Source organism: Neomonachus schauinslandi, chromosome 5 (assembly GCF_002201575.2).
Source record: "Neomonachus schauinslandi chromosome 5, ASM220157v2, whole genome shotgun sequence".
NCBI classification, from domain to species: domain Eukaryota; kingdom Metazoa; phylum Chordata; class Mammalia; order Carnivora; family Phocidae; genus Neomonachus; species Neomonachus schauinslandi.
The window spans coordinates 79,784,653-79,928,831 of record NC_058407.1 but is presented as its reverse complement, the minus strand read 5'-3'; the positions used below and the strand labels follow the sequence as shown (position 1 = coordinate 79,928,831).

Below are 144,179 nucleotides of genomic sequence, written 5' to 3'. Positions count from 1 at the left end.
TTTCTGGAGAAGAAAAAAAATCACTCTAAAGCCTAGACAGATATTCGCAAGGGTGCGTGCACCTTACCCTATAAAATCTCTATGTTCCAGTAACTGTCTCTCTTGCAAATGAGGAATTCCTTCGTCCATGTTCAACCGCTGTCCGTTTCCTCTGTTTCGATTTTTGGGGTTCTGTTCTATAATCTGTGGGACGATAGCTTTGGGAGATCTTGGGGGGATCTGTGCGTCTCCAGTCTCTCTCTCTCTCTCCCTTCTTCAGTGCAGTGTTGAAAGTGTGAAGCAGTTGGTTCCCCCCCCCCTCCCACCGCGCTCGCTCTCTCGCACACACGCACACACACGCACGCACACTCGCGCCGGCCCCACTGCGCTGGTAGTTTGCTCTCACTCCGGGCAGTGTTTGGCCACAGGGCACGCGCGTCGCCGGCCAGACCAGCACCCAGCTCACGTGCGGAACGTACCATCCGCGGTCCAGCCCGGAGGGGGGCGGGGGAGGAGGGGCCGGGCCAGGAGGGGGTGTCGGGAGCAGGCTGTGAGGGAAGGCGAAAGGCAGGAGGGGGCGGGGACACCTGATCAGGGCCACCGGAAAGGAAAAACAACTTCGGCCAAGCTATTCATCTTCCCAAAGGCGTTGCAGTCAGCTGGGGGAGGGGGAGGAGGCGCCGGGGGTGCGGGGCAGCCCGGGCTTCCTCGGCTCGGAAATGCTACTCCCTCAGTTCGTCCGTCATTACGATGCAGGAACGTGAACGTGGCTTTTTGCTTCGCCACCGACTGCACTGGTGGTTTGGACCAGAGAAAGGAAAGAGGGAATTCACGGTGGGTAAACTTCAGTCCCGAAGGAACATGTGGAGACTTGTTTGCTCATCGCTCAGTGGCCTGGGGGGACCCCTTGGCCCCGGTTGGAGGTTGCCCCTTAATGGGGCAACTTGAAATCCGCTCCCTGAAGGATTTAAAATAAATGAAAATGTAGTCACTGGGTCAGAATGTCGCAATCCAAGTGTCTTTCGGCGACACGATGTCCCTGAGCCACCCAAACTTCCCGCAGCAGCCGGAATTGCGGTGCCACTAATCACAGAAACAGATGACGACGATTGGGGCCTCTGGTGCTCCCAGAGGAACGCGGCGGGAGGGAGGGGGAAGGAGGGGGTGGCACAAGAGGGGCTACCGCGGAAAAGCAATGCAGCATTATCACTCGCCAGCTAAACTCCGTCGCCCCTCATCGCCTCGGGTGCTGCTGCGTGGTTCTCCCCCCCCCCAAGCTCCCCGCCCCCCGCGGTGTGATAAGCGACGCCGGGAGTGTGCAGAGCCCACGTTTACTACCGCTGGCACCTCCAAAGCCTCCCTCCTTAATCCTGTCTCAAACGGGTACCAGCACAGGGCCAGCAACGTGATCCGACCTGCCGCTGCTGCCACATCACTGCGCGGGGAACCCGTGCGCGCGCGCGCTCGCCCTGTAGCAGCGGCGCTCGGCGCGGGGAAGCGCAAGCCAGCACGAGCCGGGTTATCTTTCCCCAGAGCCATCCCGGGAGCATGACTCACTGCTAGCGAGAGTTACCAAGAGGTGCCCAGAGATGCGCACTACCCACGCCGCCCGACGCAGCGGGCGACCAGGGGCCTTGGAGGCCGGAGGGGTAGGTGGGTGGGTGGGGAATTTCGTCCTGCGGGACTCCCAGGGCTCCCGCCCCGCTGCTGCCGCCACTCGGCTCTGCTGGGGGAGGAAAGGAGAGAATATATGTTGATTTCTCTTATATAAGTAGATAGATATAAAAATCAAAGGTTTTTCCTTCCTGCAGCAAGAGTAAGGTTCAATTCTCCTGGGTTATCCCCGAAACCTTCCTAATTGCCAGCGGCGCATGAACCAAGGGGAGAAGTACGCCGAAGGAACACGCACAGGGGCGCAGCAGGGACTGGGGCCGTCGCTACGTGTCCCCCCCCTACCCCCACCCCGGCCCGCCCCGCACAGCGCGGGTTCCGGGGACGGATCTGGGTCGCGGGAAGCGGCGGCTGGGAGGAGGTCACGTGTCTGCGGGAGTCGCGTCTCCTCCCAGCCTCCAGGAGCCGCCCGGGCCGCGGCCACGGCGCGCGCTGCTGCAGTCTCCCGAGTCCTGGGCGGAGACGCGCCGCGTCTGGCTTCGTGACTCCCGCGGCGGCGGCGGCCCAGGCTCACCCCGGCAAGAGGAGACGCTCGCGGTCCGTCCACTTCGTCTCGGGAGAGGGCCCTTGAAGGTCTCTCGACTTCCTCAAATACGGGGACGTAGTTTGCACCAAACAGGCCGTTTAAGGAGAATACTTAGAAGAAGTAATTTTTAAATACTGATTTGATTTTAAACCTCTATTCAACCTCTCTCTTGTTTCCAAGTCATTGAGTGGTTATTTCTCTTTAGTGGGGAGGGCACTTTGATGCCCTACAAGTGGCATATGCCTGCAGTACTCTCTGCTTCTTCTAAATTGACCCGAAAGAGGGGGAGGAGGAGGATGGCTTTAAGGTGAAACCTCCCCTTATAGGTTTGTGAATGTTCGAAGTAGGACGAGGGTGTAAGTGTTTGCTCCACAGCTAAATGTTCCCTTGAAAAGGATAGATAGAATATTTAGTGAAAAGAAGAAGGTCTGGATCACTTCATCTTGGTCTTGTCGGTAGAGCAGACAAGACACAAGGCAGACATCTGACTAGGGCCAGCCTTAGGGCCTAATTCTGGGGCCAACTCTAAAGCAGTTTAGAAGAGGAGGAAAAGGGAAAGAAGACTAGTGGATCATGGGTGTGTTAATGTTGATGTACACTTCTCATCATTGGAAGACGGAGAGGCCTGTGGCTGCAAATGAAGCCTTTTGTTATTACTTGGATCTCCTCATCCTATCCCAAGCTTCCCTACCATGCCGACATTTTTGTTTTCTCTTCCAGTCCTTTCTCTTTCTGAAGCCCAGCCCAAACTGCGGATGGAGTCATTTCTAATTTTTTGGTTTCCTTTGTGATTCTCAGTCCTCCTTTTCTTCTTTCCTTTCCATGCCCATCTTTTTACTAATTTTTCTCTTTCTTTTCTTCTTTTCCCTTATGTTTTCGTCTTTCTACCTTTTCCCCATGAAAGGTCTGCTTTTGTTCTTCCTCTTTCGTTTTTACTTTTATCCTTCTTTGCTTTTTGTCTTTTTTCTTTCATTGTTCACCTGGGTAACTCTTCTTGCTTATCCACTTCCTTTAAAACCTGAGTCCTACTCCTTTTCTCAAACTCTTGCCTTCTGGAATATCAGGCATAGTTTAATGCTTTCTAATGTCCTTTTGCTGCAAGGAGGGTATGACAATAGCTAACAATTGTATAGCATTTGCAATAAAATAAAATAAAATAAAAATAAAAATAAAAGGTTTTTTGATTTAATAAAAATAAAAATCAAAGGTTTTTTGATTGCAATAAAATAAAATAAAATAAAAATAAAAATCAAAGAAAACCACTTTAGGGACCCTTTTGGTATGAACTCATTAATCTTTTCCACAACCTTATAAGGTAGATCCTATTATTGCCTCCATTCTATAGATGACAAAATAGGTTATGTTGGGAGATAGAAATAAATGTGCCTATGCTCCCAGAGCCAGGATTTAAGCACAGACAGTGGGCTCCAGAGTCTGTGCTCTTAACGATTAATACCCATAGGGCCAAGGTCTGAATGTTAAGTAGCTGTGTTTTTAAAACACAGGTGTTTTAAGCAATTTACCAGTGTCAGTGTGCACATTTGTTGTAGTGTGTGTGTGGGGGGGGGCATTGTTGGAAGAGAGGTGGGAAAGGGAGAGATGTTAGCATTGGAATAGATGGCAGAGAAAGAAAGTATGAGAGAAAGAATGGGGGCAGTCTTTTGTCAGTGAGTGATTCCATTGGCATCTAGCTCCAAATTTATTGATTTAAACCCAAATCTCCTAATTAACTGTTATAATTTCATACAGATGGACACATGGAAGTACAGTGTAGAAAAGGCTAACGTTGACCAGCTGTTCACCATTTCCACTGAGCAAACCAAGCCGAACTCTAATGTGAAGACTTCAGGTTAGTAATAGCAAAAGTTCACCTGTGGTGAGGTTAGAAAGGGGAAAAAAAACTCCCCTGTCTAACAAAGGAACAGAAGACTAGAATGCACTCTTTGGGTATGTTTAAAAATAGGTTGAGTCTTATCTTTTCAGGAAGGTTTAATGCTGTCCTGCTGAAAGCGAAGGAGATACAACATGAGCTTGAAACCCCTTTGAGCCTATAATTAGAGAATTTTGTGATGGCTTGCTTTCAATTAAAGATACCCATCTTTCTCCTTTTAATAGGTGAGGGGGAAACTGCTTCCATTGCTTTTCTTTGGTTAAGTAGGGAAATCACTACCTATAGAGACGCTAATGAAAGGGAACACTTATCCCAGTTCCCACCCCCTTCCCCCACCCCCACGTAAGTATTCTGAGCGCTACGCTCATTATATTCACCTTGTGACTTTGGAAGGTCTTATCCTGTTTGCTTGCAAAGTCTTGGATTTCCAGCAGAAACTGAACTCTCCTGAGAGGATTAAAGTTTCCATAAAGAAGAGAGGTTTTCTGCCTCTAGGGTTCTGCAAGCCGTACCACTCTCCCGGGAGGTGACTAGGGTGTTTTGGGATTCCCAGTCCGATTCAAACTAAGCGCCCATCTCTAATAGCCTTAAAGACCCCAGAGCTGCCCGAGGGTGTGAATCTTCTTGCCCGTACTGCTGTGAAAATACCCTGTTAGAGGGGCAGATGTCTTTCTTAATCACCTCTGTTTTGGGTGGTGGACAGAAAATTTACAGTTACTCTACATCGTTTTACATCAAAAAGGGAAAGGGATCCCACGAAGCAGAGTTCATAAAAATCTGAAGTAAAAAGTTTACGGTTAATGCTAAAATGAAGGCGGCGGGGGTGGGGGGGGTGGGGTTGGAGGTAGAGTGGGATGATAGATTAGGGGTAAATTAAAACTTCCCCTGGAGTCCTTTCTCGGGGCATGCACACTGCTTTCAGCAGAGAAACGTTAGTGTTGTCAGGCATAACACAGAAAGAAGGCCACCTGATGCAAGGATCTTAGAAGGGAGGGAAGCCCCAGTGCTACTCTCCAGAAGCCAAATATAACTTCTCAATATTGATAATGCTATTTTGTGAAGGTACCAGATTTAAAATCCCAGAATAGAAGGTTGGGTTTTGCAGTTCCATACTCAGCAAATTAGCAGGAACAACACAAGTGTCTCTGTTTAATTTGTAAAAGAACTGAAGTCTTTCTGTAGACTACCAATTAATGTGTCTGTGGTTGTAAACACACAAATGAATCACGTTTTATATTTATGTTAACACTGCTCGAGACGTTTATGCACTTACTTGTCTTTACATAGCACCAAGGAGCAGGTAAGAGGAAGTAGAGGAAATGAATTTTATCACTGCTGAAACCTTTGTGTTTTTGTATTTATGTGATTATCACAAACACTCATGCAGGTTATCCTGAATTTAACATATGCTTCAAATTCCTAGAGTGATCACATACAAAAGACAACTAGGACAGAGACAACTATAAGGGGGATCTCCCTGGCTCTCCTCTCCTTAAGTATCTGCCTGGTCTCTCTGGGTGCCCATGTGCTTAAAATTCTGATTGAACCCAGAAAAGTAGAGTGTGGAGCACGTGCAAGCCCATAAGGATTTCCACAAAGTGATCCCTACCTCTCTCTGGATTCTCCTGGACTAGCTGGATAGTGGAATCCAGAGAAGCTGCATTAAGATGGGGTCTTTGGACTCCTTCCCCCCCCCCCACCTTGTTACTGCTGATGAAGATCTGTAGAAAGTTTTCAAAGAGATACATGTTTATGCATTGTGAAACACAACTAGGAATAAGGAGTACTAGACAACCATTTATCTCACCTGCCCATTATAGGCATGGTCCTTGGATAGTGATTTCAGATGGTGTCAGCCCAGTGCAGAGAGCCATCTGCTAACAGAGTCTGGTACTTTATAAAGGCAACAAAAAGATTAGCTAAGGAGGATTTAATCTACACTTAGAACTATTGGTAAAATTTATTCGACAGCTAACTTAAAGCAAGAATTCGTATCTAATTATCCAAAAAAGTAATATGGTTCTGATATTAACTTATAATCCTCATTGACAAGGAAACTGATGGAAATCTAGGCTAGATGTATCAGTTAAGAGCTGCGTCTGAGCTTTTCTTATAATTTCCACCCAATAACTTTTCTTATAATTTTCACCCAAGAACTTCTGCTTACATCTATGTAGAAGTACAGTTTTCTAGTTGAGGTTCTCCAATAATGTAGGGGTTCTTTTAGTACAAAGGGAGCAGAGAATGGATTTTGGGATGGCACTAGCCATCTCTGTGGTGGTCTGACTAAAGGAAATGGCTTGTTCAGGTCCTCTTCTTTTTTTCATCAGTGGGTCTTCTTTCTCTTCTATGCCATATGTGTTGGCAGCGTCCCTTTATTGTATGAGGGTATTTAATACCAATTTCAGAAAATTTTCAGTCTTTCCATCTGCAATTGCCCAAACTTAACTAGCTCCTTAAGCACAAGCTCCTTAACATCTGTATTCTTAAGTGCTAATAATTACAGAAATCTGCTTAGGGAGGGAATTTAACAGGGTTTGCTCTTCTTCCCGTAGAACGCAAACTGCAGCTGCATGTTTTTTGGGAAATGATTGTCTTCTTTTTATGTAGCGGCATCTGTCCTCTGGTTGTTCTGTCTGCATAGCTCTGCCTTCTGCCCCTGGCATTTGGGTTGAAGAAAGCAACTCCCCGCAGAAATGCGCTCTCCAATAGTGTCCACCTGCTTGTAGCTAGGACTTTGCTCTTCATCTACTTTGAGCCACACAGGAGGAGGCCACAACGGCCTCAGGGTCCGAAGATCAGCAGAGCTTTGTGATTGACTTGGGTTCTTAAGTAGATGAAGGAGGAGAGGAGAGGGAGGTGAGTGCAGTAGAAGGGGGGGCGAGGGGCCAGTCTCTGAGGCTGGAATGGAGAAGTGAACCCTGTAAGAGAAGGCATCTCTGGGGCATGTTAGTGTGCACAGGTATTCAGGCAGTTGTCCTACAGACCTTATTTAGTTCTCTCAACTCTTGGATCTAGGCACCATCAACTCCACTTTGTAGATGGAAAAACTCAAGTTTAGAGACTTTAAGTAACTTGTCATTGCCATGTAGTAAATAGCGAAGCCAGGCAACAGGGAACCTAAGGTATGCTGCTGGGTGTTGTCACTACCTGGAGTCTAGGATTCAAACAGGCATCTTCTCCTCTCAGCCCTGGAGGGAATCCACCCCCCACCCAGCCCAGCCTTCTACCTTCCTTGGTGAAGCCCCTCTAGGTCATGGGAGCCACCGCCGGAGGCTGGTGAGAGTAGTTGAGAGATGAGGAAGATGGAGGGATGAGGCATTCTTGAGCCTGTGCGGTGGTGTCCTGACATGTGAGTTGGAATTCTGGGTGGATCCCCCCACAGACATGTGGGTGAGAATTGTGGTTAGTCCACTGGAATATCTATCGTGCTGATAGAGGCTGTGAGCTGGGATGGGCATTAGGGATTCAGTGTCGAACCTCGTCTTCAGTGACCTTACGATCTAATAGATCACACTTTGTTAAAGGGGAGAGATCACTGAAGAAACCCGAGTAGTTATCCTAAAGCCTCTGCATGTTCCAAAGGCAGTACTCAGGAACCTCCGCTTTGGTGCATGTGAGATGCACTTACAGCTGTGCTTCTCTACTAATGCACTTTATAAATCATTCCAGAAAGTATAGTCAGTGACCTCAGCTTATGGGTAAGCCTTGTTCTCCTGTAATCAAAACATTCCTGGATGGAGAGAAGGGTGAGGCGAATGCTGTCTGCCCTGCTCCCGTACGCTGTCTAGACCATCATTACCCTCCCCCAGTTTGGCCTGCCTCCCTGATACTGGTGGGAATGCCTCTTCAACAGCATCCTCTGCAAGTATATACAGCTTCACATTATATGCTCTTGATCTGCTGTCTGTGATTCTGTCAGCTCCTATGACACGTATTGTGACCTTCTCCCCATGTGGCTTAGGGTTTGAACTTTCTCTCTTTGGTAATTGAATCTAAACTTCACCCTGTGGATGAACATTTGGTTTTCCTCCTTGGTGCTCCACACCCTCTGGTGTCTCTGGTAAGAAGCTTCTGCTCCATCCCAGGCCCTCACCCCTCACCCCTGACCCCAGTTAGCTTGCTCATTGCCCCAGGTTGAAATTTGGACACAGCTTGGCTTAACTAAGTTTGTCTGCTCCAGAGCAGGCTAGAGCAGTTTTGGAAAAGATGATAACTCATTACAGTGGCTCATAACCCCCAGGGTATAGATTTTCACATCCTGCAAAAGGGCACATCTCTCCACCATCATCCTGTCAGCTTCCTTAGTTCATTTCTTGGCCTCGGCTCTCTAATCTGGAAAGGGGCCAGGCCAGGCTGGCTGTTTGGGGCGGCCCGACGTCTGCATCCCTTTCAGCTCTATGGACCAGATGGCAAGTTTAGCAGGACTGCCTGAGCTTAGAAAAAGAAACTTAGTGGTCATTTTTGATCCCTCCATCTCTCTCACTCCCCCCATTTATTTAATAACGATGTCCTATAGATTTCACTTCTTAAATACACATTGAATCCATCCTCCCCACCCCGCCCCCCTCCGTCCTCAGTGCCTACACTCTAGATCAAGCCCCACCTAATCTCACACCCAAATACTGCGAGAACTTAACTGCCTAGCAGCTAGGGTTTAGTAAGGGAAACGGAAACCACTTTGGATATCTCAGGCAGGAGGGACTTAACAGAGGGATTAGAAGCGGGCATAACCTTTGGATACAAAAGCTGGGGTAATCAAGACTGCGGAAAAACTGCTGCTGACCCCCGAGAAACGTTGACAGTCAGAAGCTTCAGGGAACGCTGGATGCCATCGAGCTCAGCTGCCTGCCTTGCCGAAGAGGCTGACTTGCAGGAGCTTCCCTGGAAGCCTTTGTAAACCTCACATCCACACACAGCTGCCACTGAAGGAGTATGGTGTGTCTTTTCCACTTCCCACATCATCCACAGGGGCTTCTTATGGGCACAGTCTAAGCTGGAACCCTGCGGGTGAGGGCCAGGGGAAAACGTCCTTCCCAAGTTGCTGACCTGGGACAAGAGCCGGGGGGTAGAAGGCGGCGGGGCTGGTGTTGACAGCTGGCACCTCACACTCCATACCCACTGTGTACGCCCACCTTCTCCCTCCACCACACCTAATTCACTCCTAGGTGAGGAGCAGAGCCATCTTTCTGTGCATGTCATTCCCTTGACCAAAACCCTTTGTTTCCCATTCCCCTGAGGCTAAATAAAAAAAACTCTTCCGTGGCCCCAGAGACAGGCCCCCGCCTGTATCTTCAGTCTCACCTCTCATTTTTCTTTCTTTCTATAACCCAACATACCAGCCTTCTTTCAGTTTTTCTTTTTTCAGCATACTCCACTCTTTCAGGCCCTTCCCTCATGCTGTTCCAGCTGATTGGAATGCTTTTCTCCCCACTTCTCCAACCCCCTTCAACCCCCTTCCACCTGCTAATCCTTCAAATGCCATCAGAAGTATCACTTTCCCAAGGAAGCTTTCTCTGAGTTCCTAGAGCAGATTTGTCTCCTTCTATGAGCTCCTCTGTACTTTATCCTTCTCTTTTATAACATTTATATTGTTGGAAAGACTCGTAAGACTTTCCAATGTCTGCATCCCCCACGAGTTTGTGAGCCCCCCGGGGACAGGCACCTGAATTGTTGACCGCAGTGTCTCCATTGCCCAGGACAGCACAGAGCTCAGAGCAGACGCTCAACTGTTTCTTGAATGACTCCTGCAGGTGCGCCACCAAATCATCTTTGAACTGAAGGCTTGTTCCAGAAAAGGCTTGCAGGACAAGTCATAACCCAGCCACAGAGCATTTGAGGAGTCCTCAGGCCTGCTAGAGGTGGGGATCTAATGTTGGCTCCTGCCGTCCCTTCCCCTCACTAGGACTTTTCCTATATTAATGTGGCTCTTATGGGCAGGAGCACCCTCACTCCACTCGGGGTGCTGTGAATTTCTTGGCCTTACTAGGCATGCAAAGACTAGGAAGTAGACAACATGAGGGATCATAAAGTGCTCCTGATGTAGCAGGAGGCCCAGGAGCCTGGCAGGGTCTCTAGTGGAGTGGCGGGCAGTTCTGTTGGGGGTAGCCCTCTGGAACCGCTGTTGGTCACTGTGCCAGGGTGGACATGTTCTGTGCCCAGCCGGCAGTGAACTCTGCCAGTGTGCTCCCTAATGGCCGTGGTACGCTGGCATTTCTCACTCTCAGAATTGTACTTCCTCTCCCAGTGTGCATTAGCAGGGCGGAGAGACTGCGGGGGCTGGAGCCGCACCAGCTGAATTCCACAGGTGCTCCAGAGACCATGCATCGGTGAGGTGACATCCAGGGCATGGCCCTCCGAGGCCAGAAGTGGGGAGGGGATGCAGAGTTCGGCGTGACAAGCCGTATTTACAGGGTCTAGCCGAGCTGAGTGGATCACAGGAGGGGGTCCTGGGACAGTGCCAAAGAGCTTGGTTACCAGGAGTGCAGAAAGAAACAAGCCCTGTGCCAGGATGTAGGAGTCAAGCCTCAGACTGTGGAACAAAGTAGGAGGGTTGAGAGCCAGTGAAGCCAATCTATCAGAATGCCAAACTGGTAGTCACAGAGGAGACAAGGAGTGAGAGGTCAGGAGAGACAAAAGAGAGCTGGAGCAAGAAGGGGTTGCAGGGCGGCGGGGCGGGGGGTGGGGGGGCGGGGAGGCAGACACCAGGTTGGGATGAGAGCCTGCTGAGGTGGGGGAATTTCTCTTTGGGTTGGTCAGTCATGCCACCGATGGGCTGGAAACATGGGCAAGACTACTTCGACCCTCATCCACAAACCAACTTTGCATGTACTCTTGGCACTTAATACTTGCAAAAACAGAGGTCCCATTCTTCTAATCATGTATTCAGACAGGCAGTGTTGATTTTCCCGATCATGGGGTTGCAAAATCAGACTGCACTCACGGAACATAGCTCTGGTGATAGCAAGCCATCAGGAGGCCTGGGTCTGATCCACACCTGCTCAGCCATCCTGCATTGCCAGGGGTGACCCAGCAGATAAAATTCTGAGTCTGTTGTGATTTTGGATAGCTATGCTAATGATTTTTCTGGAACCTATGTTTTTTATTATATTTTTGAAATTCTGCTTTAGATGTACTGAAGGTCGTGAAATAGACACATCTCACGTTTCTGTCACCTCTCATTTTATTGCATGGTCCTGCTTATAGTGGCAGAGTGCTGTGGGCCCTGGATTTAAATGAAGAAGACCTGGGTTCAAATACCATTTTCCCCGGAAAAGCCGTGTGACCTTTGGCAAGTTATTAATGAGTCGATTTTTGCAAATGTGACACAGAGAGAGTAGTGTCTACTTCTGACTGGTTGTTGTAGGGGTTGGGGACAATGCATGGAGGGCACCCACGGCCTAGTAGGTGAGCCATAAGCAGAAGCTCTTATTTTCCCGATTTGAGCTGCCTGGTCAAAGTTGTGGGTATCATGGAATGTGGTTGGAAAATAATTGATAGGTTAAGTAACATATTTTAAGTTTGAGATGTAAACCTTTTGCTTTCAATTATCCTTTACTTATAGGTGAATAATAATAAAACCGAGGGCCAGACCTGTCCATGTGATTTTCCATTAATGAGATAACGGTTTTGTTTCATGTGCTAGCTGGAAATAGGCAATACCAGCCACAACCGTCTGATTTGAAGTCCTACTCTTCAGACAGCCCTTCGGAGAGGTTCCATAGCTCCACATTTGTGCACGAATGGGGGAAGTGCTGTCAGCCCGTGTTCGGTCGTAAGTTAAAGCCTTCTTCAGGTTTTAAATGATTGGCATGGATGAACTAAGTTTCACATTTTGTTATCTGGCTGTGGGAGATATATTGACTTATTTCTTCTCTATGCCATCTCTTCTAACAGCAAGCACTTTTATTGCAGTTACTGTGTGCCATGCTCTGCTCTGTTTTAGTGTTTTACAAATACCCACTCCTTTCTTGCCCCCAGACCCTTTAAGCTAGGTCCCATGATAATGCCCTTCATAAAAGGGGGGTGATGTGTCCATGCCACGCAGCTAGGAAGTGCTGGAGTCAGGGTTCCAGGCGGGCGCTGTGCCCACAGAACCAGTGCCCGCAGTCTCGCATTTACTGCCTCTACTCAGTGGCTTCCCCAATACCCCGAGACAAATGGGATCTTTCCGTTCGCCATCCATGACTTTGTTTAGAGAAGAGAGGGGTCATAGTGCAGAAGGAACATCTGAAACTCTGCCCACAAGGCTAAGCTTTGCCACCCACTGTTTGCCTGACTGAGAAAGGCAGGGTATTGAACTTCTGTGAACCTCATGGTCCTCACCTATTCAGTGAAGAAATTATCTATCCATTGTGAGGGGGATTAATAGTATGTCTGATGCACAGGAGATGCCCAAGAAATGTTAGTGCCCTCCTTGAATGCTACATACCTAAATATACCCAAGTATGCAATTATTGGTGGTTTCTTTTCTCCTGAAAAATTCATTCTTGATTTCTTTAACTTTTCACTTTAAAAGAATAGGGTGAATTTTGATCACTCAGTTAATAATTGTAAATCATTTTCTATGTGGAAGGCATTCTCTATTGGTGCTATCTGACAGAACTTTCTGTGATGATGGAGAAGTTTTATAATCGGTGCTCTCTAATGTGGTAGCCACCAGCCGTGTGTGGTTATTGAGCACTTGAAATGTGGTTAGTTTAATTAAGGCACTAAATTTCTAATTTTATTTAATTTTAACTAGTTTAAGTTTAAAGACGCACATGTGGTTAGTGGCGGTCATATTGTACAGTGAAAGCCTAGATGTTTTAATCTGGTCCAAATACTAGCTGACCAGCAGATAATTCTTTTAAGAAAGCCAAGACAGATTTTTAGTTTGTTCTTTTCCTGAAGTGTCTATGATGCTCAGCATCTTTATAGGAAGAAAAAAAGTATCAATTATCAAGCATAAATTCAGGCAAATAAAGAAAAACCATAGCCATCAACTTCACTAGGTTTTATGATATTTGACAGATCCATTTTAATTTTACGGGAACCCAAATGATATAACTTACCAACATTTTAAAATACTGATCATGAATTTGCTATGAATATTTAATGAGTTCCCATAAATAGATAGTAATATAATAATTTTAATACTGCATATCATATTATATGCCTATCAGGTTCGGATATAAGCCAGTGTACTGGTAAATGTTTAACCGGTCCTCTGGGAAAAATGTGTGTGTGTAGTTTATTATACATTTTACTATTATAAAGGATGTGTAGCTCAGCACCCATTTAAACATAATGATAAAATATACATCACTCCTATGAATTCCATATAGCCAATTGATTCTCACTGAATGCTTTTATTGATTTTTGCCAGATTCTTTTATTCCTTGCCAACCTACGGTTGCAATTAATTCACAAGTATAATTCTGACATGAATGTTGGGTATTTTTGTTTATGTTGAGCTAGGTGAAATTGAAACAATAAAGGCAGTTGTTAGAGTCTGACTCCTTCATCAATGATATGAGCAACTTCTTCACTAAATCAGATAATACTTTTCACATACTAGAAAAAGATTTTCTCAATTTTCTGTATAATTCACAATATAATGACTATAGACATGACACACTTTTAAGTCCAATCTAGATGATTCACATTTTCTCTATCACTTTTTTGAGTCTAACAGTTGACAAAATAAGAAGTCAAGCTCTAATTTGTAGCATTTGCTCATTTTCATGGCATAAGTACTCCCACCATGACCAACCGTAGGCTAGCAATACAGCAGCACCAGAAGTCCAGTTGGTATGCTACAGGAGACATAACTCACCTCAAGGGCATAGATAATAATAAGATGTAAATAAAGTAATTAGGAAGTGGTGAGTTTTGCGTGTTAACCGCCTTTGTTCTTAATACTCTATTTAGTGATAAATTTATAGGACTTAATTTCTAATAATGGCTAGTCCCAGAATCAGTCCCGTGGTCATCAACAATTTATTGAGGGGCCACTATGCGCCGGGACTGAGTGCTAGGCTATAAATATGAATCAGGCCTGTCAATATATGTGCCTTCCAGGATGTGCTCTTGCCCTCTTCTGTATCAACATTTTCCCCCTGCATGATCTCATCTAGGTTCATGGCTTTAATATCATTATTATGCTGATGACTCCCAAATTTATGTTTCCATCTCTCTTTTCTGCTGCAAGCTCCAGACTCATAAATCCAACAGCCTACTTGATAACTCCCCTTGGATATCTTATGGTTATTCTAAACTTGACATGGCCATTCCAGCTTGACACATCTTAATGTCCACCTTCTGCCCCAGGTCCATCCACTCTTCCTTGATTCTTCACCATGCTCTGTCAATGACACCACCATACACCACTGAATTGAGCCCCAAATCTAAGACCTATCCTTGGTCCTTCTCTTTCATATTTTCTACACCCAATCCATCAACAATTTCTGTCTCTCCTATACCAAAATCTTGCCTGAATCTGGACAGTTTTCAGCATCTTCACTGCTATCATCCTCATCAAATCTATTGTCTCTCATTGGGACTATAGAGAGACTCCTACTTGGTCTCCTTGCTTCTACTTTTCCTCATACAGACGTTACACACAATACGAAGAATGAACTCTTAAAAATATAACCCAGCTCATGTCACCTTTTTTGTTTGAAATCTCTCTAGCCATTATTTATTATAATTAGAATAAAGTCCAAATGTCTTGGCCATGTCTGTGGTAGGCGGAATAATGGGTCCCCTAAGATGTCCACGTCCTAATCCCCAGAACCTGTGAATAAATATTTCCTTACATGGCAAAAGGAACTTTGAGGATGTGACTAAATTAAGGCCTTTGAGATGGGGCAGTTATCCACACAGCCTCAATGTCATCACAAGAGTTCTTAGAAGAGGAAGAAGGAGGTTGAAGAGAGTTAGAGGGGGATGTGACCACAGAATGATCAGGGAGATGCCACACTGCTGGCTTTGAAGACAGAGGAAGTGGGGCAAAAGCCAAGGAATAAGAGTGGCCTGTAGAAGCTGGAAAAGGCAAGGGAATGGATTCTTCTTCAGAGCCTCCAGAAAGGAATACAGCCCTGCCAACACTGTGGTTGTAACCCAGTGAGACCCATGTCAGACTTCTAACTTACCGAACTATAAGATAATAAATTTGTGTTGTTTGAACCACCAAATCTGTGACCATTTGTTACGGCCGCAATAGGAAATGAATGCAGGAGTCTGCAAGGTCCTCAAAGACTGGCCTCTCTTGGGTCCCCTTGCCTGTCCTTCTCCCACCTTGTTCACTGTGCCTTGGCCATCTGCACGTTTGTTTTGTCTGCAAAACAAGGCGGATCCTTCCTCAGGGATTTGGTACCAGCTCTGCCTTGCCTATGACTTCCTTCCCAAGGTCTTCACATAGTCGGCTACTCGTCATTTGGATTTCTAAAACCTCTTCAAAAAAGCACCATCCCCTAGTCGCTTTTTAATTTGTGTTTTATTTTCTGAGCGGCTTTTATTAGGACCTGAAATTGTCTTAATTATTTGTTTCTTGTCTCTGTACCTCCCCTTCCCACCAGACATGTACCATCAAACTTCATGAAGTCAGGGACCCAGTGTGTCATGTTCACTCAGTAAGCACTCAATGAATATTTGTTGAAAAAATGAATGAAAACATGGCACCTTGCCTCAGCATGCACACATTCCGTGGGAGAGAAGATGAAAAAAGCAATGATGATAGAACAGTATAATTGAGGCTCTGAAAACAGTCCCTGTGGGATGTTGGGGCCCCCGGGAGAAAAGCACCTTGGCAGGCTTTCCAGAGGAATGACGACTGGGAAGAATCCTGAGGAGAAACTGGGAAAGCAAAAGCCAGGTGAAAAGGAGCAGGTGGATTGTCAGGCAGAGGATGTTGGGGGTTGGGGGCAGGAGCACAAAGGTGTGAAAGCAAAGGCATTATGGGAACTGCAGGTGGTTCAGTTACCTTGGGAGCCTAAGGTGAAAGGTCAGAAAACGCCTTACCACAGGAAGACTTGACATGACCTACCAAGAGATTTTTAATCTGTCTGGGTGGTAATTAGGGGGCCTTGAAGGGTTGTAAGAAATGTCAGTTTTGCATTGTAGAAAATGTATTCTGATGATACTATTGAGAACAGATTGAAGGGGAGGGATGCTAGAATAGAATACCAATTGGGAGGACATGGCCATTGTCAAAGACCCTAGGGCAGTGGCAATGAAAATGGAGAATGAATGGGGAGATCTGAGGACTATCTTAGAGGTAGATTCTATGGGAGTGGTGAGCAATTTGTCGTGTGGAGTGAGGGAGATGAGGGATTAGGGATGACTCCCTGGGTTCTGGCTTGAGTGACTGGGCAGAGAGTGCTACCACCAATAAAAATAGGGAATACAGGAGGAGGATATGAGGCAAGTTTCACTATGACGTGTTGGAGGTGCCATGGGTAAAGGAGACATCTCTGAAGCACTAGGATAACTGGATCTGAAGTTTGGAGGAAAGACCAAGCCTAGAAATTTAGATTTGAGAGTCAGTGGCATATGTGATGTGAGTGGTTGGGACAGTTCCAAAGACAGACAGATTAGAAGAAGGTTGAGGGTGGAATCCTGAGGAACATCAATTTTTATATATTGGATAAAAGAAGATTAGTCCAAGAATAGGACCAAGAAAAATTAGAGAGGAAGAAAAAGAATCAAGAATATTGCTCTTATGGCCAGAAATGCCTGGCTCGGGGCGCCTGGGTGGCTCAGTCATTAAGCGTCTGCCTTCGGCTCAGGGTCCTGGGATGGAGCCCCACATCGGTCTCCCTGCTCGGCGGGAAGCCTACTTCTCCCTCTCCCTCTGCTTATGTTCCTTCTTTAGCTGGGTCTCTCTCTGTCAAATAAATAAAATCTTAAAAAAAAAAAAAAAAGAAATGCCTGGCTCCTTCATCTGCACATGCAATTTAGCACCCATTTTAAATATGACCTCTTTGAAGTCCTCTCAAATGGATGCAAATGATTTTTATTGAATCTGTATCACAACTTATTTGTACCTATTTTATGTGATTGCCGCTCGGAAACTTTCTTCTTTTTGTACTTTGGTCTAATTATCTCACTCCTATATTGTAAATTTCTTGAGTGCAGAGACTATGACTCACTAAGTTTTCATTCTTTGGAACTCTCAGTAGAATATCTGGCACATATTACCTTTATGACGAGTGAATATGACCGCTGAATCCAGCAAATACTATTTGGAAAGTAAGAATTATTTATATTTTAAAGAAAACAGTGATCATTTGAATAAATATAGGTGATACCAAACAGCTAGCAAAATATTTCAAGATGACCGTAGTGTATCATCTCGATATACTTGATCGTTATGAATTCTTATGTAGTCATAATAGAGAATTATTTATTGAACGCTTACTATGTTCCAGCCGTTCTGTCGAGTTCTTTATACATATGATTTCATGTAATCTTTACAATAACCTATGGGAATGGCATTATTATTATTCCCATTTCACAGATGGAGGATAAGAATTTCAGAGAAGTTGAATAACTTGTCCAAGAACACACAGTCACTAAAGGGCTAAGATTTAAAGCTGGGCAGCCTATCTCTAGCGCTCGTGCCTTTCAGGTGACAACATATAGAAAACTCTGTGTCAAGGCGAGTCAGGTGCAGGAGGGGAAATTCAGAGACCTGTGAAAGGACTTTGGTAATTTAAGTGCCCATAATCAGGGATGCATTTTGAGTGGTTAGAAATAAATATGTGACATATTTGCATGTGAAACAGATAGTTGCATTTTTGTGATTTTCCTTAAAATAAAGACTTGCCGATTTAAACAAATACCAAAATAAGATCAATTCATCCAGTAAGAGATTTAGAATGCAGAACTTTGCTGTGGAATTCTATAGCACAAAAACCAAATATTGGCCACCATGATCTAAGGCAGAAACAAGTGAATCTAATGAAGTAAAGGACCCAAAAGAGGTTTTAGTGCCCAAAGTGGGCAAGTTTTAAGAGATACTGTTACTGCAGTTCTAGTAGTAATATCCAGTTCCCCCTGGTTCTTTATTGTTTAACTTGTTGTTGGGAATGGTCTTAGTTCTCATTGGCCTGTTAAAATTGTAACATACACTGTATAAATTGTGTCTCTATTGGACTATAAGCCTATCAAGAACAGAGCTCACTTTTACCATTATTCTGTAGCAAATACAAAACAAGAGCAGGCAGTGAATAGGATACATGTAGCAGTTATTGCAAAGGGGCAGATACAAGCTTCAGAAGATAGGGGCTTTGCTGTTTTTGTTTACCACTGGCCTTTTAAGAGAGATTCTGAGCTCAATTAATATTTGTTGAAGGAATGGTTTTATAGAATAGGGCAATTGTCTGACAGGTGAAATTGATTACCTACTAAATCCATTTTTAAGGTCTGGGATTATATTATTGATAGTTTTAATTCCTATTAAAAATTATATTGGTCACTTTTCTTCTGTGCTAATGCAGTACAACAAACTACTCATTTTTCAGTTCATTTTTTCAGATTATTAAACATAATGATAGGGCGCCTGGGTGGCTCAGATGGTTAAGCGTCTGCCTTCGGCTCAGGTCATGATCTCAGGGTCCTGGGATCGAGTCCCGCATCGGGCTCCCTGCTCCTTGGGAGCCTGCTTCTCCTTCTGCCTCTCTCTCTCTCTCTCTGTCTCTCATGAATAAATAAATAAAATCTTTAAAAAAAAAATAATGATAAATTTCCTAGTTTATTATCACTTCGATAGCATCATATTGGTATGTTTTTAACTAATATTCAATTAATTGATAGAGCAAATTTAAATGATTGACTATCTTACTATATTATTAGAGAAAAAAAATTATGATAATGTGAGACACGAACAACTCAAATCCATAGTCAAGGGATTGTATATAGTCTGTCTTTTTTTTCAGTTTATTAAGAAAAACTAGAATTGACATGTCTGCCAAATTCTTGTCACATCTACATTTTTGTAATCAGAATATCTCAGACTTCACCAACCAGATAACACCACTGTATTATTCAGGACTCACCCCACTGCAAGTGACAGAAACCAAATTCAAATTAGCTGAAGCAGTGAAGGAGATTATTGGTTTGTGTAAGCAACCGAGGGGAGGGCTAGGTGACAGAACGATGGATGTGAACGTCATTAGATCTCTTTCTCTCCATCCCTCGAGCGCTCTCTGCAAATTAGCTTTATTCTCATCAGCTGGCTTCTTCCCCAAGGCTAAAACTCAGGTGTGCGTGGAGGAGGGTAGGGTGTGGGGCGGCTGCTGCAGCTTTGAGGCATATCTTCAGATTTGTAACCAGAGGGAAGAAGGTTAATCCTTCCAGTTTCAGTTCAAGACAGCTGGGAAAGGAATCTGACTGGCCCCTTTGGGGACTTGGTTAGTTTCTATGTCCTAGAAGGACTGGTGAGAGGCTCTGACCCATTAGCCTCAGTAATAGCTCTGCTCTTATCGTTGGAGATGAGCTGGGATCTGTATCATCACCACCGTGATGGCCATGAGCTGTCACATAGTAAGGAGCAGGATGTCCGGTCTTGTACAGAGCCTCTGTGCACTGAGGATTCTGGGACTCCTCGGGATGCCTAAGACTCAGTCTTGGCTTTCACTCCCTCCTGTCGATCCCACAGTCCTGGACATATTCATGAAACTCCGCATACGAGGCAGGACCAGCGCCACCACCACGGTCTTGGACTCAGTACTGGTGGAGATGAGTCACTCCACGAAGGCAAAACTGAAATGCTATCCTATGCCCCTCTGCCAGGAGCCTGCAGTTCTCTCTCTTGCCCGGAGTGAGCTCCTTCTTCCTTCTCCAGAGTGCACAAACTACCTTGGTGGATACACTGGGATGGGATGGATTTGGGTGTCCCTTTCCATTGTATATGCAGATGTATGATTGTACTAGTTACCTTCGCTTTTAGTTCGTTAGCTCTAACTTGGTGAGTTTCTGAAGCCCCCACAGTCTCAGTTTGACCTTTCTTGGGGCCATTTCCATTTAAGAGGTGTAAGGGACATTCATGCTGGTAGATTGCAATCCCCTAGGAGTGATTCTTTGATATCAGTTGATTTAGTCATCTGCATAATTCCTCAAAAGGCAGATTCACTTTAATTTCAGTACTAAATAGGAAACTCACCCTCCCTATACACAATTATTAATGTTTAAAACCATGTAGAGAGGTAAGGCAAACTTTCTGTTTGTAAGTTTTTAAAGTAACAGGTTTATTTAGATATAATTTGCATACTATAAAATCAGTGTACAATTAATTTACAGTGTGTAATTAGCTTTCAGTATATTCAGAGAGTTGTGCAACCATCACCACAATCAGATTTAGCCCATTTAGCCCTTTTTAGACCAAAAAAGTCACCATTACCAGTCATTCCTCACTGCCCTCTACACCCCTCTCCCCAGCAGACCACCACCCATCTTCTTTCTGTCCCTATGGATTTGCCTGTTCTGGACATCTCATATAAATGGAATCATGCAACATGTTGTCCTTTGTGTCTGGCTTCTTTTACTTAGCATAATGTTTTCAAAGTTCCCTAATGTTGTAGCATGTATCTATACTTCATGCCCTTTTATGGCTGAATAATATTCCATTGTATGGATATACCACATTTTGTTTATCTAGTCATCAGTTGATGGACATTTGAGCTATTTCCACTTTGGGCCATTATGATGAATAATGCTGCTGTGAACATTCATGTACAGATATTTGTGTAGACACATGTTTTCAGTTCTTTTGATTATATACCTAGGAGTTGAATTGCTGGTTCATATGGTAATTGAACTGCCAGACTGCTTTCCAAAGTGGCTGCACCATTTTGCATTCCTGCCACAAATGTGTGAGGGTCCCAGTTTGTCCACATTATAAGGGATATTTTAGCAGAAGACATGATAAATGTCAAAGTGAGGCATGTGAAGTCATGACCTCTATTTACTGGCAATAAGCTCAATAAACTTTAAATTCTTAAGACTCCATTGATTCAACCTAAAAAGTAATATTTAAAATACATACTTCTGGGGCACCTGGGTGGCTCAGTCAGTTAAGCGTCTGACTCTTGATTTCGGCTCACGTCATGATCTCAGGGTCTTTAGATCAAGCCTCGCGTCGGGCTACATGCCGGGCTTGGAGCCTGTTTAAGATTATCTATCTCCCTCTGCCCCTCTCCCCCTTAAAAAAATAAAACACATATTTCTACTCATAAACTCTAAAGTTTGTGTCTAAATAATATACAAGAATAAAACTTCAATGTGCAGTGCAAGTTTATCCAAGTTCTAATAAGTGACCAATAACAAGGATTAATGTATCTGAACAAAGATTTCAGGTTGGTAGTGTTCAACTTTCTTTCCAAGGAAGCTCATCAACATGTAACAAAATTAGTAAATACAACTGGATAGGTGGAGGTCAGGGTTTTATATAATTGCATTTTCTGGAACTATCCATATCTGAGCCTTAACTCCACCAAGACATCCTATAATATATGTAATAAAGCAATAAATAATGTAGCTAGATATGAAAAAAATCAGTAATATTTACAAAGCAAAGAGGCTTGGAGGTGCTACTTAAATACTACTTAATGCAACATCATAAACTTCTTCATGACCAAAAACAACTGTAAGTGGTGGAGCACTTCTTTTTCTTCCCATTCTTCCTCAGCAAGCCTGACAGTGGAAGGCTTTTAAGGCAGCGAGTCCTTGCTTTTCAATGATTTGTCCCTTTCCATCATCAGGTGAAGTTTTGCCATTGTATTTGAGAGAACTTTTTGGAGCTTTAGAATTCATCTGAATATTTATATAATGAAGCAAATTCTTCATTTCATAAAATATAAATGGCCAAGGGATTATAAGATAATTGGTACATTTATTTTAGGGTTTGAAATTCTATTAAGTGAATTTCTGTCAAGGGAGGGATTCAAAGATCTTATATGTGGATACTAGCCTGTAAATGAACACTGTGCATTTCTTATGGACTTATGTGATCCGGCCCTGTTTATTTTTCCATTCCCTAACCACTCTCCTCCCTACTCATGCCCTCAATGTCGGGGTATGTCCATGGTGGTTTGATGTACGTCAGCCTTACCTCGAGGCTATTTTGGAGTCGCCTGGCTTCTTCCCCAGATTCTAATTCGGCAGAATGGCCTGGGTTTATGCTCTCCCGGAGTGAATAAAGTTTAGATGCTGCCTAGCTTGTGTTTTTGTTCTGAGCAGTGATGGGGAGGAGATCCTAAATCGATCTGAATGAAATCGAGGCAGGGAATAATCCTGTTGAATGTTTTAGAACTGACGTTTGCAAGATAAATATGAACACTGTGGGCTTGTGTGTTTATAAAAAATTGACCAACATGATATACTGCTTTATAGACTGGATGTAAGTGAAAAATTCAGGGGTTGAAGAAAGCTATAGTTTCCCTACTTAAGGTTTTACATTTTGACATCTTGCGTTCTATAATATTTAACTCAATTCCACCTTGTTTCAAGCATAGTTTTCTAAAACTATGTCTACATCAAGTGAAAACAGGAACTCGAAAGATTATAACATGGTGAATTTTTCCTTTTGAAAAAAGCTTACTTTATCATTATGAGATTCTCTCAGTTGTGCTATGTGACATTTGCATTCAGAAATGTCTTGAGGGGCGCCTGGGTGGCTCAGTCGTTAAGCGTCTGCCTTCGGCTCAGGTCATGATCCCAGGGTCCTGGGATGGAGCCCCGCATCTGGCTCTTTGCTCTGCGGGAAGCCTGCTTCTCCCTCTCCCGCTCCCCCTGCTTGTGTTCCCTCTCTCGCTGTGTCTCTCTCTGTCAAATAAATAAAATTTAAAAAAAATGTCTTGAAATAAATGAGGACTTTACAGGAATCACAGTGGACAAAATGCTATGTCTGCCCGATCATTACTGGCTAATCTTGGTGCAATTACAGTTCTCATCTCATCTCACAGTTACACACTCAGACCTGCTGGGTGCCCCACGCAAATGCCTGGATATTTTTTAAAATCAGAAATTCTCTTCGTTCCTCATCAAGTATTATTCCTACTTAAGGTGTGCAGTTAGAAAAACTTCAAGCCGTCTTGGGTTTTAAAGTAACAGTAGATTTTTCTTCTGGAACATTTATCTTATGTGGAGAAGTACTTACTATAAATTGAGGAATACAGGGCTTACTCCCTTGATATGTAAAAACTATTTTCAAATTGGCTGTAGCCGCTGCCCCTGCTTGTGCACATGCTCTTGCTCTCTCTCAAGTGAATAAATAAGTAGAATCTTTAAAAAAATTTCCTCATTCATAATTCTCACGATTGGAAATCCCAATGCTTTGAATTTTTTATCCTTGTAATTAGTGACCAAATTGGTGATTCAGAGGTACTGTGACAATAGGCATTATTCTTCAAATCATCAAAGAAAGATCAAATTTTGTCCCGCATGGCTTAAATATTTAACTCTTTTCTTTTCGCGTAAAAAATAGGCTGCACAGAGACCAGATACCAGACGTGAAGCCCAGCCTCACCTTTGTCTCACTCTAACCTTGGGCAAGTTTCCTCACCTCTGTTAGCCTCATTTTCCTCTTCTCTTTTCTGTTGATAATGACATACAGCTTGTAAGTTTCACGTGCAAATTAAACAAGCCAGTAATGGTCTGGCACATATATTGTACTCTTGATGATTTGTCCCTTCCCATCATCCTGCTGCAATGGGTTAACAACAGCAATGATAACAATAATAATACTTTGGAAATACTATTCTATGTAGGACATATGTTGTAATCTTTTTTTTAAAGATTTCATTTATTTATCTGAGTGAGAGAGCATGCGCATGCATGAGCAGAGGAGGAGGGAGAGGGGTGAAGGGAGAGGGAGAAGCAGACTACCCGCTGAGTGCAGAGCCAAGGCAGTGCTGGATCCCAGGACCCTGCGCCAGTCAGAGGCTTAACCACTGAGCCACCCAGGTGCCCCTGTTGTAATCTTTTTAACCAAAAAATGTGATAACCATTAGTCAGTTACTGTACCTTCTATTATAAAGGTAATAGATGTAGTTATGCACAAATGTGTGTGTGCACACACACAAGTCCATACATACTGTAACTGAAGTTTTTAAAAAGAGGCTTTAGAATTTAAATCCTCCTCTATTTGGATACATATATTCCCAAGGTCAATACTTCTCACATCTCAAGTGCAGGAAGAAACATGGGCACATAACTATGCTATATGGCGTACTGTCTCAAACTGGAAGACAATTCTGGCTGACTGAACACCGTCTTAACCTAGGGCACCCATGGTTTATAGCTGCCTCTTGACTGTGTCAGGAAGGGCCCAAGGCCAAACTTGTATTAGCCGTCAGAGAGAAAGCACTTCGAAGAGCTCAAAAGGTGGATTTGACTCTGGGGCGGCACAGGGACGCTTTGTCTTGCCTACCCGACTCACACACATTACACTTCATACAGGTGCTGTTGCAACAAAACACAGTTCAGTATTCCAGCGCTGAACAACACATTTCAGGGAACGCTTTTGGTAATGTTTGTGTGACACCCTCCCCAGAATGGCACCCTCACATTTAATAGACTAAGGTTGGTCTATGCACCAGTTACAGTTTTACACACTGAAGCAATAAAACTGGTTTATTATTTTTTCACTTAAGCTAATGATTTTATTTTCCCGGGAATGACTAAGTTGTTTCTTTGTCCCATACATATACTTTAAATATGCTGCAAAAAAGCTTGCTTACAAGTGTCCTTTTAAAAATAAAAGCCAAGTGTAAAAAAGTGTAAAAGTCTTAGTTTATTCTTTTTGTGAAATCCCTGTGCATTTTTAATTTGGAGAGTCGTGTGTGCATCATTATAATCTATCTACCTACTAAAAAATGCATTAAGGGAGACCCTTGAGACCCCAGAGCTGAGAATACTTTGTAATAAATGAGCATAAAGCCCAATGCTGTGAGGGCTGATAGATTTTGGAAGGAGACATAAGGCTTTGTTTTTTGGTTTTTTTTTTTTTAGACCCTTCTTAAAAACCTAGGAACAGACAGTCATCATTGGGATTTGGATGTATTCTGCATGAGGATAATTTTGCCTCTGGGAAAGTCAGAGCCAGGCCAGAATCACTCCTGGGATTTTAAAGTCTGAAGTCACTTGTTTGGCTCTGCTCACTAGAGAACCCAAGAATGCTATTCATTGGCCAGTGTGAACAATGGTTGAGAAATGACTTGTAACAATCATTTCCAGAATTTTTTAAGGTACAGAGAAACTTCTACATTGCTTTTTTAGACACTAGAAAGGCAAGTCTTGGTGGGGTTTTCAGGTAGGGACTTAGAAATAAAGGAGCTAGTGTATATTTTAAAAAAACTCCATGACTCTTCTTTCTTTCAGAGAACTCTGAAATGCCCTGTTTGTCTTTTGAACAGGTTTTTTGGAAAAATAATCATGCTATAATGCCGGTATGAGATCAGCTTTTGTTAAAATACCCAAGGAAAACCATCAAAAATTACTGAATCTGTTTGGAGATGCTAGAAGAGAGCAAGGAGGAGAAGTAAAGGGAATAAAGTTGATTCTGGGATGTTTAGATGAGTATTGGCATCATTTCCCTTTTAGATCTCTTCTCAATCTTGAAAAAATAGCCACATACATCGTGTTAGTTTTTCTCTTGCTGTTACCCAGCATGACTGCTTCTTAAAATCCTCAGCGGGGTCTCAAACCTTCTGTTTGGAGGCACTTTTCCGTATAAATGTTTCACTATCCAATTTTAAAAAGCATTTATTTATTCAACACATGCTTATTAATGCTTAGTGTGTGTCGGGCGGTGTTGAAAGTTCCCAGGGCTCATCAGTGAACAAGCAGACAAAGCTCCTTGCCCTCTTAGAGCTTGCAGTTCAGCTCCCACCGAGCAGCTAACTTGTCTATGCATGACAGGAGCCAGCCTGCAGCATGCTTAAAGGGTCCCTCTGGTCCAAGGGGATCTGTTATAAGTTGCTTGTAGTATGGCTGCAAATTCAACTAACATATTACACTCCTATATACAGAAAGTAAATATTTTTTAAAATTTTCTCTGTACCTGATCTTTTCTTCCTTATGTGCCCCTGCCTGGTAGAAAATGAAAATAAAACACAGCAAAGAGCTAGGTTTTTTTTGTTTTTTGTTTTTTTCTCATCCGGTGCAGCAATGTAACCATTGCTTTTGGGTGATACTTAGTTTCTAGACTGAAAGAAAGAGGGAAAGGGAGGAGGCGCTACATCAGATAATACTTTTGAATACTGGAAGACTATTTTCTCAATACTTTGTGCTACTCATAATTCAGCATCTACAGACACAACACACTTTTATATCTAATCTGCATTATTAACATTTCCCCCATCATCTTCCTAAGTCTAGACAATCAACCAAACAATAAATCAAGCCCCGCCTGTAGCATTTGCAATCTAATGGTGCGAATACTTCTACCCTGGCTGATTTCAAGGTGCCAGTGTGATGTCACTGAACGTTATAGGGAAGACGTGCAACAGCTCCCATCACGGAATACTTCCAGATTGTAAATAATAGTAAACATGTGGTAAAATAATTAGGAAGTGACGAGTTTTGAGTATTGATTGCCTTTGTTTTTAATATGATTTATATACTTATACATTTACATACTTTAATTGTTAATAATGGCTGTGTTTGACAACTGGCTTGCAAATTTCCTAGAAATTTAGCAATCAACTCTTATAAGCCATATGTCAGACCAAAACCCTAGTAATCATAAATGATCTCTTTAATTCCCTTATCACTCCCCTTCAACAGCAAATTATGTTGACTCTGCTTCTCAAACATACCTCAAATCGCTCACCTCCCTACTACCACCTGACTTCTCATCACATCGCCTCTCACCTGTGTTCCTATAACATCCTCCTAACTGCTCCCTCTGCCTCCACTACGAATGTGTCTACAGTCTGTTCTCCATACAGAAGCCAGAGTCCAATTTTTCAAGTGTGCATCGCATCATAATCACTTCCTATCTTAAACTCTTCAACATTTTCCATTGTCCTTTGAAGAAAACGCAAGCTTTTACCACGCCCCATAAGGCCCTGTATCATCTACCTACAACCCCCTTACAGCTTCATCTAACCCATCGTCCTGCTCAAGCACCACCTTCCAGCCACACTGGCTTGCTTGCTTTTCCTAAAGCATATCTACTTTGTAGCGATCTCGGTATCATCATGTGTTCCCTTTTCTGGGAATGCTTTTCCCTCACAACATTCCAGGGCTGGCTCCTTCTCATCAGGTTTCAGTGAAATATTCCTGTGGTGGTTAATTGTATGTGTCAGCTTGACTGGACCATAGGATGCCCAGATATCTGGTTAAATATTATTTCTGTGTGTGTGTGTGTGTGTGTGTGTGTGTGTATGTGTGGGAGGGGGGGTGTTTCCAAAGAGATTGGCTTTTGAGTTGGTAGACTGGGTAAAGCAGATTGCCTTCCCCAATGTGAGAGGCACCATCCAATCCATTGAGGGCCTAAATGAAGCAAAGAGGCAAAGAAGGTTGAATTGGCTTTCTAATCTGTTTAGATTTAATGACAGAATGACTTTATTTCTGGTAGTAAAGAGAGAACTGACAGTTCACGGAGTGAACTTGTAATAGAGATACGCAAAATATCTGCATTGGATACTCCTAATCAACCACTTGTAAGAAGTAAGCAGTTGAATGACTGTGTATGTGATACTTTCTAACATTTTTGGAAAACGAATGAATATAATGACATTGGTTGGCAGCTCCGAATGTCTCTGAACAAAGTAGTAAACAAAGAGGATGAGCTCAAAGATTTGAATTCCCAGCTCAAGCACGTATAATGACCTGAAGGCTTCTGTTTGAGCCCTGAAGGAGACCCTTATCTCTAGTAGATGCAGGTCATAGGGTAGCTCTAGTAGATGTGACTGGCTTAATTACACTGTATGTTAAACTCTCACCTTTGCAAGGTGTCCACTGTATAAGTGAGGGTATGGATTGGGAAATAATCAGATCCTATAAGTTCCCACATGTGCGAAGACCCTGATGAAGCTGGGGACATTAAGCCCCTAAATTCTTTTTTTTTTTTTTGTAGTTTTTAATTTTATTATGTTATGTTAGTCACCATACAATACATCATTAGTTTTTGATGTAGTGATCCACACTTCATTGTTTTGGTATAACACCCAGTGCTCCATGCAGTATGTGCCCTCTTTAATACCCATCACCAGGCTAACCCATCCCCCGTCCCCCCTCCCCTCTAAAACCCTGTTTGTTTCTCAGGTCCATTGTCTCTCATGGTCCATCTCTCCCTCCAATTCCCCCCCCCCATTTTTCCCTTCCTTCTCCTAATGTCCTCCATGTTATTCCTTATGTTCCACAAATAAGTGAAACCATATGCTAATTGACTTTCTCTGCTTGACTTATTTCACTTAGCATCATCTCCTCCAGTCCCATCCATGTTGATGTAAAAGTTGGGTATTCATCCTTTCTGATGGCTGAGTAATATTCCATTGTATATATGGACCACATCTTCTTTATCCATTCATCTGTTGAAGGGCATCTTGGCTCTTTCCGCAGTTTGGCTATTGCGGACATTGCTGCTATGAACATTGGGATGCTTATGGCCCTTCTTTTCACTACATCTGTGTCTTTGGGGTAAATACCCAGTAGTGCAATTGCTGGGTCATAGGGTAGCTATATTTTTAAATTTTTGAGGAACCTCCCACACTGTTTTCCAAAGTGGCTGTACCAACTTGCATTCCCACCAACAGTGTAAGAGGGTTCACCCCTCTCCACAACCTCTCCAACATTTGTTGTTTCTTTCCCTGTCCATTTTTGCCATTCTAACTGGTGTAAGGTGGTATCTCAGTGTGGTTTTGATTTGGATTTCCCTGATGGCTAATGATGATGAACATTTTTTCATGTGTCTGTTAGCCATTTGTATGTCTTCTTCAGAGAAGTGTCTGTTCCTCTCTTCTGCCCACTTTTTGACTTGATTATTTGTTTTTTGGGTGTTGAGTTTGAGAAGTTCTTTATAGATTTTGGATACCAGCCCTTAATCTGTAGTGTCATTTGCAAATATCTTCTCCCATTCTGTGGGTTGCCTCTTTGTTTTGTTGACTGTTTCCTTTGCTGTACAGAAGTTTTTTATCTTGATGAAGTCCCAAAAGTTCATTTTTGCTTTTGTTTCACTAGCTTTTGGAGATGTATCTTGAAAGAAGTTGCTGTGGGCGATGTCAAAGAGGTTACTGCCTATGTACTCCTCTAGGATTTTGATGGATTCCTGTCTCACATTGAGGTCTTTCATCCACTTTGAGTTTATCTTTGTGAATGGTGTTAGAGAATGGTCGAGTTTCATTCTTCTGCATGTGGCTGTCCAATTTTCCCAGCACCATTTATTGAAGAGACTGTCTTTTTTCCATTGCATGTTTTTTCCTGCTTTGTCAAAGATTATTTGACCATAGAGTTGAGGGTCCATATCTGGGCTCTCTATTCTGTTCCATTGGTCTGTATGTCTGTTTTTGTGCCAGTACCATGCTGTCTTGGTGATCACTGCTTTGTAATATAGCTTGAAATCAGGCAACGTGATGCCCCCAGCTTTGTTTTTCTTTTTCAACATTTCCTTGGCGATTCGGGGTCTTTTCTGATTCCATACAAATTTTAGGATTGTTTGTTCCAGCACTTTGAAAAATGTCATTGGAATTTTGATCGGGATAAGCCCCTAAATTCTGATGAGTTCTCTCTGCTAGTGTAAGGGATCTCCCTACCCTGAGTGGAAGTGGTCTCCCCAGCCCACAGGAAGTAACTTCCTTGCCCCCAGCAGAAATGGCCTCTCTACCCCAAGTGGTGACAGCATCCCACCTCCAGTGGTACTGGCCTTTCCACTTCCAGCTGAGGGGATTAACTGTGTAATGCCCGAGAAACTGTAATGGCCTGTCCTGAAGAAGGTGCCATGCTAGACAATGCTGCTTCTGCTCAGAACGCACCCTCACCACTCCTTTGTTTGTTTCTAGATGACTCAAGTCCTAGCAGGGTCCTAAAGGCAAGGTACAAAGTGAGACCCATAAGGAAATACTCTACCATTCAAAAGAACTCTTTGAGTTTCCTAATTTGTACAGACAGAAATCCAGGGAACATCTGTGTGAATGGATGCTAAAAGTGTGGAATCGTGGAGAAAGGAAACTAAGGTTGGATCAAGCTGGATTTATTGATGTGGGCTCACTAACAGAGGTTCTGCATTTCATGTTGTAGCCAAGGCAGTTAGAAAGGGCTCTAACAATTTGGTTAGTTCAAAAGGTGGCCCATAGTGAATGAACTGAAACTGCCCAACCTGCCTTGGTTTGATGTAGAAGAAGGGATGGAAAGAAAGGGTTAGGGAGGTTGGAATGTTAGAGTGGATTTGCCATTTAAGACCTCCTTCCCCACATTGGGAGGGTCTGGAAGACCTACTTTTCCCCAGTACTGTGAGAAATACATTTGTGAGGGGAGCCCTGACATCGTCCAGGAGCTCTGTAATTGTTCTCTGTAGGTCAGACCTCACAGTGGGAACTGTAGCCACTGATTTGGGAAACCCAAATATGATGGGAGTAATTGGATGCCAGGGTGGCTGGGGCCAGGTGGCGGCACTCGACAGCGATGGCAAGGTGAGCGTGGTTACTGTAATGGACAGCAGAATGAAAGCAGCAATCAGAGTCACCTGACTCATGCAGACCTACGGAGTTGACAAGTTGATCATAGTGTTCCTAGAAACCAAATAGGAAGCCTGATAAGTGCTTACTTGATCTGTGTAAGCAGAAAAATTCTAGGTCAAGTGAACCAAAGTCTAACCTGAACCATAAAAACAGAGTCATTGCCCCTTAATCAATTCCCAGACTCGAGCCAAACCCCTTGCAAGAAGGGGAGGCTGAATTCCCTTGAGGAATGCTATGGACTGAATGTTACCAGCCCCAACCATGTGACCAGTCACAGAAATGAAGGCTGTTATTAAAATGAGCATTTCCTCCTTAATTTGTTATGAATACATTTGTGTGTGTATGCATCAAATATCTTCATTTCTTTCCTCTTATTCCTTTATCATATAACATAAGATGTATTGATATTATATCATAGTATTTAAGTGTTATTAATTTTACATCATAGTATTGAAGTTACAAGATATCAAGGAGGAGAATAACATCACTTTACCTCCTCCTCTGGGAAAGAGATTAAAGCGTTTTCAGTTGTAGACAGGATAGTTATATCTTGTTAGGCGGAATTATAACCTTGTTATTTTTTTTACGGTTTTATTTATTTATTTATTGAGAGAGAGAGAGAGAGAAAGCATGAGTGGAGGGGAAGGAGCAGAGGGAGAGAGAGAAGCAGACTCCCCACTGAGCAGGGAGCCCAATGCAGGGCTGGATCCCAGGACCCTGAGATCATGACCTGAGCCGAAGGCAGACACTTAACCGACTGAGCCACCCAGCTGACCCATATATATATATATATATTTTTTTGCAAATTAAGTATGGTTTATGGAGATGTATATGCTGCCAGGTTGACAAGAAGTGGACTTGGGATAGTTAATTTTATGTGTCACCTTGACTGGGCCTTGGGATGCCCAGATATCTAGTTAGACATTATTTCTGGGTATGTCTATTAGGGTGTTTCCAAAATACATTTCCATTTGAACTGGTTGACTGAATGAAGCAGATGGCCCTCCCCAATGTATGTGGGCATCATCCAATCCTTTCAGGACCTGAATGGGACAAAAAGCCAGAGAAATTCCATCTTTGCCTGACTGCTGGAGCTGGGACATCAGTTATTCTCCTGCGTTTGGCTCCTGGTTCTCAGGCCTTCAGATTTGGACTGGCTCTCTGGCTCTCAGGTCTTTGAACTATGCCACTGGCTTTTCTGGGTCTCTGGCTCAAAGATGGCAGATCATGAGATTTCTCAGCCTTCATAATTGCATGAGCCAATACCTTATCATAATCTCTCTTTACTATCTTCTATCTATCTATCATCTATCTATTTATCTTCTATCATCTTCCTTATTGGTTCTGTTTCTTTGGAGAATTCTGACTAATACAGTATTCTAGGAGAATTTTCCCTGGCCTTTTTTTTTTTTAATCTAAAGTTGCCCCCACTCCCCACATCACCACTCTGTCACATTACCTTATTTCCACAAATTCAGGCAAATTACTTAGCCTTTTTATGCCTCAGTTTTATCATTTGTTAAATGGGAATAACTGCAATACTTCCCTCATAGGGTTGTGAAAATCAAATGAGTTAATATATGTAAACTATTTTGAACATACCTGGATCATGTTAAACACTGCATTAAGTTTACTGCTGATATTATTATCATTGTTGATATTATTATTGAAATGGTCAAAGTGCTCATCACTGCCTAAAAGTACTTTGTGCATTTATTTGTTTGTGTATTTATTTTCTGCTTCCCCCACTGGAGAGCCATGAACTTGAATGCCTTGCACATTGCTGTGTTCCATCACCTAGAATAGTGCCTGGCATTTTTTGAATGAATGTGTGTATAAGTAAATAAACACAAGAACTGATAGTGACACCATTCTGAACCTTGATTTATTTTCAGAAAAAAATGATCAAAGAGGCATGTAATTGGCATGATTGTAAAAACACAGTCTTTCATGTAGGTGGTAGAATTCCTTGACTCCTGCAACATACTGAACACTGGTCCTTCCTGAGTGCCAAGTCGCTGATGGCCAGGTGGCCTTGATTGTCGGTAATACAGTGGCTCAATTGAGCTTCCACAGTGAAGTCTAAGTTGTGAGAACTGGTAGCTTATACTCATAGTGAAGAATGAGCCCAGACACAGAACGATGAACTTGGGGATTTCTGAAGCAGCCTGATGCTTGGGAGTCCAGTGCCTCAGGACATCTTTGTTCTCCTTAATGAAGAGGCTCCGTCCGCAATGATTACCTTTAGTGGAAAAACTTAGAGTAGTCCTGGGGAAGACTTACAACCTTTGCTTTTTTAGTGGTTGTATTTAGAGCAGATGTATCATCTACGGCAAGACCTTATCTTGAGTTCACCTGTCTTAAACCTGAGCAGTTGTTCAAGAAGGTGATTTAGAAAGGCCCATTCCCATATGTTTCATTTTTCATTTAGACCCCTGATATGTCAGAAGATGGAAGGGTTCATGAAGATTTCCTGTAGCTCACCCTCTGTTGATCTGGAAAATCAATTCCTTCTCTCTGCTGTGGGCTTTTAGAGGACAGACTGCCTGTCTTTCTTACCATTGCATAGTGAGTATTTACACAGGGTTAGCACTGAATAATACCTATGGATGAAAGAAGGATTCTCATTTTCAGGAAAATATCAAATTAGATACCTGAAATCCTAGAAAGCAGGGCCTTGGTAAAGTTCTGCGGGGTTCTAGAGGCCAGAAATTCTGCCTAATCTCCCTTTCTTTCTTCGCAATTCCTCCAAAGAAGGCACTGAACAAAAAGAGGTCAGGCTTTGAAATCTGATAGACCTGGCTTCAGGTCCTGACACAAGTTAAATGACTATAGTTAAATGACCTTGAGGTAGCTACATAACCTCTCTGGGTTTTCCATCTGTAAAATAGAAATTAAAAATGATGCCTGTGAGGATTAACTGAGATAGGGTATGTAATTTTAGCTCAGAATGTGGTACCTACTATGAGTTAAATTACTGGAAGCTATAGATATGAATCTTGTAGAGTGCTCTTTGTTTGCATATTATCAGCAAGCAGATTAAGGGGCAAGTTGTATGTCTACAGCAGAGTAGGATTCAGTGTGGTAACAGATTTATTGCTGGTCTTGGGCCAGAACTATGTTAGGAAGAAACAGGTTTGGGCCCAGAGGCTGGAGCACTGTACTGTTAGGTGTGTGGTGAGGAAATGGGGCATGACAGCATAACAACAGAGAAAACAATCTGTGGAACCCAGGATGGTTGGGGAATTTTATTGGGAGTGATATCTGGATCTCTATCAAACTACTGGAGAATCTCTCTCTATTCTTCACTAAATATCTCCTTTTTAGAGGAGAGGAAAAAAAAAAAGCAAAACCATGTTCTAAGACCATTGAATTAGAAGAACTTGGCAGTTGGCTGATTTTTAAACTAATGATTAGTATATTCATCGTATAAAGCAAGGCCACTGGGTAATGTCTGTTTCTTCCTATATTGGGTAGATCATGTATTAGAGAGTGAATCACAAGTTAGAGTTACTGGTCTGGATTGATGAAGGAAAGATGAATCATTAGATAAAGGGGTGAAAATTAAAGAAGAAGTAATTGTGAACATGAAAGAGGGGACCATAGAAGAAAGGGATAGAAGCAGGTATCTGAAATAGAGGGGATGGTGTTATGTCGTGGGCAGAGATAAAAAAATGAGAGCTAAGCCTTCAACAATAAAAACGATCCAGGCTTTATGGCTTTATCTTTACATGGCTAGAGCATACAACTTTAAGACCTCAAAAGGAATAAAAATCCATTTAAGAAAGTGTCCTCTGGCACAATAATAGGCTGATGCCCCTTGAATGGTTTTGTAATATGTGTGTAGGCAAGAGAGTAATTTGGCAGAAGGAGGAAGAGTTAATCTGAAAGAGGAAATTTGAGGTTAGAAGAACATGAAGGCAAATCATTCATGATGAATGCAAAGGGAAGAGCAAGATTTAATAATGAATCAGGGGGACAAAGAATAAAGCTAACATTAGTGACTATGTACCACCCATGAAGCCCACTATAGCAAGCTTTTTACATCTGCCATCACGTGGCATCACAACCTTTGAGATGAGCCCTATGGTTGGCCCCATGTAACAGGGTAAGTTGGTGGCTTCACGGTGTTGGGGCTGGGAGGAAGGGGAGTTGAGGTGTGCATCTGGGGCTCTCGGAGACACAAGGTCATGTGTTTAAACTATTGAGCAACAGTGCCCAAAGGGCTGAGGAAGGGAGGAAGATCGGGAGAAGATTGGGAAGGAAAGGTACACAGAACTTTGATGTTAAAGAATCTTCGAAGGAAAGTAAGACATAGCAAGGAATAAAAAGAAGAAAGCATTTACAAAGGAGTAAGGAAATTGGTGTTTACTGATCAAGTTGAAGACTCAGCTGCATATATATCATCTCTTATCACCCAAGGGCCCCTTGAAATAGATAGGCATGATTTCCGTTTACACAGATGAGGAGTTAGAAATGCAGAGAAGTCACCGTTAATCACTTCGTTGGTAAATACCAGGGCCAGGATTAGAACCGCTCTCAGCAGCACTAGAAAGCCCACAGTATTTCCATTCAAGCAGCTGCCTTGGGAAAGGAAGTGCAGAGACTGGGTGTGAGAGAGCAGAAATGGCATCTCCTTCGAATGGTGGGCTAAAAATGCAAATAAAACATGACTAGAAAGCCAAAAAAAGGAAATGAGAAAGGGAGGACCACAGGGTGATGATTAGGCTCACACCACCTGTTTTTCCTTGGGCCAAAGAGGTCTCTCTTAAAGGCTGAGTGAAAAACAAAGCAACCGAGTGGCTCAGAAAGGCCAACAGAGACTCTTCCCTCGGCTGTCCCATGAAATGCTCAGAGACATTGAGGCATGTGATTTGAAGAAACCCCAAACTGTGACAAGAAAGAGATTCCAGACAATTGGCATACTGCTGGCTGCGACAGATGTTTCACAGAAAACAATAATTTTAAAAAGGTATAAATACAGAGTAGCTCAGGAAAATGCTCCAGCGGTGGTTGGCAGGAAGTACGGTTACAATACGGGGTGGAGAGAGACATAGATGGGTATGAAAAACAACCCTCCAAAGCTGGTAGAGGAGGTTTTATTATCACCACTTTGCATACAAGGAACCCGCGGCCCACTGAGTTTGAGGACTTGCCTCTGGTGCCTGACTTAAATCTTGGTGCCTAACTCTAAGTCTAGAGCAATCACCACTGTGCCATTTTCATGTCAAGAAATGTACTTCTAATGGTGAACTTGGGCTATCAGGTAACGGGGGAAATATTTTTGAGTAGGGCTCTTTACTTTGTGCTCTCCGGGTAGCTCTTTTTAAAAACTCTCTGGCTTTTAATAAAACCACCCTACTTTCCGGATGAGAATGCCATTCAGCTCAGTCATGCTCGTGCAGGTTTGGGTGGTGCTAGTGTTTTCCAGGTGCGGCTTCATATAGAGCCTTAACCTTGTGTTGGCTAATCATTAACAAAGGTGGATGCTGACTTCACAAAATGATTGCGGATTTCACTGAGAGTCCTTTTGTTTGTGGCTGTCCAGGATACAATGATCTCCTGAAAAACAATTCTTTGATGACCAGCTCAATGTCATTCATGGAAGTAAGCTGACTGTTGCGAAGTCCAGCCTCACCCCCCGGCCCTGGAGTCCTTGTTTCACACTTAAGCAGGTCTGAGGCAAGTGGAGTGAATTAACTTTGGCCGGTTCAGAATAGGATCAGCTTATTTGGCCACAAAAACTCACATTGGGTATATTCACAATTATCAATGCCATGCTGACCCACTTGAGCTGTTCAGATGACTAATTTTGCTTTTCCTTTAAGGAAATCTGGAGAATGGCACCTCTCACCCGCCGATTTCTGTGGTAAGGTAAATAGAAGATACTAGAAATCATGGTCAAGGTGACTTTGAAGTTCACTGTTGAATGTCTCTAGACACTTTGTGGCTATATTCTATACCCCTGCTTCATTCCACTTGGATAAAATAAATATTCCCCCAATTATTGATAAGACTAAATGGTTCAGTGGCAGCATGGCAACCCCAAATCACAGGACAAAAATCAATGCCTTGACTACTATCTAGGCTCCTCATGAAGAAATCAGCTATTTCCTGAGTATAGACAGGCAATGTGCTTATTTCTGCTTTTAACACATTTTATTCAAAGTATTTTTACAAGAAAAAGCACACGAATTTCATTATCTACCTTCTGATCTGTGATAAGGTCATCGGAAGGGGTAGTTTATCTTTTTTCTTTGCCCAAAATGTCAAATCCAGAGCAACTGGAAATGGAGAATAGCTTTTGTTTTAGAAGGTAGAAAACAAGTTTGTTTTAATATAACAAAAGACACAAGTAGGATATTAATTAGTAGCTTGATGTGGGAGAAGATCTCTAGAATCTTCCCCACCTTGCTGTATTCCTTTCCTCCCTCCCTTCCTTCTTTCTTTTCTTTCCTTCTCTTTCTCTTCCTCCCATTTTTTGGTCTTCCTTCCTTCCTTTCTTTTTTAAGTCTCCTATATTTGCACGTCTTTCTCCCTCCTGCTCTGGGTCTCCTGTTCCCCAGGACATGGCCCAGTGTGAGCCTACCATGCCCAGGTTCTGTAAACAGATACATAACCTTCCTGGCCATAGCGGATAGCCTCGGATCAGCCGGTCAGGATAAAGAAGGTGCAGCGGCTTAGAGCACCTTCAGGCTCTGAGTGGCAGAGGCTTCTTACCACCTGCGTCACACGCTCTCCAGGGAGTCCCTCTAACTGCTCCTTGAGTCTGAAAGGCACTGGCAGTTCTCTTTATACCCAGGACAGGCAGATAGGATCCTGGCTAAGGGAGGCTGGACAGAGGGTAGCTGAACAAACAAAGGTGAAGAGTCCCAGCAGCAAGACTGCTCCCAAAGCTGACCATTGCAACATAGTTTTTTTTGTCTCGGACTCTGATTCCCCTGATGCCACACAGTGGCCTTTTTAAAGCCAAGGGTTGTGAGATTATTCTCTTGCCGTGGGCATGACATTGACCCCACCCCACGCCCACCTCTGGACAGTGTAGGCCATAGTGTGCCCAAGCTCAGAGGCACGGGGGAAGGCAGCTGGGTATCTTCCATTTCAACTGTAGGAGCAAGGACGGCCTGTTAGGAACAAGGTGGGCCACACCCTCCTTTGTTCTGTTGCCTTTAATTAAGACCCCTCATGGGCAGAGCAACCACGCGACCAGCTCTGGGGTCAAGAATGGCACAGCTGAGGGCTGCACTGCTCTTCCTGCCCCGGGCCTGGTCATACTGGATGGGGAAAGGAGGTGGTGCCAGCTAGAGTGCAGAACCCTTCCAGGGGGTGTGACATACAGACTGACAGAGGACAGTGGGGCTGAGAGGTCTGACGCTGATGGGACATGCCCTGGCTTGGAGCAGGGGTCTTATAGGGCAGCAGAGAGGTCCCAAAGCTAACTCTCTGTCCAAAAAATTAACTGAGTCACTCAGGCAGGAGTGTTGCTAATACCTTAAACAATGGATAGTTAAAATGAGGAAATGGGCATAGGCCGCACAGAAGTCCAGGCAACATGACCAGGCTAGAGACTGGCCACCAAAGGAAGATTGGGCATAGGGGGGCATGGTGTCCCGGGGTCAAGATGGATGCGTGCGTTCAGGCAGGGATCCCCTGGGGCAGGTAGAGCAGTGTGGGGGCTAATGCCCAGCTGAGCCACCTTTGGTTCTGTCTTTCTGGATGATCATAGGGGCTGTTCCGGGGTGGTTCAAGTTTCAAGAAGCAGGGTCCATTCTGCCCCCATTCGTGAGGATGAGCATGTCTATAAACAGAAAGGGCTGATATGCGGACACAGGAATAGAGACAGTGTTTGAGTATTCCTGTCCAGAGGACAGAATCCCAGATGGAGGCAGAATTTACAAAGAGACAGACGGTTGAATGAGAGAAACACGTTTTCTAACCTGCCAGCAGCCACAGATGCTCCCTGAATGGTATGCTCAGTACCCAGCATAGTGCCTGGAACACAGTTACCGTTCATTGAGTGGACTGCCCTTGCTCAGGATTGCTTCCTAGAGAAGAGAATCCCTCTGAAAGGGTCTGGGTGTTGAAGGGGATTGGCCTGATATCTGTCCCCTGATGAATATGTGTAGGTGATCCTGCAGATCTGAGTGGACCCCTTCCCTGCAGCACTACCAGGAAAGCTTGCTACAGGTTTTGAGACGTGCAGAAGGGGTGGGAAGCTGAAAATAGGTCCCCCCTTACCCTGGGATGGAGCAGGCACGGTGGTGATGATCCAGGTGGCAGAGGAAAGGTGGAATTCCATTTTGAAAGAGAGAACCCAACAGCATAGTATACGTCTTGGTCATGGACAGTCCACGATATTCAATATTTGATCAAGCTAAAGAAAACAGAAAAATTATTTTGTGTATAAATGGACACTTGTTTTATATTCCTCATTTACCTTTGCTCCCCAAATGGTCTTTTAACGTTCAAATGAGCTTCCACTTTATTTTTTAAGTCAATTTACTTTGTTTGTAGACTCAAGTAATCACTGCTACCGAAACGCATAAGTAACATCACTGTATTAGGTCTTAAGAGAAATGACTGCTGTTTTACAGTAGTTGCCAGAGCAAACTCATCATTACACCCGATACTGTCAATCATTTTGAGAAATTCTGCAAACAACAACATTCAGCATCAACACTATAAACACACAGTGGCTCATTTTGTTTCCTTGATGAAAAAGGGAATGTGTGAGGTTTTCCTTTATAGGCACAACTTGTCTGTGGCAGCGCTTGAACTGTTTTCCTTCCTGATTTATAACCTGCTATCACCTGGTTCCCTCTCACTACCTTTAGTGCTACCACCCAGGCCAGAGGTTAGAGCCCCTCTCATCACGGCTCATCTTACTGCAAGCACCTCATGAAGGTCTCTCTGCGCCTGCCCTTCCCTTCTTCAGCCTGCTTCCAGGCTCAGTCCCTCTCCCCTGAAAGTCTTTGCTTAAATCTTCGTTCTCAGTGAGTCCTGCCCTGACCACTCTAATTCTGCATCTTAGCACTCACCCCAGCACGCCTGATCTCCCTTCATCTGCAATCGTTCTTTCTCAACACTTATCACTTCTTAACTTACTTTAGGATTTCCTTATTTATTCTATTTGTCATTTATTGTGAGTGTTCCACTAATAGCATGTAAGCTACACAGGGAGGGGATTTCTGTTTTGTTCTTTTGCAAGTACTAGAACAACATTTGGCATGTGATAGGTACGCAGTAGAGACTGTTGAACGAGTGAGTGGACAAGTGCATGGTTTTGGTGCATATTAGTTCACACAAACCTTTGTCATCCTTCCGTGTGACAGACCACTCGCCAGTCCTTTTGTTCATCACCTCATTTGTTCTTTGAGCACCTGTTGCTATCTCATTTGATTACCTTGTATGCAGACATCAAAGACTCCTTTTTTTTTTAACTTGAGAAAAATCACATTCATATTCATCCCTATAGTTGTGCTTTCTTTTTATGATTCTTGAAGTCCAATAGGGCTTCAAGAGAGCCTCTCAGCCAGGTCCTGCTTTTAAGCAAGTAGAAAATCCAGAGTTTCCAGCATGCTTGCTCTTCTCATCCCCAGTGGACTGTTGGAGCTGAATTCCTTCTGCTGTAAAACTTGTGACTCTCTTGCTTTAACTTAAGCCCTGAGTTTCTTATTTATTCTCTCTAGACAGGGGTAACTGGTAACCAGACACCTCTTTCCCAAAAGCCCTCCATGGAGCTGAAGAAAGTAAAGCTAATCCTTAACATTCTGGTCTAGAGATGAAACAGCCCTAATATCATTAGTCTTTCCCAGGGAATTTTTTTTTTTTCTGAAAACAGGTTACTTTAACAAATAGATTTCAAAAGGTGGCACAGACTCTACTGAATGCAACAGTTCACTACAGCTCAAGCTTAAAGTGGTGAACAAGGATTGCCTTATGAGGCAACCACCATATATAAGTTGGTTTAAAAGAGTTTTGCTTGGTTCAAACGGTAAAATGTTCATGGCAGAAGGAGAAATCCCATGAAGATACTATAAAAGTGATCTGAAAGCTTGGGAAGATGAGTTAATGTTATCTGAAAAAAAAAAAACAAAAACCATCCAAATGAAGTTAAGAGAGTAGGAGGATGTTTAACTACAGTGGAAAAAGGGGATTAGAAGAAGAAGATTAGGCAGAATCAAATACTGTCTGCTTCAGTGTGTTTGTGTATGTGTGTGTGTGTGTGTGAGAGAGAGAGAGAGAGACAGAGACAGAGAGACAGAGAGAGACTGCTAACCAAGAGAACAAGAAAGCCTGAGGCCTGGGATCTTTGGAACTTAGAATGTAAATACGGCCATAGCATAGAGAAATTGAATGAAGTCTTAGTAGAGGGCAAGTGTAGACCTGAATGGACTGAAGGTTAAGTGTGGGGAGGAGAGTGACACACAGTGTTGTCCTTAAGAAGGCAATTCATACCCTCTCTATGGCAGATTGTAACCAAGTGTTAAGGCCATCTGAAATGGCTTGAAAGTCTTCAGGGTAGGTAGAATTGGGTGAATACCAAGCACAAGAAAAAGTGAGAAAGAAGTTTTTCCATTCATTGTGACAGTGCTCGACTGTAAGTGCGAATCTCTGTCACTCAGAGATTTATATTTCTTTAAATACAGATATGCTATATATCATATAACATTGATAAATCATTGTGCCTAACATCCAACAAAAAATAGAATTAAACTCTACTGTGCTAAGCACTAAGGCCACCAGGTGAACAAAACTAGTCTCTGTTTTCAAGAAGCTTAGAGGATAGAGAAATATTCAAATCATAGCATATATCATTTGAGCAGTTGTTTTAGTAAAGGGTTTGAAGAAATAAAAAAGTAGGAGTGGGTGGCCTGCACATGAATGGAGCTACTCTTAATTCTCAGGTCTGTACAAAGCCCAGTGAGCAGGTCACTCCATTGAAAGTCATGGCAGCGCCACCTACCAAGAGTAGGTACCTGAACTGCAGACATAGTACCTGAAAAAAATCAATCACCCCCTTGAGTAGTGTTCCTCAAAGTGTGGTCCAGAGACCAACCTGCGTATGAATCATGGCACAAGCTTGTTTGAAACACAGATTCTTGAGATCCTTCTCAAGAACTTACTATCATATTTGCAGAGATGAGTGCTGGAGTCTTAGTTTTAAAGCATCTTCAAGATGTACTAAGGCATTGTTTCAGAATCATGCTTTTTGGGTTTAACACAGAATGATTTTTTATACACCTGAACCTATGACAGGATAGCAAACATAAAAATATCCTAAATTTATATTGGCTTTCTTCCAGTGATGCTCCATTATTGATTTAATTCAGTTAATTGTCAAATGTTATCATCTGATCTTACTGATATGTGGAATTTGAGAAACAAGGCAGAGGATCATAGGGGAAGAGAGGAAAAAATGAAACAAGATGAAACCAGAGAGGGAGACAAACCATAAGAGATTCTAAATCTCAGGAAACAAACTGAGGATTGCTGGAGTGCAGGGGGTGGGAGGGATGGGGTGGCTGGGTGATGGACATTGGGGAGGGTAAGTACTATGGTGAGCGCTGTGAATTGTGTAAGACTGATGAATCACAGACCTGTACCCCTGAAACAAATAATACATTATACATTAATAAAAAAATAAAAATAAATTTAAAAAAAAGAGAAAAAAAATGTTAGCCCAGATTCCCTTCTACTGTATCAATGCCTAATCAGTCCTTTGCAATGTTGCATTTGTATTATTTGTTGACTTTTCTTTTCCCTCTAGGTATATCCTTTTGTATTTGTCCCTATTTAATTTTTTTAAACATTTTTTAAGTTTAAATTTAATGAATTACCATATAATGTATTAATGATTTCAGAGGTAGAGGTCAGTGATTCATCAGTCTTTATAATACCCAGTGCTCATTACATCACGTGCCCTCCTTAATGTCCATCCCCCAGTTACCCCATCCCACACTCCAGCAACCCTCAGTTTGTTTCCTATGATTAAGAGTCTCATGGTTTGTCTCCCTCTCTGGTTTCATCTTGTTTTATTTTTCCATCCCTTCCCCTATGACCCTCTGTTTTGTTTCTTAAATTCCACATATCAGTGAGATCATATGATAGTTGTCTTTCTCTGATTGACTTATTTCACTTAGTATAATACCCTCTAGTTCCATCCATGTTGTTGCAAATGGCAAGATTTCATTTTTTTCATGGCTGCATAATACTCTGGTGTGTGTGTGTGTGTGTGTGTGTGTGTGTAAATATATATATCACATCTTCTTTATTCATTCACCTGTCAGTGGACATCTGGGCTCTTTCCATAGTTTGGCTATTGTGGACATTGCTGCTATAAACATTGGGGTGCAGGTGCCCCTTTGGATCACTACATTTGTATCTTTGGGGTAAATACCCAGTAGTGCAATTGCTGGGTTGTAGGGCAGCTCTATTTTCAACTTTTTGAGGAAACTCCATACTGTTTTTTAGAGTTATTTGTCCCTATTTAAATTTCATCTTATTAAATGTCCCTGTTGAATTTCATAACTTTTGACTATCAAAAAAACCTATAGATTTTTAATAAGATTTTTTAATAGCCAAAACTGTTTTGAACTGAGCTCTTTTCTTTGCAGTATTTATTAAAAGTCCCACATGATTCAGACCAGTCACATGCTTACTAAGCCCACATTTGATTTCTTCTCTCATTTGTAAGTTTGCTCTCCCTGCTTGTACTCTCTCTCTCTGACAAATAAATAAATAAAATCTTAAAAAAAAAAAAAAGGAGGCGGGACGCCTGGGTGGCTCAGTCGGTTAGGCATCTGCCTTTGGCTCAGGTCATGATCGCAAAGTGCTGGGATCGAGTCCTGCATTGGGCTCCTTGCTCAGCAGGGACCCAGCTTCTCCCTCTGCCTGCAGCTCCCCCTGCTTCTGCTCTCTCTCTCTGATGAATAAATAGATAAAATTTTTAAGAAAAAAAAAAAAAAGACAAACAAGCCCCCTTGTAACTCTCCTCCCTGGGCTGATTTCTGTGGAATACCACACTACTCATTAGTCACCCTTAGCCATGAGTAACTTTGGCCTTAACTTCTTTGACATTCTCATAAAGAGAAATGACCGTTTTCTTTGGGTTTAGTTTATTGCCTGGTTTATATAAAAATCCCCTAAAAAATATTTAGAGCATGGGAGAAAATATAAAGAAGAGTTCTTGAATGAGTAATTTTATTTGAAAGATTCTTAACTTTTAGTTGGAATAAAAACAGTAGATGTACCTTCTCCATATCTTAAAATTAAGAACTAATTTAGAAAAGCTCTGGCAGATGAAATAAACTGCCACAAATCTTGGGCCCCGATTTCCATCTATGGAGAGCTGGAGAAAGGGTTTCCTCTCTGCAAAGAGTTCACTGCCCTTCTTGCAAGTCCTCTGGCCTTCAGAACATCTTGTAAATCTGCCCCTTCTAGATTTTGAGAGCAGGAACTGTAAAGCTGATATTTTAATGCACCGTGTTTTGACTGCGGCTGCTTTGTTGTATGTATCCTAATTGAATATTTTCAATTTTGTACTTACGGCCTGAAGCAATCTAATCATCCAGGATACAATTTAATAAATTGAAAAAAATTTAAAAATGTACAGTAATGAATGGGACTAATTGCCATTGTGCCTCACACAGTGGCATGCAACCAGAAGATGCTTAATAAATATTAATTTATGATCATGACAGTTAGCCCTAAAGGCAGGGAACATGGTTTTCCTTTTTTTCTGAGTTACCATCCAATCAGAGAAAAGGCACTTTTATTCTTCGGTTTCACAATCCACAAAAGGAAATAGTTCTTGTTCCTCATTATCAACCCAGGATAGAGAAAGAAATGCAGAGGGATTAACTTAATAATTGTCTTTGTGTTTGAATGTGGCAGCTGGCCAGGTGTTCTCAGGCTCAACTGAAGAATTAGAATGAAATGGGTTTGAATGCGCAGATTAAGGGGAGATGATGAAATCCTGGAGTGCCCCTTCTCGACCCCTTCTAACCTAGAGCTTTTCTTGCTTCAGGTGGCTGAGGCAGATGACCTCTCGTACGGTCTTGTCACCCTAAATCGATTTTAAGAAAATGGTTACTGTCCAGAGGTAATAAACTGCAGAAGGCAGTTCTTCTGTGTAGTTGCTCCATAATTATGTAATGCAGGAGGAAAACACTGACTATTTAAATGGCTGAACTCAGAAATTTAACAACCATGAAATCAGGTTGAAGGTAACCATCCAAATGACCAGCAGAGGCCTGGCTGATGGGGCATCCTTTTTTTTAAAAAAAATATTTTGTTTATTTATTTACTTGACAGAGAGAGAGAGCACAAGCGGTGGGAACAGCAGGGGCAGAGGGAGAGAGAGAAGCAGGCTCCCCATGGAGCAGAGAGCCTGACCTGGGGCTCAATCCCAGGACTTTGGGATCATGACCTGAGCCAAAGGCAGACACTTAACTGACTGAGCCACCCTGGCGTCCCTGATGTTGCATCCTTTGACCCAATAATCCCTGGACTCTAGAGCCAACCCTAGGCCGGCTGGCCATGTCTAGGCTGCTGCCTATTTTTGTACGGCTTGTGAGCTAAGAATGGTTTTTACATTTTTTACATGATTGGAACACAATAAAAAAAGCTAACATTTCATGACCCATTAAAAGTGAAATAAATGCAAGTTTGATTGCACACATATCAAGTTTTATTTGAACATAGACATGCTCGTTCGTTTACGTATTGTTTATAACTGCTTTTGTACTACACCAGCAAGGCTGAGTAGCTGAAACAAAGACCATGTGACCTGCAGAGTCAAAAATATTTGCTGTCTGGCCCTTTGCAGGGAAAGTTTGCCTATCCCGGATCTAGAGAATCTATCCGAAAAGCAGCCCACAAAATGTGGAATAAGCTTATCATCACAGTGTTCTCTGTAATAGGAAAATTGTGAAAAGTATAAATGTTCCCCAACTGTGCAGGGGTTTATTAAGTAAATTGTGGCATATCCATTCAATGGAACTTTTCAAAACCATTAAAAATAAAGGCGGTGACTATCTACCAATATCAAAAAGTAAAATGCTTATATTAGTTAAAGTGGAAAAAAAATCAGAGCACAAACTTTTATGATTCTAGCCTTTATTTAGTCCACTAATTAAGTTATCTAATAAACATTTGTTGGGGCTAGAAGATATTTTTTAAAAGTTTTATTTATTTATTTTTAGAGAGTACGAGTGGGGGTAGGGGGTGGGCTGGGGTAGGAGCAGTGGGAGAGGGAGAGGGGAAGCAGACTCCCCGCTGAGGATGCGGGGTGCCATCTCACGACCCTGAGAGCATGACTGGAGCCAAAACCAAGAGTCGAGTGCTCAACCAACTGAGCCCCCCAGGCGCCCCTGGGGGCTAGAATATTATTGAGGCATATATCATGTACATGAGAGGGGAAAAACCACCTCGGAAGTGTTTACAGTGAGTTGGTAAAAGGGATCAATTTTGCTGATTATTTTTCTCATCTGTATTTCTATTTTTTTCTGTATGATGTTTATTTTACTTACATATGAAAAACCTTCTCAGAAAAGATTAGGGAAAGCCAGAGTGCCAGAGAGGATGACAAACAGCTCTCCACAAGACTGACACTACCCGGTGGGGCGTGCAGAGGACCCCTGACCCTAGGGACTGTGGCTTGTTCTGCTCCAGCGATTCCTGCTTGTATCTCCTCTTTTGCCACATTTCTCTTTATTAAAGAAAAGAGCAGGCCTCCCTTTAAAAACTTCCCTGCTTTCTACCTCCACCAACTCAGGGAGCCAGGAGGTATGAAAGACGGTCCCTCCATCCAATAAACATAAAACAAACGTATTTACCATCAGTTGGGCCATCTGAGCAAACCCCAACTCTTTCTCTGAAGAGATATAATTGGCTTTCCGTGTCCTTCACAATGACCTATGAACTCACACCAGAGAAGATTGAAGTGAGAGTTTTTTCTGAACTGGAATTGGTTCTGGAGCCTGGATACTGAATACCCTGTTTCTTCCTCCCACCCCCTAGTCAGGAAAATGACCATGAATCACATTACATTTCAGTCTTTAAGGTCATACAGCATCACCATTTCTTAATATTGCTTTTCAATATTTCGAGACATATAAGGATGAAATTAGTAGCAAAGGCAACATATTAGTAGGATTAAAAATGTGACTAGCACAAAACACTGAAGGGCATTAAGAAATTATGTGCATAAGGCATCCATAGAAAGACAAAGAAAAGGAGTTTTAAAAATACCAGAATGATCCAAAGAATGATCCACCCGGCCCAGTGGCCTGAGGCGGTCATGGCAATGATGACCCAGTGGGAGTAGCGGAGAACCACCCATGGTCGTTCCACATGAATGAAATAACATCAACATTCGCGATGGTCCTCCCTCCTTATCTTTGGATACGGTTCTTACGGTGATCAGAGACATCTACGTAGGGACTGGAAACGTGAATTAAATCTGATAAGTGTTTCTTGAGCACCAACAGCATTGGGGTCAAGAAATAACTGAGGACAGTGTTGTGTTCTGGCTAGCAGGGCGATGGTGGCATGGTGGGAGGGGGCATCAAACTGTCATGGCTATGATTCAGATATGAGGATGTGGTAACAGCAGCAAAAAGGAACGAGAGGAAAACATGAGACACGTTTTCAAAGGACAAATTTCTGTGACTCAGTGATTGATTAGAGCGGGGGGCGCTATATAGAACTTTCCCTGAGGGCAGAATTTGTGCCCTAGACCGGCTACAGATGGCTTACCCAGCACCTGCCATTCAGGTAGCAAATGTGCTTTGAGTGAAATTTGTTGAAGATGATTGTAATGCTGGGGGAAATGTATCATTAACAAGATTAAAAGATAAAGAAAGCCAGATTTTTTTTAAAAGAAAGATTATGAGCCTAGTTTTGAAAAAAACAATTTAAGGTAACAGTGGGTCATCCAACATCAACTGTCTAGTTAGCTGATTGGAATTATGGAATTCTAGGGGCACTCTTGACAAGTATTCCAATATTCAGCAAGCATTTCTTTAGTTTTGAAGCTCCTGAAGAATTGATTCTGCTTTCTACTAACCAATTTTGTCTTTGTTTCAACCTTTCAAAAGCAGTTGGAAGGCTTTCAGTTAATATGCAAATTAATGTTGTCTATTAAAATTGCCTGAATTTGGAGTAATGATAATCAGTCATAATGGGGGTTAGTTTTGAAATATATTGAGATTTTTCTCATGCATTCTTTTTTCTTCTGGAAACACCCATTTGCCTTGAGAGGATTTAGGAATGTTATAAAGGGCTAGGAAGGGTTAGTATTTAGGCGGCACCTGACTGGGTAAGTCCACAGAGCATGCAGCTCTTGATCTCGGGGTCATGAGTTCAAGCCCCATGTTGGTTGTAGAGCTTACTTAAACACACATACACAACTAAAAAAATAGTAATTAAAGAAAAAGAAAAAACAAAAACAAAAAAATAAACACCAAAGGTTAGTAAATACAGGAAGGGTTAGTATTTAGCCTCTGACATCAAAATAGGATTTTCAAAAAAGCAATATGATGATTAATTTTGCTTGGAAAGAAAGAGTTTTCTAAATTTCTTTAACTGTCAAGACTAAGCCATGAAAATTTCAATCAGATTTTCTTCCATAGTGCATAGTGCATAGCCCCTCCCCTTAAGGCAGCTAAGCTACGAGGATGGCTGATAAAGAAGACGAGAGGATATGATATAGAGGAAATAGAAAGGCTAAAGCCTGGCCCTCTGGTCCAAGGGAAGGATGACAGGAGTTTGAGGACATCAAATATGAAATTCTCAGCTCCATCTCCCATGTGAGGTTGAAAGCTCAGTAAGTAAGGTTTTAGAAACATCCAGATAGGTGTGTGGAAGCTGAAGGACATTTGCACTAATGCCTTACTTTTCTGGTAGTGTGGAAGAGGCTGTGGGTTCCCCCCAAGAGTTCCAGCCTTTGGCTTGTCGCATATCCAAGATGGCGTGAGGAAGATAGCAGCATGAGGTAGCAGCACAATGTGGCTCAAGAATGAACAACTGGTTCCTCCTACCCACATATGTGATCTAAAAGGGGACACTCTGTGAGGCGTCTCAGGAGTGCAGAAAGATTTTGTAGACCAGCAGAGGTTTAGGGACAGAGAGGCGAGGAGGCTAAAGGCTGTGAAGAATGAGAGGCAAATGATCGGCACCACAGACACTCCAGTGCTGGGAACTAAGTTTTCATCTTCAAAGGTCAGACAGAACCTGCCACACCTCAGCAGTCACCAATCCAAAGAGCAGCCCCCCTGCATTTCCCCTAAGCTTCTGTAAGGATGCAGAAGACTCAGCCCCCTTTCCTGTACCCAGAAGCTTTCCTAGAGAGAAACAGAGGAGGGAGCCAACTTTGAAATGCCTGAGCACTTAAGTCATCCAAGCAGAAGGTGGGTTCTCTGGAGAGACAGTGCAAATAGTGGGATGGGATTAACGTCTGCAGATTAAACAAAATATGTGCCCACTGGCCACCCCCCATGTTCTCCAATTCCCCTGAAATGTGGGGACTTAAGAGGAAATCTGAAAAGTTATAATAAAATAAGGAAGCTGCATTTCTTTGTACAACTGGGTGTATACACTGTGAGTGAATATTCAGCACTTCTACACATCATTAAAATTAGGAGTTAAATGAGGATTGACTTCAATAAATGACTCTCAGTGTAACTCAATAGGTACAGGATAAAGCTGAACTAGGAAACTTGTCTTCAAAATGCATGGCATTATTTCCAATTGCTGGAAGAACTGTCCTAAGCTTTATTAGACCATCTTCCTCCAATGACATTAAAGCCGACTTCAGAATATAGTGCTATTTTAAGAGTCTTCATATATTTAATAGGATCCAAACAATTGGATTGATTACCACTATTGAAATCCTTTCAAAGTAACGAAGCACTGTAAAAAATCTCCACAAATATCCCTGAATCGTTGGCTTCACCTCTTGTTCTCTAATCATCTATTGTCATTGCTCTAATTTTTGCCTGTGGTCTATGATTTGCTGATTCCAAGTAAGCGAGAGGAAACTTGCTTCAATTCAGAATCTGATATTTTATGTTTTGGAATTCATCGAATAAATAAATACTTATTGAACAAGTTCCTCTTTGGAGGTAGGTATTTTCCCCTGTGTTTTTGCCCCACTTATTAGTTAAATGGTGGACGCTGAGAGAATGATAGCTTTGCCCATCCAATGATAGAAGTAATAATAAACATAAGTGCTCATCATTTGTTCGGCATTGTATGCAATTTATAGAAATGATCACATTTCATCATCACAGTAACTGTACAAGTAAGTATTATTTTAACCTTATTTTACAGATGAGGAAATTGAGATGTAGATACATTAAGTATCTTGTCAAAAATCTTATAGCTAAAAAAAAAAAAAATTCTACAGCGAGTAAGTGGCAGAGATGTGTTTCAAACCCATTCAGCTTAATTTACTAGCTCCTTTTCTTAGCAATGTCACTGTATTCTAGTTTGGTTGTTCTGCTTCTCCATCAGATCACTGTAGATTGTTCTGTTGCTCAGTCGCTGTGGTACACTTCTGGACTTCGTTTATTTATTTATTCCACATGTATTGAGTATTTCCTAAGTATATCCTACTGTAGAAGACGCTAGGTGGGGACTGGAACACAGGTAAGTTTTCGGGTTTGTAGAGGATATGGGTTTGTTAACAAGTGTTAATAAAATTAGGACTACATGTTCACGGAGTGAGCTGTGGGAACAAGATGGAAGGTGACTGAGTTCTTCCTGGGGAGATCAAGGAAAGCTTCTTTCTTTTAAAGATTTTATTTATTTATTTATTTATTTATTTATTTATTTATTTATTTATTTATTTAATTATTTAAATTTTATTTTATTATGTTATGTTAGTCACCATACAATACATCATTAGTTTTGATGTAGTGACCCACGATTCCTTGTTTTGGTATAATACCCAGTGCTCCATGCACTACGTGCCTTCCTTAATACCCATCACCGGGCTAACCCATCCCCCCCCTTCCCCTCTAAAACCCTCAGTTAGTTTCTCAGAGTCCATAGTCTCTCATGGTTCATCTCTCCCTCTGATTTCCCCCCCTTCATTTTTCCCTTCCTTCTCCTAATGTCCTCCATGCTATTCCTTATGTTCCACAAATAAGCGAAACCATATGATAATTGACTTTCTCTGCTTGACTTATTTCACTTAGCATAATCTCCTCCAGTCCCATCTATGTTGATGTAAAAGTTGGGTATTCATCCTTTCTGATAGCTGAGTAATATTCCATTGTATATATGGACCACATCTTTATCCATTCATCTGTTGAAGGGCATCTTGGCTCTTTCCACAGTTTGGCTATTGCGGACATTGCTGCTATAGACATTGGGGTGCATATGGCCCTTCTTTTCACTACATCTGTGTCTTTGGGGTAAATACCCAGGAGTGCAATTGCTGGGTCATAGGGTAGCTCTATTTTTAATTATCTGAGGCATCTCCACACTGTTTTCCAAAGTGGCTGTACCAACTTGCATTCCCACCAATAGTGTAAGAGGTTTCCCCTTTCTCCACAACCTCTCCAACGTTTGTTGTTTCTTGCCTTGTCAATTTTTGCCATTCTAACTGGTGTAAGGTGGTATCTCAGCGTGGTTTTGATTTGAATTTCCCTGATGGCTAATGATGATGAACATTTTTTCATGTGTCTGTTAGCCATTTGCATGTCTTCTTTGGAGAAGTGTCTGTTCATGTCTTCTGCCCAGTTTTTGACTTGATTGTTTGTTTTTTGGGTGTTGAGTTTGAGAAGTTCTTTATAGATCTTGGATACCAGCCCTTTATCTGTAGTGTCATTTGCAAATATCTTCTCCCATTCTGTGGGTTGCCTCTTTGTTTTGTTGACTGTTTCCTTCACTGTGCAGAAGTTTTTATCTTGATGAAGTCCCAAAAGTTCGTTTTTGCTAAGAATAAACATTGTTAAAATGTCTATGCTACCCAGAGCAATCCACACCTTCAATGCCATCCTGATCAAAATTCCAATGACATTTTTCAAAGGCTGGAACAAACAATCCTAAAATTTGTATGGAATCAGAAAAGACCCCGAATCACCAAGGAAATGTTGAAAAAGAAAAACAAAGCTGGGGCATCACGTTGCCCGATTTCAAGCTATATTACAAAGCAGTGATCACCAAGACAGCATGGTACTGGCACAAAAACAGACATACAGACCAATGGAACAGAATAGAGAGCCCAGATATGGACCCTCAACTCTATGGTCAAATAATCTTCGACAAAGCAGGAAAAAATATGCAATGGAAAAAAGATAGTCTCTTCAATAAATGGTGCTGGGAAAATTGGACAGCCACATGCAGAAGAATGAAACTCGACCATTCTCTAACACCATTCACAAAGATAAACTCAAAATGGATGAAAGACCTCAGTGTAAGACAGGAATCCATCAAAATCCTAGAGGAGGACATAGGCAGTAACCTCTTTGACATCGGCCACAGCAACTTCTTTCAAGATACATCTCCAAAGGCTAGTGAATCAAGGAAAGCTTCTTGAAGGAGTGGAATCCAAAGTATAGTCTGGAGACCGCTGGAGGTCCCTGAAACCCTTTCAGGGGGCTTGCAAAGTCAAAATTCTTTCCTTAATTATATTAAGATATTCTTTGCCCTTTTTCCGTGGGCGGACGAACCTCTCCAGGGGCTACTTCATGTGCGCTGTCTCAAACCAATGCATGCACATGTAGTTATGAGAACCCCACCGTCTTCTGTCAATCCAGAGATTTACAAATATTTAAAATATTGCCCCTGTTTTCACTACTTTTTTTGTTTCAGAAACCACAGTTACATTTCTTAAAATATTTATGTTACCTTATGGGTTTTTTGTTTTGTTTTTCAATGGATTAATAAAGAAATATTTTTAAAGATCTCCATTTAAACTTTTAATCCAGTAAATATCCATAGGTAAGATCTATATAGACACAATGTCTTTGGGCTTCTGAATTTGTAGGAGTATAAAGAAATGCTAGGGGCACCTGGGTGGCTCAGTCGTTAAGCGTCTGCCTTCGGCTCAGGTCATGATCCCAGGGTCCTGGGATCGAGCCCCGCATCGGGCTCCCTGCTCAGCTGGGAGTCTGCTTCTCCCTCTCCCTCTCCCCCTGCTTGTGTTCCCTCTTTCGCTGTGTCTCTCTCTGTCAAATAAATAAATAAAAATTAAAAAAAAAAAGAAATGCTAAAACCCAGCTTCTGAGAAGGGTTGGCACAGAGGAATGCATACTGGAGTTGGCGTCAGAAGACTCCTGCTCTGTCCTCACCTCTGCCACTTGGCCTGTGTGCCCCGGGGGGGAGCCATCAGAACACACCTAGTCTGGGTTTCTCCCTGAAGTAAGAGGATGGCCACGCCTACCCACCCCCTAGGTATAGCTCAAATGAGATACAATATGTAAAATTGCCCAAGTCATGAGAGTCACTCGTAATATTTGATGTTTATTTTGGTGTGAAGTATATACATTCACCTTAGGATTTTTAAAATGCATATGAAAATAATTCAAGGATATGGTAAAAAAAAATCCAAACATTCGAAGAGGGATTTCTTGTGGGAAAAAGGTCTCCAGGTCTTTAACTCATCACTTCCACTCCCCAGAGGTAAATATCTACTCTATTCCCTTGCTGCTTTCATTTTTCTGGGTAGTGACCATCACTACTCGAAGTAATAGGCTTACTCCTCCATTTCTTGCTTAGCAATTTTAGGGAGTGTCTAAAAGGTCTATGCTGTGAAAGATGAAGCTATAGCTTATTGTATTATCCCTAACTAGATGCTCATATGTCATTTTAAATATAAATAAGATAATTAGGCCTCAACTTGCTGCTTACTACATTTTTTCCCTTTGTTAGTCTACTACTTTTTTAAATAGTCTCTTGACTCTACCCTATAAAGCAAGAGGATATGACTTTATTCACCTTCCCTCCATCTTTACTCCTTCTCTTCTGCTTCCCTATTTTTGACAGTGTATCCTGTACATTTATCCTGTATCAACTTATTTTTCCTATATCATGTCTTTGTGTGGATTGAATTCTCAGTGAACAGCATTTGCACTGCTATGACTTTATAAATACTGTTCACTGCACGTCCTTCTCTACAGGCTCAAAGCCAGGAGAGATCTTTGTGCCACTGGAAGGAGAGGCTTTCAGCCTAAAGGACATTTTGTTGATGCATTACATAATCCTTGATTGCCTGTTCATATTTAGACAATGGGACAGGATATAATGAGTGCCAGGCTTCCGGGTGATGTCCAACTTCCAGAATTGGGGAGACTTTACTCTGGAGCATGACCTGCCATCATAGGAATCTCCGTCTGTTTCATCTCTTTAGAGCATGGGGCTAGATGTCAGGTTGGCATGTCCGGGTATTCTGCACTGCAGAGTGCGGATGGAGATGGGGATGACGTGTGCAACTGCACACTTTCCGTAAAGAGAGCTTTCATCAAGTCCCCAGTTTTCAGGTCGCCTCTGAACTTTGCTCATTGTCCTTCCTAGGGCTCTACTTGGAATGCCAACTCTGGAATCCTCTTTTTGGGGGACAATCAAGACTGCTTCTCCAGTCAGAATGCTTCCTTCCTCTTACCCATGTTCAGATATTTGTTGATCTCTTTCACATGCTGATAATTCCCTTCCCTCACTACTCTTTAAACTTACAGGCTTTTTTTTTTTTCCTTCCCTTTTTACTTCCTTATGGCCATTTCAGTAGGGTCTTGGGAAGGAGGATAGGAAATACGTATGCTCAATCATTATATCAGAAGCCCGTGGTGTTTCTCTTAAAAAAAAAAAAACAAAAAAAACTTTTAAGGATTGATGGACTAGTTGTCGTATCTTCAAATTTTAGGTCTCAGGAAATTTGGAAGTGAAATCCCAGTACATTAAAATATATTGCCCTGATTATTTTTCTTAATTTTTTTTGTGATTATGTTGACTGTGGCTCATGTACGGTGATGATTAACCTAAATGATGTCTTCAAGGATGAATGAAGAAATGAAGATTTATAAAACTGATAGACAAGGAAAAATTCATTTGCAGCCATCTCAAACACTCAAATGAAATAAATATGCAATACATATGATTTCTGTATTAAGGTCACAGATTTCTTTTAATGGAACATTCTAGGACATGGAAGGCAGGGCTGTCATGGTTAAAGCATCCTAGGGAGGAAATGATCAGGGTTTCTTTGGTCACCAAGAAAATAAATACACCTTGTTAACAATCTAGTAGAGATGAAGTAAAAATAAATCAGGGAACTTCCTTGCAGTAGCCATGAAAAATGTTAGACATTATTTGAGGGTCGAATTCACACTTTCAGGCATCATCACTGTCTTACTATACACATCTGATCTTTAAATACCCTCTTAGTTAAATATTGATTGTTTTTCAGGCTCTACTTAAATTACAAATACTGACCACATCTACCAATTTTTTTTCCCCATTTTGTAACAGCTTTGTTGAGGTCTGACTGACATATAATAAATTGCACATATTTAAAGTGTACAATTTAATAAGTTCTGACATATGTATATACCCATGATATCATCACCACAGTCAAGATAACGAACATATCCATCACCCTTCAAAATTTTCTTCTGTCCCTTGGTAATCCATTCCTTCTGCCTTTCCCCATCTCTCCTACCATCTCCAGGAAACCACTGGTCTGCTTTCTGCCACTATAGATTAGTTTACATTTTCTAGGATTTCATAGCATGATATGTGCTTTTTTCTGTCTGGCTTTTTTTCTCACTGAATAACTTCTGCAGTTCTGTCGTGTGGTGGTTTCCCCTTTCAGACTCTTACAAATAAAATTGCCATGAATATTTGCATACATGTCTTTGTGTGGATATAGGCTTTCATTTCTTTTGGGCTGGGTCATATGCCGGGTTTATATTTAACTTTTTAAGAAACTTCTGCTGTTTTGCCTGCCTACGAGCAGAGTATGAGAGTTCCAATTCCTCCACATTCTCATCATCACTTGGAAGGCTCAGTTTCTTTATTTTAGCCATTCTATTGGGTATGTAGTGGTAGCTCATTGTTGTTTTAATTAACTAATTTAAATTAATAAGATTAATTTTAGTTAATTAATCAATTATAATTATTTAATTGTTTAATTAACATTTCCCTGATGACTAACAATATTATACTTACTTACACATTATACTTACTGTACTTGTAGGTGCTTATTTGCCATCCATATACCTTCTTTTGTGACATGTCTATTCAAATCTTTGACCCACTTTTCATTGGATTAATTTTTATCCTTATTTTTGACTTTGAGAATTCTTTATATATTCTGGGCACAGATCGTTTATCAGTATGTGATTTGTAAATATTTTCTCCCAGCTTATGGCACATCTTTTCATTCTCTTACCACCTAGAGAATTGTATTTTTTGTGGTCTTTATGGGAATTTTAATTTTTTAAGGACTAATGATAATCATATTTATGAATACTATATCCAGTTGAGTTGTCTTAGAGAACTATACAGAAAGGCTGAGGTGATGCCTCAGACTTTCAGACATACATTTCAAAGAGGCAGTTCACTTGAACCGTTAGTTATTATGGGAAATACAATTCTATGTAATTCACAGAGCTTATTTCTTAAAATAAAAAAATTACAAAAGCTGTAATTTCATGTTTTTTTAAGTGAATCATATTCTGAGTATAAAAATATTTTGAATTACTTGAATTATAAAATATATTTCAGATGTAGAAATTCTTTTAGTTTTTTGTTTCTCTCTCTTCATTCAGATATTTTAACCTGAGTTATTCTAATGAAATAATTTATTCAGTCTCTCTTTCAAGCTTTTTATAGATAGAAGATTCATAATCATTAGATTGGTCATAGAATATTGGGTTATATGAATCACATTTAGTAATAAATGAAAGGGAGAGTATGAATGATGGGTCTATACCTCTCATAAGGCTCTCATATTTGCATCAGAGTTCTACTAAATTTAATCCTGGAAGGAAGACAAACTCTAGATAAGGATGCTCAAGCAGTATATTTAAAGTCAGCAGCCTGGATTTGGTTGTACCCCTTTGCATGCATTTGGAAGCTGACCAACTCAGTATCTTCATTACCAAAAATCTTCTTTATTGCTTCTATTCTTGTATTCTCGGGTGCTTGTGCAAATTAAAAGCAGATATTCCTCCAAAACAATTGAAGTTGTATGATCTAGATACTCTTTGGAAGTAGCCACTCTATCCTCTATCATGGGAACCCCACCCCCCAAGTTGGTTAAGTCAGATACTGGGGCATGATTTTCTTTCTGTCCTCATCCCCAATTTTACTGCCTTGTTCAAGCCACCACCGTCTCCCTGCTGGATTCTTACAGCAGCCTTCCTCCTCATGTCCCTGCCTCCATTCTTTCTCTCCATCAGTCCATCACCCACACAGTAGCCAGGTAGTGTCTTCAAAATCTGAATCTAAACACACTTCGTTCCTGCTCAGATCTGGGCCGTAGCTTTTTATTACAAGAATAAAGTCCAAATTTCTTAGTGTGATTTTGCAAAGCTATTCATGTTGAATTTTATCCTTAAAACATAAGAATGCAAGAACAGGGGAAGATAGAATTTTTTTAAAAAGTTCAGAATATAAAACTAGCGAAGCTCAGCGACTGAATGGATATGGGCTGTAGCATGCTTGCTACAGTGAGGCAATTTAAGTAAAAGGGCTTTGTGAAGCATAAAACATTATTTTAATGTCATTATCATGTTAGTATTATACCTGTTTCTCAGTGAATCTCTGAGAATTACGGAATACCAGATTTCACTTTTAAGTGGCTTGCTATTCCAGCCCATGCTCATGAAACCCTGGCATATGGGGTTGGTTGCTTCATGACTCTAGAAACTCAGATAAATGCTGTACTGTTGGACACCTTTGTCTCCATCCTCAACCCTTACAGGTGCTCAGCCTTGAGCAGTCATGGTGCCCAGTGGATAGTTGGGATCAGCCTGGAGGAAGGGCTGTGAAGGTGATAGAATCTTCCCATAGGACTTCACATATGACTTAAGCCCACTCTGCACCACCTGTAGCTTCTCCTCTCATCAAGGAGTTCCTTGTTTTCTTCTCCTCTTCTCGCCTGGGAGAGCTGACTCGGGCCCTTAGGAACCAGTAGGTTCTCGTCATACATCTTTGGGTTGTAAGGCACAGAAATCCTGAAAAGCGGGAACTAGAAAACTCAAGAACTGGAAGTAGTCTCTCCGAATCTTAAGTGCCACATAGTTTCTCTCACATCTTCTGACTGTCTGCTATGCTCTTCTGCTTCAGCCAGCTTTCTACTTACTCGTCTTGCACAAGACCCAATGTGGTGCCATCCAATTCTGTATATATCCTGTGTATCAGGGCAGGTCATCTCTGACATATGCCAAAGGCAGGTCTTGTTGCTCATTTCCCAGCTCCAGACTTTCAAGAGGAGAATCTGATTGGTCTAAATTATCATTTGAAAAAGGCCCCAAATCTTAGTTTGCTGGCTGACCTATGGATCAAATCTCCTAGGTCAGCTATTTAGCAGTTGTCCCATTATTCGAGGCCAGGAAATGCAAGGTCACATGCTTTGATGCTCACTCAGTAGGTATTAGGAGTGAGAACTGCAGAAAATGATATGGTCAGAGCAATAATAGACATTCCCCAATACATGAGGAACAAGAAAGTGTGGTAGTTAAGAGCATGGACTGTGGAGCCAGACCACATGGGTTTCAACCCTATCTCTAGCTGGTAATTTGGGGCAAGTAACTTCATTTTCCTGTGCCTCATTGTCCTCACCTAGAGAATAGAAATAATAGTACCTTCCTAATATTGTTGTCATAAGGATTAAATACATGTGTATGTGTGCAAGCACATGTGTGCTTAGTATATGTTCAGTGCTATGTAAGTGTTAACAATCATTGTAAGGATGCAAATCTGAAGTCCAGAAGGGGGCAAATGAAGAAGGGCTGTCTTTGCTTGGCTGGTGGAGTAAGCTCCCAGATAGAAGGTGAAACCCAGATTAAGTGGGAGGACTGGGGAAGGAAAGCAAACTAATGAACCCAATAAGAATGGATTCTGAATTCCTCAGTTGAAATTTCGGGGACTGTAATATGGGAGGGGTTAGGGAGAGAGGAGAGGAACAAAGAACAGAGTCATCTGGCTCAGATGCAGGCAGATGTCTCAGCCCTTGAACACAGAAGCTCAGATGTGCCCTGAGCATCTTCCATGGTCTCTTCTGCAGCAAGGGTGGCCTCTGGTCTGTTCCTCCGGTAGGAGCAGTCGGCCTGGGGTAAAAACCTGAAAGCCTTCTTAAGAATTAAAAGATACTAGATTCTTTAAAGATATGATATTAGTGTAGATACCTGGGCTAGATTAATTAGTTCATTGAATCATTCGGTCATCAAATATTTATTTGGCATTTGCTGTGGGCCAGTCTCTGTGCTGGAGATGCAGCAATAACTATGTCCATATCAAGAGCTCAGAGACACACAGACTTCTTGCTGGGGAGGGAGCACAGCATCACACAAAGAACCAGCGCTGACATAGGGACCTGGACAGGAGCTGCACAGAGCTCTAGGAAAGGGCTTGAGGGGCAGAGCTGACTGGGGTCAAGGCAGGCTTCCTGGGAGATAGCAGGGGGACAGCGGGGGAAAGAGTGTTCCAGTCATGGAGAACAGAACGTTCAAAAGCCCTGCAGCAAGAAGGGAGCAGTGCTTGAGGAAGGACAGGACCCTCGTGTGGCTGGAGACTGGGCAGAGAGGAGGGGGGGCGGGTTTGTACTTTCTATACTGGGGCAAGGGGAAGGGCTGGAAGCGATTAAGCTCGTACCATGTGGCCTGGATTTCACTCATGCTGAGGGGTTGCCGTCTCCTGCGTTTCTGGGGAGCGGAGCCAGGTGCTTTGGTGTGGGGAGTGGAGGCAAGTGACACGGTACCATCAAGATAGAGGAGGATTCAAAAGTGAGGGGGTCCCATGTCAAGAGAAACCTTCTCCATTTCACAGTGTTGCTTGTGGGTGCACTGTGTTCCTTAAGCCATCCCCAACAAAAGCTCTGCCTGGGCGTTTTGTTCAGTTTCTCATGACTGCACTCATACCGTGTCAGAAATCCTGGCTCTACTGTGTGGCCGAAGTTCCAAATGCTTCCTAAGAGCCCCCACAAAATGGTGCCAGCAAACTCTATGAAAGCCATCAAGAACAAGCAAACTGAATTTCGTCCTTCTCAGTGTAAGGCTACCTGTTGAAGTAGGCAACAAACCCAATCAAGGTGTTGCCTCTCTGTGGGTTCTCGACTACCCTCACACACGCGCACACACACACAGACATGCACACACACAGACACACACACACACACACACACGGTGTTGCCGTCTCTGCTCTTGCCCAGCTCTTGGGTGATTGAAACCTTCAGAAGGGTTGGATCCTGAATTTAGCCAGGCTTTTATTATTTGTTTGTTTGGTTTTCTGCAGTGCCGTAGTAAAATATTTACTTAGGCTGCTTGCTGTCCTTTTGTCCAGAGGACACCCATTTGTGCGTTTGTCCCGAGGTGAGGGTGTGTGCTGGGTGGTAGGCTGGTGACACGCAGCAGAAGCCTTCCCCCCTCAGAGCTCCGGGCTCTCCCACAGCCCTCTTGGAACCAGAGAACTTGGCAAGGATGTAAGTTGAAAAAAGTTGGTGAATTTATGTTTCATCTTCTTTCTCCACTTCTTCTCCTGGAGGTGTGAACAAATAATGAAACTGCTAAAAAAGAAAGGCAGCGTGCAAGAAGGAGGCCGCACAATTGGCCCTTGAAGATACAGAATCTGGATCATTAGCCGTGAATCTGAGTTGGAGGTGCTGAATATTCATTCGCACAACTGTGCGCGGAGCAGCGAGATTTCTTTTCTTGACACGATGAACAGAGTGTCCCGACACCTTGAGACACTAGGGTGCTTGCAGAACCTAGTCAGGGGTGACAACAAGGGAAGGGACTTTTTACTTCACCTCCCACACCAGCCCCAGAAGCCCCACCATTGTACATTACATACACATAATCTCATCCTACAAAATGTAAACTAAACCACTAAATTTAAGAAACTTGATTTTTCTCACTTAACTGTCCCCTGGGCTTTCTGGGTACACAGTCTATTTTCCCCCTGAGCTAATATTTAGCTTTAATGTTCACAGTTTAATAACTAAGCATTTTTACTCCAGAGATATATTCTGGGGTGAAAGAAACATTATTTTAAGAGACACAAAAACTCAAAAGGTGCTTGAGATCTTTGGAGAGGAATGGAGAGGGTGTCAGATTTTTGTCTTTTTATCTTCTCGAGCATCAGGAAACATCTTGTAATCATACAGCAGCCCGAACATAGTTCGGGGCTCAGCAGCATTGAGTTCAGCTCCAAGCTAAAACACGTATCAAGTGTTGTTTGCAGGAATAGAGCCTACTGGGGGCAAGAATAAAAGTGGGAGCTATGTAGCAGAACATACAGCTCTGGAAGGGAAGAATCAAGCATCTCCAGGGGGGAAACAACCCCTACTACCAGTCCATTTAGATGCGCCCATGATAACGCTCACCAGTTTGGCTGTGCTCCGGGGAAGAGACCGTATTGTTCGAGGACCAGGAACAGGCTTCGCAGAAAGCAGAATGATTTTCTGATACTGCACAGAATTTCACACAAGTTTTACTTTTGTTTAAAGGGGATTTATTTTCTTTATCGCTTTGGTCATATCAGCAAAAAACTGTGATCTCTGAGAAAATCTTTTTCCTTTCTTAGAGTTTAATGCTCATTTTTTTCTTCCTTTTATCCAAAGAAACTGTGGTCAATAGAGTTGGGCAAACTTTCATTTTATCCACTTCTTTGTTTACCTGAATGAATGTTACTGTGATCTTCTATTTAAAGACAAGATAGCAGCAAAAATTACATTGTAAAACAAAATTATTATTTAGGACCAAAGTCCTGCTCTGACATTCTGACTGTTGGAAGGAGGTCAGTAACAATGGTAGCCTCCTTCCTCTGTCTTATTGCTATAATTGTTTTCTCAGTGGTGGCTTAAAAAGGAGGTGTGGTGAGAATGCATTCTAAACCCACAGTTTCTCTTGGTCTACAGGATGGTTTACAAAAGGCTATCAGGGAGGTAATCTGGCAGTCTTATCTTAAAAATGTATGATTGTGACAACAGAGACACCAATTACAGATGAAGGATAAGTTTTTGTTTTGTTGGTTTGTTTTTGTTTTGTTTTGTTTGTTTTTTTGCTTTTAGGATGATCAGAGCCAAACATATCCAGTGAAATAATGGCCTGAAGGACAATACAAAGTAAACTAAACCTGGCCTATTAATGCCTATAAGGAGAGCGTAACTTTGTGCAATGTAGAAATACAGAATCAAAACCTGAGTTTTAAAGAAGCCAGAGCTTCTCTGTAGAAAATAAGTGTGTCACTTTCCACTCACATAGTTCCTGTTTGCAACACGTATTTTTGTTAATTATTGTTTGAGAATTGTTCTTAAACCCTGTGTGGTACATTATTTTTAATGCTTGATATGGCAGCTAATAGCATTCTCCAGATCAACAGCCATTTGGAGGTGAGTAAAGCACGTGGCAGGCTGGAAGGAGTTGAGTATGAAGAGTGAGCTAACCTGGTTTTAAGTCCCAACACAGCCATCAATGCGGAGTGAGCGTGTGGGCAGGTGGCTCAACTAATCTGAGTCTCATTTGTAAAAATGAGGACGTGGAATCATTCACTCATTCATTCATTCATTCATTCAAGAGGGGCTTATTGAGCATTCACTATGGGAAGCTCAATGCGGGAGTGGAGGAATGAGTTGATTACCTCTGACTCTAAATTTCTGTCCTAAGTTCCTAACAATAACAGGCTAGGTTTACTCAATGATTAAGTAAAAAGGATAATTATCTTGATTAGTTTTTAAATCATCTTTGATGAAACCTCCCAAAGAAAAGTTCCAAATGTTGGAGCAACTCTAGCTTTACTAAGTAAAAGCTTAACTTTCTTTTTTTTTTTTTTTTTTTTAATTTTTTTTTAATTTTTTTTTTTTTTTTATTCTTATGTTAATCCCCATACATTACATCATTAGTTTTAGATGTAGTGTTCCATGATTCATTGTTTGTGCATAATACCCAGTGCTCCATGCAGAACGTGCCCTCCTCAATACCCATCACCAGGCTAACCCACCCCCTTACCCCCCTCCCCTCTAGAACCCTCAGTTTGTTTTTCAGAGTCCATCGTCTCTCATGGTTCGTCTACCCCTCCGATTTCCCCCCCTTCATTCTTCCCCTCCTGCTACCTTCTTCTTTTTTTTTTTTCTTAACATATATTGCATTATTTGTTTCAGAGGTACAGATCCGAGATTCAACAGTCTTGCACAATTCACAGCGCTTACCAGAGCACATACCCTCCCCAGTGTCTATCACCCAGTCACCCCATCCCTCCCACCCCACCCTCCACTCCAGCAACCCTCAGTTTGTTTCCTGAGATTAAGAATTCCTCATATCAGTGAGGTCATATGATACATGTCTTTCCAGAGCTATTTCAGATGCATTAATTGGTGCCTGGACTTTGTTCCTTTTTTTTTTTTTTTTAAATTTGAGACAGTGGTTTACAATCTTAGCCATGTATCAAGATCATTTATAGCCTTTGAAAAGTACAAATGCTGAATGCCTAATCCACTTCCTGAATTAGAATCTCTAGAGAAAGGTCTAGGTCACAGGCATTTAAAAAGAACGTTGTGGGTGATTCTGATACACATTCAGGAATCAGAACCACTGACTGATTCTACCCCCTTAGACTTTCAGAAATTGTTACCTTTATCTTAGTATCTTATACCTATCTCTTTTTATCACAAAACTTTCTTTTAAAAGTATTATCTTAGCAGCATCTTATAATTGAAACTACATTCAATTAATATATGAACATCTGGTCCAGAGAGAATTTCTCCATCTACTAAGTTGTGATTTTTTTTTTAAATTGAGCATCCTCTATGTAATGAATTGTCTGTTGTTTAGATAACTATAAAAAAATCTAAGATCCAATCTCTACCCCAAATGGCCCATGTTAGAAATTAGGGAGGGTGTTGATAGTATTATAAAAGGGGTACTCAAGACTACTTAGATGTACTCCCAACCACAGCCTCCCTTCCTCATGAGTTTCCCAAGCGATATGAATGTGTAGAGAATGTGGGAAGTTGCTAGCTGGACTTTGGACCCAGACACCATTGTAGGTTGCAGTGTGGTTCTGAGCTGGATCACAAAGCCTAGGCTAGCCATCCATCCTGCGCTTTATAGCAGCTCCTGGTCATCATCCCAAATTATACGGTATTCTAGATGGCCACATGGAAGGAAGAAACTGGAATAAGGGAACCGGTCCTCAAATAAGAGCTTCAGGGGGCCATGGGCTTCCCAAAGAAACAGCCCCCAACTCAGCCTGCTACATTCACTTATGAAGGAAAACTTGAGGAGAGGAAGAACAAGCAAGCTTGTCCTGCTGACACCACTATGCCAGTGGGTGCACTGGATTCTAACAAGCCCATAACAACTTCTCGAGGGTGGTGGTCAAGGTGTAGGGTGGAACATGGGAAGATTGCTGCTCCAGAGCCTGCAAAAAACAATCTGGATGGGCAAAGAGTAAGGTACTCCCTTTCTGGATTTGCAGAGCACTGTGTGTATTTATAAATTGCTGTTATTTATTGTACTCTATTCTGTAATCCATCCCATTCATCCTTTTTTTTTTTTTAAGATTTTATTTATTTATTTGAGAGAGCGCAGAGAGCACAGCAAGGAGGTGGGGAAAGAGAGGCAGAGGGAGAGGGAGAAGCAGACTCCCCGCTGAGCAGGGAGCTGATGTGGGGCTCCATCCCAGGACCCTGAGATCATGACCCCAGCTGAAGGCAGATGCTTAACCGACTGAGCCACCCAGGCGCCCCCATCCTGTTCGCTCTTGAGTGCTAACGCAGTTCCTAGCACAGAGTAGCTAACCAGTGATGCTTTACAAGTGAAGGTTATCATGTAAAGCAAATACAGACTGAAAGATCATATAAATAATTACCTTACATCATATATATAATGCTGTAGAAGTTCAAAAAAGAAATAGTTCAATGGCATGGAGAGTGAGGAAAATCTTCACAGAGAAGGGGGGCTTGAGATAGACCTTTCTGTAGAGTAAACCTTGTATTTACGGAGCGAACATCTGACCTGTGACCAGGGCTGTGAACTCTCCCTTTGGATGTTGGAGAGTGGTGACAAGTCAGCTGGGACTTTGAAAGTGAGTAGAAGCTGGAGATCTGACCAAAGACCATCAGTGGTCAATATGTAGAACATTTAATGGCATAGTTCATCTTTCTCCTAGACAGGCAACCACAGAGGAAAGACTATTATAAATATTAGTAAATAAAATGGAAATATTTTCTCTCATAAAGAGGAAGAAAGCAAAAATGAAATGCAGCCTCTGGAACAATGGAAGTGAGTTTCTTTTGAAAACTAAGGGGTTTTCTGTTTTGTTTTGTTTTTTAATTTGTTTTTGTTTGTTTGTTGGTTAGTTACATCATAATGTAATGTGCCCATTAGAGGACAACAGAGAAGTAGGAAGAAGGGGAAAACATCATCCATGTTCCCCTGCCCCCCCCAAGCAATTGCTTTTAACATTTTGATAAGTTGTTTTCTAGGTGCCAGTTTCATTCTTATTAAAACCCAAGCAACTCACTTTGATCAATGTTTCACATTTCCTCCCTTTTCTTCTCTTGTGTTGCTTCCCCTACTCCCTCTAAAGAGGATGTATAAGAAGATAAAATCATTTTGATTTAAAATATGGATTGTTTAGGCTTTTAGGAACAAAACTTAAACTTATGCATGAATTTTAGAACCATACATGATATTGAAAAAAATGCAAAAAAAAAAGAAAGAAAAAAATGCTCTTTCTGACCACTTACATGATGTGTTAAATGTTTATTGAAGATAGCTTATGGACAAAAAATATGACTAAGTAAAAAATAGATGTTGAAGAAAGCTGCGGATGACTGATGGGCATGGGGTTCATGAATTCCAGCAAGAATTGGTTCTCCAGTATTCAGGGGAGCTGTCCCCCCAGGGCCAGCAATATAGTTGGGTGTTTAGTCAGTCACACCCCCCTCCCCATACCTTGTCCTAGTCTGATTATACCCTTATTACCCTGGGGGCAGAGGAGCACAAAAGTGAAACTGGGAAGGAGCTGTTGGCTGAGTGACAGGATTTCATGAACCAGCAGGTCCTACCTGATACATTCCAGAGTCACCTCACAGATAAATAAGGACAAAGCATGAATGATCACTCTGCTATGCCACACATTTCCCAACTACCCAGTCTGTGTGCCTTAGATGGTGACACACTGTAGTAGAGTCACTTTGCCCTTTGGGCTTTGCTGTACTCTACACGCAATCCTGTTCTCACACATGTCACACTTTATTACACTTTTCTGGGAGGTGTCTCCCTCCAGTTGAATGTGAGCTTCTTGAGAGCAGGAACCTGCCTTTTAACCCTCCGTGCCACCCGGGTTACTTAACAATATTAGGCACTCAGTAAATGTTTATTGAATGAACGCAGGAAGGAATGTTGTAAAGGCAGCTCACTACTGAGAAAGTGGCACTGAGAAGAATTAAAATGATATAGTTAAACAGTTAGCCTTTGGGAAAGGAATTGCATTAGGAGACGGCCAGAGTGTTGGGCTTAGCTGGGGTGTGTCCTGGGCAGGTTTGTAGAGTGAGACTTAAGCAGGAGGGTACATCCTAAATATACTAAATGCCTAAACTGCATCCCAAATATAACTAAATTAGGCACTTAGGAAAAAAAAAACACCACCACCAAAACACATCTTAAATACTCTATAGGCAATTCTGACCTGCATTCTTGGCTCAACACCAGTGCATGCAAGTATCTGTTAACATAACTACTTAATTTTATGATTTAGGCTAATAAAAGAGCAACAAAAGTTTCAGGTATAATTAACTAATTGAGCACGATGCTTTATTTGTACAAGTGCACCTAAGCTAACGGTGGTGTAGATTATAAATAGCAGTTGGCCTTTCCCCACATGCCAAATTGTTGTAAATAGACACCTTTTTATAAAATGTCTATCCTACCCTACAATGGCTTCCTATTTTTCTACACAGTTTGACAGAAAAAAATGTGCTATTTAAACATCCTGTCTGTTTGGAAATGAACTCACTACTCACTTGTCATTTCTCTATGTTTTTCTTCTGCCACTGCAGGTCTGTTGTTGCAGAGATGAGGATGCTCGTGGGTGATGCTGAAATTCACCTGACTGGGTGCATTAGTTAGGGTAGCTTCCAGCTTCAAGGGGTAGAAATAACTCACTTAAAAGGAATATCTTTTGACTTGTTTATTTATTAACCATTCAACAAATATTGATTGAGCACCTAGTGTTTGCCAAGAATGATGGCATAGTGGCAAACAAGACCATTTCCTGCCTTGGAATACTCAAGGAGCTTGCTTCAGGCAGAGCTGTCTTCTGAAGCTCAAATAACGTTGTCAAATTCTCTCTCTCTCTCTCTCACCTCTGTTTTTCTCTGCTCATTGATCTTATTCTCACCTGTTGTAGAAAGACTCTCTCAAGTTGTGGGAAAGAAACCCTACAATTGGTAGACTCCATTCCAAAAAAAAAAAAGAGAGAGAGAAAGAGAGGATTGCACCCCACCCCAGCATCCTTACCTCATGCTTAATGGAAGAATTCTTACTCATTCTGCCTTGGCTTCTCCTTCATGTACCTGACCCTTAAACCCAGGGGAGGAGCAGGGATACTGTGATTGGCTAGACCAGGGCCAAAGGCCCATTCCTGCGGTCATGGAGTGGGCAGCAGTCTCACAAGACCATATTGAGATGGGTGAGGGGTCATCCTCCAACATTAGAGGGATTTTAGGCCATCAAAAACAGTGTCATCCATCATATCACGTGTGATCTTTCAGGGAGTATAACATTTGAGAAATGGAAACTTTTTTTCTGTCATAATTTAACTGATTTAGCTTAATACTAGATTATCAAAACATTGTTTTTGAAGTGCCAGCAATTTAGCAACTTCTGGAACATAATTTGAAATCGGTTGGGGAAGTCACGTGTGAATTTCCATCTTAATTTGATGTTACCTTCACAGGGTGCATAGCACAAGATTATAAATAAAATGGCAGCCCTTTTATGATTGGCTGGGGTGTCAGACAACATTTGTGGACAGTCACTTCCCTGAAGCAGTGGGTGGGGTCAAAGTTCCTGTGGAGGGAGCTCGAAAGCAATAGAAGAGAGTGGGCTGAATCATCTTTCTCTAGGGATCATTCTGGAAAAGTCCCACTTACAAAGCTGGGTGAGAATACAGTGGGTGGTGGTGAGGAAAAATAAAATTATATTATGAAGCAAAGCACTGATTTAGTAGCTAAAGCTAGAGAGATATCAGGCAGTGAGTATAAGAGGACAGGGAGGGTTCTACTCTTCTGTGGAGAATGTGGGAGGAAAAACCACGAGGACGGAATTGCCAAAGAGAAAGATAATGCATAGGAAAGGAAAAGTGAATAAGAAAACAGGACAGGGCTAGGATAATAGCTAACAATTATTGATTACTTACCCATGTCAGGAAATGGTCTCATGTTTTCATGAACTGCTGTATTTATACTTCATGGCAACCTTCTGAGATAAGTACTTGTAATGTTCGCATTTTATAGAGAGGAAATTGAGGCTTAGAGAGGTGTGGGAAAGTGTCTACATCACACAGCTGGTAAGAGTTAGAGCTAAGACTCTCAGAGCTGCATATGAGAGAATTCACAGAAGAACTGCAGGAGAAAGAGAACATGGCCGGCATGAATTTGTCTTTGGGCCAAAGATGTCTTTAAAGGTGGTGATGACTGGATATGGAACCAAATGCCAGGAGTTATAAGTCTATGGAAACCTGCATATTATGAAAAGGATAAAAGACGTCAGTCTGGCTTAGGGTCAGACAGTGACTCAGTTTTTCTAGCTAAGGAGGAGGGTTCGTGGTCAGAGTGAAAATCATAGAGTTTGCTTATAGCACATCGGATATTTAAAAATGACTTTGTGGTGGTTTTAATGTTATTATTTAGAAAGCCTGATTATCATTCATCCAAAGTGTCCATTTGAATGATTCCTAAAGACAACTCTTAAAAATGGGCAAACAGAATATAAAATTCAAGGATTTTAAAGAAATATTGTTTATGTCAGAAATATCTGAATCCAGATGAATTGTGTATAAGCAGCATGACTATTTAGAATCTATAAATATTTGCTAAAATCATACAGCTTCTATGCACTGTGCTGAGTACTGCGGGACTGGTGGTGATTAGGAGGGCATGGTGTCTGCCCTCATGGTGCTTATGATCTGGACTCTAGATAGCATCTGTCCTTGCTGCCCTGGGACTTGGCAGGGATTTCTGTGTACAAAGCACTGTGTACCCTTGTGATATTGTGATTTTATAAGAAATATATCTTTGGTTTCTGTCTCATTTCTGGCACAGACCTCCTAAAATCCTCAGAATTTCCTAAGTGATGAGTGTGATAAAGGTGTCTTTTTTATGTTAATGAGATGATATTGGGATTGTTCCTAAGGATGGGGACTGGTTGCCAGGAGAACCAACAGTGTGATTAGAGAGTTAGAAGTTTTGGTCTTACCCCCTGACCTCCAGGGATGAGATGGACTGGGGGTTGAATCAATCACCCATAATCAATGAATTAATCAGGCTATGTAATGAAGCCTCCATAAAAACCCAAAGGACAGGGATCATTGGTGAACTAGAATGCTTTCACATGCCACTGTGCCAGGCCCCAAACTCCATGAGGACAGAAGCTACTTTGTTATGGACCTTGCCCTTTGTATCTCTTCATCTAGCTATTGGTTAGTATCCTTGAATATCGTTTGTAACAAGCCAGTAAGTTGTGTAGCTGCTCCAGCAAATTAATCAAACCCAAGGAGAGGATCATGGGAACCTCTGATCCACAGCCAGTAAGTCAGAAGCACAGGTAACAACATCTGAAGTTGGACCAGTCTTCGTCTAAGTGGGGCTGAACCCTTAACCTATGGAATCAAGGCTGTCTCTAGGTCAATAGAGTCAGAATTGAATTGAAATGTAGAACACCCAGCTGGCGTTTGGAGAACTGCTTGGTGTTATCGGGGGAAAAAGCCCACACATTGGAATTAGGGGCAGAGCTCTTATTACATAGGTTTAACACATATGTTAACATGTCAAACCTGTGTGTTAACATAAATGTACTAATGCAATTTCTTCATGCAATGAAAAATTCAACTCAAAATATACATTAAACTTGTACAATTTTTTGTGTATCCATAAATCTAACAAAGTCCAAGTCATTCAGCTAAAATATATATTGAAAGGACACCGGTCTTAGAGTAAGAAGGAAAAATATAGCCTTGACCAAATCACTTAACCACTCTGAAGAAATTCTGACTTTATATAGAGTTTTGGTTAGATTTAAAGAGATAATATGTGAGAGAACTTTCTAACCTATAAAAATATGTATACACATTCCAGACGTTATTTTTGTAATTCACAGAAAATTATGTTTTTGTTTTTTTAGAGAAAATTTTCAGAAAACGATGTGGTTTTATGAAAATGTGTCTATAATTAGGCATAATGATAAATATGTTGTGAGATAGAATCTGGAAGTAGAAAGGCTCTATATCTAAAATCTGCATCATTTAGAAGAAAAATATTTGATACTACATTCATTGTATACATATCTTAGAAGAGGCTGAAGATCTGAATTCTCTCAACTGCCTTCTTTCCAACCCTGCAAACTTAACTGCATTCTATTGAGTCTTACATTCTTTCCTCCTATCTCAGCCTATGAAGGGAATTTCCATCTGACTAATTCTCCTGCCTCAAGGAACTTATCTGATCAATTATCCAAAAAAAATTAAAAAGAGGCAAAATTTTCCTCAACTTTATATTATCCCTTTAGCTACATCTTTTTTTCCCTTTCCCTTCTCTGCTAAGCTTTTCCATAGATTTCTTTACACATGTTCTTCCCCTTTGTCCCTTCCCACTCACTCTTAAACTCACTGAAACCTTAAAACTACTATATGGGACTGCTCTTGGCAAAAGCAGTCAGTGGCCATCTTGCCACTAAAGCCTCTGGACATTTTATGTTTACCTTACTTGATTCTCTGTGGAGTTCAAGGAGAGAGTGAGTTTGGGGTACATTTGGGACATTCAAATGGAGAAATGAGTAGGTATTTATATTTGCAGACCTAGAACTAAGGACAGAAGTCTGGGCTCCTTAGATTTGGGAATCTGCAGTGAAGCCATGGAATGTGTAGTGTAAGAAGACAGAAGACAAAGAATACCAACATCTAGGAGTTTGGCGAAGGAAATACAATCCATGAAGAAAGTTGAGAAGGAAGGCTGTGGTGGTTTTAAAATATGTCTTTGATACTCTTTGATACTTTGATACTCTTCCTTTCAATAGAAGGATCTAAATTCTTTTCCCCTTGAGTGTGGGCTGGACTTAGTGACTCTCTCCTAAAGAATGTGACTCAAGTTACTAAGTTACTAAGACTTTTGAGGCCCTGTCATGAAAAGGATAGCTTTTACCTTGTTCTCTCCATCTCTGACTCTCTTGTTCTGGTTGAAGCTGGCTACCATGTTGTCAGAATACTCAAACAGCCCTGTGGAGAGCCAGTGAGTGGAGAGGTCACATGGAGAGGACCAAACTTGCTAGCTGTAGGAGTGAGTCACCTTGAAAGCAGAGCCTTCTGCTTCAGCCAAAACTTCAGATGATTCCAGGCCCCAGTCCTCAAGCCTTCCAAATGATACCCCAGATAGCATGAGGAAACAAACCATCCCTGCTGTGCCCCATTGGAATATGAGACCCACAGAAACTATGAAATAATAGATAATTATTATTGTTTCAAACCACTAATTTTTGGGGTGATTTATTATGTAGCAATAAATGATTAATACAGAGGAGCCAGAAAGGCAGGAGAAAATTAAGAGTTTGTTAAGATAATTGAAAAAACCCAACTCTCTATTATCCAAAAAATAAAAAGAACTTATACAACTCAATACCAAAAAACAATCTGATTTAAAAATGGGCAGAAAATCTGAATAGACATTTTCCCAAGGAAGACACAGAGATGGCCAACAGACCCATGAAACGATTCCCAACATCACTAATCATCAGGGAAAGGCATATCAAAACCACAATGAGGAATCACCTTACACCTGTTAGGATGACTATTATCAAAAAGACAAGAAATAAGTGTTGGCAAGGATGTGGAGAAAAAGGAATCCTTGTGCACTCTTGGTGGGAATGTAAATTGGTGCAACTACAATAGAAAACAGTATGGTTTCTCAAAAAATTAAAGATAGAAATATCATATAATCCAGTAATTCTACTACTGGGTACTTACCCAAAGAAAACAAAAACACTAATGCAAAATGATATATGGACCCCTGTTTATTGCAGCATTATTTACAATAGCCAAGATATGGAAGCAACCCAAGTGTCCATCCATAGATGAATGAATAAAGATATGATATATATATATTCCATTATAATGGAAAAGAGAATGAAAACTTGCCATTTGGGACAACCATAAAAAAAAAAAGAATGAAAATCTTACCATTTGGCATAACATGGATAGACCTAGAGGGTATCCTGTTAAGTGAGATAAGTCAGAGGAAGACAAATGCCCTATGATTTTATTTACATGTAGAATCTAAAAAACAGAACAAATAAACAGACTCTTAAATACAGTGGTTGCCAGAAGAGAGGTCGGTGGAGGGATGGGTGAAAAAGATGCAGGGGATTGGTGGTACAAACTTCTAGTTATAAAATAAATAAGTCATAGAGATTAAAAGTACAGTATAGGGAATATGGTCAGTAATATTGCAATAATTTTGTATGGTGACAGATGGTGACTATTTTGACTTACCATGGTGAGCATTGATTAATGAATAGCATTGTGAAATCTGAGGACACCTGAAATTAATATAACATTGTACGTTAACTATACTTCAATAATAAAAAATTCCCAACTTGTTCAATTGTTAATTACTGATGGATGTACAGTAACTCCCTAGAGTTCTTTTTATCACATTTTGAAAACTGAGATGTCATTACATAAAATAACATGCATAGATCTTAAGTGTTGTTCAATGAGTTTTCACAATTGTTTACACTCACATAGCCATCACCTAAGCCAAGATAAAGAAGACTTCTGTCATTCCAGAAAGTCTCCTCCTGCTCCTTTCCAGTCAATTCTCTTAGGCCAACTCCATAATCACTTCTTAAATTCAATAATCAAAGATTAGTTTTGACCTTTAAAAATTTTGTATATAAATGGAATTATACAGCATGTATTATTTTATGTTTGTTTTCTTTGTCTCAGCATACTGTTAAGATTCATTCAGATCATTGCTTATATCAATAGTTCATTCTTTTTTTTTAAATTTAATTGAAGTATAATTAACATACAGTGAATAGTACATTCCTTCTTATTGGCAAGTAGTATTCTGTTGTATGGATGTACCACAACTTGTCTATCCATTCTTTTCCCAGTATTCTTATTTAAAATTGATTTAGTTATTTCTTCATATGCAGTGAAAACATTGAACTTACATGGACAAAACTACATGAAGAAAATTATATGTAGAAAAATTTGATAGCATTATAAATAACATCATATAAGGAGGTGGAATGAATTAGAAAATGACTGGTAGTTATCATCTTTATAGACTCTCTATAGAATGAGAAAGTTGTAAGTCCTCTGTTGACCAAAAGGGTATACTTCCCTTACGACACTTACCCTGAAAATATAAACTGCCATGAAAAAATTCACAAATGGGTCAATTCCTCTGAAAAAAAAAAAAAATTGAACCAAAAGACACACTGAAAATTAATGACATAGGAGAAAAGAAAATAGAAAAAAATGGGAGTTTTAAAATTTCTTGTACACACAGGGACACACACACACGCACATATCAGCAATACCTATAGTCATTTTCATATGGGCCAGTGGTGCTGCATATCATAAATGACTTTTCAGTTGTTCTCTGTAGAGTATTTGATACCTCTTTAAATCAAATCTGATTGAACTCTGATATATTTAATTACATATTAAAGATATTTGATACAGTCCTTGGAACTGTAATAATTTTCCTACGAAATCTTTTTTGTTCTTGGTGAATCTAAGATCATGTGTCCAGAAAAACATTGGTTTAAAGATTATTTCTAGTTGGATCTCCTAAGGACATTTTGTTAATGACATTGGTTATAAAGAGAGTTATCATCTTCCCAGTTCTGAACTTTTGAAGTGTAAATACTTCCCAGTAATGTGGAATTGGGGACCCAGCAGAGATAGATACTAAGCTTAATTTTGTTATTTTCCCCAGAGGATCAAAATAATCTCAAATCATATATTAACTACTCTTCTGCAATTTTTAATTTACAATCTCTGTTAGTTTTGAGTTATGAGAGTAGCCAGTAGAGTATCTGAAAACACTTTATTTCTACTTTGCCTTTCTTCCTGGTAGTATAAATATCTGAAGAGATTATTGCTTAACCTATAAAACAGAGACATTATAATTTATGAACACTAAAAAAACCCTGCTCATTTCTGTTAAACTATGTGATGAGCTGGAAATGGTGATTTTTCTGAGTGGAAAGGACATGTTAAATAAAGGAAAAGCTTTCCTTGTTGTATCCTTAATGACCCTCCCATTCCATTTTAGCCTTGATTATTCTTTATCACTAACCTTCTGACAACTTTTCTCATGCTCTTCTTTGCTTCTACTTCCCCATGTCAGTTAAGTGAAAATACCATTCTTATCACCATCATCTCATGGTTATAAGACCAGGCCCACTCCAACATAGATTCAGCCAAGCAGTTGGGAATTTGAGCATGTGTAAGGCTCCCTGTATTACGCTTCCTTCCCTGGAAGCTGAAAATTGAAGTTGGTGGTTGTAATCAGACTAGAAGGATTACCGTTCACCTGGGCTGTTGTTCACTGCTACGGGTTTCATTTGTATGGTCAGCAAATAAAGCCTGTGTCTAGTTACAAATGAGTAACAGAAATAATGCTCTTCGGGCGCCTGGGTGGCTCAGTTGGTTAAGCGACTGCCTTCGGCTCAGGTCATGATCCTGGAGTCCCGGGATCGAGTCCCGCATCGGGCTCCCTGCTCGGCAGGGAGTCTGCTTCTCCCTCTGACCCTCCCGACCCTCCCCCCTCTCATGCTCTCTCTCTCTCAAATAAATAAATAAAATCTTTAAAAAAAAAAAAAGAAATAATGCTCTTCATCAACTGTTATATATATATATTACGGCGGTGAACCAAGATATTTTTGTAAAATTCTCAGATAGTCTTAGGTTCAAGGCTAATAGCCAGTTCTGTGATGGATAAAATACTACCTATGATCATTAAATTGTTTAAAATCATAAATGATTTACAAATCCACTTGTTTGCCTGCAGGAAGTAATTAATAAAATAGGCAATCCACAAGAGTTCACATTTGGTTCCCCCACCCCCTCCTTACTAACTAGGTGAGTGGCCTAATAATCTGGTCACTTAATAATTCTGATACTCAATTTTTTCATCTTTAAAAGTGGGAACTATAATTATAAGGTGGTTGTGAGGAGTAACAGTCAGGTGTGCAAAGCACCTAGCATGTACTTAATACAGAGTGGATACTCAGTAATTAGTTTCCATATTATTCATAACAACAGATAATTATTTCTGTGTAATCAGTTAGCTTCCTAAAGATGTTTACCATGTTTACATAGAAAAACCACGACAGTTTTGTCATTTGGGTTGTTCTCAGTCAGGCCCAAGTAAGGCGGGTATCTTGGTGTAACACCAGCTTTTATTTGTCTGTTCTCACTAGAAATCCTAGTGGTGTGGTCGCCCCACAGCTGATAATGACCTTACCTCAGCCCTATGCCCCTCTTGTGAGAGAACCTTGCTTCTACTGCTTCTACGGGGACCACTGGCCTGTGTGGTTTGAATTCTGCTTTTCGAGCTACTGCATTTATTCCGTGGACCATATTTTTCTCACTGACCCAGAAGGAAGGTATAAGAAAACACTGAAGTTCATAAAGTAAGAATATATTTTATACTTTCAAAGGTACCTTTGTTAGGACCTGACAGTTTACGAGGAGAGTTGATGACGATTAGTTTATAATTCTAAGAAAACAAAGCGGGGAATTAGACTTTCTTTAAAATTAGCTGATAGTGAGCAATCTAGGAGTAGGCTTTATCTCTCCCAGCATCATGGCAACATCATTTGTATTTTAAATACATCTTTCTGAATGTTACAATGACCATACCAAAGTAGATATTAAATACTCCAAAAGGACTGGATAATTTCTTAGTGGTTTCACTGAAATTTTCTCTAAGTGCTACTGAGTACAGATATGTGGGAATAAGAATAATCGGTTTTATTGATTCGTTCTGTGACTTTGGGCTGGGACTGAATGTATCTTCAACATCCTTACGTTGTAACACGTTGTAGGTGCTTTAAAAATATCTCTGATGTGGACTGCATTAAATTGTCCATGTCCAAGGGATATAACAAGCCCCCTAGGCACTGATGTGGAGATTACTGAAGACTGGTTGGGAAGTCCACATAAACGACAGAAAGAACTTTTAAAAACACATACCATTGGGAGAATGTATTAGCCCAACATCTCCATAAACAGTGCTTTCAAAAGCAAATACCTCAATGGGAAAAGTGACTTTATTTGTCAGCTGGATTGCAGAATTTATAAAGAAGGAGAAGAGCCTATTCCTTTGTTGGAAAATAAGAACAATTTAACTTCTGGAAATGACTTCGCAGCTTGGAGCCCAGTAATGCCTATTTTGGATTAAACTGTCTATTAATTAAACTCAAATGATTAAACATTCATCACCTTGCATTGCACCTCTCAGAAAACAAAAACAAAACCAAAAACATCCTGGGGTTTTGAGTGAGGAAAACAGTCGCACACACACACACACACGTAGCCTGTCTAAAGTGCATACACACGTAGCCTGTCTAAAGTGCACACACACGTAGCCTGTCTAAAGTACACACACACACACACACACACACACACGCAGCCTGTCTAAAGTGCATAAAGTGCCCAGGATCCCAGGATTTCGAAGGCCAAGGGAGCCGCGCCGTCTCCCGCGGGGGTCCGCACCCCCCCGCGGGTGGGCCCAACAGGCGCTGCGTCCCTGCGCGTTGGCAGTTGGCGACCCCCCTCGACTCCCCCTCTGCTGCGGGCTCCCTGTGGCCTTTGGAGGCTCGGCGAGTCGGCTCCAAATGTTTTCCATATTTGTTCAGCCTCCGTAATTCGAATACCAGGGCAGGCTCAGCCCGCCCAGCGCCGCGCTCCGGGGCCCAGCGCGCCGCACACGCACCCACCCACCCACGCAGCGGCCATGGGCAAGGACAAGCAGCCCCGCGGCCAGCACAGGCAGGGGGGGCCGGCCGCGGACGCCGCCGGGCCCGACGACATGGGGCCGAAGACGGGCAAACGGGCCCCCAAGGAGTGCGGGGAGGAGGAGGCCCGGACGTGCTGCGGCTGCCGGTTCCCGCTGCTGCTCGCGCTGCTGCAGCTGGCCCTGGGCATCGCCGTGACCGTGGTGGGCTTTCTCATGGCGAGCATCAGCTCCTCCCTGCTAGTCAGAGACACTCCATTTTGGGCTGGGATCATTGTAAGCATCAAGTCTGTTTTGCCTAAGCGCGTCTGCCAAACAGGAATGCACAGCAGCATGGTCGAGTCCAGACTAACCCAACTGCATGCGCCCTTCCCCAGCTCCACTCCTCTAACTCGCGCTCTGCTTGGCGACGTGCGGGCCACACTTGGTTTGCCCGGGGGCAAGGCTGGGCGCGGTGGGACTCGAGCCCCTCTTCCGCTTGTTTGTTGCTCCAAACGCCTCGGGCGGGCCTGCCTCTAAGGGCCTGGAGCTGGGGAGGCGAGTCAGAGGCGGCTTATTTTGGTCAACTTGAACATTCTGGATAACAACAGCAGATTCACTTCGCCTTTGTCCTCATCCTGGTCCCCGGACCCCACCCTTGTCTCTAGATAAGTAACAAACAGTGAAGTAAGTTCACGGAGGAAAAGCAGGTTAGGAAAAAGCCTGCACTTGGGGTTGCCACATTGGGGGGTATTAATTTGATTTTTTACATTTGAGATTTCATTAGTAAATTTTATAAAGTAAAGTTTTAAAGCAGGAAATATGAATACAGCCAGCACAGCTTTAATCTGCTGGAGCCTAAAGTGGAATAAAGGCAGGGGGCTGGTCATGGCAGAAGCGTGTTTGGGACTCTGCTAACGGATGTACTGTTCTAGGCAGAACACTGGTCAGCTGTTGTGAGTGTTGAAACACACAGCATACTTGGCTTAATTAAATGGCTTCTTTGATGTGAAATGGGGGCCATTTTCTGGGCACCTCGTGTTGCTTGTCCTGGTAGAGGCTTTACATTGATTATTTCTAAACCCCACATCATCCTTATGGGATAGTTATTACTATTTCATTTCGCAGATGAGAAAACTGAGGGCGGACTCACCACCCAGGGTCGTGAGTTGGCAAAGTTGGCCAGTCAGCCAAGTTGATTCCTTTTTGAACCAGACTACATCTGCATTTTCCTCCCTGAGCCACACTGCCACCCCGTTTAGTTTGAAATTTTAATATTCTGGCTGACTAAAATCTCTTTCATGTACATTTAGTTCGCAGTTTTTTATTTTATTTGATCCGTTAAACAACGCTCAGAGGTGGGAACTGTGACCCCTCTTGGCACACGGGGAAGCAAGCTAAGAGAAGTTAAATGACATTCTCAAGGCCCAGAGATTAAAAGTGGCAGAACCAGGCGACACTAGAATGGATACTTCTGGCCCCTAATATTATACTGCGTCATGACTGCTTTTACTGACCACAGGAACTACCCTCAAAATAATTTTGTATCAGGGACAGATGTTAAAAGCACCTGATAAATGTGCATTGATGCAGGAATTTCCTCATTAAGAGTATTTGAACTCACAAATTCTTGCCAAGTAATTTAAAACTTTTAATTTGTGTACTAAGAATTCCCATGAAATTATCATGATTGGAGTTTTCTAAATCAAGTAATTTTAAAAATAGCTTTCCACTAAGATATACTGGGTATTTTAGTAACCTAAATGACTGTCAAGATACTCAGAGGGGGAAAAAGTGTGTCTTTTAAGACCAGGCGAATTAAAAGAAAGAAGGAATGAAAGTCCTTCATTCCATTGTTTTGAATATCACTTACAAGTGTGTCTTCTATCCTTTCTTTATATCAACTTTAAAAAGCCCGGTACCAGAAAAGCAAATTCGATGGGCAAATGAGTCTTGATGTTTAAGGCACGCACATACAAATCATGCAACTCTGAAATTTCACGAAGTGAGCAATTCTGAAATTGTTGGGAGCATCATGTGCTCCTAATTGCCTTGGAAGCTCCCTGGGTGTGATACAAAGAGCATCGCAGACAGCCAGGTCTCTGTTCTTTCTAGTTTTCCAGTTTATAAAGTAGGATCCACTTGAAGTTTGCTCGTGCTGTGTAGCCCTGATGGTATCTGTAAATCTAAGCTTTCTTTCAACGGAGAAGTTGTGGAGAGACAAGCAGTTAGGGGAGACCGGTGAGGAGGGTCTTGAGGAGCCAGGTGAGGAAAAACTCTCCTCCCCGCTGGGCCAGAGTTGCAGCCTCCCACAGACACCGTGCTTGTCGTCCTCAACTGGCTGTCTGTGGTTGGTCACGGGCGCTCTTCCAAACTTTCAGGGAAGGGAAGTGAGAGGGCGGCCGGATGAGAACGTACAGAAGCATAAACACCGCGCCTGGTACTGAGCCACGGGTTGGACATCATTTGCTGAATAACTTTGGGCAAGTTACTTAACCTCTCTAGGCTTCCATTTCTTCACTGATGAAATCAGAATGGTAATAATTCCTACCTCTTGGGGTTGTTGTGAGAATTAAACAAATCAATACATGTTCTAATACTTAGAGCAGGGCTGGCTAATGGTGAGCATTCAGTGAACTGTTAGCTCTTTATTAGCAGTCAGAGAAGCAATCGCCCGGAGTGGCAATCACTCTTCAGATTGGAGGCGGCTCTATTTCTAGTCTTGCGGAAGAGTTATTCCAGACTCGTTACATTTCCTAGACCAGTTGAACCCTGAAGGTGATACCAATTTGACGGTCTCCACTTTTTCTGTTCATAGCCGAATTACTACTAACCATCTTATGGTATTAGATTAATCCAGTACTTTCTGGATCTCTCTGGAGACTTCTAACAATTAACTTGGAGGAAAGGGACCTCCTCTGGGTCATTTCCCTCGGGGACATGGAGTGATTGTGGTCTGGGATATCCTCCAGGGAATGCTGAAATGTTTGCCCTGTTGAGATCTGCTAGACCAAAGCAGTACAGGTCAGTCCCAGGGGCTGAAGCAAAGTCAAAACCCACTTCGGTAATTTAGGCTGAATTCGAATAAGCTGGGGCCACCAGACTGTATACCCAGTCCATTGGCATCTTTAATGTTTCACTCTTCTAATTCTCTTTATACTGGTTCCCTCTTACCGTATAGTACTTACTTCACTTTACAAAGGTGACTATCCCATTACTTTGGGATTTGGGAGTCACCGTTCTCATCATAGAATCTGGGTAGGTGGATGAATCCACTTAGGTGACTTCTTATTGATCAATGTGTGGGTGACTTGATGAATATTCAGTGAACTTCTGGCTATAAACTGGAGAAGTCCTTGATGATCTATGATCAGAGATTTATGTCCAGTGGAATTTTAGGAAAACAAATAGGTTATTTCTTGCCTATCCGTAAATGTGACTTCCCTCATCCTCTGTCAGAGAGATGACTGAAGGCTTTTTACTTAAGTTACAAAAGATTCCTCTAAAGGAAAAAAAAAATGGAATGGAGCCACTATAGAGACTTGGTAACCTGTAAAAGTACCATTCTTCTCTCAAAATTCTGTATAAATGGTTTGAGGGTTCTAAGTCATACCACAATGGCAATACAAAGTGAAACAGGGTCTTTGAGGATGAACTTGGCTAGGGGTAGGGGGTCCTAGGAAATGAAAGTCTGCTTTGCATTTTATTCTATTAATGGTTTGAGTAGTTGGGTCAAATAGGCATTTAAGTTTGCTCATCATTCCAGAATTCTTATTGATGATAAATGTGTATGGACTGAAGGAATCTAAGAACTTTGAGGCCTTTACTTAATTCTTGCTCAATAGAATACAATTTTGGCTTAGGTGAAGTGTAACATGTTTGAACTTTGGCTTATTTTCCTTCATGCAGTAACATTTGTTGGGAGTGCTGTGCTAGGCATTGGTCTAAAAATAATGAATCATATACCAGGAGGAGGAGATCTCTAGAGATCCTGATGGGCATGTGCCCTCATCACATCCGACAGTAATGAATACTTCCAATTAAAAAATTTAACCTACACAAATATTTTTAAAGCCCATTTACCTTTCAAGGTATTTCACTTACAGTGATTTATTTGCTTTGGCATCTCTACTCTGAAGTCAATTTCAGAGCAAACTCTTGCGTCTCATCCCCAATGGGGATGCATAGTATTTGTTAGTCTCTTGGCCCTTGTAGGGAATATTCCCATGGAAAGTAGGAATTTGCCTTGTTGTGGTTTTCAGCTTTCCTCATAATTTTCTCCATTGCTCCCATATCGCACTCAGCTAGAATAAAAACCCTGAGATAAATACCACATTAATCACATTAGAAAATTTAAAGAAAGGGCTTAAAAGGAAGGGAAGAATATTTCCTTTCCTTAATGTCATTCATAAAACTCATCATATGAATCTGTAGTGATTAAGAGTCCTGTCAAGAATTTCAATAACAGTTGTCATATGTTAACTTACTCTAAGGAATTCAAAATGCAGGTGTATTCAGATTTTAAAATCTATTTTTAACCTTGGCTTAATGGAAGGGAAAATTGGGTGGTTATTTATTTTAAAACAGAGTATATCCTGAAATGCACAAGTAGATATATGACATGTAGCAAGTAAGGAACAGATATTATCATCCATAATTTATAAGTAGAAAAACTAAGTAAGACATGATGATTTGGCTACAAAATTTGATCATGGTTATAGGAGAAATTGGAAGTGAGGAAGGTTTGGCATTTGGGTTTTAGATAGACCCTAAAAAAGTCAAGAAGCTAAAAGTGGTGTCAGTTTTCCATATAGGTATATTGACACTTGAGAAAGTTAACTTCAAATTATGTTTTTAGGAATACATTACATAGTAATACATTATTTTTCATATTGGGACTTTGATATGCTTCCAAAATCTAATATCATATCTCTGGTACTACTGGGAAATAACTTTTATTATAGCAACTGTCACAGGTTTGTTAGAAACTGAGGAGTGGTAATTATATGGCCTAACTCAGTCTCCATGGAGCATATGTAATAAATAATGGTAGGAAAATTATCTTACAGGTACATGAAGTTCTCCCAGTAAGTATAAAAATGGAATATAACAATTAATTTGTCAAAAGAAATTAATTGTAATCAGTGTATGAAAATAAAAGGAATTATTTGAGAATTTGGTGATCTGTTTCCTGAAAGAATATTAGAATAAAGAATAAGGAAGCTTAAGATTGGACAGAATCATTAGGAGAAATGTATTTTCACCTCTCCTGCTAGCCTGATACTAAGCCACACATGCCAAGGCCAAGGAAGGGCTTGTTTAATGAGGAAGTTATCCCTGGATCTTCTATCTCTTTTTAAAATAAGGAGAAGTGGTGGGTCCTGATATTTTTCAATCTGTAGTGTGGATCTACTCAACGCAGAAAGTTAATCTCTGGAAACTTTTGAGATATCAATCATCATTCGGTTTTATTTTTTATGGTAGATATACTAGTGCATAGAATTTGGGGGTAATCAAATGAAACAGAAAGACATTTATTCTCTTTAAATACAGTGTATGTCCAAGGGACTCCTATGTATCCCTGGACACATGATGGGTACCTGCTCAGTGTTGAATTGGATTCTGTCTATTCCATACTTCCCATTATCTTTGCTTCTGTTTGAACTTACAAAAACCCATTTCTTTTTCAAGATTTTATTTATTTATTTGCCAGAGAGAGAGAGAGAGAGAGAGAGAGCACACAAGCAGCAGGAGTGGCAGGCGGTAGGAGAGGGAGAAGCAGGCTGCCCACGGAGCAGGGAGCCCAGTGTGGGGCTCCATGTGGGCCTCAATCCCAGGACCCTGGGATCATGACCTAAGATGAAGGCAGACACTTAACAGACTGAGCCACCCAGCACCCTGCGAAACCCCATTTTTTAAACTATGGTTTGAGGAATGACATATAGTTGTGTTTTGCAATACAGACTGAAGTTCATTGATAACATTTTAAAGAACTATTAGGGAATAATAAGGAATGTGTTATTACTCCATTTTGGGCTCTGGGGTTCCAGAAATATCCGGGATACACTAACTTAGCATTACTGAGATGTTTTATTTCTTGTTACAAAATGACTAAAGGATTAAAAAAGAAGAGGAAAAAGAGGTCATTTGACTTATTTCACATACTCTAAGTAGACTAAATTAGGACAAATTAGGATTCACGTGGCTGAATGCCGATGTCTTCCTTCTACAAAGAAAGCAATGCATAGATTTCCCAATTTAGTCTAAGAATTTCATAGTTTGCCAATATGATATCCACCTTGAATTTGTTCTGAGGAAATGGCTGTTTTCTAGTCCTTTTCTTGCCTTTAGCCTTGTCTGTGACATTTGTACTAGGGGCATTCTTTAACCCAGTCTACTTGCTGGTGTTCTTCCCCCCCCCACCCCAAGAGTTAGCATCGACATTAAAGGATCCACACGAGGCTCTGGGAAGAGCTCAGTATGCATATTTCCTTGTTGCTGTAGGACAGGAATGGAATCTAGTCATTAAACTTTAGTTAGATACTATGTCATTGCAAACTAGAGAAATGCTGATCAGAAAGGGTCCATCAGAGTCTAGAGCTGGATGGGACCTCATGATGATCATGATTTTAACTCTAGTTATTTCTTGCTGTGAATATCCAAGTCCAGGTTTATGACGAGTTCATAAGCTGAAGCTGAACTATTTTTTTTTTAAGTGGATGTTGGTGACAGTATTTATAACATAAACCATATAAAAGCCTATTTCAGAGGCACATCCTCTTTGAGATTTTTTGGATGCCACCTCACATCTCAGTGTATTGAGATAAAACTTGGCAGGAGTAACTGTCAGATGCCTGAGCTAGGCAGCTCAGTGGATCACCCTGGTTCATTTTAAAATTTATATGTGTATACCTATGTGTTTGAAAATAACGAAAATGCATTTTCCTTTCGGTCTTAGTCTGCTCCAGTGGGTTCTGTTCAGGTGTCTCCTCCCAGCTTGCACACAGCTGCTTCCTCACTGTGTGCTGCCATGGTCTTCCTTCCGTGCCTGTGCTTGGAGAGAGAGCACGATCTCTCTTCCTCTTGTAAGACCACCAGTCCTATCGGATTAGGGCCTCACCCTTCTGACCTCACTTAACCTTAACTACTTCCGAAAAGCCCTAACTCCAAATTCAGTCACCTTGGGGGTTAGGGCTTAAACATAGGAATTTGGGGAGGACACACACAATTCCATCCACAGCCCTTTCAGTGAGGGATGTAAGTTGGTACAACCACCTCAGTGTTTCTTAATCTCGTTTCCCAGCTTATTCCTGAAGGCCCTACAGCTTCCACTGGAACAGCCGGAAGTCTGAATGTTTGTTTGTTTGTTTGTTTAAGATTTCATTTATTTATTTGAGAGAGAGAATGCGAAAGACAGAGCATGAGTGGAGGGGGAGGGGCAGGGGAAGAGCCTGATGCAGGACTGGATCCCAGGACCCTGGGATCATGACCTGAGCCGAAGGCAGATGCGTAACCAACTGAGCCCCCCAGGCGCCCAGTCTGAATGTTTCTAATGGGAATTCGGAGCCAGTGAACTGATATGTGGGGGTGCAGCGGGGTGGCAGGGCTCTGTGCTCATGCTGGTAGTGAGGAGTGAGTCCCAAGGAGGTGGTTTTTACTGCTTTTACAGATTGCTGCTTCTGTCAAATTTCCGTAAAAATAAAGTGTAGTAGATTCAGCTAGTGACCACAATTCTTAGGCTAGCTTGGGCATTTCATTTGCTACCTTAGCTCTTTAAGGCTTAGGAACCACTGTTTAGTAAATTTCTGCCTTTGTTTTCTGTTCTGGGAGTGACTCGCTGTCAGGACCTAGTGAAATGACACCTTGGATTCTGAGGCAAGGAAATGAGGGTGGTTGGCTGTGCGATGGCCACTGGCCTCTGACGGACAGTGAACTCATGCTTAGTGTTTCTAGAACTCAAGGGAAGTCACCTCTCGCGTCTTTATACCATGCAGCTCTTGTTCTCATTTTTGACGATGGTTCTGAAAGTGACCAGATGACCAGTCATTGTTCTATGGAATGGGTCAGAATAAAACTCTGGAGCTGTTCCCACCTGAGTCTCATGATGTAACAGCCTAGGAGCCTGCATCTCCTTGGTAGATGCCCCCTTCGGCTCACCTTCTCATAGGATCCTGTTTGTCCAGCTTAGACATCCCAAACGGGGCTCTGCTTTCCTTTGTCAAGTGCCACACAGCGCAGACCATCCCAGAGGGAGAGATGAAAGGACACTAACTAGAACTGTCCGGTATGCCACCTTCCAACAGTTGATCCAGTCCGAGGCCCAGAATGAGGAGCACACACAGGGCATGGCCCTCGTGCCAGGGATACCCTGCAATGTCTCCGGGTTGATCTTTGAGCATATTTAATTTTTTTTTTTTTTTTGCGAGAGAGAGAATAAGAGAGAGCACGAGAGGGAGGAGGGTCAGAGGGAGAAGCAGACCCCCCGCCGAGCAGGGAGCCCGATGCGGGACTCGATCCCGGGACTCCAGGACCATGACCTGAGCCGAAGGCGGTCGCTTAACCAACTGAGCCACCCAGGCGCCCGATCTTTGAGCATATTTAAAGCGGACCTTCTAGAGCCATGTCCCCTGCCTAACAGCCAAGAGTGTGTTTGAGTGCTGTGTTTCCTGGATGCCGGCAAAAGGCCAGTCAGTGACCGGACACCGAAAAGCAAAGGGTTTGCTCACAGACAGCCTTCTCAGATGCTGCTGAAGAAGTGCTGTCAGGGCCTGCTTCTGTTGTTGCTGAAATGAGCAACGCTCTGCCCTGGCTGGGAGAGGCTGCAAGAAACCTGGGGGATGCTGCTGTCTGCGTGGCATTCCACTCCACTGTTGTTTTGAAAGTGTTTGATTCAGCATTCGTTGTAACGAGCCATTAAAATACCCTTTAAGATAGGTTATTGCCAAGGAAGGCCTCTCTTGTGTGGAAGATAATGACAGGTGACAAGGAAAGAGGGGGACTTGCTAATGTGTTAACTAGACCCTGACTAGGGAGAGAATTTTGGCTTTATTACCAGGGCGAAAAGAAGTAATACTTAGCAGCTTCCTTCTAAAGTATCAGGTGTGGTACACATATCAGGCCAGTAGGCTCAGGCTGAGTCTTATCTCACATTTAGCTGTGCCAGGAACGCTGTGAAGGAAAGAGGCCTTTTCCAAGATAAGGGAAATAGCATTTCAGGGTTCATCATTTCTGCTGGAGGGCGGAGTGTGCTGCTCACTTAGGGACAGTGCAGGACGACCATCCCTCCCTCGGTGAAAGGGGGAAGCGTCCAAGGCCATGAGCGAGCAAACCAGGTCTCCGTGAGGTGAAGACAGTATAATCAATGAAAAATAATTCCTCTAGGACCGCATGTAGATGAGAGACAGAACCCAGCCATTTCAGTTTATATGTTACATGTTCAGTGGGGTGATGCACTTCTCTCATGCAATCAGCTCATCAGATTCTGAAACAGAAGGATCACACCCACGCACGTTGGCTTCGTCTCATAAATCTTTTTGTGAACAGGTAGTTTGGGATGCCTATTAAACATTTCGATCTGAGTTAAGGGTTCTGAGACCAAATAGAATTTTTTAAATGAACATAGGGTGACCGTAACTATTGTGTTATAGAACCCTCAATAAAGGGTTCAGAGAAGGGAACAGAAGAAATGCTAGAGAGGCTGCAGGCTGCTTGGGGATACTGACCTCTTCATTTTGAAAAGGACAAAACAAACACTTTTCAAAGGAGAAGTGATATTACTATATATTACTTAATGTTACATTATAGCCTGTTTTTTTCCTTTTAAAAAGTGCTCTCAATTAGAAAAGCCACTTGATAATATTTTTTAAGGGTTGAACAGGGTGGTTCTCTCATTTACACTCTTGTTACAGTGTTATATAATTGAATTTATATTGGTTTACTGCATAATTTCTGTGTGCTGTACTATTTCATAAATTTTTATTTATTGTACTGTTTCAGATATATGAATCCAGGTTATTCTTGTAGAATTATCTTTGCAATCATTTATAAAGTGGGACCCAATTTGAGAACCTACTTAATTATGCTGAGTGATAAGATCCAGCCCATAACTATACCACAGGAGGAGGCAAAAATCCACATTTCCAAGATTCCTTTCTCTTCTGAGGACTTGAAAAATCCCAAAGTGAAACAAATGAAGTATAAGTTGTTTATTTTTCCCACAAATATATAGCAATTCTATCCCTTCTGTTGATTCGTGGGAAATGCTAGAACACACTCTTTGTTTCTTTTACATTCTTTGAAAATGGATAATTTTGCAAATGTAGGTATTTATTGAATTCATTGGCGATTAGTTTCTGATTAATTACCACGAGAGTGAGTTAGGTGGTTTGTAAGAACAGAAACAGAAGCCTATATGAGAAAGAATACTTCAGGTTTTCACATCTTTTTTTTTAAATTTACTTTGAGAGAGGGGGTGGGGAGGGGAAGAGGGAGAGAGAGAGAATCTGAAGCGGACTCCCTACTGAGCATGGAGCCTGCCTAGGGGCTCCATCTCACCACCCCAAGATCATGACCTGAGCCGAAACTAAGAGTTGGATGCTTAACCAACTGAACCACCCAGGCACCCCTAGAGTTTCCACATCTTTGCCTGTCTCCGTTGGTCTTTCCATATGCCAGGGACAGTGCCCCCCAGGAGCTCAGTGTCTGGGAGAGGACACACAGACAACCAACTACAATTCAGTTTAAAAAACCAGGTACTGAGGTGGTGCCCTGAAGAAGATAACACAGGGGAGGCTCTGATTAACCCCATTTAGGGAGGATCAGAAAAGGCAAGGTGAGGGCGGTCTGAAATTGCAGGACAGGCGTCAGCTTTGGAATGAAACAAGTGTGGGTAGAATCCTAGCTCTATCGATTTGTAGCCATTTCCAAAAATCGTTGGTTTTGCTCCTTATTATCATTTTTGTGTGGGTTTGAATAAGTACCAGCAGCTCTAGGCAATTCTATGATTATTTTTAAATTATGAAATCTTTCAAGTATATAATAGCATGTAGAGAATAAGAAGACAACCACTTACTTATACCCAGGTTTGTCATTTTAATATTTTGTCATAAGTGTTTTTTTTAAGAAAGAAAACATTACAAGACCTGTTTCTTAGTCCTATTTACCTACCCCACCCTCCTTCTCCTGTTATCCACTCTCCTGAATTTGACATTTATTACACCTGTGCGTGTTTTCGTACTTTCTTATATGTATATAACCATAACCAATAATTAATTGTGTTTTATGTTTCAAATTTTATATAAATGGTAGCATAACATCATTTTTGCTCAACATTGTTTTTGAGATTCATTTATAATAGTACATGGATACCATTCATTCACTTTTGTTATGCTGTAATTCCTTATAGAAATATACAATTAACTTATTCTCCTGTAGATGAAAACTTAGGTTATTTTCAAAACTGGTTTTTGTTTTTTTTTCAATTACAAAGTGTTGTAATGGACATTCTTTCCCATGGCTCCCCATGCACTTATTTCAAAGATTCTTTAGGGCACATTCCTAGGAATTGACTTATTGGATCATAAGATATAGGCATCTTCAACTTGCTAGCTAGTGCCAGATCAGGACCACAAAGCCACAGTTGCATGAATTTATACTCCCACCAGCAGTAAATTAGAATTCCCACCAATCTACAACTTGTCAACATTACTTACTGTCAGGCAATTTACATTTTTGCACATCTTATTTGTGTGCAATATCATGTTTTAATTTATGTTTTTCTGATTACTACAGGAGTTGAACATCTTTTAATGTTTACTGGCCATTTTTTTTGTTTTCTAGCATTTATTTACTCCACAAATACTGCCTGAGTTGTTTGTCTCTTACTTATTGATTTATAGGGTTTCTTATCTTTGTTATTTAACCTTTATGATTTTATCTACTGCAAATATCTCCTCTTAGTTGGTACCAGACCTCTCATCTTTGCTCATGTGCCTTTGTTGTGAATAAGATTTAATTTTAACATATTTATATTTAACGATCTTTTTTATGGTAGGTGCTTTGATATGTTTTAAAGAAATCTCTCTCTACTCCAAGTCATAAAGATCTTTTTCTAGACTGTGTTCCCAAAATGTTGAAGGTTTGCTTTTGTATTTTTATCTTTAATCTATGTGTTCTAACTTTTTATATATGAGGTAAAATAGTGTCTCATTTTTCTCAAACAAATTATTAATTGTTTTAGTACTATTTAATGAGTAATTGGTCCTTTCTGTACTGAATGGCTATGTCCATTTATCATCTATCAGCTTTCCATATTGGATTTGAGGACTGTGTCTGTGAATCTCTTTAGTTTCATCATTTTATTTGTCATTCACTGTGCTGATACCACAATGTTTAAATTAACAGCGTCACAGGGCTCCTTGTGATGAAGAGGGTAGCGTAGCGGCTCACCTCCCCCCCTCACCACTCCCATCGTTTTCTTGTTCTAAATGGCCTTGGTGAGACTTAGCCATGTTCTCCTTCATATATATTTTAGAATTGGCCTTTGAGGTCCCAAGAAAAGTACTGTTGATATTTTCATTTGGCTTGTACTTGATATACATGAGCAAAGAACCTCTCTCCATTTACCTGATGCTCTACAGTTTAGCCCCAAGGTGTCCAAATGTAGATTTTCTTTCTATTTTTCCTACTGGGGACTTGTTATGTTTCTTGAATCTAAGATTTTTGTGTTTTCACCAATTCTGAAAAAATTTCAGAATATTTGAAATATTTGAAAAAAATGTATTATTATTATTTTTTTAAATACCGTCTCTTTCTTCAGTCTCTCCATTTCTGAAACTACTGTCAGAGGTATGTTTGGACATCCTTATTTCATCTTCCCTGTTTTTCACCCTCTCTGCTGTGTATCATATCTATCTCTCTGTTCTGTAGTTTGGATTATTTCCTCAGCTCTATCTTCTAGTTCACTGTTCCCCTTTTCAGTTGAGTTGAACCTGTCTGTTATATAGAGTTTTTCATTCCAATGTTTTTTTTTTTTTCATTTCTAGAACTTCTATGTTTACTGATGTTTTCTTTTTTAATATATCCCTAATGTTTTTTAAAATGCCCTGTTTTTTGTTCATGTTTTCTATTTCTTCTTTCATGGCTTCAGTTATTTTGAGTGTACTTTTTTTATAGGCTCTATTCTTTAGTTCCACTATTTGAAATTCACAAGCTTTAATTCTTAGAGAGTGTGTTAATGCACACATGTGATGGCCTTTGCTAATGAAATGATTATTTATGTGTTTGCTATAATTAGTTCGTGAGTCATTTTCCAAGAGGTTTTCTTTATATGTAATAATTTGATGTGGCCTATTTGAGGGTGTAACCCTTCCAAATGGTTTGTCTTGCCAGGTGTCCCAGTGATATCATGAGCCTAGAGCCACTTTTTTTTTTTTTTTTTACTTAACCTATTTATTATGGAAATTTTCAAGCATACAAAAAAAGTAGATCAAATAGTATAATGTACACCTATGTTCCCATCACCCAGCTTCAATAATTATAAACTCATGGTCAATCTTGCTTCATCTGTATGCTCCTATACTCCACATCCACATACCACATATTGGTTTATTTTGAAGTAAATCCCAGATATTATATCATTTCATCCATAAATACATCACCATGTAAGTCAAAAGATGAAGACTAAAAAATAATCAAAATACTAATCATCCCTAACAAGTTAACAATTTCTTAATAGGATCAAATCAGTGTTCAAATATCCATGATTAACTCAAGAATATTTCTTCACACTTTGTCAGAATCAGGATCCCAATAAGATCTATACACTGCAATGAGTTTATATATTTCTTATGTTTCCTTTACTCAAAGATTTACCCTTTCCCTCTCCTTTCAATCAAAGTGTGCTCTCTCTCTCTCTCTCTCCCTCACCTCCCCTTACCTTCCTCTTTCTCTCCCTTTCACAATTTTTTTGTTGAAAAAATGAAGGTTTTGTTTTGTTTTTATAGGACTACTTTCTCAAAACCACCTCCACCCCACCCCCCATCAGCTAAAACAGAATACTTGTCTTGATGACTTCCAGCGCTAGTGGGTTCATTATTTTCTTGTCATGTAAGGGTGTAGCCATTTGAGGGGCCTAGATTTATGCCATGGTCTTAGCTCCATCTCTTAGCCAATAGAAGCTCAGAACATTTTAAAGTATTTTATAGCAAGAAGGGTTTCCTAACAGTCCTTACTTTTATGCAGAAATAAAACCTGTTGATGTTTTAAAAAATCATCTTTGGATCAACTTGCAGGTTTCTTTACCTCTCTGAGTCACAATTTTCTATAAGGTGGAGTACTATTTTTTACTTATAGCATTGTTTCAGGAAATAAATGAGCTTAATATATACGAAGTGGGTAATGCACAAAAGGTACCCTTTCTGGGTAGAGGAGATTCTTGAGCAGGGTTTGAAGAATGAATAATGCTGGATTCAAAGTAGTTGAAGGGGGGGTACTGTATCAGGAGGATAAAAAAGTAAAAGGACATTTTAGGTGGAAGACACAATTCATGTCCTAAACTCAATTTTCATCCACAACCAACTTTATTGCTTCACAATTCTGTTGTTTGTGTTCATTCAGTCTTTTGAGGATGTAATTGAAAAAATTCCCAGTAGTTACTATCAAATATGAATCTTAACATAGACACAAAAATCTGTTATAATATTAAAATAAGACCCAAACCAAAAGGATTCTACTTGAATGTCTCCATGATAAGTCATGTGTTAGGATAGTTGTTGGATTTTTCTTCTGTTTTCTGAGTTGATACAATGCTCAGTTGTGAGATTGGTTTAAAATGAGCTATTTGCAATAATCTTTAGGCAAGGTTTTTGGAACTTATGAATTGTAGCAACTTCGTGCTGGCACATCTCTCAAAGATCTCCCTAGCTTTCCAGCCTTACTTTGGCAGGGACATCAAGAAAAGCACACTATATCCATAGGATTTGGGGGATTCAGGCTCCTTTCATCCAGCTGCTGGTCACAGATTCCAACTCCTTTTTAACAGTTCTATCAGGGTAGTTTTCTATTATCTTATAAAACAACAAATGAGATACAAGTGAACAGATGCAAAGCACAATGTGTGCTGAGAAATAAGGCAGTCACTTGACAAGCACATTTCCTTCCCACTCTGTGCTGGTACTACAGATCTGGCTGAACCACACAGTGATGAAATTACAATGCCACGTTGGCTAAGAAGGTTCAAATTAAAAATATATGTAATACAAAGAAATATAAAGATATATAATACATGTAAATATATTTTATATATTTCTGGTGTAGTTTGAAATCATGATAAAAGCCAACACTTTGAATTAGAAAGGATGTATGCTACCACGGGAAAAGATTTCAGCCTGGTGTGTAAGTGCTCATTAATACTCCCTACTCCTTTTTTTTTTTTCCCAATAAAGATTTATTTATTTATTTATTTATTTATTTATTTATTTATTTATTTATTTATTTGAGAGAGAGAGAGAGAGCACACAGTGGGAGGTGGCAGAGGGAGAGAGAGAATCTCCAGCAGACACCCCACTGAGTGCAGAGCCTGAGGCGGGCTCCAGGCGGGGCTTGACCCCACGACCCCACGACCCTGAGATCATGACCTGAGCCAAAATCAAGAGTCGGACACAACCGACTGAGCCATCCAGGCGCCTCAATACTCCCTACTTCTTTACCAACTAGTCAGAGCTTTGATTTCAACAGAACAGGTGACTCTATCTCATTGTTGATGATTACATGAGCAATGATTTCCTTAGAATTGCCTCATTACTTCTTAGAAATCTTGTGTTTACAGTGTATTTTCCAGAGAAATCTAGATAGAGCCAAGTTCTAGGTGATGATAGGCCTGCTTTGTTTTTCAACTTAATTCATTACCACATTAAATTATTTATTTTGCATACCACATTTGAAAAGTCTGTACATTTACAGTAATTCAGACATGGACCTGTCAGGTATCAGCTCCTCAGTCAAAAGGACAATCATAATAATAAAGGGGAGAAAAAGACTGAGAGGACATTATAGATGGTCTAAACTCAGGTATGACTGAGCAAGTGTCATTTCCCTTTAGACTCTGAAAAGAAATAATTTTCTGTGATAGAATTGCTTATCCAGAATTGCCTTTTCACGGAGAGATTTTGACCCGGATCTCTACCAGCTTCTTTTAAAAATAATCTCTTGGCTTATCTTCGCAAAACAAATATTACAAATTGTACCCCCAGCCCCCACAGGAGGCTGGGGAAATGTATAGATGAAGATGTGTGCTCTAACCCCAACTCTTCCCAGGCCAAGTGGAATTTAGTTCTTGAATGAAGAGAATTTTTCTGCACCAAAGCTGTCCATTGGCAATTTTTACTCTAAGGAAAAAACAAAAGTAAAAAGAGTAAAACAGTAAAGCTCTGGGGTTGTAGATTCCTAAGACAAATGAAAAGGCTCTGAATCTCTTCCTGATAATTTCATAAGCCAAATAAAACTCTCTTTAGCAGAAGTTGCTAGACATAAGAGGTTGTTGCTAGCTATAGTTTTGTTTATAGTGGAAAAGAAGCTACTACTTTGCTTTACAGTTTTTTTTTTTTTTTTTCAAATTTGTAATGAATGATCTGGGCTTTAATGCCTTTACATTAATATTCGTAGTGTTTAGAGACAGCTACACTTTTTTTTTTTTTAAGATTTTATTTATTTATTTGAGAGAGAGAATGAGACAGAGAGCATGAGAGGGGGGAGGGTCAGAGGGAGAAGCAGACTCCCTGCTGAGCAGGGAGCCCGATGCGGGACTTGATCCTGGGACTCCAGGATCATGACCTGAGCCGAAGGCAGCCGCTTAACCGACTGAGCCACCCAGGCGCCCCGAGACAGCTACACTTTTGTCTTGCATCTTGACGTTCAATTCTGTCATAAGCTCTCCTGTTGATTTTGAATCTTTATATTTATATGCCTATCGCCTTTGGAATTTCCCATTAATATCCATGCACTACGTTTGGCTAAAACAGTTCTACTTAAAAAAAAAAAGTAATATTAATCTTGGATATGCTTAGGACAGAAAATATTTTTACCTGAACAGCATTTTTTTTTTTTCTGGAAATTAAATACTTGTCTTTGTAAAACCATAATAGTGTCATCAGAGAAACATATACAACTCGCATGGTTACCAAGGTTGACATTTCCTGGGTATTAGAGGATAAATAGGTTTGAAGCAAAAAGGAAAAGAAGCAGAAAAAGAATTGTATAACTCTTAGGTGTTTGCAAACTATTTATGTCAACAATACTGGGAAGATTTTTGAGAAGTGGGCCCTTGCTATGAAAGCAAAAGTAGCCCAAGTCACAAAATGAATGGATTCATTTATTCATTTGACATATGTGCTGGGTACTGTATGACATCCTTTACATATACTGTCTCCTATAGGCCTTAGAGCCATTTTCAAAGTAGGCATTGTTGGTCATCTCACAGATGATGGAACTGAGGCTTGAAGAGGTTAGCTTGTCCCAGACAAAAAGCTAGAATGTGGTGGAGGTGGGTTTTGAACCCAAGTCTGTCAGATCCAGAGCTAAGATATGTTGCCTCCATCTCTATCTTTAGGCATGCGACCCACTTTGCTGTAAAACTTTATATAGTTATCCTCTGTTGCCCCTTTTCTGGGGGCATGTGTATGTTATCTTTAATGGAGCCTGTTAGATCTTAGGTAACTTACAGTGCGTACATGTTGTTGAAATAACAGAAAGAGCGAGGCTCTCATAAGAAACAACTGTGAGTCCACCATCTTTTTAAAGGTGTGGCGGGCATTACCAGTTCAGTGTTTAAGGGGGGAACATAGCACCTTGAGGATTTATTGTTTGTATCTTGCTAATTACTATATGTCATGTTTGTGGGAAAAAGAAGCAATGATGTAAAGTCCTATGTCCTCCATGGCTCTTCCCAACAACCGACATGTATCTATGTCAACCAATTTGTTTATGGTCTGCCTGTCCACTTTATTTTTTTATTTTTATTTTTTTAAGATTTTATTTATTTATTTGACAGAGAGAGAGAGAGACAGCTGGAGAGGGAACACAAGCAGGGGGAGTGGGAGAGGGAGAAGCAGGCTTCCCGCGGAGCAGGGAGCCCGATGCGGGGCTGGATCCCAGGACCCTGGGATCATGACCTGAGCCGAAGACAGACCCCTAATGACTGAGCCATCCAGGCGCCCCTGCCTGTCCACTTTAAAACATTGGCTCTATCAAGGCAGTCATTTTTGTCTCTTCTCTTTACTGAGGTATCTCCAGACCCTCAAAGAGTACCTGGCACGCGGTAGGTACAAAATGAATATTTGTTGAAGGGACAGAATGAGCTTATTTCTAAGATGGGTTAGAGGGCTACATTTATATGTATTAATCATTTCAGCTCAAATTTAAGCGTAAGTTATACTGGCACAGTTTGAGGTCATATGAGATGGGAAAAAAAATATAAAACCTACTACAATTGCAGGCGCGTTATTTATGATCCTTAACACAAATTATAAAGAATTATTTTCTGTTACACATGAAGAGGCGGAGTCTTAAAGACTACATCACCTTCCCCAAGCCTGGCCAGTCATTTGCATCTGAAAGACTGTTTTGCACACGGTGCTTCAGGAGTGGTGCTTGGTGCCTTTCAGCATAGGAGAAGAGCAGATGCTGAAATGTTCTCCACATTTCTGCAGTTCCCATTTCACTCCCAGTGCTGTCCAGATTCCTTCATGGGGGCGGCCAGGCTGTGTGATGGTTGAGAGCCAGGCTCTGGACTCTTGGTACAGCCCTCAGCTCTGTATTTGCTCTGTGACTTTGAGCATAAAACCCTTCTGAGGCTTAGTTTCCTCATCTATGAAATGGGGCTAATAACAGTGACTACTTCATAGGATTTTCATGAAGACCCAATGGGATAATTTACCTAGAGTGCTTAATTGTAATGTCTGGCACATAAAAGTGCTGAAAGTTGGCCTTAGATGTCTAAACATCTAGACTTGATAATTAGTTTTTCTTGTGTAAATATAAAGATCATGGCAAATATCCACTGGTATCCACTAATACAAAGTAGACTGCATGGTATTTGTAACCAAGACAGTACACATGTTATCAATTTTATTTAATTAATTATTTTTTGGTAATACATTTGTGAGCCCTGGGGCGCCTGGGTGGCTCAGTTGGTTAAGCGACTGCCTTCGGCTCAGGTCATGATCCTGGAGTCCCAGGATCGAGTCCCTCATTGGGCTCCCTGCTCGGCGGGGAGTCTGCTTCTCCCTCTGGCCCTCCTCCCACTCATGCTGTCTCTCATTCTCTCTGTCTCAAATAAATAAATAAAATCTTTAAAAAAAATACATTTGTGAGCCCTTAAATATGCTCTAAATTTGGTCTACTCTAATAAACGTATAAGTGACTTGCAATAATAATTATTATAATAATTGCTACCAGTTATCTCTTAGGCATTATTGTAGGCACCTTATTTACCTTATCTTTACTCTTTGAATTAACCACCAAAAGAAGGCATTATTGTCTCTATTTTATAGATGGGGAAACTGAGGCTAAGAAGAATTAAATAACTTTGTCCAAGATCATTTAGCTAGAAAAATAATAGAGTCAAGCATCAACCCTAGCCTACAGTTTCCCCCCGTGTGGCATTTAATTATAGTTTCCTACTTGATTTTAACAAAACTAAATAACAGTTACCATTGTTGAACAAACTGTTAATTAATGTTTCATGCTTTTGAGAGTTATTTTCACCTTTCTTACCGCATCTGATTAGGAGGAGTATTTTTGAGTCCTTTTATCGTGCTTTACCAAAAAATGTAATTTAAATAATAACTAATAATAATAACTATGGGGCGGGAATAACCTCATAATTCTACCATACTTAAGTCCCATTTAACACCAAAAACTTTATTGTCTTTAAAAAATAATACACAGGGGCGCCTCGGTGGCTCAGATGGTTAAGCGTCTGCCTTCGGCTCAGGTCATGATCCCAGGGTCCTGGGATCGAGCCCCGCATCGGGCTCCTGGCTCAAATGAATAAATAAAAAAACTTATTAAAAAATAAAAAATACACAGGAGGAAAAAAAAACACAATTGATTCAATGTCCCTTACACTTAGGAAGGATGAGGGGTTTTGATGAGTGAATAGTAAGGAAGGATTTGTATGAGCTGCTGTTGACTCCTCATATTCCCTCTTGGTCATTACCCACAGCAATTAATTTTCCTATGCCTCAGTTCTTCAGCAAAGTAGGGATTAAACTGTGAATTTCCAAAGGGCAAAGAGGGTATCTTATTCTTCTTTCTAGTCCCAGTATCTACCTCAATAAAGGTTGTTGAGCTAACTTCAGTGGGAAGTAATACTGATATCAGGGTGACCGTTAATAGCAAGATCTGAAAGATTACATTGTACCAGTTCTTACTCCATTTCCACAAATTAGGAGATGAATATTAGGATTTGTCTCTGGGTTTCTCCCTTGCATCTTTATATTTGATTCTGCAGGCTGGTTTCAGGGATTCCAAAGAACTAGGAAAGAGTAATGTGCCAAACTTTCCTCTTTAGTTGCAAACTAATCTCACTTGGTTACCAGATGCTTCTGTAAGAGCAGGGACTCACAGGAAGCAGAGAATGGGGTAGAGGTGCCAGGATGTGCTCTGGGCTTGAGAGAGCAGACTGTGCACATCTCTTCCCAACACCAAGTTCAGTGACTTCACGTTGATAGCAATGAAGGATTTTTCCCTCCAGTTTTAAGGGTTCCTACAGTAGGAAAGACTAAATTTCTTTATGAGGAAATTATTGTTATTATATCTCATTATTAGTTATAATAAACAAGTCTTTTATAGGAAACTCCGCTTGTCAGTGCATCACTCCAGATCCCAATCTTTCAGATAAACCCCATACCAGGTGTCAACATGAAGAAGACTATGTTTTTAGCTTAGACTAGTGGTTCTCAAAGTGTTGTTTTAGGACTAGCAATGTTACCCAGTAATTTGTTAAAAATGCAAATTTTTGGTCTCCACCCCAGACCAATTGGATCAGAAATTCTGGGGATGGGGCCAGTTTTTACCAAGTCCTTCTGAACCACTGGCTTCGACTTTGTCTTACCATAAGGCCGTGGCAATGAGAATCTGGTAAAAATGCTTAAGTGATGCTAAAATATTCTCTCCCATCCTTCTGAAATCTGGATCCAATAAACATTCCTTAGTAGATCCTCATGAAATGTTCTTTTATATATTATTTAAATCTCTGATACACTATGTGTTAATGAACAATTCTCCCAAGTGAGACTGCATTTGGGTCGACAGATCGCCATGTTGATCATTTGTTGAAAAAGATTTGTAATAGTCTCCCTTAAATCCTATTTAATAGATGAAAATCCAGACATTCTCTTAAGAAACATCCAGAGGAAGACTTACAGTTCTGCTACATCTCTCGTTGATCAATTCTCTGTTCAAACAGGAGAAGAGAGTTCATCTTGTTACTATATTGACTGAATATAAAGGTGAAAGTTGATTAACTTACAGAAATAGAGTCACGTTTCAGGTACACAGATGAAAGGGCTGGGGTGGAAGGAGGAGAGAGACTTTGAAAGGCATTTGACAGGGGAAGGTTGTATTCCCCAGGTAGCCCTGTCAAGCAGCTCTGTCGACAACAAAAAGAAGAAAACAAATAAATTGGAGGTTGTGTGAATGTCGCAAGACCAGAATATAAATCCGGACGACATGGAGAGCAGTAAATATCAGTAATTCACATTCTCACAAAATGTTTTACACTGGTATCTTCTAGCTATGCCAGAATGAAAAGGAAAAAAATAATATGTAGGTAAATCTCCCAGACACTGGTCCGACATTCACCTTTTTTGCATAATGCCAGCCCTTAAAAAGCCTCACTGCAGGCACAATAGGCCTACTGATGAAAACAAAGACAATGTGTGACAAGACTCAAGACTCCTACATCTAGAAATGGATCTAACACTCAGGGAACATTTCATCCCTGTCTAACTTTCTAACTCACAAGAAAGAGTGAAGCCTTCACTCTGAGCAGATAAAGAATATCTTTAGACAGAAAGTGGAATGTAGGACTTGTGTTTTCTTTTGATGCTAAACAAACTGTAGAAACATGCATCTAAAAATTGATTGAAGATGATAGTAGTCATCTTTTTTCCCATTAAAAAGAAAATCATTCCAAGCTTCTGTTATCTGTCTGTACATGGACTAAATCTTCCCAGGCTCTTAAAGCCCACATGTCCTTTCCCCAGTGCCACCCCGTTCTTGTTTGGCTTTGTGCTCAGTGATACCACCTGTTCACCCCAGGCCTGGGTGTCTGGTCCAATGAGGGCCTTCTTGAAAACCTTACATAACTGTTTTTTTGTTTTGTTTTGTTTTGTTTCCTGTTCCATGGGCCTCACCTCACCAAATCTAATGGAAGCTCTGGCCCAGAATCCAGGAATGTTGTTCCAGATAGACCTGGCGGGTCTCACTGCTCATTAACATGAGCTCCTACTCCCTGCCTGGGAAGTCAGAACACCCTGTCTTCCTGGGGCATCCATGGCCTGCCAGCTCAGGAAACGAGACCCTTCGTCTGGCGTGAGAAATCTGGATTCCTCCCCATGGCCATAAAACGTTCAGTTTTAAGTTTCAATAAATACTACTCTTCTAAAAGGTGCTAAACACCAATAAACTGTCTGATGAAGTATTGTTCTAACATGTGGATCTGTAGGTGAGAAAAAGCAGTTCGCCCCTCCTGGAGCCTCCTGAGCCCTAGCAGAAGGCTAAGAAATGAAAGTGTGTTGAATGTATTCAGGCTTTATAGCAAAGACCCTCTACAAGGACCTAAAAGTGAAATCCCAAAATCCAAAAGGACAGTTTCATAATATTTAGACATGTTATGATGTACCACCAAAATTATAAGTATGTTTGAGATGCCTTCCGTTCAAAAGAGTCAAAAGTTTTTCATAACTGGGCAACTTCCTTGGCTCTTTTCTGTTTTCACTAGACTCTCTGGATGATCTAGCATTTCTGATGGTTTCAATGACTTCATGTATGTTGATGACTAACAAGTGCTTCTCTCCAGCTCAGACATCCTTCCTGAGCTCTAGGGCCATGTGGCTGAGCTTTGAATCCCTGTGGGCAGCATCACTTTCCACTCCCATTCTGCTCTCTTGTGTCTCCCTAAATGTCAGCACCATCCACCTGGCAGCTCAAGTCAGGTCGCTGAGCACCTTCCTGGCCCCTCCCGCCCCTGCAGGCTTCACCTCTGGTGGTTTTCAGAGCCTAAGGATTCTGTTTCCTCCTGTCGCTTCAACACACCCACTCTCTCTCCCCACTGCTAGCTGAGCTCAGGCACTCACCATTTCTCCACAGATACACCAGGGCCTCTCAGCTACTCTTCCTTTCCCAATCCATTCTTCACGGCCAGAAGGACCATTCTAAAAGGCCATGTAGATTGTACCATTCCACTGTGCCGAACGCCCCAGATGGAAACAAAAGTCATTTGTGACCTACCTCCTGTCCATCTCTATAAACACATCTTTCACTGTTTCTTCTCTAATCTTCTGCACTGGGGCTATGGGAGTCCTCGAATGTTTACTCTGCATCTCTCCATGCTTTTGTACCTACTAGTACTTTCTTTATTCTTCCTCACATTCCTCTCCTAACTAGTTTCTGCTTATCCTTCAAAATCCATCTCCCTTCAGGAAGTGTCCCCAAGTTGCCTTTGGGGTTGATCACCGCTCCTGGGTATGATGGCAGACGAGGTCTTAGTACTTACATGGTATTCTAACTTCATTGTCCTCTCTTTCCCCACTGCACTGGGAGAGAGCTCTTGGAAGGCTGAGGCTCTGTCTTTTCACCTCTCAATTCCCAGAGCCATGCACAAGGTCTGGCTAGTGTATGTTCTCAAAACAGTTCTGTCAGTTGACTAAGAGAAATGCCCTAGAATGAGGTCATATGTTCCTGTGCACCTTCTTTCTGGAAACTGGCCTAAATTAAGGCTACAAAGAAGTAGATACTACTAAAGTGGGAAAATTTGTTCAAGCAAGGCACAGAGTCAGATTTTAAGATGTGGGTCATTTAGGCCTAATTATGGGAATGTGTCTCTCATGAAGACAAAGAGGAGAGTCTTGGCAGGTGCCCACTTCACAACAGCCTCTAGAGACAAAGACAGTTATATGGGAGAGAGCTGGACCCTGGGTACTTGCAGACAGATGTGAACAGGGGTGTACAGGCATGTGCTTAGGGATTTAACACTCCACATAAAAGCAAGATGGAGAAGCCTCCATCTGTTTTGTTGCCAATAAGCAAAAAAAAAAAAAAGGTCTTTCTTCCATTGTTTCAGTTCTGTAAATTTGTAATGTGAGAATACATAGTAAGCCCCTACAGGCCTGATCAAACTTATACCTCAATTAGATTTTTTTTTTAAAGATTTTATTTATTTATTTGACAGAGAGATAGAGAGCACAAGTAGACAGAGAGGCAGGCAGAGGGAGAGGGAGAAGCAGACTCCCCGCGGAGCAGGGAGCCTGATGCGGGACTCGATCCCAGGACCCCGGGATCATGACCTGAGCCGAAGGCAGCCGATTAACCAACTGAGCCACCCAGTCGCCCCTCAATTAGATAATTTTTAAAAATGAATTTTGAGAAAGAAATCCATCCCTGACCTGGGAATGTCAGCCATGTTGTGGGCTCTACACGTAACTTCAAGATCATTACTTCTGCATCTGCCAGTGCTTTGCCGAAAAGCTGCCTCCCTGGGTCCCACCTACTTTGTTTTCCACCCAGCTCTCTCCAACCTGTGCCATGCTCATGTATTTTAATGCTGCATCTCTCCCCTGGGAATGTTACTATTAAGTTATCAGCCAGTCCTAATGATGGAAAAGCCTGTACTAAAAGCAGGCTTGGCTTTTGGCTTCACGGCCCAGTAGAAACCTGAACAACTCTCGACTTGGGAACCTGTGAGGGCAGAAGCAACTTATTGACTATGTCCAGGGGAGAATAGGATAGAAGCATTACCTTAAAATGCTATGTTGGCATTGTAAGTAAACAGCTCTCCCACCCTGTGGTGTAAAGCTAGCCCTAGGGGTGGAAATGATCACCAAACCAGTCATTTAATGACTTGCCAGGTGATACTCAGCCACCCTTCCAACATCTGTCTCTAGGAAACTTGTGCTTATTAGAAAATGCAATTCTGTTGCTTTTGGTTTCTATCCTAAAGTAGAACTTAGCAACATTTTAACCTTTCCAAAATTAAGTGTGAATAAATACATTTTGATTAGAAACTAAATCACAGTGCACTAAAAAAAAAAAAAATCTGGTTTGACAAAGCAGTTTAGTATCTTTTCTCTCAAAGTTGTCATTCCTCCTCCTCCCAGCCCCCTTCTTCCCTTTGTGGACACTCAAACATGGGGGGATCACTTCCTTTTTCTCCGTGGCCAGTGTCCTCCTGTCAGTCATGCCGAAGCCACGATGTGCAGATTCTGCTGGACTATATACCTTTCCTCTCTGCCTCTTTCTCTGGCTTTGCATGCATCATCTCAGCTCTGGCCCCCCTGATATAGTAATTTTGCTTAGATCAGTAAAATGATATCCTGGCGTTCTCACCGCCAACCTACCCAACACCACTGCTCATCTTCCTGAAACATGTCTTGAGTCATGTCATTTGGTCAAAAAATTTCAAGGGAGTCCCATTACTTCCTAAATCAATCCTATATCCCTAGATTTTTAACTGACTGTTCTGCTCTATATTTTGTTATTTCAACTACAGGTATATATTTGCTACTCTCCCCGCCACCAGCCTACCTCTGTGCAATTGCTTGTGCTGTTCACCCCAACTACCTCTTTTGAGTGCTGGTTTCATTATTTACTAGCTTTGTGCTTCTCTTTCCTCATTTATAATATGAGGATCATAACAGCACCTACTTCCTAGGGTTTTGTGATGATTGCACGAGGAAATCCATACAAAGCCCTTAGAAGATCGCCAGCACAAAGTCAGTCGTCGGTAAACGTTTCACAATCATTATCATTATTATCATCATCCCTTTCAAGGACCATTTCAAATCTGCCTCTTTAGTGAAGTCTTTTTAAATTGCCCAACTCAATGTTATTTTTTCCCCTTTTTGTACTTCTCTGAATAGCATTCAACATATAATGCCCTGTCTTAGAATAGTACGGGCACTTATCTTGGCCTCGACTGGACTCTACACTTGCTGAGGTTGAGGAAATTTTATTCATCATTTTGTATTCTAAAGGACCTCATACAGCACCTGGCACATCAAAAGGACTTAATAAATACTGGCTCAATTGAAAGAAATTGATTTTACTATTTTAAAAACTCTGTTCCTCAAGCCGAGAAAGAAATAACACATACAGATAAGTAAATGAAATGAGCGCCTCAATAACAAGGCTTTTACTGGTGAAAGACGCTGAGATTGATGTCATTAGGATGCACGACTGGCCCTGATAACACCCTTTTCGTCCATGTCCTTCCTTGCAGGTCTGCTTAGTGGCCTATCTTGGTTTGTTTATGCTTTGTGTCTCATATCAAGTTGACGAACGGACATGTATCCAGTTTGCTATGAAAGTAAGTTGTCATTTTTCTTTCTCTTTTATCATCACACAGAAAAAAAACCCCACAAGTACAAAATAAAAGAATGCTTTTTAGGGGGTTGCATATCAGATTATTCTAGAAATTGCATTTTTACACAGGCCAAAAAAATGTTTTAGGAGGGCATTCATCCAGACCCCAAAGGTAATGCTGATTTTTTTTAAAGTCTTAATTTCCATGCACTAGGTTGGCACAGAGCATATGAAATCTGTCCTTCAGTGTCCTTACAAGGAATATTGAAAATTCATCAGTTCAACAAAACACTTGGCCAGGGAAAAGGAGTCTCTGTTAGTGCCCACTTCCATATCTTGGGGGTTTTTAGAATATTTTAATAAGGAGGCGGTCTAAGTGTATTTCCTCCTGTAGGTGGGATCACTGAGACAGAAAAAGTACATTGGGTGCATCCAGATGATCTGTGCCAAGAGTCTGAGGGTAAAGTGGGGGAGGGGAGGGATATGCATGGTTTAACAAGTGTGTGTGTCTTTCCCATGCATGTATCTTTTTTTCCTCCATTAAAGATGGTGCATTTGGTTGGAACCATTTCAAGTACACAGCATTTTCACTGCACAGTAGAATCTGCTCCAGAGGGAAACAGACACACCCTTTTAGAGTTTAGGGAGATCAACACCCAACTCAGCAATCAGAGCTAGTAGAAATCAAATTCCTACATTTTCTTTCAACTACTTGTAGCCCAGAACAAAACGTTTTCTGTAATGTTAGTTTATTGAGGGTTTTTTTTTTTTTTGGTCCATTCACACTGTCTACTTTTCTTTTGTAACAAAACACATAACAACTGGATACTTCTTTGTTCAAACAAGAAAGCATAGTGCATAAGAGTAAGTCAGCTCTTATTTAGAAATTAGGAAGTTGCAGAAAAGATATTTTATATTCTAGTATAATTGAAGCAGTTGACATAAAACAGCAAAATGCTTCTATGTATATTTAAATCAGGTTGTAAAAGAGTAATTAATGGAATAAAAATGTTCACATTATTATCAAAAGCTGGCTACACAAAATATATGGTATGATCCTACAGAAATAAAAAAAAATAGCTCTCTGCATAGAAAAAAATAGTTATCTGTGAGTGGTGGGAAGACAACTGCAGTTTGTAGTCTTTTTCTCTAATTTTGAAATGTTCTCCAATAGTTAGATATAACTTTTCTAATTAAAAAAATAAGGGATTCTATTTTAAAAAATTGATATAATTTCATGGATATGCCTACATTTGGAATTTTTACTTTTTCTGAGGGTGTTCCTTAAAAGAAGGCCAGATAGAGCAGGCATCAGTCCATGTTTACTTTTTTTGTAGAGGTCTGACTAAACACAGCAAGGCTTAGTGATGACTTAAAAAAAAAAAAAAAAAAAAAAGCCAGAAAGCCTAGTAAGAAATGCCCTGTTAAATTACAGGAACCTCTTTCACTAGGGTAAAAAAGTGCTCTCTGCTAGGTTCATCAGCTTATGTGAAATGCCCCCATTTCCCCTCCAGATGACCCAGCAGAAGCACCAGCATCAGCTTCACAGAGACCCCCAAAGCCATCTCAACAACCTGCACTTAAAATAAGGAGCAAGGACAAAAATAAAATAAAATAAAATAAGTCAGTGCCAATGTCAGCCAGGTTGAGAATTCCCCACTAAGAAGATCTCATTAGCTACCTTCCCCCCGCCCCGCCCCACCTGTGACAGGCACTGACAAATACGGAGGCAGTTTTCTCCTCTCCTGAATGTGACCTTTAGTGGTGCTTGCTGTCAGCTCTCTAAGGCGCCCGCTATATTATCTTCAAGTCTAAAATGAGCTTCAGTCAGTCTCCAGGGTTTCCAAAGGCACAAGTTACAGCCGACTTTCTTTGTGCCTCCACACCATCTGGGGGGCGGGGGGAGGGAAGGCACGAAATGCATCTTCATGAGATGTTTCTCACTAGCGTAACCGCATTTGAGTGCCTGCGTATTGATACCCAGGCCTAAGCTTTGTTGGAGATTTTTTTTCCCCGCTCCCGTTGCAGACCCAGACGGCCAGGGCAGTCACTCCGGGGGGGTCACCGCGGCTCTCTGCAGCCTGAGCACGCACGCGCGCGCGCGCCCCTCTCCCTTCTTCTTAGAGACAATGGCCATGGGACTTGGCTTTCCCCCTCAGGCGACTTCGGTCCTCCCTGGCCGCGCTCGGGCGGGCCCTGCGACGCCACCGGCGCGTTCCTCCTTCCCCCCTGGCCCTGCCCGCGCGGCCTGGGCGGGCCCCTTGGGCCCGGGATTGGGCCTCCTGCCTTTCCTCGTGGCCCTGTCTTCTCGGCGCTCACCTGGCTGATTTTCAGAAACGTGTCCGGTTCATGTGCTTGGCAGCACTCCCGGGCGCGTTCCCCGCGAGGGCATTTAAGGCGCGGTCGCCTGCGCCCACGGACACGAGGCCCCCGGGCTGCCGCTGTTGCTGCAGGGGCCTCCCCGCGCCTGCCACCGGGGAAGGTAATTAAATCGAAGGCGAACCGCCCTCCTCCCCGAGCCGCCGAGCGTTGAGGCTGCAGCCGGGTACCAATTAGAGGCCGCGAGCGAGCGGAGCCCGCCCGGGCGCCGCTGTTACATAAGCGCGGGGGGCCTCGGCGCCCCCCCCCTGCCCGCCCGCGGCCGAGCGCCCGGCGCGCGGGCTGGCGCGGGCAAGACAGATGCGTCCCGGGCCCCGCTTCCATCAAGATATATTTGCTCGCATTCCCAAGGTCATCGTAAACACTTTCATTGATAGTTTATTCGTGCCGTGTAGGTAAAACAAGCCACTCGATTTTAAATTACAGATTCTCACCCAGAAGCTTGTTGCTGTCAGATGAATTAAAAGCCGTGAAGGAAAAATGCTACAGCGCTGCAGAAGTAGCCCACAGGCTTGGCGGGGAGCGGGGATCGAATATGTATTTATGTCTTAAAATGGATAAGAAATTTGATTCTGTGGCTCACACCCGTTTACTCGGCCTGATGTTTTCACGGGGTGGGAGATGCAGAATCACAGTGTGTGAGATACGCCCCCATGAAAATGCATTCATATTCAAAGGAGCTGAGGGGCATGGCTTTTGTTTGTGCGCTAGCTGGCTTCTAGCATCTTTAAGATGCTCAATTAAGATTGAGCAAGCCCAGTGTTTGTGTAAATGTTTACATCCTTTCTATAAGCCAAGTATGTGCTGTTACTCCCATGTGACAGAGAATAAGACAAAGCCAGTAGAGTTGATATCCTAAGAGTCTTGAGAATTGGCAGCTCTTTCCATCTCTAGTAATTTGCTTATTGATTTCACAAATACTTAAGTAGTGCTACTATGTACTAGACACAGCTCTAAGCCCTTTACCGGTATCCACTCTTTTGATGCTTATAATAATCCTATGACCATAGGCGCTATTATGATCATCATTCCAAGCTTAAAGGCGAAGAAATACAGGTACACACGGGATTGATTAGTTTGCCCTAGGTCCGTAGCTAAGAAGGGAAGAATCAGGATTCCACTGCGGACAGTCTGGCTCCCCAGTTTATGCTCCTAACCATCAATCTGCTGTACACTTGTTAAATGTCTCAGGCAAACCTGTTCATATCTAAGCCAAAAGGTGATCTTTTAAAAATAGGCAAAATTCTCATTTCAGCAAATGGATTTCTGTGATTATGAGAGAATAATATTTTTTGCAAGCATTCGAGTTATTTGCAGACTGAGAATGAGGGATTATTTTCATTGCTTCAAGATATTGTCCCAATGAATATTAAAGAAATCTGCTAAGGATGTATGTGTGTGTTGGAGGTAGGAGTGTTATTGCAAGACCTCCTCAGTTCCATCCATTGATGGCAATAAAATGTGCAGACAAAACTCCAATTGGGGGCATTCTACTAAGCAGATGACTCTCAGGTGGGAAATTATCCCTTTAATTTGGGCCTTCCCTGCTGGTAAAGGCACCCATGTACCCACATCCCCAAAGCAAATAGTTCCCAGTTCCATGCTGCCTGCACTGGAAACACGGCTCTGATGGGCACACTTTAGCCTGGCTCTTAGTGTCAGGAGTTTGAAGTCGATCGTCAGGCCCAAAGATTTCAGAACCACCCAGAATATTTCAAATAGTCTGCCCCAATGTTCCCACAAAAATAAACTCATACTCTTTAGCCTGAGCACTATAGTGTTTGCAGAAAATACGGCCACTGAAAATTTAGGGAGGGGATATATTCAATATAACACATTGAATCTTTCCTTTTTAAATTTTTAATGGTGCCCATTTGGATTTATCTGCTTCCCTTCCTCCAAGGGAGACTAAACGTGTTAAATAGAAGTTCTCCTTGTTGTGTCCCTGAGATAGAAGACATTGCAATAAACTGTTTTGCAGATTAAACAGGTGGGTTCCAACTGACAATTCTTCAAGTGATTTGAAGAGGAAGAAGAGTGTGTGTGTTTATGATGCCTTTGATGGGACGATCCAGAGAAGCTAGGCACTCCTTGGTTGTGTAGACATGCTAAGACAAGATGGTTTAGCCAGTGAGTTCCACCTTCCTCCTATGCCCTCAGTCAAGCTTCAGGCAAACTAGACACATGATTAGGGCACCAGCACACATGCACACACACAAGAAAGAAAAAAAACACCTTTTTAAGTATTCTATATTTAAGACTTGAAAGCACTTGAAATTGTCACTGTGTGGAGAATCACTCACTTGGAGGACTTTTGTTCCCATGTTTTAGAATCTTAGATATGTGTTTTTATTTTAAATGACAGATCATTGGAAGTGGAGGGAGTGCATAATCTTTTTAGAGCTACTTTAATCTGAACCTGGACATGAGTAGGACTACCCTTACTTTGAGGAGTTCACATTCACCAGAACTGCTCTACAAGAAACTTTTGACGGTGGTATGCAAATCTCACACAAAGAACTGGGTTCAGTACACTAGTTCCAACAGCTAGGGACTCTGTTCCTTATCTAGACCCTCAGCAGGTGGGACCATGAAGAGAAATGTTTCCAGTAGGTCAGTGCAATCCCAGGAACATTTCTTGTTCTATAAAATGCTTTATGTTGTGACTGTGTCAACAAGCACTCACAATTTTTGATCAGCACATTTCAGGTGTAAGCTAAATGTCCTGTTCAGGGATTCCATGGTTCTTCAGCAGCAGAGTTTAGATCTTGAACCTGACTTTTCCATCACAAGGCTATCACGTAGGCCAACAGTGTTCAGAATCTCTTGGCAGCTGAAGGGCCATTTAGGGTTTATTTTTATGCTTGGAACTACATGGTTATAGGTAGACTTGGGTTGGGACTTGCAGGTGATGAAGCTGACATCCAGTTGTCTACCTTCTGGAACCATAATTTTTTTTTCCAGCAACCTCTGACTGTGGATCCTGGCATTCCTGGACACAGGTTGGCAGTCACTATATTGAACACTGTCATTTTTATTAACCCAGTTGATCAATCACTGCCAACTCTGGCCAACACAGTGTTTACATTGCAGAAACGTGTTCTTTACTTCCAAGTCTTTCTGCAGTCTTCAGATGAGCAGTTTCTGAGGTCAAAAACAGTCACAGCCTGCCTTTCAGGGATGGTTCTCATGCTTGGGAGTCACTTAAACTGGTATCCACATCCACAAACAACCCACAATCAAGCTAACATTGTTGGCGCAATGTATGAAATGCACCCGACATCTGTATGGCAAATAAACATAGGATCAGGGCGTAAGGACTGCTCACTATCCAATCAACATGGAACCATTCCTCTGTCTTGAGGACTCCGTTTCTGAGACAAGAAGAGCCCCTCCCTCAGGACCTTCCTGATGAGAGAAGAGAAAGCACAGCTTCGATGAATTAGCTAGTCATCCAATGTTCTTTGTAACTGGCAAGGTTCTCTTCTGCTTTCCCGCAGCTCTTGTATTTCCTGCTGAGTGCTGGGGGCTTGACGGTCTGCGTGCTGGCCGTGGCCTTTGCCGCCCACCACTATTCGCAGCTCACCCAGTTTTCCTGCGGGTCGGCTCTCGACGCCTGCCACTGCAAGCTGCCCTCCGAGGAGCCCCTCAGCCGGACCTTTGTGTACAGGGATGTGACCGACTGTACCAGCATCACGGGCACGTTCAAACTGTTTTTACTCACCCAGATGATTCTTAACTTGCTCTGCGGCCTCGTGTGCTTGCTGGCCTGCTTCGTGATGTGGAAACACAGGTACCAGGTTTTTTACGTCGGTGTCAGAATGTGCTCCCTCACGGCTTCCGAAGGCCGGCAGCAAAAGGTCTAGCGTTCTTGCTCGAAGGTGGGAGAGGAATCAGCCCACTGACTAGCTGAGGTCAAAAAAGAGAAAGGAGGAAGAGAGAGAGAAACTTTTGACAGTAATAACTAATAGTTACTGTTCTAAAGGAATATTTTTGTATTTTTCAGGAAATAAAAGCATCTCTTCAGGTTTCTATAGTATTTTTAAAAACCTTTTACAGGGAAAATCAGATTCAGATTGACTTTGGGACGTTAAAGGAACATGGAACAGGGAAAGAACGGCATGCGTCTATCCTTGCTGCGTGGAATTTCCTCCTCGTATAGATTTCCCCTGCTTTCTGAAAGTAGAGCATTCCCACCCATGCAAACTTTCATAAACCGAAATGGTGTAAAGCGAAGAAGTTGTTTTGTAGAAGTGAAAATTCTTCCGATTTCTTTCGGTTAGCAAAAACTGGTACTCACATGGCTATTTTGTAAAGCAAAGTGGCACAAAGCAAACTTTCGGAAAGTGGGGGAAACCTGTCTTCATTTTATTCATCATTTGTACAATCTTCTTTCCTGCGAGTTCAGTTTATAGCGTGAATTGGCATTTCAGGCCCACTTACTAAATTGTGCCGTCTTTTCCAGAACTTTCCACCCACACCCCCGCCTTATCTCCACTGTCTTAGAGAAAGGCAGGGGGTGGGGAAGAGCTGAACAGCCAGGTTGAGTCTCTATTTTCCCTGGTAGAGATGTCTCCAAGGCATGAAACAGCTTGAAGGTGCCGAGTAGAAAAGGAAGAGACTTTGCAAAGGCTGAATAATTATAAACACCTGGGCTGGGGCCAAGGCCCTTTTCCCCTCAGCCCCCTTAGTTTGGCTCTGCAAGTGGATCCCTAACTAAATGCTTTGGATGATTGTCTGCTTCTCAATAATTGAAAGTTGGTGGTAGTTGTATTCTTAATGATGTAGAAGGCTCAAAAATAATTACATTATGCTTCTATTCTATCATCTAAAACAAATCATTAAAACTAATTTCTACCTAATTGTTAATTATAATTATGCTCCGAAGCCTACTTAATGAGCCCTGGCTGTTCTTACATAGCACCATCAGAGAAATTACTCTCACAAGAGAGGAGGCTTAAAGATTCTTTCTTCTGAAAGCCAAGCTTTACAAGGGAGAAGAGAAAATTTTTTTATTAATAGTTCAGGTTAAAAATACTCATTTAAACAAAAACAAGAGCATTTGTAATGGGCAATGTTTGTACAAATAGCACATTTGTGATATGTTGTGAAGTATCTCTCTTGGCAGCTAAGTACTTTTGAGGAAGATTGGGAATGCCAATGCGTTCCATTCATAAAAGTGTATCTGATATGTTATCCTATTATTGACTTCTATGCACAATCCACCCAGAAACTTCAACTCCTGTTTTGAAGTCCTGACTTGAGCATCTGCCCGCTGACTTGGAAAGTAGTTTTTATTTTGTTTTGTTTTTAAGTTACCGCGACTTTGAAAAAAAGCACAAGTACCCTATGATGGGAGTCTTCTCTCTCTTATTATCAAGTTCTGAACAATATCCATGTCTTAAGGACGGAGCTCAGAATGCAAATTCATGCAGCATAAATGTTATCAAGATCTTTCTCTACTAGCATGCTCTATTGAAATCAGAGATTCAGGATAATAATGGAGATGAATTTGCCTCTCTACATTGCCTATTGATAGACTCCACTAGTCATGAATTTCAAACCTAAAAGAAAAGCATTTTCTTGTTTGCCTTAGAAGATAGTCGAACAATCCCATTGATTGCGACAGTGGTGTCAGTTTCTACACAATATAAATATCCAAGTAAAAAGAAAAACATTAAGTCGGTAAGTTCGAGGATTGTAAATAGCTTTTATGTTCCCCAGATAAAACACCTGATTAACAGATGTGAAAATCTTTTTTATGTATTGACTCGCTTTAAAAACGGCCTTCCTGCACATGAGCTCAGGCCAAGAATTCACATTGGAGGGCTTAGTGGATAAAACCCTGCGGGCAGAGGTTTGATCACACACAAAAACTATAGCGAGAGAACACCAAGCATCCTGATGACGACCTGAAAAATACTCTGTGCGCTGTTAAAAAAAAAAAACAAACCAATAACTGAGTCCATTCTGATTTGGACAGTTTTTTACGTAAAGAAGAAAATGGCTGCGAATCTGAAATATTGTAGCTGTTCTGTAAAGAAGAGTGAGAAACTCGTGATTGAATGCTAATTGCTATGAATCAGGCACCACTGGAAGCACACCCTGACTTCCTTCAACAACTTTTTATAGCAAACACTACAGGTTTTATATTAGAAAAATTAAAATTCTATACAACACCAAGGTGCTCGATGCTTTAAAAATGATTCACAAGGTATTTCAAAGGGTAGAATAACTTTAGCTTATGTGCTTTCTTTTTCTAAACAGTGCCACCAGGCAGGACTGACATAACTTTGATAATAATCAGTATATATATATGTATATGTATACATACATATACATATATACAAACATACATGCATATATATAAATTGGGGATTTTGCTATTGTGTAATTAAATCATTATTAAATCTCCGAAGGAAAAAAAATAATCGTAAGTAAAAGAAGGAACAAATAAAACAGGAAAGAAACCAAGAGAGGAGTCCTGGGCTGTGAACTCACTGAGTATTGATACATGTAAGAAATGTGTTGCATGAATAACAAACTGCTTTGCCCTGGATTTAAAGTATTTTGAGGTTGTGTTTTGCAAATATTGAAGTTACAATAATGGCAACAGAAAAGGAACAGATACACAGCTTTACACTTAGCAAAATGTTACATTTAAAAACTGACAAGGAGCCAAGATGGTGACTGTCTCTTCTAAACCATAAAACAGTAAGATTTGTGCAATCCTCCTCCTCTTCCACCTCCTTCAGGAGAATGAAATGAATCAAGACTTTGGAAAGGGGAAACTGCCGGGACTTGGCAGTACTTGAAATAGGAGGAATACAGCAGCCTAAATGTACAGACGTTGTCACCGAGCCCACTAGATCGGTCTGTGCCTTCACGTGACCACCATCTGTGCCTCCCTCGCTCTGTCCAAATTTGTGGAGGCAGCTCCTTGGAGCCGAGCCTAAAAATATAGCTACACCAGGCCCTAGAAACTGTAGTCAAGTAACAGGCCTGACTTTTGCCCCCCTCTTTGAATTAAACGTCTATATGATCTCTTTGGAGGGCTTCTGACAGGGAGGGCCCATTATATGTGTGTTTTCTATTCACAGCCGGGACATCAGAATCTCTAAATACTCTTGTTCTTCCCCTCCTTGCATGCACTGTATCTGGAATATGTTTATAGATTTTTAGTAAAGGGTGGGGTAGAGGGTATCCAAGGAAGGTTCTGGAGGACAACGGTGGGGCGGTTATTTAATCAGGAACAGACTTCGAAGTTGCGCTGAAAAACCAATCCTAACCTGTCATGAAGCCCACCTTTCCGTTTTCCAGTGACTGCCTCTGAGCTATTGCTAGGTCGCCATTCACTTCTGTCAGTTGTGCTGGCTGTCGGTTTTTACTGTACTCTAAGACCTCGGTCATATTTCTGGATGTACACTGGGTCTTCAGGACAGTGTTAAAAAGAGCTGCTGCCAAATAGATTGACTCCCAGTGGAAACATTTGTTTGGCTGCAGGCTCAGTGTTTCAGCCTGTGAAATGGATACCTTGATTCTTTTCCTCTGATTTTCTAGTACTTTATTATCTCAAATGATCATCTCCTTCAAAAATATTGGTCTGCATTTTGGTGTTGCGATTGCATTTTTCTGGTGTTGATGAAACAGTGAATAGAAAACAAAGTGCTTTCTACATGTTTGAGGTGGTTGTTTTTCAACGGGATGCACATATGCAGATTTTCTTTGTTAATAAAATTTTCATAATCTCTGAAAACACCTTGTTTGGATGTGTTTTGAAGTACATTACACATGAACTTGTATACATAAAATCTCTCAGATGAGTGTCGGCTTCAAAGTTCCGGTTTGGGGATAGATGAGAACTGATGTTCATTTTGACTCCTTTGTTCCAGTGACTGTCTCTGTTTTGGTACAGGGCACCCACTGTGGAAGTCAAGGTTATAAATGCTCCCCGGGCCAGAGAGAGCCGGAGCTGAAAAAAATCTTGTAGAAAGTACTTGGAATGCTGATTCTTAATTTATATCTATTAATGTCAGTAAAGCTTGGCCTAGAGAAAGGAATACATGTTTGAGTGCCACATGTTCAATCATATCCTACATTTAATTATACAGAAAAACAGACGGCCCAATTCCATTCCAAATCTGAATGCAAGGACTGCTTCTTACGACCTCTGAGGCAATTTAAATAGTTGATGATACCGTACAATGCAGTGGTACTTTCTGTTTATTTGAGTTAGAAAAGCTTGTAGAATGGAAGAAGAATGGAATCATGACTTAGGATACACTCTCTGAGGTGGATTTCCTATCCTTAGTGTTAGGGCTGCAGGTCCTAGGGCTGGAAATCTGACAGCCACTTTCTGGCTGTGTGACTTTTGACAAACCATTTCATGTTTAGCTTCCTCATTTACAGAGTGGAGAAAAACATAACTGCCTCACAGTACCATGGGGAAAGTTAAATGAAATAGCACTTAGCAAAGTGACTGGTTCAGAGAGAGCTTAAGAAACATTTGGTTTCTTCCATCCTTAGCTGGGTTCTGCATAGCCTGTCCCGCCTCTCCTGTCCCCACATCCAACTAGAAACATAGCTCTGCTTTGCTATCCCCTTCTTTGACTCCCTTTTTATAAGCCAGGAACATTATCAAAGGGGCTGCCAACAGAAATTCTGCTTTTAAAGTAAGATAGCGCCAACTCTTACGGATGATAGCGCACAGAATTATGTGCTGGCTGGATCCCTATTTGTTGGTTTACACAGCTGGGTGTTTCCCAGATGGGGCCATCTTTTCTCAGATCTCTCAGGGAGAAGTAGAAGCTGAGGCATTTCTCCTGATTTTCATGTCACTTCGAATTTAGTTTGATAGAAGCGTGCTTAACCCCAACATTTTAAAATGAAACTTTATTGAGCTTTTGTACATTATCAGTCCCCTGTATTTTAGGTTGTGATGTACAACCCCTCATTTATTTAAAAACAAACCATCAACCACCTTTGCTATGCTTGACTCTGTGGGTCACTGATTCTCATTCAAGAATCATAAAAAGGTCTATTTTTGAGCATAGTCAGTAAGTACCACCTAGAGCTTCATTCTCCAGGTTGGGTACGAGAACATTCATACGAATCTTTAAATCTGTGGCAAGTTATTAAAATCATACAGTCAGAAATCTACTTCCTCCCTTGATGGAGTCTATCTCTCTTTGTAATTCATAATAGTTATAAATTATTTTTTTTCATTTGACAGATTCATCTTTTATAAGTTAGTCTTTATGAAGTACAGGACCAATATTGGCTATTTTACTTTTAAAATGCAGATTGTAGGCAAAAAAAAAAAAAATGAAACTGTATGTATGGGGATGCCAGCTTGGACACAACACCTCGTTCTTTCATTTCTTTCCAGCACATAGTTATATGTGTTTCCTGATCCCTTCCAAAGCATGGGTTCTTAGAGGAAGTCTTTTTTTGTTGTTGTTTGTTTGGGAAGGTCATCAGAAAGATCCTTTAATCAAAGGGATGTGGGACATATACTCATCTGTTATTCTTGGGGAAAAAGCAGATAGTAAGGCCATAATCCAAATACACAGATTTCAGCTGAGACATGAAGTCTTACTGTTTAACAAGGCTCTCTGGCTGGCGCAGGGGGCATGCGGAGGCCTAGAGATTCATCTGTGGCACCTGTGATGGTTCTGCCCCTTCCACGCGGAAGCCAGCTGGAGAAGGAGGCAGAGGCTTCCGAGAGGGGGTCTGGCCCTACCTACTGCTGCCAGGAATTGTGGAGGTGGCTCAGTTAATGCCCGATGAGGGAGCTGAACAGTGAGATGTCCGCGGGCGGTTCCGGGGTCTCTGAACCTGGAGATTTAGGACTACACCTCTCTCTGGGTGTGGTGCTCTGCCGATTCTGACTTTCCTTCCAGCCCCCTTTTCTCAACAGGGCACACTGTGTTGTCTTCGCCTGACCAGGTATGACTACGGGAAGCATGAGGATGACTCTCAAGGCCCACAGGGGCCGTGGCACTTCTGAGCAGAGAAGATGCCTGTCATCTCATGCAAGCCACTCCCAACGGGTCTCCCTACATCTTCCTAGGCACGTGTTTTAGGGACTATTGGTGACCCAGGGAAGGCCTGAACGTGGTGTGCTGGCCGCAGTGAATTATCAGAGACAGAAGAAATAGAGTCTGAAAATTATGTGATTAAAGTTGTCACTAGCCTCGGGGCGCCTGGGTGGCTCAGTCATTAAGCGTCTGCCTCCAGCTCAGGTCATGATCCCGGGGTCCCGTGATTGAGACCCACATCGGGCTCCCTGCTCAGTGGAGAGTCTGTTTCTCCCTCTCCCACTCCCCCTGCTTGTGTTCCCTCTCTCGCTGTGTCTCTCTCTGTCAAATAAATAAAAAATCTTAAAAAAAAAAAGTTGTCACTAGCCTCAATGGATTTTTTTAAGATTTATTTATTTATTTATTTTAGAGAGAGACAAAGAGTGGGGGGGAGGGGCAAAGGCAGAGGGAGAGAATCTCAAGCAGACTTCCTGCTGAGTATGGAGCCTGACACAGGCTTAATCCCTCAACCCTGAGATCCTGACTTGAGCCAAAATCAAGTCAGATGCTTAACCGACTGAACCACCACCCAGGCACCCCTCAGTGGATTATTTTTAATTACTCTTTCACTCAGGATAGAATTCATGTATTCCTACAAAATAAACAATGACCCCTCAGGTACCTTTTTGGACCAGAGTCGATTTTTAAGTTTTTATTATTTTTTTTTTCTAGATTACAATTAAAAAGAGAGAGAGAGCTTACTGTATTTTAATATACGGAAGCTTAGGCCCAGGGACACCGAACATGGCTATTTAACCAATGGCTGGGAATATGCACTCAGGCAAATGCAGGAGGAATGACATCATCAACATATTTGGGGTCCAGATGAGGTAATCACAAGTGAAAACCTGGATTCCATTTGGCCTAGCTTGAGTTAGAGGAAGAGCAACCATCCTGGTGTGACCCTCACACCCACCTACCAAGAGATTTTAAAATTGCTTTGGACAGTTCTGGATAAAGTGACCAAGAACACCACCTCCATTTCTGGGATTTATATGTCTCTCCTCCCCTGGGCTCTTTCTACCCTTCCAAAGAGACTGCTGCCCCTCGCCCACCTCCTCCCACAGCAAAATCCACCCCTCTCCCATCCCCTGTCCCACTTCTATGACAATCAACTCAAGTATTGTTAACTCAAATGCTCAGGGTTAAAACCTTAAATAGGGAGATCCCCATAAATACTCTTTTCCTTGTAGTAGGATTTTGCTAAAGATCAGAAAGCTTTTCAGGTCCAGAAAAATGAGGCATGATGGGGGAGGGGGGACCCGCCCAGCAGTCCTTCAAACTCAGTCATGTAGGTAGCCACCTACTCTGTCTGACCAGAAGAGTCATGGTCACAGAGCTGGTGAGACTCGGAGAACATTTCCCAGTAGCCCCAGCTCCAGCTGCGGCTTGGGAACCTGTGTGGGTCTGCAGCTGAACCAGCTGCTGGTTACAGCTGAGCAAATCTCGGCTCAAACCGGTTAAAGGGAAGCATCCAGAAGTCTAAGGGAAGGGGTTTTTCCTCCCACGATTTCAGAGGGCATTTTACTGTGGAGGGCAGAATGAGTAAATAAGTTAAAAAAAAAAAAAGGGGGGGATGGTGGTGGGAAGAATTCATGCAGAACCTCTCTGCCCCTAGTGCCCGGCTCCCTGAGCATTACTTGTGACAACTCACCAAGGTTGACTAACTTTGCTCAGACCCCCGGGCTTCTCTATTCATCCCACACAGAACACCCTCAGAGACTGGCTTGGCTTCACACTGCTGCCCAGAAGAGGACGTGTCAGGCAATAAGCAAGAAAAATGCTCATTTCTTGTTGAAAAAGTCCCAAATTGTAACTTAACAGGGTGATCTTTTTTTTTTTTTAATTTCCAAAATGTGCTTTTCCCCCAGAGTCCTTGAGCACAGACCTGCGGTTTTCTCTCTCCTGGGTTTTATAGTCTATCCGCCTCAAGCCAAGAGACTTGGCTCTGCTCCCTTTGAGTCAGAGTCTCGGCTGGTAGCTGAACCCAGGAAGGCCTGGCCCCACATCTCTCCCTGGAACCACCAGACCACACAGCCTCCTGTGCTCAAGCCTTTGGCTGGGTATCCTGCCTCCTCTTTGTTTGGAAAGAGATGTCTTACGTAACTGCACAACCTACTAAATGCTCCATTGTCTTCCACTTGGGAGAGCTCAAAATAACCCATTAGTGACTTATGACTTATCACAAAGATAGACTCTCTTACCCACATAGCCACAGCCCCCATGGAGCTGGCCTCACCTATCTTACTCAGATCAATAATCAACAACAAGACTTAATGACTGTTGTCTTTGGGGGAATCATAAGTTCAGGACAAGGTGCAGGAAATACAAAGCCTGGTTTATCTACAGGTCATGGTACTTTGCTCGAGCAGCCCATGAGAGAGTCATTTGTAATTCAAGATTGAGACAGGCATACACAATGCTGATTGGATGATTCTTTCACTAATCTGATTTTGATAAACAGCTGATGAAAATGGAAGGTGTCTGGTCATCAGAGGAGAGATACCCAGCCAGGAAAATTAGCTTCTCTTCCCTCCCGGGCAGAGATTTATTTCGAAGCTCCTGTTGAGAGTCCCCAGTGCCAAGAACGGTGATCACTGCCCTGGACTGTAAGGGCCTTCGAAGCAGAATGACAGAAACCCATTGGGTAAGGTCTTCTCTTCCATCTTATTTTCTATGAATCTCTGATTAGCCCAGTTGGGAATTCTAGTAATTACTTTAAGCTGGCACCTCTAGAAAAAAAAAATATACTTCTTAGGATTCAATTAAAAATGAAAAGAAGCTCTGTCTGCCTGGTGTTGCCAAGGAGTTTTCACTGTCTAAGGCAGGGGTGTAGACCAGGATGAATAAAACACTCTGCGTTAGGTGACATTTCCATCTGGTTCTGCTGCCAGAGCAGCCCTGGGGAGAGGAGCTGGAGAGAGATGGGGGCCAGCCTCCTCCAGCCCGCTCTCTTCCCAGTGGATCTCATAGTCTTTCAAGGATCCCTGAAGACTCTTACTTCTTTCTTTCTGCGGCAGACGTTTTCTCATCTGGGACCAACGACGTGATTAGTTTCAGGTGGAGGCACATTTCTTTCCCTGCTCCGTGACATGGGGACCTTCGACAAAGCTCTCAGAAAGGCTCCCTGAGCTTGGTGAAGTGCAGCCATCTCCAACTGCCCTGGGAAGCATACCTAAGAAGCATGGAGGGAAAAGCTGAGGGGCTGTCTCCTCTGGCCACCGCTGCCCCTGCCACTTCCCTCAACACCTCGGTATCACGGACCAATCCACCAAGTCCCACGCATGGATCTCTGGACGGCAGCAGCCACCCCGAGCGTGTGCGAAATGTTGCCGCACTGAGTTCCGTGGCACGTGTGGCTCGCGTCTCGTCCTGTTCCGCTCAGTGAGTTGAAAAAAGCTGAGAGTACGAGGGCACTTCCCTTCTGGCTTTCCAACAGCGATTTCCACAAGGATCCCTGAAGCTCAAGCTTCTTGCAGAAGCTACTTGCCTACACGACAGGGCAGAATTGTAAGGCATGTAATTTAGAAATGGTACCAGCTTTGAAATAATAAGAGTAAGAATAAATCTTCTTCGGTGGTTTCCCATTTCCAGGAGACAAGGTGGAGTTCAAGTCGACCTCAAGTGAAAAAATTGGGTAGTTGCCATTTTATTGGAATACAATCTGCATTCAAAAATGGGTGGAAACTCTTTATACTACAAGAGCAGCTCAGAAGGCAGTTGAGTGTGTAAGAGAGCTCATGGAAGTGTCATTACAAATCCGTTTTCCTTTTAAATGCTAACGTGCTGGGGCGCCCAGGGGCTCAGTTTGTTAAGGGGGTCTGACTCTTGATTTTGGTGCAGGTCATGATCTCAGGGTGGTAAGATCAAGAATGTGTTGGGCTCCGTGCTGGGTGTGGAGCCTGCTTAAGATTCTCTCCCTCCCTCCCTCTCTTAAAAAAAAAAAAAAAAAGGTAATAAATAGTAATAATAATAATAAATTTTTAAAAATGTTAACTTGCTATGTAGGAAGGATTTAGAATAGACATTGGGAAAAATTCCTAACCACGAATGTGTAAAGTATGGAAGAGATCCCTATCTCTATAGAATATTAAATAATCTTATCTAAGGGTTATTAATAAAATAGTACACAACTCTTCCTAGAATGGTTTCTTTCAAACCCTACCTAAAATCTATAAGAAAAGCAATTCTTCCAACTAGAATTTGTGGGAATTTACCAAACCAACAGACTTCTAATTGTGTTGCTGTCCTTTCTTACATGTCCCTCAGCCTCTTCTATGTCTAAAAATACTTCTGGCTTAGGAATTTTGGAGACAGAATCAAAAATAGGGAAGTTAAGGGGCCAACCCTAGAAAGTAGAATTGAAATATCAGTAAATTATCACTTCAAGTTTGCAATAAAAATACAAATTAAGGGGCGCCTGGTGGCTCAGTTGGTTAAGTGTCTGCCTTCGGCTCAGTCATGATCTCAGGGTCTTGGGATCGAGCCCCACATCGGGCTCCCTGCTCCACGGGTAGCCTGCTTCTCCCTCTGCCCCTCCTCCCTGCTTGTGCTTGCAGTCTCCCTCTCTCTCTGTGTGTCAAATAAATAAAATCTTTAAAAAAATACAAATTAAATTTAAAAATTCTTTCATTATAGACTACATATTTTAAGCACATACATGAAAATAATATGCAAAACCATGATCTTCTTTAACTGGGCTTGGGAAATCTTGGAATGATATTTTAAGGACCCTTTGAATTCAGTGTCGATGTATGTTTGAGAGTCCATGTATTGTGGCCATTAAGAGTGTGGTTTTGGAACCACACTTGACTCTTGGGCATACTTGGCCTTGAGCAAACCACCAACTCTCTCTGTACCTCCCTGCCTCAGTTTCTTTGTCTGAAGGATAATCATAGTGTATGTGTAAAGAGTGAATGAATGAATGGATGATTATCTATAATAGATTTAGAAACAGTGCCTATGATTAATGCTATGTAAGTGTTTACTGTTGACTATAAACTGTCAACAAATTGAAATTCAGGAGCACATTAGGAAACCAGGAAAACTGGTAGCCTCTAAAATTTCTAGAGCAAAACACTTTGAAGAAACACACAAATTAATAGTCTCTATATTCTGGAGCCTAAGTACAGAACAGTAATCCCTCTGCCTCTCGTAAGCATGGGAAGTACAATATAGATAATTCTCTTATATTTGTTCCCCAGCCATGATCTCTACTCAGTGGGCAAACTGGAGCAGGGCTTCAAAGTCCTGGCATCTGGGAGCCCCGGGGCTCACTGACCTGGAGGAGTGACATGCGGGGCCAGAGTAAGATTTTTAGGGCCCAGAGCCATCCTGTGGGCATATTACCTACTCCCATAGATACAGGGGACTACAGGTTGTAATAAATACCTCATGTAGCCCTTAAGGGAGTAAAAAAGTAACAAAGGGCTTTGAGTAGTGGGCCAGGCACACTGGGAAGGGCAAACCCACCCTTCCTGCTTTGGAGACACTGGCAGGTTTATGAATTAAGTGTTTGCACAGATATATATGACTTCAAAACTACCTGGCAGAGTCCTTTTTTCGTACCATCCCCCAGCTGAACCCTGCCCAGCACCAGGAACTCAGGCTCCGTGTAGGGGTAGGATTTTGGTAAGACTCTGGTAGGGACCTCTGTGTGAAAACAGAATGGTTCAGAGCAAATTGGGGTCCTTGAATTTTATGGATCCATGTCCAAATAGCCAAGGTCCATCCTGGAATCCAAGAGAGAAAACCTGCAGAAGACTTGTCCAAAGCTGTTCCCAGTAGGCTGCATTGCCTGCGCCAGAGGCCCCTGGGGCTGGCTCAACATGCAAGCCTCCTCTGTCTAGACCTAAATGCAGAGTTCTATAAATTGACATCTTGGGTACTCTGAAGAGCTAAGATAGACGAGATTGGATTCACAGCATGCCTGTGAATTAAAAATAGAAATTAAATACAGACATGAGCAAACTATCCTGTTGGAGGAGAGGTGACTTTCTTGCCTTAAGGAGAAATGTAATAGGATCTCATCTGACCGCAAGCAGACACTCCAAGCCACACCCATTGCTTTGACAGTAGTAGAACTCTGACGTCAAAAAAGAGACGTGGCCCACACCGCACTTGACCCCTAACCACCTCCCCATCTTCCCCAAGTTTATTCTCTTCCTCTGCTTTTCTTTCATGCTGAGGAAGAAACACCACCACCAGCAGGAGGGGACCAAAGAGACATTAGCATAAGAGCCCTTGGACATCTGCCTGCAGCTTTTTGTATTCTTTCCTCCTATGACACAAAAGCAGTTCTGGATGAAAAAGAGTTGGAAGGTCAGAGTGACTCCAAGACAAGCCCCAGGGTTGTATGGAAGTCTAGAATTTACTGAAGGTTCCTGTACTCTTTTGTAAGAGCAATTAGGCTTCAGGTGGGTTTTTAAATGAAATTATCAGCTTTTTAAATGTGTTTTTAGAGATAATATTTCTCTTCCATCCCCGGATTATACTCCCATCCACACTCAACGTCTGTGCATTTCTCTCCCAGTGCAGTCATGACCCTTGACATAAAGCAAAAGGGAGAAATGTTTTTCTGCCCATAAGTTTTAAATTTTGAATCTGGTTATTTACAGTCAAGAGTTATTCATTATATTTGTTTTACTGTAATAAGGAAAATATAAAAAGGGAAAAAATGTTTTACAAATCTCTTAGTTGACTCCCAAATCTTTCCCTTAATATTTATTTCTTATCTTAAAATCTATATTAGAGGGGCGCCTGGGTGGCTCAGTCGTTAAGCGCCTGCCTTCAGCTCAGGTCATGATCCCAGGGTCCTGGGATCGAGCCCCCATCGGGCTCCCTGCTCCGCGGGAAGCCTGCTTCTCCCTCTCCCACTCCCCCTGCTTGTGTTCCCTCTCTCGCTGTGTCTCTCTCTGTCAAATAAATAAATAAAATCTTAAAAAAAAAAATCTATATTAGAGCTGGAAGGAATCCTTGTCCAATTCACTCATTTTATAGAAGAACAAACTGAAGCCCAGATGAGGGTTAAGTGACTTGCTTAAGGTCATGCGACTCAATTTCTCTCTTTTTTTCCATTTTAATGTACACATTTGGCTCAAAACTTTTCTCCCCAATGTTTTTCTTTATTCTTTGCCATATGAATTAAAATATTTTACCGTTTGATTGCGATCTGCAATTATACACTTACTTCGACAAGTGGAAAACCCCTGCTCAGTATTCTTATGGAGGCTAGGCAAGGACAGGGACAGGGCAAAAACTCCACATTCATATTCCCAGTGTATTCTGGGACATTTCTCCTACGTTTTTTTTTTTTAGAATAAAATAAAATAAAATAAAATAAAATAAAATAAAATAAAATAAAATAAAACTTACTCATCCTCTCTCAACCTCAGTGACCCTGAAGGAATGGAAATAGTGAAATGAAAAAGGTGATTCGTGGTGATCCGAGAGTTTGAAGAAGAGTAGCTATAAGTGTGAGTAGGAATACTGAGGGGACGGCCAAAGCAGCCTCTTTCTCTGAGAGCCTGCAAGGGACCTTCCTGACCCCCAAGGGAGCTTCCTGTCTATCTTGGTTAAAAACAGACTCTAGAAACGGTCAGATTGCCTGGGGTCCCAGGCTAGGTTTTGCTGCCATTTACTAGCTGTAGAGTCTTGGACAAATTCCTTAACTACTCTATACCTAAGTTCCTTCCTTCATAAAATGAGAGTAATAAGAGCAACCTACCACAGGGTTGTTGTGACAATTACATGACTTCATATTTATAATGTGCTGGAAAGAGTGCTGGAACATTCTAAGGGCATAATCTATGCTTATCATTATCATTACCTATTATCAACCCTGTTTCCCAGCTGATCTGAAAATCTGGGCCAAAGATGGAAGAAGAGGGAATTGTTTTATTATGTTTGGCCAGGTACTTAGGAAAACAACACAGTCATGGCTTGATGTGACAGTGGAAAATCCTTTTTCTTATACCTAATGTATAAATTTGCTAAACCATTAATGTATACATTCAAAATAGAGAACAGTTTCCAGAATGTGCTTTCTTAGAGAGCTCTCTGGTAGACTTAAGACTTCTAGATTAGAGTCTGGTCTCTGGTTGATCTAATCAGCCTCTCTATAATTAGTATGCACTGAGTTTTCTCATTGTAGCTCCAGATCTGCAACAGCGAAGGACAGTCCCACCAAAACCCACATCTTTCCAATGTTTTGTCAATCCTTTTGCCTTCCATAGGGTTGCAGTGGACCACTTGGGAGGTATCACATAATGACATGCTGCAGGAAAACCTTCCACTGCTTCCGATTTTTAAATCTATGTCTTGTGTACAACCACTAACAACAACACGCAACACCCCCGATGACTGGAGAATCCAGTAAGTTGTGCAAGCTCCTTGCAAAGCCATCAGAGCTTACCCGTCCCCACTGCATTGGAGGGGGGAACCAAATATGCAACTCACAGCTCAAAACACAGGACTTTGGAGTCAGTAGGTAAAACAGGAATGAGCACCAGCATCGGTCGTGCCGCCAGAACAATTAGAAATATTCTTCACCTACTCAACTTGAGAAAAGGACCGGACTCCCACTTGCCTTCTGCGCAGTGAGTAGCTAGTGTGGAGTGAGCCACGGAAGCCTGCCACGGCCTCGGAATGGGCTCCTCTGCTCCGTGCCGTGCCCTTGGCCACACAACAGAAGGCTGCAGGGCCTGGGGGAGGCCAGACTGAGGCGAGGGAAAGAATGGCATGAAATCCGATGCAGCTGCTGAACTTTCTTTTCATTAACTTTAAATTATATCAATTTTTAGACTTTTGGACACCTACTGGAAGGAGGAAAAAGAGGAAAAAGACAATCTGTCTGCTTTTAACCGAACTCGAATTGAGCAATAATAAAAGTAATTTAGCTAAGGGCAGAAAGCCAGGACCACCGCTGTCCCTGCTCCCCACCTTCCAGTCCTATTTAGCTAGAAGTTTCCATTTCAGCTCTCCTCCTCTGAGGCAAGGAAAACAGCTCCAGAAAGGAGGCTGTCCCTGCAGCTGTCTCCTCTGCCTGGCCTTACCAGAGTGACTCAGCAAAGCAACCCCTTTCCCGGCGGGAACAGGGCAGGGCATATATTACACGGCTGTAGATGTGTGTGCCATCTTTCCAGCTTGCTTATTCACCCTGTCCTGAACACTTCTGTTGGAAATGGCCGATAGCACCTGGGTCATTAAATTATTTATGTACCCCATTTTGCAAATGTCTTTCAGGGGAAGAGGTGACCAAAAAGACATCTCTTGGCTGTCAGAGGCCAGCTGAGATTGGTGTGGGTGGATGGGAATGTGGTGGGTGGAGGGGCAGGTATTAACATTCACCACCAAATCCCCGAGTGTTCAAGATCCTGGCACTCCAAGCCCTTCCCTGGTCTTCTGCTCTGAGCTACCTTTTATTATACCTGAAGCCACACTTTGAATGCTCTGAGCTTCTCCAGAACACCTGTACCTCTTGGTCACAAAATAAAAAACAAAGCAAGAAGGGAAGGAGATGTAAGATTCAGCTCTCCAGTGCATGCTTGTGGAATACCTACTTTGTAATAGTCCTCATTCCAGGAACCAGATGTATAGAGATCAATAAAGCTTACATTCCTGTGGGAGAAACAGATAATGAAAACACAAGCAAATAAGTAGAACATTTTATTTTATTTTATTTTTTAAAAGATTTTATTTATTTATTCATGAGAGACAGAGAGAGAGAGAGACAGAGGCAGAGGGAGAAGCAGGCTCCCCGCAGAGCAGGGAGCCCAATGAGGGACTCGATCCCAGGACGCTAGGATCATGACCTGAGCCGAAGGCAGACGCTTAACCAACTGAGCCACCCAGGCATCCCATAAGTAGAACATTTTAGATAGTGGTGAGTATTCTGGAGACCAGTCTTATGGGAGAGAGTGAAGGGGCAGGGTAATACTGGGATGATAAGAGAAGTCCTCTTTTGGGACACACCATGTGATCTGGGACCTCAGTAATAAGAAGGAGTGAGCCATGCAATGGGGAAAAAAAGCATTCCAGGCAGAAGCAACAGCAAAGATTAATGCCCTGGGATAAAGTTAGGCCATCAGGAGAACAAAGAGAAGAGCTTGATCACAATATTGGAGGAACAGGCTGCTACTAGCTAGGGAAGAGGAGGTAGGCTGGGGTCGGATCGCAGAGGGGCTTGTAGGCCACAGGAATGGTTTGGAAGCCACCAGAGTGTATGTAAGCAGTGAAGTGACATGATGTTTAACTTGCTTCCCATTCCCCACTATGATAGATGCATAGATATGCACAAACACAAGGAAGACACATGGTTAGGGTAGAAACCGAGTTAAGGTTATGAAAATATTTTATGTTTTTATAATTCAGTGTCATTTCAGATTTGATATTTAGAAGGATGAACAATTTCTCAGCAATGCAAAAGGAAGGGCTAGGTTGGAAAATCAGGCAAATGTTTTCTCAAAGCCCTTTTATAAAATTAATGCCTGAAATGGAACATCATCCACACACAGGTCACGTTGGACTTTAATCTTTCAAAGTCAACCAACTCTTAAGATATTTTGAATTGACTAGGAAAGAGCATTATCTTAAGATATTTTGAATTGACACAGGAAAGAGAAAACAGTATCTTTCTCACTGAGTCCCCAGAACTTACACATCCATTAAGACAAGGCACAACTTGGTTTAAGAAACCAATAACCAGTAATTTACAAGTGGCGAGGTTTATCCATATTTGCACAGAGTACCAAGTCTCCCTCTGAGATCCAGACGAGAACCTTCAGTTTTAGCCACTTGTTTAACCACAGTGGTCTCTCTTTGTTCCAGGACATTGGCACCACCCTGGAAGATCCAGTCAATGAAAGAGCTTGGACAAATAAATGTTTTGGGGAGTTGACCTATGAAACTCCTTCAAATATTCGTTTTCTGTGTGGCTTACTTTCTCTCTTTCTTCCTTTTGTTTCAAAAATTTTAAGAAAGGGCAAGATAAATATGAGAGAAAGGGGACGTGATTTTTATTATGAATTCTGTGATTATGTCTAACATGGCTAAAATGACGTAATATTATTTTTGTAAAAGGATGGAGTTTTAAACACCTAGTGATCAGAGGCATTCTTCAGACTACAAGTGAACAGAGACTGCATACCCACAAAATATGTACAAAAGTCAAATACCTTTTTTTTAAACCAAGTTAATGTCTGAAGAAAATTGATGGACTTGAGCAGAGTAGCTATTAACAAAGATTAAATGAAAACATGTTACTTGTAGATATGTTTTTATTCAGTTCATCATATTTATCCCCTGTCAACTTAAAGACATAATGGAAGACAAAATATTTTAAAAGAGTAAAAAACCAGAGGTCAAATACTAAATAAGGTAGGGAGAGTATACATAAAATCGTAGGAGAAGCTACTATAATTAAGCGAACTACCTAGCTCTGAAAAATGTGGGTGCTTTCTGCCATCCTATATTTTACTTTCACTGTGATTCCAGAGCCCTAAATAAATTAGATCTAAACATTTTATTTTTACCTCAGAGATAGTTCCTTCTTTTGAATAAACATTGGAAAGTTAGCTCAATGATTATACATCTAAAGAATGAAAGTATGGGAGACTGAATATTGACCCCCAAAGATATCCGTGGACCCCATGAATGTTACTTTATATGGCAAGAAAGAAGGGGGGGCGGACTTTGCAGATGTGAATAAATTAAGAATTTTGAGATGGGGAGATTATCCTGGATTATCTGGGTGGACCCTAATGTAATCACATACATCCTCATAAGAAAGAGGCAGAGAGGCACTTGACACAGAAGACAAGAAGGCAGTGTGACCACTGAGGCAGAGAACGGTATGGTGGGGCCACAAACCAGTGAATGCCAACAGCCAGGAGAGCTGGAAGAGGCAAGGAAGAGGTTCTTCCCTAGAGCCTCAGGAGGAATGCGGTCCTGCTGACACCTTGGTTTTCGTGTGGTGAAAGAGATTTCAGACTTCCAGACTCCCGAACTGTGAGAGATTAAATCTCTGTTGTTTTAAGCCACCCCGCTTCTGGTAATTTTTTACTGCAGCCATAGAAACTAACACAAAAAGCTAGTCTGAATTAATACTCATGGACATCTTAAAGGAAATAAAAATAACTGTGAGGAGGCAGAGGACCCCAGCCTAAAATCAGATCACAGACTGACTCCTTGATATCAGCCTGTTGAGACTGAGCAGAAAACCTGGCTAATCTATGCCAAGACTTCTGACCTACAAAAAGTATGAGGTAATAAATGGGTATTGTTTTCAGTTGCTAACTCTGTGGTAATAGAGTAGTGGAAAACTAATACACTAACCAAGCAAGATGAGTATATAATCACCCTTACGATTTCCTCAATACCACTTCTCTGTTTCCTGAATCCCAGTTTCCATCAACCTTGCATTTACTTGCACATTTTCAAGGTTGATAATGTTTCTATTCTGTTCTATAACAATAATAGTGTTGTAGCATGAGAAGAGGATCTGTAGCAGATTGGCTACATTTGAACCTAGTTCTACTTAACATAGGCATATATTTTTAAAAAGATTTATTTATTTTAGAGAGACAGAAAAAGAGTGAGCATGAGAGAGAGCAATTGTGGGGAGGGTCAGAGGGAGAGAATCTCAAGCAGACTCCCCACTGAGCTCAGAGCCCAATGCAGGGCTCGATCCCAGGACCCCGAGATCATGACCTGAGCTGAAGCCAAGAGTAGGATGCTTAACCAACTGAGCCACCCAGGCACCTCAACATAAGCATATTAAATTTGGGTAAGCAAAGTAATCTTTCTGTAGCTGTTTCCTTATCTGTATTATCAAGACAGAAAAGTACATCCTACATTATAGTATTATTGTGAAAAATAAGTCAGTAAATGCATGTCAAGTGCTTACAAGAGTGACTAGCATATCATCATCATCATCATGATCATCATCATCATCATTAGTGTTCAGTAAGTATTGCTATTTTTATTACTATGTTTACATTTTTGTGATTTGAATATATTTGTTCTAAAAATTGAAAGCCAATAAATTACATTTACATAAATAGGACTAAGTATTTTTCACAGCAGTGCCAAATTGTGTGTTAGGATGAAGTATGCTTATCTGCAGGTCCAGTGTCATAACTTTTGGACTATGTGAAGGAGAATGTTCCTAGCATTAAGGTTAAATGGATACTGTTTTTTCTTATATATATATATGTCATCAGTTTCTCAAAAATTTGTCATATTTTGTTCACTTTGTATTGGACAATAATTTTATTATTTATTTTGTCTTCTTGATAAAAAATTTTGTTCATAATACCTCAAAACGAGGTATTTTAATAAGTCAAAAAATTGCTAAAAATCTCTTTTCTCTTCAGGGGTATTTCTCAGCTCCAATCTGGACGACTTCTTAAAGCTGTGAAATAGCAGTCAACCTGGGTTTTTATGGTAAATACTTGAACACTTTTTTTTCTATTTGTCAGTAAAAATAACCAAAAATAGTACATGAAGTGCATTTTCCTGGAAAATTCTGTCAGTATGATAATCACAAATTGGTAGTAGTCCCAGAAGGCAGAGGGCCAGCTTTGAAATCAGACACTCCTGAGACCTAATTCTACCTATACTACTTCTTTGTGGGAGTTTAGACAAATGATGAACTTTTCAGATCCCCAGTGTCCTCATCTTTGGAATGATGGTAATAGTACCTGGCTGATAATTCTGTACACGGCAGATTAAATGACATAATGAGTGTAAAGCTCCATGTGTGATACCCGTTACATGGTAAGCTCTTACTAAGTGGGAACTATAATCATTACTAGTCAAGAACTGCAGCTAATCACCCCCTTAGCACTTAACTCATTTGAAGAAAATTATTTATTTTTAATTTTAAATTCTGGAATATAAAACACGTAATAAAAAGCACATAAAATGTAAAGGTCCTGTTTAATCGTTAACAGAAAAGTGTTGCACAGATAACAAACACAGATTTTTTTAAAAATGCATTGCCAGCATCCAAAAGCCCTCACTCTCCTTTCCCCTTCTACTTCTCCTCCTTCAGAAACACTTCCTTCCTCTGTAAGGATAACTGGTATTTAATTGTAATTTCCAATTTTCTTAATTTATATGGTAAACACTTTCCCACTTTGTTCTTCTAGTTTTACCACCTAAAGAGAGATACCTCTAGCAAGACTGAGATAACTTATGAGTTGCCCAAGAAAGTTTGGTAGATTGATTTCATATTTATTGAGAGACACAGTGTGCAAAAACTGTACAGAAACTAATAAAATAGTATACTATTTACTCTCCAGCAGCTTGTAGTGATGAAAAATAAAGCCATGCTCCCAGCGATCAGCTTGCCTAATGACCTTTGTTCCACTTTCCTATTGAGTATAACAATATTTACTAGAAACAAAAGTAATACTAGAAGTTGCTCTTTTTAGAATTGTTTTCAAAGCCAACTCTGTACCCATTCCCATAACATGAAGAGAAGTGAAAATGAAAAGGGGCTTAATATTCATTGAGTTCCTGCTATATGCCTAACAATGTGCTAGAGATTCTCCATTGCACTTCTTCATTGTTACAACAATCTGATAGGTATTATCAACTCTATTTGACTTGTAAGGAAATTGAGGCAACAGCTCAGAGTCAGGATAATATAATCTTAAAAATGGAAAATGGTGAGACTTCTATGTCACTTCATCAGGAAGATACAATACTTGTAAATGCACCTAACAATAGAGCCTCAAGTTGCATGAAATAAACTCTAATAAAATTGAAAAACTCAACAATTATGGTTTGAGATTTCAATACCTCATTCTGAATAATTGATAGAAATATGAGACAAAAGATAAGAAAGAATATAGAAGACTTGACAACACTATCAACCAACTCAACCTAACTGACATATGGAGACATTCTACCCAAAAAACACAGAACGTACCTTCTTTCAAGCACATGTGGTTAGACCAGGATCATCCATATGCTGGGACCTAAAACAAGTCTCAATACATTTGAAAGGATTAAGGCCTTACAAAGTATGCTTTCCAGTCACAACAGAACTAGAAATCAATGACAGAAAGAAATCTGGAAAATTCCCAAGTATTGGGAAATTTAAAAATACAATTCTAAATAATCCACTGTTCAAAGAAGAAATCACAATGAGAATTAGAAAATATTTTAACTGAATGAAACTAAAGCATAACATACCAAAATTTAAGAGATGTAGCTAAAGTAGTGCTTAGAGGGAAATTTAATTTTAAATACCTGTATTAGAAAACAAGAAAGCTTCTTAGGTCAATAACCTAAGCTTTCACTTTAAGATATTAGGAAAAGAAAAGTAAATAAATAGACAAATGTAAATAATAAATATTAGAGCGGAAGTCCATGAAATAAAAAACGCAAGAATAATAGAATCAATGGAACCAATTTTTTTTTTTAATGGTCAAGAAAATTCACAAACCTTTATGTAGACTGACCAGGATAAAAAGAGAGAAGAATCAGGAATGGAATCAGGAATGAAATGGAGGATATGACTACTAACCCTCCAGAAACTAAGAAGGATTATAAGGGAATATTATGAATAACTGTACAACAGTAACTTAGACAACTTAGATGAGATAAATTCCTAGAAAGTAACAAATTACCAAAATTGACTCAGGAAGAAATAGAAAATTGGAATAGATCTATAACAAATAAAGAAATGATATTAGTAATTAAAAATCTTCCTACACAGGCAAGCCTAGGCCCAGAGAATTTACTGGTGAATTTTGGCTAAAATGTACAGAAATAGTAGCAGTCCTTCACAAAATGTTATAGAAAGTAGAGGAGGGAACACTCCCCAGTTCATTTTATGAGTATTACTAGTACCACCCTGATACCAAAGTCAAACAAAGACATCAAAAGAAAATTACAGACCAATAATAACCTTCCTGAACACAAATGCAATGATCATTAACACTATTTTAGCAAATCGAATCCAGCAATATATAAAGTTAAGATAAAGTAGGATTTATCCAAGAATGCAAAGCTGGTTTAAGACCTGAAGATAAACCTAAAATATAAAGGACAAACAGCTCTTGATCATCTCAACAGATACAGAAAAAGCATTTGACAAAACATAATATCCATTCATGATTAAAAACTCTCAACAAACTAAGAACAAAGAGAACTTCTTCAATCTGTGGATGTGATGTTTGCTTACGTCTCTAAATTTACTACCATCATTTAATTGGAGGTTAATAAATTTACAATGGGTAAATTTGTTTTAAAGCTTATTTATTTATTTAAGTAGTCTCTATACCCAACACGGGGCTCAAACTCATGACCCTGAGATCAAGAGCTGCACACTCCTCTGACTGAACCAGCCAGGTGCCCCAACAGTAGGTAAATTTTATTATATATAAATTATACCTCAATATAGCTATTATAGAAAATTGAAAATGTCTAAGGTGTTTAATTCTTTCAATAGAAGTACCTATAGGCAAGAAGAGTATCTTTATTATGTTCTCTTTAGAACACAACTCATCAAGATTACTCAATCAATTTTTAGTAATTTATTCAATTGAGCTTTAAAATATTAACCATGTTCCATGGACTGTATAATCTATAGCCTGGCATTCAAGTTGCCGCATGTTCTTGTCACAATTTATTCTCTTTTATCTGCTCTGTTTCCACCAAAGCAGCTTTTAGACCCACTTTTTCATGTCTGTGTCTTTGCTCATGCTGTGCTCTTCACCCACTAGGTGGTACTTTGGGCACTTGTAGCTTTGTTCCTACAAGGACAGATGTCAGGGTGATTTGAAAGAGGGAGACGCATCACATGAACAAGCCATTTCTCACTTGAATAGTCACAAGCCAGAGGCCCTTCACCAGGTATAATAGGACAACTTTAACTCACATTCATAGAATTAATCTTTTTCTTTTCCTCAGCGAAAGTTGAATATGAAGGATCTCATGTGTCAGAATTTTTCCAAAATGTGGGTTCCTTGGGCTAATTTAGGGCTTCACTCATTAATTCTTCAACAAACATTTACTGAGTGTCTGCTCTGTGTCAAACACTCTTCTAGTCATTGGAAGTACAGTAGGATATATAACAAAGTTCCTGCCCTCATGGCACCTACATTATAGTTGAGGAAGAAAGTGAACGAACAAATAGTTGCTGATGTTGAGTATGTAAGGACTTTGCAAAGCCCTGAAAAGCAAGAAAGGGGGACGGGGGGAATGGTGAAGAAGGCAGTTACCCTTGTATGTGGAAAGGATGGCCAATGCTTTTCTAACAAGATGACATTTAGTACATCTGAAGGAAATGAAAGAGGGAATCACGCAGCTAACTTGGGAGAAAGCAATGAAGGCAGAGATAAAACATACTATACAAATGATTATAAGCAGGAGCATTCTTGGTATATTCAAGAGCAAGAAGGGCAAGTGTGTGGGTGTAGCACAGCGTGGATGGGGGTATGTGGTAGAGATAAGCTTGGAGAAGTAGACGTGATTTGGCTTGTAGAGCATGAAGGGACTTGCAGGGCATTTTAAGGACTTTTGATTTTATTCTGAGTGAAATAGAAGCTTCTGAAGGATCTTGAGCAAAGAGGTGACACAATCTGACTTCTGTTGTAAAAAGATTATTTTAGCTGCTGTGTTGAGATTGATTATAGTAGGGCAGAGACAGAGCTGGGAGACCAGTTAGGATGCTATTATAATAATCCAGGCAAGAGGTAATGATGGCTTAGATAAGGGTTAGCAATGGAGGAGATAAGAAGTGACTGTATTTTGTATATATTTCTAAGGAAGAGCCAACAAGATTAGCTGATGATGAGATAACAAGGTGTGAGAGAATGAGAAGAACCAAAGATGAATATTAATTTTACTCATTTAACAAAAGTTTATGTAGTACTAATTATATGCCAGGGACTGTTCCAAGATCTTGACAAATATTGACTCATTTACTCTTTGCAATAGCCCTATGAGATAACTACTATTTTTGTTCTCTCTTCCGGACTTCAAGGTTTTTGCTCTGAGAAGCTGGAAGGATGGAGCTCTCATTTACTGAGAGAGGGAAGACCGTGTGAAGAGCAGGTTCAAGTTGATAGGTTAAGGTTGACAGGACTGAAACAACTGTGTGGTGTCAAGTAGGTGGTCGGTCATACAAGTGTGGAGTTAAGGAGAGTGGACATCTGTGTAAAGATAGTTTAAAACCATGAAATTGGAGGAGATCTCTAAGTGAGTATAGCTATAGGACCAAGGACTAGGCTGGGGGCCACCCAGCATTTAAGTATCAGGACACAAAGACGAACTATCAAAGAAAACAGGAGAATGACCAACGAGCTCAGCATCCTGGAAGCCAAGAGAATGAAGTGTTGGAAGGAGGAGGGACCAAGCAACTGGGTTCAATGCTACAGATGGGTCAAGTAAGAGAGAACTGAGAATTTATTTATTGGTTACTTTGAAAAGAGCTGTTTCATTAAGTGGTAGAAATGGAAGTTTGAATGCAGTGGGTTCAAGAGAAAGCTGGAGGAGAATAAGAGATGGTAAATAAAGAGAACTGTCCCATGGCAGTAATAGGAAAATATGGCAGCAGTCAGGGAAGAATATGGGGTCAAGAGTGGGACTCTTGTTTTATTTGTTTTATTTGTTTTACTTTGTTTTAAATATGGGAGAAATAACAGCATATTTGTATGCTGGGGGAAACAGTCCAGTAGAAAAGGAAAAAAAAAATGTTGCTATAGGAAAGAGGAGATAAGTGATGTTAATGAGCTGATGAGAGAGGATGAGAAAGTATGGGGCTTGGACTTAGAAGCACAGACAGTTCATCCTCAGCAAATGGAGAAAAGGCAGAATATATGGGGATCGACACAGTTATGTGGGAGATGTGGTTGGCATCCTGTGGAAGTTCTCTTCTGATTGCTTCTGTTTTTTGCAGTGATGTGGGAAAAAGGTCATGCGCCAAAAAGAAGCTCAGAAGTATTGGAGTTTTGAGGATTTCTAGGGAAATGAGGACTATTATTCATAACAGCTCACCTACAGTTCTTTCCATCATCACAATTTCATTATTTAAGTTTAGAAAAGTTTGGTCTTCAAGAGGCCCCTATTAAAATGCAAACACTGGGGTGCCTGGGTGGCGCAGTCGGTTGAGCATCCCACTCTTGGTTTCCGCTCAGGTCCTGATCTCAGGGTCATGAGATCCAGCCCCAGGCTTGTGTGGGGTTCTGCACTCAGTGCGGAGTCTGCTTGAGATTCTTTCTCCCTCTGCCTCTGCCCCTCCTGCTCGTGCTCTCTCTCTTTCTAAAATAAATAAATAAATAAATAAATAAATAAATAAATAAATAAATAAATAAATCCTTTTTAAAAAAGGGGCAAATACTTAGAAACCCCAGTGCTTTTCAGCTGCTTTTCTTGGATAACGCATTTGTATCAGGAGATGTCTGAGTTTTCAGATGGTAGAGAGTGAGATTTCTCAGGTCAGGTCATGATGCTTGTACTCTATTTTTCCTGGGAAATCTAAATTTCACTTCATTTTTTTTTTAAGAAAAGTAACTTGTTAAATGTGGAACTGAGTGTAATGCATTTGAAAAGTTTTGCAAGATTTAATATCATAAATCCACATTAGAAAAATAATTCATCAAACCACTTGTCCAATTTTTTCCCTATAGAAGTAAGACATAAGTCCAGGCCCTTGGCAAGAGTCAAGGAGGTGGGGTGAGGAAAGACACTTGTTCTTAGGAAGGGGGAAAGGGGCTTCCTATAGAAGATAAGGAGTTGTTCTAGACCAATAATGTGTTACAATTATGGGGGCTTTCTCTGTGTCTATCAGATCTATGAATGAATACCCCCTTTCAAGTTAATAACTACTGAGCAGGAATATACTCACTTGTTCTCTCCTCTACTATTATGGCCAATGAATTTCTATAGAATTTTCTTTTTAAAAAATGCATTGGGCCACCCATAGGGCGGCAAGAGAATGCTATACATAAGGTACATGGGCCCTTAAGCTTGAGTTAGAATCCCAGTTCTATCACACCCCAACTTTGTGATCCTGGGAAAGTGTCTGATCCTAAGACAATTTATTCTTCTATAAATCATGGGGTATGGACAAAGGTTGTTGTAAAATTAAATGAAGTAACATGCCACAGTAAATGTGCAGCACAGTGTCTGGCTCATTGAAAGATTCATTATTATTTGTATGTTGCTAGACCCTTAAGCAGTATCTTCCCTTGTACCTGGAGAAACATCCAGAGCTCTCTCTGAGGCTTTCTGTTTATTCTTAACCCAAAGACCTGAATGCCACTAAACAGAGGGAAGTAAATGGAGAACAGTTTGAAGAGCGTTGGAGAATTGGAGAAGAGTGGAGAACATACAGACTATGTTTTCTTCTTTTCTTAGAAACATCTTTATTTCTAGTTTTGTTTGTTTGTTTGTTTTTAGGGATAGATCTAAGACTAGGCCTCACCTTTTATGAAAACTGAGCTATAACTGACACATAACATGTCAGTTTCAGGTGTATAATATAATGATTTGATATATGCATATATTGTGAAATGATCATCACAATAAATCTCATTAACATCCATCACCACACATAGTTACAAAAATTTTGTTCTTGTGATGGGGACTTTTAGAATCTACACTTTTAGCGACTTTCAAATATACAACACAATAATACTAATGCTGTACATTACATTCCCAGGACTTATTTATTTTAAAATTGGAATTTCATACATTTTGATCACATTCACCTAGTTCACCCACCCCCAACCCCCCATCTCAGGCAACCACCAAGCTGTTGTCTGTATCTATGAGTTCAGAGTTTTTGCTTTTGTTTTGCTTTGTTTTGAGATTCTGCATCTAATGAAGAATATATGGTATTTGTCTTTTCCTGACATATTTCACTTAGCATAATGCCATAGGTCTATCCTTGTCACAAATGGCAGGATTTCTTTTTTATGGCTGAATAGTATTCCACTGTGTATATTTATACCACTTTTTTTTTTTTAATCCATTCATCTGTTGATGGATATTTAGGTTGTTTCCATGTCCTGGCTATTGTAAATAATGCTGCAGTCAACATGGGAGTGCATATATCTTTTCTAGTTAGTGTTTTCATTTCCCTTAGGTAAATACCCAGAAGTAGAATTGCTGGATCACGTGGTAGTTCTATTTTTAATTTTTTGAGGATATAGCCTGGAGAGGCTATGTTTTAAATTATCTCCTTGGTAACGTAAACATGTCAGGGACTGCTATACATTTTGCTCATTTCTAGCTTGTCTAAGACTCTAGGAATCCTTGGGCAACAGCTGAGGAGGACATCTTCATTTTATCATAATATTTAAGAAGTTCCAGAAGAGTGAGGACCATGTGTGTAACTGAACTCAGTGGGCCTAATGAAGGATAATCATGTAACAGAAATGTGAGAATTTCCCGAGCAGTTGGGTTTCAGAGCACTGCAGCCATGAGCTCCTTTTCATACTGTCTTGGGCCTGGGAAGTGAGTGGGTGTGCTGGCTGCCGGGCTTGAAGCTGGATTTAATGATATCCTCCAACACTGCATCCTTTGCTGATATAGCTGTTTGACTCTTGCAGCTGCTTTGCTGTTGGTGTGTATTTTCTTCTGTGTTATAGTTGCAAATGATGAGAGCAGGAAGAATTCTTGGAGTCACACATGGAGCCCCCATGGGCAGAGTGTCCATAAGGTAGGATGCTTAGGGAGCAAGAGAGCCAAAGTTCAGTGTTCTGCAGAAAGCCTGTCCTTCTGCGACCTCTGTGTATCAGTCAGCCCAGATTCCAGACACTCTGGCTGATGGAAAAGATTAGGGCTCCAGAACAGCCCCACCAGACAAAGCCCCAGCAGATAACTGGGATGGTTAACCATTAACTTGACCAGGTGGAAAGGAGTCAAGTCTATTCCTGATACACTAGTTTACAGGCTGCAGCCATGGGGCCATATGTCTTGTGCAACCAGCTGCAGTGTGGGGCCACTCCCATGCTTGTCACCTGGCCCTTTTCTTTCTTGGCAGGTGACTGTTTACTCTTCTTTTCATAACTCCAGAAGCTGGGCCAGAGCTCTTGGTGCAACTGACAAGTTATGCTGTGCAAGGGTTTTTAGCATCTTTACTTAGCCATGGATACTCTTCTCCCAACAAAATCTCACACCAACGTCCAATATTTAAATACTTCCAGTTAACTCTGGAAGTATTTGGCATGAAGTAGAAAGTAGATGATCCAAAGCTGGTCATCTCTACCCCTCCCAAATGCATAACACACACACACACACACACACACACACTCCTTGAGGCACCTCTTAAGAATTCCTAGCGCTCTAAGTAAAGACAGTTTGATACTCTTATCCTTTCATTTTAGAGATAACAAAATGGATCTAAATCTGCCCTGTCCAATATGGTAGCTACCAGTCACAGGTGGCCAGGGAGCATTTGAAATAGCTGGTCTTAACTGAAATGGGCTGTAAGTACAAAGCACACACAAAATTCCAAAGACTTAGTATATATATTAAAAAAGGAATGTAAAATATCTCACCAATACATTTTTATTGATGACAGGTTGAAGTGATAATATCTTAGCCTAGTTTCAATAAAATATATCATTAAAATGAATTCCACCTGTTTCACTTTACCTTTTTAAATGCAACCCCTAGAAAATTCAAAATTATACAGGTGGCTCACATTCATGGCCACATTATAATTCTATTGGACAATGCTGGTCTAGATTACTCTGCTAAATGCATTGTTCAAGGCCACTCAATCAGTGGAGGCAGGTCAGCATTCATGGCTCCTAACTTAGTGTTGCCTCATTCCACCATCCTCACATCACTCATTTACATGGAGACATGACTGACAGCTAACAGCTTAAAGTGACATCCCTGGGAAATTTCATTGAATGTGATGGGTGAGGAGGAAAGGACTTGCAGGTGAAAGTGTGGGTAAAGATGGGGTAGTATTAGGCCCTTGGATGGCCTCCCCAATCACATGTATTTGTTTGGCATCTAAGAGAAAATTAACCTAGGGAAGGAGAATTGACTTAGAAATAGAAAAACCCAAGTCTTAGACCCTTTGATGATTACCCTCTCTCCTTGAACATGTCTCCAACCTTCCTGGGTCTCCTGTTCCTTATTTTGAAGGTAAGAGAGTAAATTCACAAGTGCCCATACCCCCTTTTCACCTCTAAATTCTGTGATTTACCACTTGTGCATTCACAATCTTCTTCCCTGCTAACAAATACTTTTTCATGAGGTGTTCCTGCGTCCACTTCTTTTCCTTGTTCAAATTTCACTCCCAAAAGCTTTGAAAAAGAGAAGCTGGGTTGGGTGGGGAAGATTACTTCAAAGACAACTCCAAGTCACTTCCTTTTGCCCTTGACCTTAGACGCAATAAAGGATTAGCTATTTTACCTGTGGCCCAGTAAAGAAGGAGGAAGAGGGCAAGGGATGGATGAAGGGGAGGGAAAGTGAAAGGAGAGAAGAAGAAGAAGGTGAAGAATAAAAAAGGAGATGAGTTTTAGAAATATGTACCTAGTGGGATGACTTGTCTTCTATCTGGACTCCTTGACCAAGAGACCCCTGGAAACCAGGGACTCTATCCTATTTTTTGGAGAGGGGCTTGTCCTCTACAGTGCCCAAGCACACTGCTCCCCAATGGACAATGAAAAGGAAGCGATCCCTTCATTTGGTTCACTGGGTTATTAACAGCCCCGCCTTTTATGGCTGGCACGTTCATAATAGGCATGATAATGAAGGCAGGTGAAACACATAGGCACAGAAAGTTAGGAGAAGTCAAATTAAACAACACATTTATTAAAATTTTACTCTCCTTCAGAGGTCCTATGAAGCAGGAAACACCCAGACATTGTTTTAAGTCAGGGAGTTTCCAGCTTTGCAACTGAACTCCCTGGCGGAGGGCCAGGCGTGCCGTCAGTGTGTGGGAGAGGGTGGCATCTCAGGGCCATATTGGAGGTTCCGAGTTTATGAGGCGTTTATGTTAGGATTTAGTGGTTACCTATGGGTTTAGGGTTTAATTTTTTTTCTCTAAATGACACTTCCACTCTGAATTGCCGCACATGCTAAGATGCCGTTCATGCTCTGTTTTCTTCTTAAGGCAGCTCTAGATTTTGTCTCAGATGAGATGATGAGGACACAAAGCTTCCGTCAGACCCCACCCATACCTGACAGCCCAGCGGGGAAGAGTAGCGTGAGGGGAAGTGGCTCCGAGGAACTGTCCTGAGACACTGGCTCACAGTGCCCTATTGTCTTCTTCTTCATGTGGGTGTTCTAGAAGGGACAAGGAACTGGTGCAACTTTGAAGGGCAGCTCAAACTCCAACTTGCCTGCCCACACCAGGGACGTTAAGAGCTGAGGTTAGCTTTGCCAGGAACCAAAGAACATCGAATTAAAATAGACTTTTACAAGAGAAAGGAAGAAAGAAAGAAGGCAAAACTAGAAGATTCCGTTAAAATGTCAGATTTCTGGAGGGTTAGAAAAAATAAAACCGAGGCAATTAATACAATGGTGGTACGGTTAGGGGTTGGGGAATGCAGTCGTGAATCCTTGGGGGGTATTAGCCTGCCAATGCTGGTGTCCATACCTGCCTCACAGGACAGAGAACACAAAACTAAACTCTACCAAAGCTAATAGCCAACTGTCTAGTCTTGTGTATGAGGCAGGATTCTTTCCTCAAGGGTCTACTGAGACCCTCTCAGTCAAAGCTTCAAATTAGTTTGCCTTGATATACTCAAGGCATATGGATAAGCCACTCCTTTGGCAGTTTCTTAACTGCGCAGGGGCTTCTGGAGGCTTAGCTAGGCTCCAGGTAAATGGGGTTGTAAACTGGAGCTCAGGGAAAATGCCCTGTAGGTTGAGCATAGTCTGTTCAGACAGTGCAGGTTAAAACGTCCTGGCCTAGAAAGCCCACGTACCTGTATTTCCTTAGCAGGGCCTTGGAATACTCTTATACTTCTCCTCACTGGGGCTATGAGCCTTGGAATTTTTCTCAAAGAGCCCAGGAAGCTGGTCTCCATAGCTCCATTCATACTCAGAGGTTATAATGGGGAAAGGGAGACTTCTCTCTCTGCACGCCCTGGCTTATCTTCTGAGAACTACGTAGCAAAGGTCAGGCTTTGAGCTACAGAAAGGCCAAGGTCTCCACATTTAGGGATTTGCAGGGTCACCACGTGGCAGTCTGCTAGGGCTACCATAACAAACTACACAGGCGGGATGGCTTAAACAACAGAAATGTATGGTCTCACAGTTCTGTAGGCTGAAAGTCCAAGATCAAGGTGTCAGTGGTGTTGGTTTCTTCTGAGGCCCCTCTCCTTGGCCTACAGATGGCTGTCTTTTCCCTGCATCTCACGTGATCTTCCTTCTGCTTGTGTCTGTGTCCTAATCATCTCTTCTTGTGAGGAGACCAGTCGTATTGCATTGGGGCCCAACTTATGACCTCAATTTAACTTAATTTTCTCTTTAAAGACCCTCTCACCAAGCACAGTCACGTTCTGTGATACTCAAGGCTAGGACTTCAACATACAAATTTTGCAGGGGGACACAATTCAGCCTATAATACCATGTCTCTGACTCTTGGGAAGGCTGAGAACCTCAAGGCAATTCCCCATTCATGGTGGCATGTCACATTTGGATAACTCAACAACATCATTCCATCTCCATTTCTTACCCAAATGCCCCAATTTACTGACCTTCCCAAGCTCCTTAGGCCAGTCTTCTCAGTATCTAATTTCTCTGTGATGTTGGGGATGTTTTCTAGAACTTTCCTCTTGAGGACCACAGCATGGCCAAGCTGGTGGCTGATATGCTCCATCACCCACCCCTCCCCCTACAGGCCCTTCCGGACTCAGCTCAAGACAGACAGTGAGGCCTAGTTAAGGAGGGCTGTGTTCTTGCCTAAGGAGCCAGGCATACACACACCCCAATCCCCCAGAGGTGGCATTAAAAAAGATAGCCCTCTTCTCATCAGCTTGTACTTCCTGTGGTGTTCATAAGCAGGCCTTCTCTGTGTGAAGCACATTCCAGAAATGGATTTTCAGAATTTGTTTTGCTTCCTACCACTACTCAAAAGTAATTCCCTCCTGGCAAGGCAGGCTAGGAAAGAAGACAGGATTACTGAGCCCAGAGATGATCTCGCCTAACCCCTCTGTTTCTTTCGAAGAGCAATTTAAAATCACTTCTCTGCGTGAACCAGATAAACCACTCTCTCCTTTCCTCTGGGCTTTGCAATTCAACTCTATTTTCTATGATCACAGTGCTGAGCTTATTATACAAAAACCAGCCCTTGCGAATCCTCCCTCTCCCTAAGATGATGATTCTTGGGTGGTCCTTCTTGGGTGGGTCTCTGGGCACTGAAGCCCCATGCCATGTTTCCTCCTCTGTTCAGCGAGCTGGGGGAGAGTCTGCCTCACGCAGCTCAGCTCCAGCTCATCAAGAGATAACATCAGAAACACCGTGGAAGGGCCGTGTTTTAACAAGGCAGAAAATACAAGCTATCCCAAACCTCAGGCCTACTGTGCAAAAAACAAACCCTGCAGCACACCCAGGCTTTGGGGGCCCTCTCCCGGAGAGGCTTTCCCCTCGTAAAGATTGGTATCATGGGGTGAAGAAAGAGTCATGTCACTCCCAGCAGGATTTCCAGTCAGAAAGGCTTCACTTTCAATTACCCAAGAGCAGCTGTAGACGGCTGCTTATGTAACGGGCTCAGTGCCTCCTCGGGAGGAGGATGTGGAACCATTTGGTGTTTGCTGAATAATGAGTCATGGTCAGATTTAGGGAGTAGAAACAGTGAATATCTCCCCTGAATTGCTTCATCCGGAACTTCTAGTAAAGAGTGATAAGCACTGACTGAGTCAGTGCCGGGGGGGGCCGGGGGGAGGCTGCCCTGGGAAGGGAAAGCACCACAGAAAGCTCTGAAATAACAGGCCCCCGGAGGGTTCACGTGTCGAGGTGCTGAAGGGGACTTGAGGGGCATTTGAAGCTTCGCCGTTGGGCAATCTATGAGGAGATTCACTGTTTAGGCCCATGGCTGACCTGACAGGGGTTTTCCTATCTTGGGCAGTTACAACGTTTTTCCAGGCCCCAGTCAGGATCCGGGAGTGTCGGGGTGAAGACAGGAGCTTCAGAATGAACAGAGCTTTCTCCAAACCTTATTTTAATTCTCAGAAATGAAATGAGTCTGAGATGTGCAGTGGAGGGGGGGTGGGGAGAAGAGGGGGCATATATTTATATCAACTGAGAAGTTAGAAGGTTCGGTTTCAGCCAGAAATAAAAAATTAAGATATTCTATTTTTCATCACGTTCTGAGCTAACGAAACAGACAAAATCCCAAGAGAACAAAATTAAGCCCTGTGTGAAAATGGGCCAGAAATTATTTGTCCCTCTTCACAAGAAGATAATTATTTGTCCTTCTTCTAAGAAATCCAGTCGAAGTTTACCAACTTTTCACATCAGCAAATAATTTCTTGTAACTTCCTTCCCTGTGATGCTTTTCAACATGCGTGGCAAGAAGCCACAGCTCCCTTGTCCCTCTTTAGCAAGTCACCACCCAAATAAATCTGTGTGTGAACTCAGGGGTCTCTTACAGAGCTGGTGGTTCTGCCTGACGTTGCGGTAAAGGGCACTGCAAGAATTTCAGGGCAGCTTGCTTGACGAGCAATGTAGGGAACATTTTCTTCAGTGTACTAGCTTCAGGAGGCCCAGAGCTCTGTTTATGAGCTGCAGAATCTAGAGGTCAAGGTCAGACTGCCCGGGTTGGAATCCCAGCTCAGCTACCTACCACTGGCTCTGTGACTTTGATGTGCAATTAGCTTCTCTTCTTGGTTTCTTCATCTGTAAAATGGAGGCACTGAGAATCTCTACCTCACAGGGGGGTTGCAAGGTCTGAGGGAAAACTCCCAAAGCGCTCTGATGTTTTTTAAACCGTCATTAGTGATAATGATAGTGATTTTATCAGTATCATTACCATTACCATCATTATTTAATGTTAGCATAATTTTCATCTCTAGTGATT

At 41.5% G+C, this 144,179-nt stretch overlaps 2 protein-coding genes across 2 annotated transcripts in view; one reads left to right on the top strand and one right to left on the bottom strand.

The window, feature by feature from the left end:
- Nucleotides 1–299, bottom strand: part of BHLHE41 (basic helix-loop-helix family member e41) — a 3,336-nt gene extending 3,037 nt beyond the window's left edge. The window contains exon 1 of the mRNA XM_044915212.1: nt 68–299. Within this exon, the coding sequence (XP_044771147.1) occupies nt 68–129 (62 nt within the window). The 5' untranslated portion in view covers nt 130–299. The remainder of the gene's footprint in view (nt 1–67) is intronic.
- Nucleotides 300–77,156: 76,857 nt separating this feature from the next.
- SSPN (sarcospan) lies at nt 77,157–109,976 on the top strand. The gene is made up of 3 exons (XM_021690704.1): nt 77,157–77,432; nt 103,633–103,719; nt 109,595–109,976. The coding sequence occupies exons 1-3, from the start codon at nt 77,157–77,159 to the stop codon at nt 109,958–109,960; spliced, it is 729 nt and encodes a 242-aa protein (XP_021546379.1). The 3' UTR covers nt 109,961–109,976.
- The last annotated feature ends 34,203 nt before the right edge of the window (nt 109,977–144,179 follow it).

Bases quoted from the DNA above. Each gene is read 5' to 3' on its own strand.
- SSPN (XM_021690704.1), top strand. From the start codon at position 77,157: ATGGGCAAGGACAAGCAGCCCCGCGGCCAGCACAGGCAGGGGGGGCCG. The intron at 77,433-103,632 runs GTAAGCATCAAG...CCTTCCTTGCAG, and splicing joins CATTTTGGGCTGGGATCATT to GTCTGCTTAGTGGCCTATCT. The intron at 103,720-109,594 runs GTAAGTTGTCAT...GCTTTCCCGCAG, and splicing joins GTATCCAGTTTGCTATGAAA to CTCTTGTATTTCCTGCTGAG.